Source organism: Triplophysa rosa, linkage group LG5, assembly GCF_024868665.1.
Source record: "Triplophysa rosa linkage group LG5, Trosa_1v2, whole genome shotgun sequence".
Taxonomy (NCBI): domain Eukaryota; kingdom Metazoa; phylum Chordata; class Actinopteri; order Cypriniformes; family Nemacheilidae; genus Triplophysa; species Triplophysa rosa.
The window spans coordinates 14,760,325-14,872,504 of record NC_079894.1 but is presented as its reverse complement, the minus strand read 5'-3'; the positions used below and the strand labels follow the sequence as shown (position 1 = coordinate 14,872,504).

Here is a 112,180-nt window from a genome sequence, read left to right as displayed (position 1 = left end):
TATTGATCCATGATTTAGAAGTGTCATGTTGGCTTGTGATACATTTTCTCTGTGTGATTCTGATCTAACCAATAGTGACAGGTCCTGGGGTGTTATCTGACCAGGGACTGGTGTACAAAATTAGTCCTGAGATAGAGCAAGAAAGAGACTATTAAGTTTCAAACCACTGCAAATTGCCAAACAGCTGCCGGCATCTCCTGTCAGATCTAATTCATCCCCTCTGGAACTTAAGACAGGTCTCCACACACTGTTAGTAAAACATCTTTAGTAACCTGATTTCTCTTCATTTGGCTTATTATTGGTATTTTCTGGATTTACCGTGTGCCCTCTTATGTAACCCATTTGGGTTCAACCCACTATAAGGTTCAGCACAATGTAGATGACATGTCCCCAACAGACTTTGTTCTCAATATTGTCGCTGATATCAAATAATAAAAAAGCCACCAGACACCAACACAGGTATAGCCTATACGAAAATCATAAGACTTTGCAGAGGTACATCTGAAGTTCATTCAAATCAATCACAGAACTATATGACTTCATATACAATTCATGTATAAAAGTAAATAACCCCAAACCTCATTTACCAAAACCATACACTCAAAACCCAAGAAAAAATAATTAAAGTAAAAGTATACATGCATGCTATTTCTTTATTTGTAAGTAACACTCTTCACACATCCCCATCAGCAACTCTCCTGTACCCCAAATTTACATGCAGATAAAACTTCTCTTTCATCTTTCTGATTATATTTTCTAACCAACCGTTGTATCTCACCTGAACAAGTAATTCATATGGTTGGTGGATACATTTTTATCTTTGCACATCTGTGTAAACATCAGGCTGGAGATTATTCAAAGCAAGCATGTTTCTGTAGCCTTGGGTGTGAATTAGTTCAACCAAATCCTGCTTGATAGACTAGTTACTGCCATGGTTTAAGTAAATCAGAGAATTCTTTGCACGAGGTTGCTGTTTTGTATCAGATTGTGGTTATCCCATAACACATCTGAAGTGTTGAGAGTGGAGTTCAGTTTCGGCATGCTGTTTTGTATATTCATAATTGAACATGAATTTGGTATTAAGGAAAGATCTTCTAAAGACTAATGACTTCAAAACCTGAATCTAAATCAACACACCTGACTTTTTTGAGTCCTATAGAAAATTACACTCAACAAAACTTTGCCTCCAACTTAACATTTACATTATAGGGTCTCATTATTGCTGGTGATGTGATAACTCACTTTGACTCTGTTGAAGTCAAAGCTGAGTGACAGCAGAGGAGTATAAAAAATAACGGAAATCACCTCATTCGCCACTGAAATCTCCCAGCAAGACCTCTGGGTAATTTATGGAGAGCCCTGCTCTCTCAGTGTGGGCTCGGCTCTTTTCAAGGTGGGAGGGGTGGTTGGGAATATGGTGCACTGCATCTCAATTTCGAACATCAGAAGGATAAAACACCCACTGTGTTGATGACAGATGTTAACATCTAGCGTCGTTTGAGAGATAAATGTCAATGACTTGTTTTATTCATTTGAACAAATAAAAACCCAAACAGAAAACATGGAGCCTCCAGGGAAATGCTTTACAATGTGTCATATGTCAGCCTAGGTTGGAATTAGCTTGACAATCCATTTTTCCTGGCATACAAGGCAATTACTGACAAAAAAATGTCAGGTAACCATAAAATGCATCGACATCAACTGGTTCTACTGAAGACAAAATTATTAGTTCATATAAACGCCTCAGACTCACATGTATATTGCTTGTTGTTTGTTATTCAGAGTGCCTAATGTTTTTATTTTGTCAACTTTTGAATGGCAGAGGCTTTATTTGACATTTCATTCCATCAAATCACAGAATCCTACAAAGTTTTGAATCCCTCCCATTGTGCAAAACTCCAGCAGAGATGTGATATGACATTTCTGCAACAATAGCTTTTGCATTGTATTGCCAGATCAACGAGGTGCATGTACAATTGTTATACCATGCGCAGTTTCCTCCATGTCTATTATGGAGGATTTCTTTGGAATTTACTGGTGTCCCTCAGACAATATGATTTGCACTGGGCAGATACAGAGACACTAGCCTACATACTGTGACACTTTACAAGCAAAGATTATTATTAGTCTAACAATTATCTTAACCGATTAATATAGCCTAGAGCAGAAAATAAAATGTGAACATGTAAAAAAAGGTCAGATTTTAAAATTAATTCAAAGAACGGAAAACAAAAGTCGATAATTGTTGTTCAATAAATATAACTGATGTTTACATTACACATATTTCAGACTTGATTCTTGTTCGGTTTAAAGTAGTAGAATGGCGCCACCAGCTGGTAATAATGTTGATGTGCGGTATTTGAGTTCTCACACTGCTTACTGCTAAGAATCACATGTCCCGTGTAAATAAAGTTGCAACAGTGACACCAAGCTAAAGTATTTTGGGGATCTATCTTTGATATTAAAAATACTTTTATGTTCTATGTTGACTTGCCACTTGTCTATAAATAGCACTGGTTAAAGAAACAAATGCTTTCAATATTATGATACTAGATGTTTACAAAATGTTCAAAATGACTTAGAAATGAGAGAGCATTTAACATTTTGTAAATGAGATAAAATGTATGAAATTAACGTTTTCACTCACCAGCCATTTGGCTACTAAATCTGTGTACTCAATCACAGCCAATAATGCTTTTCGGTGAATGTACAGAATGAAGTCAAGTTCACACAGATGATGTTTGACAACCCTAAACATGTAATATAAATAATACAAATAATATAAAATAAATATATATAAAAAATAAATAAACAATTCTTTGGTTAATTTTTATACAAAAAGTTAAGTTTAGTAATGCAGATGTGGTCAATTTCACATCTGTTTATGTTAATATTAGGCTAAACAAATCATATCATGTTTTGTATTAGTTGTAGTGGAAGGAAAGACAAAGAAATTTTGATATTTACGGTCATCCACATAGTATTTTCTGCTCAAACTTGATAATGTCTTCATTGAAAAGAGCTTGCCGTGATAATGATTTCAATATACTACATGATAATAACTTAAAGGAACATGAATCTATGCTATATGAAATAGTGTGAAATAACATGGCTGGATTTGGATGAGACACCATTATGGATGGAAAGAACTATGGAAAAAGCTATTTTTACATTTATCTGACAAAATGCAATTATTAAAGAAAATCAATTATGTCAAATCATTCGAGGTCAAAATGTACACAATGCAACAGATTCTTCCTGCTTGTTCCATCTTCTGTTTATTGCAACGTCTTTTGTTTTTAAATTGTGTTTTGTAGTCGTTGTCGATGGTCTTTGTAATCTTGGCATGCGATTAATAGTGCTACGGGTTCACTCTACTTACCTCTCAGTGGCCGTCTGTGAGTGTGACAATTCCTGTATTCTTTTAAATTCCTCACATACTTGCAGGATTTTTTACTTGACATTGTGACTCTAAATTGGACAGCACTGTAATTTATATATTTGGTGAACATAACAATATGTGGTTTATTAATGTACAGCATTGCATTCAAGCTTGTAATTGTATTGCCACATCCTTTCAGTGTTACGTTAACTTGTGTTTATATTTGATCAGTTTGTACTTTCAGTGGGGTTTGAACCCATGACATTGGTATTGCTAGCACCATGTTCTATGGGAAAGCCTAAACTGACTTTAAAACACACACACACATAGGCTCCTCAGTTTATATTTGGCAAACTGCTTCAGGGTTACAGGCCTAGATGAAAGATCCCACCACCCACAGTGAGAGTGATGGTTTTCTTTCTAGAGTTCCTGAAACAGTTTGTATTCAGTTGGATCGGATGATTAAATCCCTGTGTGTTTATTTCTTCTGCGATGCAGTGACCCATCCACCTACAATCTGCTCACTTCCAAACCCATTTAAATAAGATGCTCTCTGTTCATCTTCACACTGCACTAAATGGAGGGCGTGAGTATGACCCATTTTAAAGCAATTGCTTTTCAGGGTGAGGAAGAGAAGAAGGTTGAGAGATACAAACAATTAGCGTAGCTATTGATTATTGTGGAACGGGCGAGTTCATTCGAAAATTATTCTCATATTACGCTGCCTGTAAAAAAGAATCACGAACGGGAAAATTTCTGGTGTGCGTTTGGTTTTTAACCTCTGCAATTAGAGACGTTCACAAAACAATGTCTTGCAAAAAGGAAAATCTTTAAAGTGTGATGAATTACTGCATCATATTTCTCTCAAAACAGAAATGTGATATTAAAAAGACAACATTTTGCTTGAGCCAGCAATCATTTTTAATTGTTTAATCGTATCGTCCAAACAACCTGATTTCATGGATTTCAGCTTTAAACTACATGTTAATGATTCATGGTTGCCTGGTACATTTAATTAAAATGTCAGTTCACAAGAATGATTCACGCGCCACATGTGATAATAGGTAATATCTTATTATTGGTGTACTGCATAATTTGCCTTTCGTGTCCATAATAAAGACACTATATGAGATATATACAGCATAAGAGACCTTGAAACTCGAGGAGGTCCTTCTGTAAATGATGTAAACAACAGGTTACAGATCCATGAGCACGTCTCATGACTGGAAGAGAGTCGATGCTGATGGTATGGTAGTCCATTAAACACATTTAGAAATTAAATCAGTTCATAAAAACATGAGAATAAAACAAGGCATAAGACGATAACTCAATACTGCACGACCAAGAGACAGTCAAAAGAAAAATCGAACAGCATTCAGCGATAGATACACTCTGTTGAGAATGATCATGCTCGCAGCATGTTTAAACAGAAATAAGCAGAATATTGTTCGGATTGCAGCTGTGCAACAAATGCTATTATACCCAAACCCATGCCAACAGAGCTTATAACACTTATAACAGCATGTATAAAGGACTCATGTATGGCCTTTATCAGGTAAACGCTGGGTCAGTGCTTGCAAGGTGGCAATGTTTCAAAAACTCTTAAAACATTTGATTTGTTTCTTAAAAAATCACTTTGTTCACACAGTCAACTTGTAACTGACAGTTATGAGTTCTAAATTGCAATTGGCCAGTTCTAACTTGCTTTATACACCATATTTAATTTAACTTTTTAATTTAAAGCCTGAAACATCACGACCGTTATTGTCAGTCAGATGACATCATTATGGCGTATTTCTATTAAACCATTTATATTCACTCTGCATGACAGCATCACTCTGTGTTTTTTCTCATGCACCGCAGATAGAAAAACAAGATGCTGCGCTTCATGATGACAGCAAAGCAGTTCTGATGTTGCATTTCATTCACACAGAACCTATAAGCTCACCTACGACTTTACCAACTATTCTATTTCTGCATTGCAAGCACCGGCCCTTTAATTCAAATCTAGTCTAAATATTGCATCACAACTAAGCTAATATCAGTTTTCTTTTACATAATTCTTAGATATTCCATTAATTCTTGAGAGCAGATTAATAAGGTATGTTTTGCTAAAGATCATTTTTCTGTTTAACCAATGCATTATATTTTTATCGGAAGGACCAAAAGTCTGATTTCAATGCTGCAGTTTTGGATTGTGGAGCAGTGCGAATGTGAAGAGCAGCCGTGTTTACTTTGAATCTGAGTTTCACTCAAACTTTTGAACAGTCAGTGGCACTTACTGCAAACTTACTGCAATTTTCAGTCAGCCATAAATCAAAAGAGCAATGATGAGCAAAAAACACCACCAAAGATCAAGGAAAGAGACACATTCACACATACGTACACTAATACACACAAAAATAAACTCTGCATGTGATTAAGGCATTCAACAAAATATTGCAGGTAGCCCCAATGTTATATATATACTTTGACACGGTCATTCTGATTTCCGAGACAGATCATGTATTTTACATTAAGGTGAATGTAGCTGAATGAAACTCAAATGGTGATCAAGAAGCCAGTCGTCTCATAATATCCACGTGAGTGAAGCGATCCTCTTTGGACACTAAGGGCATATTTGGTTTGGGTATCAGTTTTTCAACACAAGCAAGTTTTTTCAGAGTGACACCTCACATGATATAATTCTCTAGTCAGTTGAAAAGTACAGTATGGTTTGTAGAGTAACAGTTTAGTCCTGCAGAGGATTTCGACAACCAAAATGGACGCCCAAAGCCGAAGGTCCAAAACCATACAAAAATGACACATTGCCACCTGTAGGAACGTTGTTTGTTCATGTTGTCCGTGTCAGCGCAAACACTCAACACCTAAGTTTGTCGATTACTCAAACCCCACACCTTTGACAGGTTTTTCAAGAAACAGTTTTGTGAGCAGAACGTCCATGTCTCAGACCCATTCCTGCATTGAGCGCTTGCAGTACAGTATGTGACGCTGCGTGTCCTTCCTCTTGAAGCGAAAGACGGTGAACAACAGGACCATCATGCACAGGGCCAGGACGCAGGGGATGGCGATGGCCACCGCTTTCTCCGTCCCGCCGCTGCTCTCCAGCTTCAGCACAATATCCACATCATCGTGGTCGTACTGCTGCGGATCCTCTTCCTGCGGGGGAATCCAGTCCCAGTCTGGGTCGGCCGGTAGCCCATCGCAGCCCATGAAATCCCGAAGGATGGAGCGGGGGTAACCCGGTTCCACTCTCAGCCGCTGATTGTTGAACTTCCAATATTCCTTTCCTTTGTAGAAGTAGGTGAAGCCTTATGAGAGAGGAGAAGATTGTGAAGCTTATATTGTTTTGTGCATAAAACCTCACTATTAATACATTTTTTATTAATATTTATTATATCTTTGATGTATAATGGATATTTAGTGATTTAGTTAAACATAAAAATATTTGTAATTATTTAGTAAGTAGTAAACAATTATGTGAATTAAACAGTGTGTGTTCAGTTGTTACCTCCTGTTTGTATTGTCTTTTATTTTGTAAACTTGTATTTTTTTCCTGTTGTTGTTTTGCTTAAGCATAATTTTGTAGTCATGTTTGTGTTGTCCTGCCATCATTCTGTTTACCTGAGCCCTGTTTGTGTATAGAGGGTATGGACGTGTCGTCACGTTACCACGTGAGCATGCCAGAGCGCGCCCCTGTGAGGGGCAAAACATTCAGCAAAATGACTGCTTACAATATCAGGAAACGCAATTCCGTGCAACATTTCAGTGTCCAGGAACACTTGATTCCTTTGTAAGTCATAGGGAAGTCGTAAAGATCACCGTCGAGTCCAGCTGCTTGTAATTTCAGCAAATAATTGCGTGTTTTAGTCCCGGTTTCTTTGTTTCTCCTATTCTCCTCAGCCATTTGCTGCGTGTTTTACCACTCAGGGGAATATGTCCTGGCACTCAAGGGGGGTGTATCCCGGCGTGTTCACGTGGGAAAGTGACGTCAATGCATACCCTGTATATATACCGCCATTTCCTTTTTTTCTAAGCAATGTGAACTAAACATTTATATATATATATATATATATATATATATTTGCCTTTATTTATAGTACAGTAACAATAAGAGGACAGGAAACGAAGTGGGTGAGGGGGGGTGGGATCGGGAAAGGACCACGAGCCCTGACTCGAACTCGGGTTGCCCGGAGCGCAACAGCGCCATACGTCAGAGCACTAACCACAAGGCTATCGGCTCCGACTAAACATTTATATGTTTAATGCTATAACGCTTATGTTCGAAAATACAAAAAAATGCTATAGTGATACCAACTGTGATGTATCAAATGATAATACTAAGGCACTTATGAAGTATAAACCATTTAAAACCCCTTATAAAACGGAGTTCTAAGCCGTTATAAAATACCCCAATATAATAACGGCTGACCGCACCACATAGCCTAAATATCATTTTATTTACTTTATGAAACCTTGCTAAGCATATGGAATAACCGTTTTATAAAAGCAATAAGCCCCGCGAAGCAGTGGGTTACAGTGCATTTTATAACAGCTACGGGGTTTTAGGCACTCCGCTTCGCGTCATGCCACAACGCCCTTAGCTGTTATAAAATGCACTGTAACCCACTGCTTCGTGGGGCTTATTGCTTTATTAACTGTCACCGTCCTGTATACGGGACACCTGCGTTTGCTTCAATATTTTGCATGTCATTTCTAATCGAATCATGACAAATTGTATATCACTGTAAAGTTAAAAAAACACTCTCTAAAACACACACCTATCCAGTTTATTATAATATAAACTATGTAGAAACAGTAATTGATCTAAAATAATGTCTCAATTATTTTTGATGATTTTATTTTTTGGTCAGCAATAATTTTTTAAAAGGCAACTTTAGGGCTGCATTCCAAAGCATGAATTTATTAAAACCATTTAAGTTTGGAATGTGAATATTTTATGTATAATCGCCATACATTTTGTGACAGTTAACAGGTTAAAATTATTGTATGTGATAATTGCAACATTCATCCATGGCATGTACTGAATTTGCATAGTACTCCAATATCTATTTTTTAGCCACAATACATAAAAAACATGGTGATACCATGGTACTTTGCTACTGGTGTATTCTAAACAAACAAAAAATCCAAGCATGGAAATGTCCCTTTTATTATATGAGAAAAAAAAACAAAAAAATCGTTTTCTTATCGTCAACATGTAAATTGACAACAATGAGCATTCCATATAAATGAAAACACACAAACACATACATCAAGAAAAGGAACAAAACAAAATTCTAGTGATTAAACAGCCCAGTTGTCAGTGTTGGGAAATGGATATACGCCGCACCCAAATGCTGCCTAGAACAGGCTGTCCCTGAAACACCCCTGCGTGAACTTGTGGGAAAAGCCACAGAGAGACCAATTATCAAAGTGAAGGAGTTTCTGAGTTCACCAGCTACTGCAGATGCAGGTAAGGAGGACTCAATACTGACAAACCTTCAAAAGAACACTAGTTCAGAGAAAGCTCTTCTCTTCTGCCAGTACAAATACTAACTCTAAATCTCAGCGCCTCCAGATCGAGCCAATTAAAGGAGTCATGTGACACGGCTAAAACGAATATTATCGTTTGTTTTAGATGTAATGCAATGTGTATACACGATTTAAGGTTCAAAAACGCTGTATTTCCCACATACCGTTCATGTTTGTATCTCCTCTTTGCCCCGCCTCTCTGAAACGAGGTGTGCTATGATTGGCCAGTTAACCAGTGCATAGTGATTGGTCGAATACTGCAAGCGTGTGACGGAAATGGATCACCTCTACCGATGTTGATGATTGGCTCGTTTCACTGGAAGACAAGACTTCCTTCGCTAGAGCGGCCATATTGAGCGTTGCATTCCTCCCCATTCATCGCAATGGCAGTGGCGCATCTTGTTAATATTAATATCTTTGGTTGAAGCCTTTTTTCTGAAAGGCCTAATGGTGTCATTGCTACAAAATGTTGCTCTATAATATCTGCAGCATGGATGTGAACTTATGCTAACGGCATATTTTAAAATTTTTATTATAACTATTATGATTATATCTTTTTTGTTAATTATAGAGAAAATAATAAAGACATATTCAAGTATATGTGTTATTTAAAAACATTTCCCACCTACTTACAAGGTTTCTGCCTGACAGCTACAGTGTTTATTTTTTTGCTTTGACTAATCTGCAACTCTCATAAAAAATAACAACATAATAATATCTGCTCATCCTAAAAATCTCAAAAACTTACCATTAGCTTTATCCACAAATGCTCCCTGTGGAGAATCTGGGATGCCCTTCCACACAGTGATGGGTTTTGGATAGCCGGGGTCCATGGTCCTCATATCCTCACTGTACCTCCAGTACCTGGAAGAGCAGAAGACAGAAAGGCTGGTCTCAGGTATTTCTGGAACAATCCAGTAAAGGCATTTCCCACATGTCCCACTGAACGCTGTTACAAGAAGCTATAAAACTGACCTATCCCCTTTAAAGAAGTAGGTTTTGGCCACATCTTCCCACCAAACTGCCGTCTCAATGCTCTGTGTGGGCATTCCACTGCCAAAAAGAGAAATGTCCTGAGGATATGTGGGCTGAAGAGTGGTGTCTTTAAACACCCAAAACCGGTTCCCTTAGAGAGAGAAACATGTACATTAGTGTCAGAGCATCTTCTAATAAAACAATACTCCTCACAAATACATAACAGGTGAAACATTTTTTTAAACGCTTCCATATGTCTCTACTTAGAAGAAAACATCTTACCTTTGAAGAAGACAAACTTCCCTTCACTGTTTTCGTAGACCGCATCGATCTTAGGAGGCAGACCTCTCCAGAAGTAACTAATTTGCATTGGGTATCCAGGCACCACAGAATTATCTCTTACCCTCCAGAACCACTGATCCTAATGAAAGCACTCCAGCATTAGGCAACACAGTATTAATGTGAATTAATTCTCTGCTTTTTTAATGTTCATAACTCATACTTTGAAGACAAACAGCTCCTGCCGTAGGAGTGCCAGAGTGTTGAAGCCTCCATCGCAGATGTTGGGATTGGAGTTGGGATGGGCAGGTTTTGACTTCTGTGGGGGGCGATGAGGGCGACCCTGGCGGTCATGTTTTCGAGGGTCAGACTGAGGGTGCAGGCGGGGAGGCGTGGCGGTTGTGAGTAATCTTGTTGGTTGTGGGTTTTTATCTGGAGGACCTGCATAAGAAATTATGATTTTTTTTCATTTACATGCTTCACTAAAAATAACTGTTCTGCAAACAGGAATAAAATGCCATTATGAGTTAACAGTTTTGAAAAAAAAACAATACTAGGAGTTGAAACCCACCATATATTTTCTGTATTCCCTGTAGATCATCATGAGGCAGTTTGAAGCTGTCCGTGTCCATGTACTGGTAGAACGGAGCCATAATAGCTGTAGGATCATTCGAATGTTCCAGTCCTAAGGCATGACCAAGTTCATGTACCGCCACTAGAAACAGGTCATTGCCTACAGAACATAACAACAGTCATGAAAATACAAACATGTTGCTCTTCTTTCAGATTTCTTGTTTGTGCATTAAAAAACATTAGGACTCATCCGATACATCATCTATGACTATGTGCCTGTGCGCACACTGAAGTATTAAATTGTCAGAAATTTGCATGACATTTCAGTTCATCACAACGCCAGATGAAAGACAAGAGACATAGTGTTAAAATCAAGATATACAAGTCTGAATGTATGATCCAAGATTATAGATCTCTGCTAGAGATGCACCGATACTAAACTTCTCCAGCAATACAGATAGCCGGTTATTCAGAGTGATATCTGACAATACAGATACTGATTCTGAAAATTAAACGAATATTTCTCAATATATTTCTGAATGTAATTAATACATATAATGACTATTAGCTAATATTAAACATCAAACTGGTGATGTTTCTTAACATTTTCGATATACAGAGTACACATTCATTGCATTCTCTTGTCCTCTTTTGATTGACAGGATATATCAACCCTGATCATCGGCTGTTTTTAAACTATCGGTCGATAGCCGTGAAGAGAATTTAGCATAAGCCAAATGGTCGGAGTCATTGAAAGAAGAGCCATCACCCCCCTCCAACCCCCTGTCTCTATGTTGTCGCTCTTGCCATTTTAAATAATCTGTAATTGTTAAATAGGCAAGTTAATTCAGGCTTTGTTTGTATTCGTACCGCCGAATGAATCATGTCTTGATGCACTTCAAACCTAGCATATTTGATATCTAAATGTTTGTCTTTACAATTCCTCCTTGTTTATATACATTGTGTGACCATAGAACATTCTCTTTTCATTATGCTATAATTTGGAATGGTATTTTGTAAAGTTGCCAGGAGGTCATAAAGATGCAAATTAGCTGTTGAGTGGACAAAGAACCTCTTCCCTGCTCAACTCTGATTGGTCGATTCAAACTCAGGTGGGCCTGCCCTCTCATGAAGTTAAATATCGAGCCTGCTCTGAAAAGACCCTCTTCCTCTCTTCTCTTCTGTTATACCTGCCTCCGTGCTTCGTGGCGTCTCTTCGGAGACTGCCCTTTTGGAACAATGGACTTCTACTGCCACGTGGTTAAGCCATGCGGGCCGATCACGAGGCCCGCAACTTTCTGCAGGACTGCCTTCTGAAACCTTTTGAACAATTCCATCTCTACACGCGCATACGGATATCGGTCCAGCACAGAGCTTGCAAGTATCCGTTTCTATTTATAGAATAGCTGCGTTAAGTCTGTGCCTCTTTGTTAAAGATGATTTTTATTGGTGTTCAGAAATCGCTGCCATGCCCTCTCTCTCTCTCTCTCTCTCTCTTTCTCTCCCCTGCTTCCTAGCGCATTTGTGTTTCCTGTATTTGTTTGTTTTATGCTATCGTCATTGTTTTGTTTACCATGTAAAGTAGAGTTTAATAAACAACCATATATATTCATTTGTGATGGGTTTTCTGTATTCACGCTCACAAGCTTGGTCCCTTCTACTGTGTTTCAATTCGCTACCTTTGCTCTAAATCCTGTTTGGTAAAGTCACGTTACTTATGGCCATGAGATAATGTAAAGTATATAATATCATTGAGGCATTAGCTGGACGAAAGCATACAAGTATTGTTATGCTTTATATTACTAATCAGAGACCGTAAAATATGTATATTTGATCACGATTATTATACGTATTTTCCTTTGAGCTAAATTAATTCCTTGACTGAAATTTATGTTTTAAATAACTCATTTCAAGGATGTGATCTTGAAAGATCTGGTGGAGAACCATATTTGGTGAGCTTTGCTCATCAATATAATAACGCTAGCTAAAACTGCTACAGCCGTTAGTTTGAAAAATTGCTTTTATCTACCAATATCGATTATTGGCCGATATACTGGTGCATCTCTAAACTTTACCTTAAAAACTGTATAACTCCATTGATATTGCACACTCAAGTCTCTCTTTATATTCAGTGTAAACTTTGTGTGTGTGTGTGTGCGTACAATGTGTGAGCATGAGTTGCTTTGGAAACCAAAACCGTTCCTATTATGCGTCATATTATACAACACAATGTAATTATAAATATCATTCATCCAGTGAATGAAATATTATGCAAGATATTCTTGCAAAGGGCAAAAACAAAGTAGATTCTGAAGAACCTAGCTAAAAATTAAAATTCGAACATCAATAATACACCCTCCTTTTGTGTTCCACTGTAAAGAATGTCATATCAGGTCAGAACAACATGACAGCGAGTCAGAGGTGGATAGGATAGTGAAGAATCTTTCCTCTGAAGTACAATTTCAAATATCTGTACTTTATCGGTGTTTTTTTTAAAAGACCATCAGACAGCTGCAGCTCATACAGAACGCTGTTGCCAGGATTCTGACCAAATCCAAAACATCTGAGTATATCACTTCAATCCTCAGGTCCTTACACTGGTTACCAGTTACTTTTAGAATTAACTTCAAAGTATTATTAATTGTCTATAAATCACTCAATGGTCTAGGACCTAATTACATTTCAGATATGCTTATTGAATATAAACCTTAAAAAAAAAAGACTCAGATCATCAGGATCACATCAGTTAGAGATAACAAGGGTTCACTCCAAACAAGGCGAGTCAGCGTTTAGCCATTACGCCACCCATAGCTGGAATCTGCTTCCAGACGACATCATATGTTCACCAACAGCAGCTACTTTTACATCCAGATTAAAAACACACTTGTTTAGCTGTGCATTTACAACCTGAGCACTGTACTGGTTTACATCAACTGCACTTCTATTTCTAATTTCTTTTTCTTTTGCTCTTATTCTTTTTATATATACACTCACATTTTTAACCAATTTTATTGCTGTTTCATTGTCTCTTAAAATCTAAAGTATTTGTGATCTTAAATCATTTGCATTTTAAAGATACGTCTTTTTTCTCTCTGTCAATCATTTTATGTAAAGCACTTTGAATTGCCCTTGTGTATGAAATGTGCTATATAAATAAACTTGCCTTGCCTTTTTACTTGGAAAAAATGCTTACAATATTATAAAGTAATATACCTATTTACTCCACTTCGTTTGGTAAATAAATGTTTGTTGTTTTACCTTTTGATACTTAAGTATACCATAAAATATAGAACTTTCTTTTACTCAAGAATTTTTACAAAGTTTTTCATAGAGACATACTGTGTTAAATGTGGAGTAAAAAATATGTTACTGTATATGTTTTAGATTATAGAGAAGTATTTTTTTCCAAAGTAAAGAGGAAAAATACTTCACTAATAGCCATCTCTGCAGTGAGTAAATGATCAAACTTTCAAAATTTGAACCTAAAGCTTTTACAATTCGGAATATTAGTTCCCTGTTTTTATTTGTACTAATCCAAAAAGCACACACTGACTAGCATCTACATTACATTGTTAGGGACCATTATCTTTTCCCTGACCCCTCACGAGAATTACGGCAACAGCTGTGTGAATGCAGTAAGCATACAGCTCTGGAAGATTAATGTAAAGAAAACCGTGCACCGTGTTGTCCATGTGGACTGCGGTTATTCTAATGAGTCCTGTAACATGGGACGGTATTATGCCAGGCACGCCTTACACCAGAGACAGCGACAAAACAAACAGCCGTTGGTCCTGAGTGCAGGCAGCAGTAAAAATACCAGAGGAGAACGTAGTCGCAGCTATTCATTACCATCGGCCGAGACATTTCGGTGAAGGGAGATGATCATCTAAAAAGCTCTTTGCATCCAGCCGGGCTCAGGTAATTAAAGCTGAGTGCCTCTTAAGTGTGGCTCGCAGTATACAGGCTCATCAGATTACCTCTCATTTAATGGGTGTAACCGTATTGCAAATACTACATATCAAACAAAGCTGACATCTGACATGTACACTAACAAGTATGCATATACTCACACTGTCATATTCAGTTTATTAAGCTACACATGGCACAATTTATAAAAATACTAATTCCAGCATGCAAATGAAGCACTAATTTGCCTAAATGAGTCTTATCGAGCTACAACACAATACGCCTTCCTCCTAAGGTAATTTATTTTTGAATAATGCCTCCAGTGTGGATATAACTCCTAATGTTTGTCGCAAACCTTTTCGAATTTGCATAACCAGCTGAAACGGCAACTTTGTTTCATTTGTTAATTGTTGAAATTGAAAATGTAGCCTAACCTGCTGTTCTCTCACCATCATGGTTTGGGTTGCCCAGCGTCCAGGGTTCGTCCGAATCGAAGTGCGTGTCGCCCCCTATGCCCGGTCCTGGGAAATAAGCGTGTGCCAGGAAGCCTCCCTCTCCGTCAAAGGGAGAGCTGTCACCATGAAAGCCAGAGGCAAATATAATGGTAATGTCCACATCACGTTTGCCGCTTTCCAGAGCGCTGTACGGCACTGCTTCAAAACGTAATGGCGTGACGCCTTGCCATACGTCAAATGCCCGACGAATGGCCTCGTGGGTTTCTCGCGCACCCACTTTGGGAGTGACATTCTTAATGCTGAAAAACAAAACAAACAAACAATTTTAAACGTTAACATGAATTATTTACCACTATAGTTGATATCTCTTGCAAAGCTAAAGTTGTGACTGATGGTTTGGTCTAGGTTTGCAAAACAAATCATTAGAAGGTATAATACACAAGGCTTGTGAATGCAGATATAATGTAAATCATAATTTATAAAACAACTCGATTTGAAGTATTATTCCTGTGGGTGACTAGCTTGTGTTTGTATTGCCTCATGATGCCTCAGGGCTTTGTACATGAGGGCTTTTCATTTCTAAATACAGTACTGTAGCGTTGTAATTTGACACAAACTGAACGCAGATGAATAACCTGTGCTATAATTTCATTCTCATGACTGGATAAGAGAAATGATCAATACCCAGGCTGCTGCAGATGGATAATTCATCACTGCTCTAACGGTTGGAAATGTAACTTGCCTATGTACATACAGTATGTACAGCATATTTACATTTAAGCAAAATAAAACAAGTCACATGCTCCATGTATAGCATTAGATTCTGATTCCAAAATGAATGGTCATATGCAATTTTTTGGAGGATCTATTGACAGACATGCAATATAATATACATAACTATGTGTTCAGAGGTGTATAAAGACCTTACATAATGATGCGTTATGTTTTTATTACCTTAGAATGAGCTATTTTTATCTACATATACCGCGGGTCCCCTTGCATGGAATTCACCATGTTGTTTCTACAGTAGCCCTAAATGGACAAACAACTCTACAGAGTGCGTATTGTAAATACATTATCTCCTTCAGCAAAAAAGCGAGAATGACATCTTAAGCCCGATTCACATTTCACGTCTTTTGCGCAAATAGGGAGCAACGCGGTCGCGATGAAAATAGTTCAACTTTTCAGAATGCCACATGCGTACCGCATGAGAAAGCAGTGCGGCTCGCGTTTTCCCGCGCAGTTTTAGACGCGAGTCGGCCCTAAGTCCTGTGTCAGCCACCGTAGTGCTTCAAAAGGGGGGGAGTGAGCCGTTGGTTGCAATTCGCAACCTCACAGCTAGATGCTGCTAAATTTCATCCACTGGACCTTTAAAATGATTATGATTCATTTTTTAATAAATGTCCATCACTGTGCAAAATCAAGGGCTTCTGGATATAACATTTGACAATATAATAGGACAATATAAAAACAGCCCATGTTCACTTTACTTTGTATGATGATTTTTTAAAACATTTACTTGTGTTAAACTGCAGAAAGATAATCATGCTGGTTTGAAACGACATAAGGGTGAGTAAATAATGACAGAAACGAAACATTTTGATGGAACTATTCAGGTTTAAAAAGCAACTAAAGGCAATTTTTGTAATCTAAGAAGTTAAGAAGTGAACTCTGCAAACTGCCCTGAGACTGGCATCTCTGCTGATATCCACATTGAAGTCTTTATCTTCTACTAACAGACCGAGAGGCCCAGAAAGCCTCAGCTGACTCTTCTCTATAGAGGCCAGTCACTCACTGCCAAGACTGCCTTCATTTACATTCCATTTGCATAGGGGACCCATCAATTAAAAGAAGCAGGATTTGAATAAATCATTTTCGTTATCGCCTGCTGTAACCAGGAAAGTCTAAATTGAGGTGAGAGAACACTCTATTTTCTCCAAGCCTTTTAGAAGGTAATCTCAGCGGAATTCAAATATGTTTCTTGAAGGTTAAAGAGTGAATGCTTGAGGTTATTATATGCTTGGCTGTGCCTCCATTGCAGGGCAGGATATAGGATGGCGGAGAGAGCGCAGTTTGTATGGGGATGTCTGCCTGTTTCAGCATATCAGGATTCAGTAAACTGTTCTTCATCCTTTAAAAACTGAACTTCAGTGCTGATCTTAACTCAATAATGAATCTATCCTCTACAATTACCATATGAACAGGAAGTGACATCATTACCCTTAAGTGTTAACCACATAAGTGATACGAACAACAGTGTTCAGTTTTTAGCTAAAAAACATTTTTATACTGACTAAAGGTACAGTGTACTCTTTTTAAAAACACGAACAGTCTTTGTATGTAGGCCTTTAAATGTTTTGAAAGAACAGCATTGTCTTTAAAGCTTGTTCAGTTTAGATTATTCTATTGAAGAGTTTAATTATGAATATTGTATAATTTATTTAAAAGGAAGTTGCGTGTTTTAAATGTTATTTAATACTATTTAAATGGCATTTCTGTACCACATCACCAAACGTAGATAAACAACTCTGTGTCTGTAAATGTCAGCACAACATTTCTCTTACCTGTATGTGATATATGTGCGTTGCCACTTCTGTCCAGTTAGTGCATAACGCTTCCTCCTTCGCAATCCAGACACATTTTCATACTTGTCTGGTACCCCACATCTGGGTTTCTTCATCCAACTAAAAGGGAAAAGGTGTGAGCTTATTTTTGCCATTTATTGTGGTAAAATAATAATAGTAAAAACTAGGTTAGCCAAAGCTGCTGCTCTTTAGATAGAAGTAGACAGGGTGGACTTCAATCTATTCTTCTATAATGATTCTTCATTCCAGAGTAGTCAATAAAGTCAATCAATGCATTGCAGAGATAGAAGATGAATGAAAAAGTTTAAATTACACCACAGATTGCACACAAGCACATGCCAATATCAAAGACACCAAATCAAAGTACTCAAAAATCACAATATTCTCAGTGTCATTTCAAACTTTTGTTTTGAAAAAAAAACATTTTTAAACTGTTTTGCCGTGAGTGGTTCAGCATCTACTGCACACTACTTTACAGATTGCATTTGAGAGTTATTGCTTCATCATTTACAAAAGGACAGATAATATATTCATATCACTGATCACAGTGTCTAGAAACCATTATTTACCAATTATGAATGTAAAAAACAGGGCCATGTAGGTATTGGTCATCAATAAAACATTTAATCGTAAAATAAACGATTTAAAGGCAGAATAAAAACATTAACTGCTTAGTCAAACATAACGTTTTCATCTTCGGAGGCACTGAAATATCATGCTAAACAACAGTGGCCAGGGTTGAACATTTTAGTACAAAAAATGTTGCAACTCTTAAATGAGATTTACAGTATTTGTGTCTTGTTGAGTATAACATTTTTAGGACTGTGGCTAGTAGTTTAATGTCCTGAGACGGGAAAATGTGATTTATAAAAAATAAAATAACAACAAACAAATAAACAAACATAAACACACAAAAATACAATCTAATAAAATATAATGAAGTAAATTTGTTTCATCCAGTTTAATAAAGAAATATAGTTATGCAATAGTATGAATGTAGTGTGTGCTAAGAAGTACTCACTCAATAGTGTCCTTGTCTAAAGTCCCTGTGATGTTGAGTCCATACTTGCGCTGCATAGCAGCAATAGCAGACTTCATGGTTTGAGCTGATCTCAGAACAGCCATGTTAGGTTGTGTATGATGAAGGTAGCCATACTTCTGTAACCATGCCTGCAAGAAAAAGCGAAAAGCATAAGCACATTTGACAATTGTATAGTTTTACCATCAAATGCTTAGCATAAGTGTGATTTCACCGCCTAACACATAGAGCAAACAATGGGCCAAATATAGACATCTTGAGTCATACCAAATAAAGGCCAAGAACTCACTGACCTTCCATTCTCAAAGGATGATAGCACTGCTAACTTCAAGATGTAGATATAGATAGAACTTGACAGTGCTTGCGTTAATGTATGAGCATAAGCACATTTGAGAACTCCCTGATGTTGCAAAGTGAATGCATCCTACATTCTATTCTACAGGGATGGTGTGTGTATCAAGATCATTTCATTCCAAACAATTATACTGGAAAGAGCTTTTATGATAATGTACTTGAGGTCCAATATGCTTTAGAGCATGCCATAAACAAAAGACAACCTAAATTCGTTTAGTGCCTTGACTACTTCGATCAATAAATCAATATATACACAGCGGGGTCTAAAAGTCTGAGACCATATTTAAAATCTGGGAAAATATTGAGAATGTCTGAAATGTATGTTAACTTTTAAATATACGTATGTAGGTATTTTGTATATCTATGCAGTTCTTATGAGAAAACCACAATGGTTTAAGTGCCAAGCAATGCTCCAACACTTATCATCCCCTGCGCCTTTAACAAACACAAGAGCTGATTACTAATTTATATGGAGAAAACACAGATGTGCTATAGAGCCGCAGGGGTTTGATATGGCAGGGTGTAACCATGGAGATAAAGAGTCATAGATAGAAGCAACTTTGTCATCCTTTGTGTGTCGTAATCACACAAAGTAAAAACACAGAGCTCAGCCAAGATGAGCTCGGCAGATTAAAGATGTCAAATGATTGAGAAAAATCATTCCATATTAATATACTCAATGTCTGTTTGCTTTGCTGGTAAACACACACGTGTTTTTGTATAAATAAGGCAATGTAATAGAAAAACAGGCTTAGCAAGCCTTAGCTAGCATCTAGCAAACTAATTAACACTTTCTTTGATGTAACATTTAAACCCAGTGGAATTTCATTCAAATCAGCCAAATGATCTCTTTCAGATATGCATCTAGTATTAAAATACGCAGGAGAAAAATCACCTCTTATATATTAAAACCTTTTAGATAACTATATTTTATTTACTGCTGAAAAGAACTGTTCACCCAAAAATGCTCACCCTTAAGTTGTCTGTATAATTTCTTTGTTCTGATGAACACAGAGAAAGACATTTGGAAGAACACTTGTAACCAAACAGTTCTTGGCCACCACTGACCATAGTAAGAAAAAATGATTTATACATTTCTTTGTTCTGTTGAATACAAAAGAAGATATTTTGAATAATGTAGGAAAGCAAAGTTTTGACTTTTGACTACCATTGTAATTTTTCCAACTATGGTAGCCAATGGTGGCCAAGAACTGTTTACAACAGGTTACAAGCATTCTTCCAAATATCTTTCTCTGTGTTCATCAGAACAAAGAAATTTATACAGATTTGGAACAACTCGAGGGTGAGTAAATGTTGACATGATTATTTTATGGTGAACTCTCCCTTTAAGCAATTTGTGCAGACTGTAAACAAACTGAATAGCAAAAACAGTAAATGTTTTCAAACAGATTTTCCAAAAATTCCCTAAAAGAGAAATCCACTACACACATCAACCTACAAATGACTTCCACCTAAAAATGGCTTTATTTAAAGGTGTATCTGTGTATAACATAAGACAGAATTAAAACAAGAATGTATTACAATATAAAAATATCATCAAGCGTCAGTCTTTCTGGGTGACTGTGTTATGGGTTATTCCCTCCATTAACAGCAAGATTTGTAGAGTATACTTTCATGATTATTTACCATAGACTGTATAAAACATGGACGTAGTGTCCGTGATGTCACCCGTAGGTTTCTGAGGCGCTGTTTTGAAGCTTAAAGTGGGTGGAGTCGGCCGTCGCCATTTTAGCAGCGCGTCACACCCAGATAATCGAAAATGGGCAAAGAGGCGGGACGTGGTTGAAGCTGAGGCGTAGTGGTTTCAGCCTGGTTGCTGAAACCACTTGTCACTCAAGTGGCCACGCACCTAATTTGCAGAATTTTAAGGCTTAATATAAGTTAAACAGGTGAGTTGCCCATTTTAACATGGGGCTCAATGAGATTCTGCTCTCTTTTGGAGCCAGTCTCTAGCGGCCAGTCGATGAATAGCAGTTTAAGTCACTTTCGTGTTGGCTTCACGAGAGAGATCGGAAGGTTGCCGCTTGTAATTTACATAATGTACACTATGTGCATGCAGCAGACATTTTAAACATGGCAATTTGTTTAAAAGACTATCTGCTTTTCAGATTCCTTGATGTTCAAAGTGCTTAGTCATTAGGTGCTGGTGTGCATCCTGTCACAATCTCACCCCGCCATGACAACATGAAAATTATCATTACACAGAACCTGCTGCCACGTTTCAAGCAGATGGCGGAGACAGAGGAAGAAAGAACATGACGAGATGATGATGAAAAACATCTTTCTGGAGACTCATAAGTGTAACCACTAAAATGTGAAATGTACACATGATGTATTGAAGCAGATTCTGACAGCTCATGACAGTTTCGCTGAGACAGAAATGAGACTGTGTGCTTTGACACATTGTGTCAAATTTAAAATGTGTGTGCTTAAAATACACTGCAAAAAATCAATTTCATAATTATTATTTTGACTAACTGTTTTGTCCTAAAAGGTTTAAACAAAAACAAATATTCTGTCTCATGTACCAATCTCATGTTAACCTGACTGGGCCACAAGGTTTGTAAGAATATGCCACTGGAGAAAATCAGATACTGTACATTGCCAGAAAACAAATTTTTAATCTTAGTAAATTTATCATGTTTAAGGATGTTTGAATATTTTTATTGGAAAGCAAGAAGATATTTTATGAATTCCTGATATGCTACTATATGCTGTAATATGTAAGCATAACTGTCAGGGTGCAATTTAAACTATTCCCACATGTCTTTCTTCTAGTTTTCGCTGCAGAATTTTCTCACTTGTTCTCTTGCTCATTCTCACTTTTCCTATTTCTCTCTCACATCTCTCATTTGCATCTTGCAGCAAAAGCCAATCAATGAAGTCAATTACAGCATTCAGTATGTTAAAAATGCACTTGCGTCCAAAAATATGCTACTGTTTCCAGGCAAACAATTAATTGTTTAAAAAAAACTGCCATATCAGCTCCTCTACATCCATTCTGAGAGCGGTAAAGAGATTATGATGTTGGCCAGGCTGTCAGAACTGACCAATAGCAAGGAGCAAAGCCTCAGAGCACTTCAACTGGTATATACTCCAACATACCAACTGCCATGAGCACACTAACCCAACCAGGGATACAGAAACTAATCCCTCCTACATTTTCCTTGACCTTTCTGTCTTTCTCTCTGCCACTCACTGCTGAGAAAAACACCCCCTTTTATCCACTTTTATGCTTTAATCAGGTGTGAGCATGTGAGTGTGGTTTGCACTATGAGCTTTGCATAAACAGGTTTGAGACCCACATCAATTTTTTTGCACCCTTTTGTTGTTAGATGCTACGGTTTCTGTGTGATTTTTGCATGTTGTTTTATTTGCATGTTTGTTATATTTAATCGGGTGATTTGGGTGGTGATCGGGATGGTTTCTAGGGTGTTGCTAAGTGGTTGCTAGGTTGTTATGGGTGGTTGCTAAGTGGTTGCCTACTGGGTTAAGTCAATAGATACAACTGTAAATGGTTGCCATAAACCTTATAACTTTAAAAGTTAGCTATCACTAATAATAAACCTGATGACATCATGGCAGGTTCAGATGCATTTATAGACAGTTTACATAAACAAACATTATGTGGAGTAGTTACTGTTGAGTAGTTTGAATGTAATTTAATACAATTAAAATACAATAAAATATTGATATAAATTAATATAATATAAATTAAATATAAAATAAATTGTTATATTATAACTAGGGCTGTCAAAAGATTAATCGCGATTAATCGCATCCAGAATAAAAGTTTGTGTGTACATAATATATATCTGTGTAGTGTGCATAATAATTTTGTATTTATTAACACATACACATCCATGCATATATTTAAGAAAAATCTAAAAATTAATAAACATTTATATATCATTTCAATTATTGGTAAATATGAATAAATACATGTAAATATTTCCTAAATATGTATACTTGTGTATGTGTTTTTATTTATAAATACAAAATGAATATGCACAGTACATAGACATATGTTATGTAAACACAAACCTTTATTCTGGGTGCGATTAATCATGATTAATTGTTTGACAGCCCTAATTATAACCAAACACAGACCGGAAGTTAACTTTGGGGCAGGCGTGTGCATCCGATGAAAGCGTCTAGCATCTTTTAGATTCTGATCTATTTCAATGAATGTAGTATCATGTTGCTTTTTAAGTTTAATTATTTAGCTTTTAGTCTAAGAATATCTTTCATTTGAAGTCTTGAAGTCACAATGCATTTAATATTTTAGTTTTCATTTGCTTCTGTTCACATTCATTTAAATAATCAACCTTTTGGTACATCAACTGTTTATCATGTACTGTACATTCAAAAGTATGTGCATGAGCATTTGCAATTTGTCGATGTCGGCAAAGAGCAGAACAGACTGCACGGAAGGGGAACCAATCAATTAATGTATTTACACAATTCCCATTACAGAGGTCAAAGAGGTGAATATGAGCCCTGTCAAACATCCAGGCATGGATGACATCAGGGAGGGAGGAAGAGAGCAGGTAAATACATAAAACTAGAGCTGTCAAACGATTAATCGCATCCAGAATAAAAGTTTGTGTTTACATAATATATGTCTGTGTACTGTGCATATTAATTTTGTATTTATAAATACAAACACATACACATGAATACATATATAGGAAATATTTACATGTATTTATTTATATTTACCAATAATTGAAATTATATATAAATGTTTATTAATTTTGAGATTTTTCTTAAATATATGCATGTATGTGTATGTGTTAATAAATACAAAATTATTACGGACAGTACACATATATATATATATATTATGTAAACACAAACTCTTATTCTGGATGCGATTAATCGCGAATAATCGTTTGACAGCCCTACATAAAACACATCAAAAGATTTCCGGGCCTTCAATTTACAGAGGTCAATATGATAAACCTAAAAATCAACTGCAAATCACCGAAATCATCAACAGAAAAGGTCATTTACAGTATGACTGTTGTTAAAGGAGTCATATGACAGGGCTGAAACGAATATTATCGTTTGTTTTAGATGTAATGCAATGTGTATACACGATTTAAGGTTCAAAAACTGTATTTTCCACATACCGTGCATGTTTGTATCTCCTCTTTGCCCCGCCTCTCTGAAACGCTCAGATTTTTTACAAAGCTCATGGCTCTGAAAAGCGAGGTGTGCTATGATTGGCCAGTTCACCAGTGCGTAGTGATTGGTCGAATACTGCAAGCGTGTGATGGAAATGTAACGCCTCTTACCATATTTGGAACATCAGGTTCCATTCCAAAGCAATTGTGCTGACAGGTACACCCACCTTACTTGCGTATACTAGAGGTCTGCAACCCGACCTTAGCCCGACGGGGCCCGAAAAACTTGCGGGTTTCGGGTTCGGGTTAATGTTTAATGAATAGCCTCGGGTTCGGTTTCAAGTTTGTAACAAAAAAAAAATAGGCTATATACAAAGTTTGCGTGCCGTGGCATGTGCTTGCGTGTTTGCTGCGTTGTGACCACAAAAAACACAAGAGAAAACACATACACAAAACTGTTTTTCGCATAAACTGTTCTGCGCATGTGCTCCAGCCTCCCGCTTTTGTCCTCGTTGTCACAACACAGCAGGTGATGGTAAGATGGGTGCGATAAAGCAAAATATTAGCGAGAGAAAACTTATTACAGTTCCAAATGATGCAGGGAAAGTATCACTCTGGAAGAATTATGATCTTATCATTACTGTCAAGACTGGCCCATAGTATCCTCAGCATCCCTGCAAGTAGCAGCAGCAGCGAGAGGAACTTCAGTGTAACTGGGTTAACGTAACTTTTAATCAGAGGAGGACGGTGCTCAAACCATCAACAGTAGTTTTTGTTTTTGAAGTTTGAGTTCCAGAGTGTTCAAAAAGGATTTTTGACTTTTACACCTGTTCACCCACAGCAAAGTTTCGTTATTGGTAAGTCTATGCTATTTCTTATTTTTTCTTGTGTGTTCACTGCTGAGGAGGCCACCGTGCCTTGATGAAACTGTGTTTGCTTACATGTAGCTATTTGTTTAGTTATCATCGCAAGCAATCATAAAATGCAGCATATTTCAACAAAGCTTGCTGTTAAACGCACTTCAGGTTCGGGCTTAAAATGTAACTGTAATGGTCGGGCCAGGTCAGGTCGGTTAAACAATCTCAGGTACGGGCCAGGTTCGGGCTTTCGTTTAAAGCCCGTGCAGACCTCTAGCGTGTACATCTTAGTCAAATCATACCACGAACTGAGGTAGATTTGTGGGGGTGTGGTTACACGAGGCGTTTCAGGCAGGTCTGGGTGAGCATTCGCTTTTAGATAGAATGCATCTTTTGTTCCCACACTTTCATTTTTGCAATTTTACGTGTCTAATACATGTATGGGCAACTTATAACACACCAAAGACACAGAAAAACACAAAGACACAGAAAAACACATATTTGCACCATATGACCCCTTTAAGACATAGTAGGAAACCTATAGTCTATAACACATCACTGCAAGTACTTCACTGCACAGTAGTTAACTGGGGTATACTTTTGACTCAAAATGCCTTCAAAGGACCAATAATTAACATAATCAATGTCTGTCACATATACAGATTAATTTAGAAAAAAAAATTTGACACTTGATTATTAAAGTAGAATAAAATGCCAAAAATGAAAACAACAAGCCATACATATTGCTGTTACTTAACACTTTCTCTGACAAGTATGCCTCTGACAAGACCTGTTTTCCGGTTAAGCACATATTTATGGAGAAAGAGTCTTATGGCATGTTTCTACTGTGGCAGAAGAAAGCCGCCCAAATGCCCCTCACAACGCCAGAGCTTTGTAGCTGTGGGGCATGTGCGAATGTTTCCTCTGTAGATGCTAGCTGTCAATCCCACAATTCAGCTCGAGGACGGGGTGCTCGGCTTCTATGGCTTCTAAAATGTGCTAATGAAACGTATGCATATTGAAATTTCTACAAAAGGCTCATGCGTGTAGAGCATTCTCAACTGGCATTACTGCCATTTGTTGCTAATATGTTTGTGAAAGTGAGTTCTTAACCTTGATCGCATTAAGAATAAACACAGACATAAACTATTATTTAGAAAACCAGACTCTCTCCAACAAAGTCATTTCATTTCGTGCACACGCGTTACATTTTTTACTCAAAATAAAAAATGGCAAGGTGTTGCATGTTGTTAATATTACTACAATACTGTACAATATATGCTATATTTACATAATATAATTTGTGTTTCTGTAGTCAATGAATGCATAGAGAGGGGATACACAAAAAGAAGTTTGTTTGTAGAATACGCCATTATAAAAAAATGGAAAAACATTGTTTCACAGTATGGACAGTATACTCTCCTCTGATGTCAGAAATAACCATATGGTGTTGTCATATTATATCTTCATTGATCACACCTTTTGACAACACACTGGAGAGATATGGAGAGATATTAAGGCAGTGTGGATTTTTTTATTTGATTAAACAATCTAGAAGTTTTTCTAAACTGTACTAAGTTGAAAAGTTTCTATTTTTTGTTTAAAACAGTGATTAAAAGCTTGCTATCAGTTTTATGAATAAATAGTTGTGTTACAAGTGATATCATTTTAGACTTTTCTAATAAGAGTTTTGAAAATGTACAGCTTAAGTGTAAAGGCTATAAAAAAGCCGAACCATTAAAAAAGATGTATGACAATAGCTCACTGGTCAACAGCACATATAGCAACGACTCTCCATTTATCACATATAGAGCCAGATATACATAAAATGTCATTACTGGCTTAGCACAAAGCTAAGCACTTTTGCACCTGCATGCAGAAGACAGGGGTAATTAAAGCCCCAAGGGCCCAATCTTGGTTTCACTGCTAAATCCTTGAACCTTGAGCTCTCTGGTCTATTCCTAGTTCAGAATCAGAGGTCCAACCTTCAAGCAGCCATTACTCATCGCACATGCACACATCCACACACACATCTCTTTTTTTCCCAAAAGACCACTGACCTGTGCACTCAACTCACAACTGCTGCCAACCACTGCAGCCCTGCCAGCAAGCTGAAACCACAGAGGAGCTACATGGGTGGCTGTGAGTCCAGAATGAAAGAGGTGACTAAGAAAGTCTATTGTGAAGACTACGCAATCAGCATTCTGATGGTTTCAGTTTGGGACCTCACAGCCTGTTCCGTCCAAAAACATCAATATTATCATGACACTGCCATGTCCACTGGCACAACGGACTCAACAATTCTCTCGTCTCCCAGCCAAACAGAACCGAGCGGGTGACAAATTTTCTCAATGTCAACCAGCGCTGCCAGCATCACTAAACATCACATTTGCACCCGTTTTGGCCCAAAGGAGTTTGGGGGAGAGTTGCTAAGCAACTTACATAATCTTTATATGCTTTGCATTATCGCAAGAGTCAGAAGCTGAGCTTTGCTGTGGAAATCAAAGTCTTGTTTCTCTTATCAGCCCGCTGATCGTTGCGTGGCCAGGCAGAAGTGTGCGATTGTTATCTCAAGGCTGATTTTATGGGTTTGGACCACACTGTAAAAAAAATCCCGTAAAAAAACAGATAAAGTACTGGCAGAAAATTACCAGTACATTTTCCTTTATTTTACGGACATTTCCATTAATGCTAAAATGCAAATGAATGCAGTGCAAAATGTAAAATACAGGTAAAACAACTGTAAAAATGAACACGGAAAATTCCTTCATATTAATACAGTATATTGTGCCCTATTTTTACGGCTTTTTTTTAGAGTGCAGAGGAAGGAGCAATCGCTCTGATTGTCCATGTCTTTTACGCTTATGTGTGAGGTCTGTTAATGTGCGTTGTGCGGATCTGCATATAGATCTTGCATTAAAATGTGTATTAGTGTGCATTAATTAAAGTATAAAGTATATTCGAATTTCTATTCTGAATGCCAATTCTGTCCCATCAGTCTTCAGGATAAAAACATATCGGAACAGAATAGAATAGATCTTCTGTAGCTGGAGATTCAAATAAATTGCACCTGCATTCATTCATGTTTACTCGGCACTAATAATGACAAAATGGAATGCAAGACTAAATTAGAACAAAACATTAAATTCCTCTGAAGACTCTGCATACAGAATAGAATAGAATAGAATAGAATAGAATAGAATAGAATAGTTCGCTGTACATACAACAACACATATTCAGACTGCACTTCAATGTGCAATGTGCCATTTGTTTTTATTTATGATCTGCCAAATACAGTCATGTTGCTTTAGATCTCAGTAAAAGACAAAACGCTTATCGTCAATCCCTGCCTATTCATGTCCATGACTAAAGCAAAAGATGCTGATGTGGATACTGGGCCAGTCTTACCTCAACGCTGAAATGATGCTCTTCGGCTGCCGAACACCACATCCACATCGCCGTATGCAGCCATAGCAGCACCGCACACGTACAGTCCAGCCTTCGCTTGTTAAGAAACCTAATGTTCATATTTGTGGATTTTTTTGATATTGACTCTATCGGCTATTTACGTCTCAGTCCTCGTATGTCAGTTAAGCAAGTGGTATTGTGGACCAAAGATGAAACCATCGGAGCGCGGAGAAACATTGGCGTCCGCACATTTTGTCAGATGTTTTGCGGCGATCCACATTCGATCTTGGATATCTGAAACATTAAATCGAGGCATTTCCTTTGCTTTAAAGCGTTACCTTAGCGTACAGGCAGGTTGCTTTTCTATATTGAGCAGCATCCAGAGCGTGAGCACTGCGCATGCGCCCTGACTCTGAAGCGCTGACGCTTGTTGACAAGTAGGCATCATTCATTCTCCCTCCATTCTTCTTTCTACGGCTGTCAATCTGGGATCAATGAAGGTGTTAAAATTGGTCTTTGGTGGGCGGGACAGTAAAACGCTTAATATAACCTTTGGAAAACATGGGTTTATTCTTGGATCATCAGCAGTCAATCAGATTTCAGTATCCTTTTGTTGAATAAAAATACAATAACAGTGTTGGTGTCTTTTGTGGACATTTAATTAAAAACGATGAAAGAATTGTCTTTGCTACAATGCTGTAATTGATCAATGTCCATACATTTGTCGTTGTATCATTAATAGTGTGCTAAACTGATCTAAAACAATTTAAAAAATATGAACAAAAAAAACTAAGAAAATAAAAAATAAATCAGTTAAAGGTATAAGGTTCGACTGGGGTTTGACACTGAACGTTTCATGCCACCACAAGATGGGGGTGGTTCACTATATTAAGGAATTTGCAGATTTTTTACCGATTCTTCAAAAGAGCGTGCGTGTGCGTGCGTGTGTTTTTGACAAATTAGACATTATACCGCTCATGTAAAATAACACAATCTGTTACAAGAATGAAAACATATATATTAAAGACATGTATAAGATAAATACAAATTTAAAACATTTTACATTTTACCCATCCTTCTATAAGGAACAGCAAGATTTGGAAATATCAGCTTGTTGATGTACAGTGTTGGGTGTAACTAGTTACTAATTAATTCGTTACTGTAATTTAATTACTTTTCCCTTGGAAAAAGTAAAGTAAGGGATTACTCTTATTTTTTCTGTAATTTAATTACAGTTACTTTTGATGTAATTAAACTAAATACTTTGTGTAATGTGTGTGTGCAATAGTGGAATTGACATCAAAATTCAAAGTCTAACTTTAAAATCCGTGCTTTAATGTATAATTCTCACATTTGTAATACTTTGGTCAGTTAATAAGAGTACTTTATGTAGTTTAATATTATTTATTTGAATGAATTAAATAAGCCGTTTCATGTCTATCCTTGAATCACTTAACTCATCAAGGTTAATGTAGGATATAGAAAGTAATTAGTAATAAGTAACTAAATACTTTTTGGAGAGAGTAATTTATACAGTAATCTAATTACACTATTGAATATGTAATTAATAACTAGTAATTAATTACTTTTTCAGAGTAACTTACCCAACACTGTTGATGTAACATACAGCAATACCAATTTCAGCAACGGAACACAAACCAATCAATAATTGAGAGTAGGTCTTTGAAAGTTCAGTCATGTGAAAATAAATTAATCTTCTTCACACGTAAGGAGTGAGTATAAATAAGCGATCGTGATGGCCTGTAGTTTTGGTGGGTATTAATAGCAGCGCTCGATTAAAAATAAGCTCAAGGTTTTAATTTTCACACACTGAAAACTTGTGGCATGAGGTGCCGGTGATGCACACTGCAATTTAGCTTGAGCAGATGATTTAAAATATAATTATGAAGATACTCATCTCTGCTGCGCTTAGCCATTTGGAATGTGCTGTGAATTGAATGATAATATTTTAAGATGATGTCCTGACTCAGGCACATGCGGTGCCCTGTGAGAGCCTTTTACAGCTTTCATTTGGTTTAACTGCTTCATTTCGTTAAACTACCTTGTATAATGGTTTTCAAGATACACTTCTAACCTATTGTTTTATAAAGAGTTATTTATATCTGATCAGACCTGTTAAATAGCACCACAGTCCCCTCAGCAAACGTTTATGAATTTGGGTGCCATTATCTGCACATACAGCTGAGTTCCCTTTCTGTCGGTCTCTCGACGTTGTGTCGAACCGACAGAATGGGGTTTGATCTTGAGAATCAGTCTCCGCCCCGTACATACGGGTATAAAATGAAGATGGCGTGCCCTTTTGTTCTTCGGAATCTGCTAAGCTGAAATGCTGAGCGCATTATCTCCTGATTATCTACTGGATTCTACGACGCAGAGCAGCGGATTCGTTCTGGTGTGTGTGATTTCCCCTGGGCGTTTCGGTAGCGAGACGAAGGTGTCTATTAGAGCAAATTTCCTAAAAGAGCTAAATTTCTCACAGCGTGCACTTGTTGCCAGGCATGTCTCGTCGCTGTAATCTTGGATGTGACCACCTTGTCCTTGATTCTGACAGGCACGATACCTGCATCACATGTCTGGGTCACCGGCATGCTGAAGTAGCATTCATGGATACGGCATGTCCGCACTGCGAGACATGTCTATCAAGGTTTTGCAGTCACGGTTGGTTGTGTTCTTTTTGGAACATCGTCTGCTTCCCGTTCCGCGGTGGCTGCCAAGCCGTCTGCAGCGGCGATGGTGATATGGCTCAGGGCGCCTCTCTGGCAGACATCTGCAGAGCTGCGGGTTGGGCTATGCCCAATACATTCGTGAGGTTCTACAAACTTCGTGTAGAGCCGGTGTCTGCCCGTGTCTTGCACACGAGGTAAGACCGACGGCCGGCTAGGCGAACGCCTGTGAAGCGCCTTCAGTGCTTCCCTACTTCCTCCAATGGATGAAGTATAAGCATTCCATCCATCTCTAAGCACTTTCGAGCTTACGAGCCGGGCAGAGCAAGCCCAGTATAGGTGAGTTTCCCTCACAAGGTGAACCCCTATACCTGAGTAGTGCTCCACACGTAGTGACTCCTCCTCCTTGGGTAGTCCCGTCTGACGTTTCCTCACTCTTGGTTCCCCTGTCGGTGAACCTGTGACTGCCCTCGGTGGACTCCACCGCTTCTGTGCACCCCTGGTTGGGGCCCCGCACTACCACTCCCATGAGATCTCCCCACTGGTGAGACCGTGTAGGTATTCCATGTATTATCTCCCTACAGCAGATGTGGTCTCCATAGCGTTCCCCCCTCAGGCAAGGGGGTAGCACTTCCCAGTGTTCCTTACGGTGCCGGGCGGCTATCTCGCCCCTAGAGTAGCAAAGGCCACCGCCTGTACAGCCGTTAGTAAGAGCCTCTCATCATGATTCACGCAATTGATGCCTTACTACACCACTGGAAGGTTACGATTCGTGGTTACGCTCACTTGTGACTCGCCCAGGCCAGTCAGTGTCGCTCCGCTGGGAGTTGTGACGCGGCGCAGCGCCATGGCGTTTCGTATAGGAACCCTATTCTGTCGGTTCGACACAACGTCGAGAGACCGACAGAAAGGGAACGTCTTGGTTACTTATGTAACCTCAGTTCCCTGATGGAGGGAACGAGACGTTGTGTCCTTCATGCCACAACGCTTCGCCGTCTGCCATGAAAGCCTCTCAGGTTCCTCAGCCCAAAGGTGAATGAATGGGCACGCCATCTTCCTTTTAAACCCCTATGTACGGGGCGGAGACTGGCATGCCATGCCATTCGTCAAGTTCATTGGCCTTTTAAAATCGACACAACATCTCGTTCCCTCCATCAGGGAACTGAGGTTACATACATAACCAAGACGTTTTATCTTTAATCATCATTTCTGCATGTATTGAAAATTTAAGTCCAATGTCTGTTGAATTGAAACAGAAACAAACCTCAGAAATGACATAAAGTCACCCAACAGCAATGTGAAAGACTGAGAGAATGCAAAGACACATTAAGGTTGTGACAAAAATCAAGTTTATTCCATCGTATTTTCATTTTTGAAGTGATCCTAAGCTACATGTAAAACATCAGTATTGTGTTGTTTAAACAAATCTAAACTTGTTTTCTTTGCAGTATTTAATGCATGTTATTTTGACCAGTTTGGCCCATTTAAATTTTCTGCATTTTTTAATTTACTATTTTATTTGGAATTTGGGTATTTCAATTTAAAAGTAAAAGTAGTGATCGTCTATATATCCATCATGTATTTAAATAGATTTTACAGTATTTATTGTTTAGCCAGGAGAGGAGTCATGGTGACATGCGTGCTATGACAAGTGTGCCTTGGCAACAGTCTGATGTGCCCTTGCACAACATACCCTTCACAACAGAGAGCAGATGAAGAAAGAATACCTCTGTTGGATAAGAGGTTAAATTAATTTACCATTTTTCTGCTAAACTTGATATGTGCTTGAATTTAAGAGGTATATGGACCCACCTGCATTTTAAGTTATCCACTGAAAGTATTTGAACATTTATACATGGGAATTTATCTGACTTTTCTTCCATTATTCTTCCCTTCAGACTTTAAACTCATCGTGAATTGAGGTTCACAACACATTTTGCTTCCATACTGTGATGTATTTCATAAGTGAAACTGGATCTTAAATATAGGACAGAACTTAATTTGATCTATTGAGTTGATGGTAAAAATGTCTGTTATATAACAGATAAGTTTACAACTATTTGGCTATTGGTTTGCATTATCCAAAAGCCAATATTATGACCACAGTGGAAAAGTTGTTTCGGATGAAGAACGGGTTATTACATTTCATATCAAACATTATGAAATCAACCTTTTATTTTCTTTCTTTGGATAGCCATGCACCAATGAATCACTCACAATAAGACCAGGAAAGAGCATTAAGAAAGTGCAGGGTCTATTTTGATTTTGTGTTGACTTTAAACAAACTATTGGACATTGTGTGCAATAATGTCACCTTTATCCTGATTTTCATTAATAACAGGTGCGGTGCGGACAGCCTTGGGGAAAACAGCTGGTGTGGAATGCTACAGACATACTCCCCTCCTTAATTAAGTCTAATTATTTCTCTTCTCAGTATTTGCGATGCCTCAAGCACTTTTACTGCTCAGTTAACAATATAAGCCATCTCAACACAGCATCACACAAGCACACCGAAAATCACAATTAGAGCTGAACAGTTACACAGCATTTAATTTGAGTGGATTGTGTAGAATGGTTGAGCGTACAGAAGTTTCTGTTGCGCTGTCTTAAGGCTTAATCCTCTTCGTCCCACATGAGACATAAGGCCGCAACTCTCTCCATCTGCGTCTGTCCTGGGCTTTGTACTGTGCTTCCCCCCATGAGAGCCCCATTTCTTCCAGCTCTATTTCGACTGGCCGTCGCCATGTTGTTCTTGGCCTGGCACGTTTGCGTTTGCCAGGTGGTGTCCAACGCAAAGCCACTTTAGGTATCCTTTCACTGGGCATCCTAAGTACATGACCGAACCATCGTAATCGGCGTATCTTGGGCCCAATCCCAATTCTATTTTCTACCCCTTCGCCTACCCCTCGCCCCTGCCGTTACAAATTTGTGATTGAGGGGTTAAATATTTGTCATGGCAGGTGCGTGAGTGAGTCATTTTTTTAAACACTTCTTAAGGCAAAAAGCTGCAGTCAAGTAAAATGCAAAAGCATCAGCACATAGCCATATTGCAAACACAGGATAAAATATTTCCACTGCTACTGCCTAGGATAAAGAATACAGGTGTAGTTTTATTGATAGAAATGAAATATAATATACATAACTATGTATTCACAGGTGTATGTAAAGACCTTTTACAATGAAGCGTTATGTATTTATTACTTTAGAGTGAACCTGAGATGGGCACTCGAGTTAGTGACTCGAGTCGCACTCAAGTCACATTATAGAAGACTTCAGACTCGACCTGAAATGACTTCAGACTTGACTCGACTCGACAAAAAGGACTCGTGAATATTGAAAAAAAAATTGTCTTTTATCCTTGACTTACTGATATCGTAAGGAAAAAATGTGTATAGCAGTAAATAGAATTTAGAAATGAGAATTTCATGACGGACGGTTAATGCAAAGAATGTGAGAAAATAATTAGACACCGGAACGACAACATCAAACTTTATTAGGCATCTAAGAACGCATTATACGATAATGCAACAGCATGTTATTTATACGCAATTCATGAGACCGGGTTGGACGGCACGGGTATTTAGGATATTAAAATTTTAGACTTTTCTAGCACTGTTTATATCAATATTTTCGTAGAATGTGAATGTGGCTTTTTCTTAGTGAGTTGTATGAGAGATAAAGAAATATATTAATGCGTACAGTTTGTCCCGTATTTTTGTATCTTTCTTCATATGTAGACCTGTAAAAGGAATCTTAGTAGTGTCCCTGGTTTTCCAAATGTCATATGTTTTCTCTATATAAAACAACTTTGTAAATAGGATTTTTGAGTATGAGACTTTTTTCAATAAGGCATGAAATGACTTTAGACTTGACTCGGACTCTAGCTGAAAGACTTGTGAACATCTCTGGAGTGAGCCGTTGCTTGCAATTCGTAACATAACCACTACATGCCGCTAAATTTTATACACAGGACCTTTAATAAAGAGTTAAACTTCAAGTTTATTTTGTTACCCCACTGGCAGATATTTTTACTTCATTTTTGTATTTTCTTTCAGAGAAGATTTAATATCTTAGGTCACTTTCCTTGTCATGTGAAATTGTGAATGTATCTTGGTTTAAGAATTTTTTTTATATTTGTTCTGCAAAACAAGACAAAATGACAAACGTAAGAAGTTATTTTTTTGCAGAACCCTTACACCAAGTATACAATAAATATGCCGGGTCTGTACAGTCAAATAACCTTCTAGTTGACCTCATTACAGTGCTGTCTTTTGTCCATCTGTCCGCCCAAGTCTTTTACCCTTTTTTGATTTGGATGGGCTCCTTCACTGGCCAGCTGGTTGCTGTCATGTGATATCAACGCAGACAAAAAGGCTTGCGAGACCCTCCTGCATGGCAAAATCACACATTTGCCCTTCTGCATCAAAAAACAACTTAATTGCATCCTTGTATCACAAGAGACCTGCACAAAGTATCTTCAGCAGAAAAGCACAAATCAGCTTGAAGATTCTTAACCCCATAACATGTGCTGTTTAGTCTGTTAAATGAATGTAAAATGAATGAAAATAACATAAACAGAATGGGGTTGTTAATAACTTGTGTGCACACAGATGGCATACTTGAACTCAGTCTTGACCCCTGCTGTCTGTATTTGTGTGTACGTGTGAATGCGTATGTGTGTGTTGTGCAAATGAATATAAATCACCTTATGTTCGTCGATCTATGTGTTTGAAACGCAGGTAGGAACTGTGCACATGGGTCATGTGGTGTATCACGAGGAGGGGCTCTGCTTCATTCAATCTATCTCCACATGAGGGATTAATATAAGCTTTTGCTATTTTAATCTTTTCAAGTCGAGAAAAATACAAATATGCCTCTGATTAAATTTGCTTTTCCAATATCTGTTTATCACTCACTTAGGAAAGAAACACAACACTCTGATTGTCTGACTATAAATATTTGCCTTTACTAAATATTTGATCGAGAATAACAATATTACAAATTCTCAAAAGAGAATTAGTTAGAGCTTTGTTGTCAATTTGGTGCCTGACAGGTTCAGTCCTCCTCGTTCACAAATCTGGAAAAAACGGACAGGATATTCTGCAAAAATTCCCCTCTTCACAGAAGAAACGAAACGACATGTTAAGTAAATAAAAACAGAATTTTTTGGACTATCCGAGTCTATGTTACAATGATGTTTACATATTTTCTATCGGCTTTGTTTGCTGACAGTAACACTTGAACTTTCCAGTGACAGGTTGGTGGCAATCTTATTAAGATCTTGTTAGTAGATCTCAGTTACCCCCCTCCCCCTCCATGCTTAGCCAATGTTTATAATAAAAGTGTTTTCATGTTGATGACTTGTCATTGTCATCAGTCACAAGTCAAAACCCAACTACACCCCTCATATCCTGTGTAAAAACCATTTACAGAAGCATTCTAACTATAATGCAATATAAGCTCATGAAATGAGCGGAAACATATTGTCTTTTATTTCTGTCCCCAAATCAGTCTGGCTAGGGACATCATTCTTTGAAAATGTGATTAAATAATGTCAGCCACTGCTGCTTTCCAGGTGATGCCCTTTATGTAAACCATTTAACATGACCTGAACAAATATATAGTGTAGACAGAAAACTATACTGCCAAACTTTAGACTGAAACCAGTGTGGAATCCATTACTTCTTGTTCTAAATATCAATATAAATGTCTTTTATTTTTAATTTTTAATTAAGTTTTTTTCCACACAATTTTTTTAAAATGTTTTTTTTTAAAGATACTACAGTTTTACTCCTTCGCTATTGTCCAGTTCTGTTGCCTATTACACTAAAACATATAAAAGCAGTTACAGTAGCATGTGCATTGTTTAGAAATCAAGATACAAGTATTTCACAGCTAGTTGGATTGTATGCAATCTCACCTTTTGAAATCGAACAAAATGTTGGTATACAGTATATTGTGAGATTGACTGATTATCAGTGATCAATTATATTCTCAAGTAATTTGTTGGATTATTGCCTCGAGTCTTTTTTGTTTCACAAATAAGATCTTACATTTGAAAGCTGATGAAATAGTTAAGAAACAAATTTCATAAAAAATGTACAAGGTCAGTTTACACAGGACAAATTGCAGTTAGAGAATGCAACACTGTATTCTTTGTGAGGAGTTGATCTTTGTTGACCTTTGGGGACACAAACATTCTGGATGCTTTCCATCTCCAAACCACTGTCTGGCTACTGTGGCAACCCGAATGAATGCAGCATGTCTATGGTCAGCTCTCAATGGACAATTCACCACAGAAAAGAAAGATTTACAAACTGATAGGATCAGGGACCTCAAGATTTACTACCTAAAAATGTTAACCCTAACATTTATCATTATTTTAGTCCAATATTAATCCATGTGAAAAAAAAATTACATGAAGTTTTAATTTAATTAAACGCAGGCCTACAATACTTTCTAACTTCACTAAGTTTTTACACTGTCAAAATGTTAAGGTATCTTAAAATGTGCATCATGCGGTAACATCTATTGATTGGATTTGCTTAATCAACCTTGCTACATTAATCGAACAAAAGTCATTTTTAGAAATCATGCAGGTACTGTAGAAAGTTGTAGAAGCATGTTTTCACTGTTTCCTGTTTATCTCATTGGACAAAATAGCTTTTTCATCTGTTTTTCATTTAAGTATCAACTGTGCATTGCCTTTCATAAAATTTCTTTGAATTAAACACAAGACACACGAAGCCATAAAGAAAGGGCTACAAATTAATATAGCAAAAATAAAATAGCTTTTATGGAAACCAATTGGGAAACCAAAACCTTTTATCAGCAGATTCTGATTTCTTGGCAAATCTGAGCTCAGCAGTTTGTTACACTGTAAACAAAAAAAACGTTGAAACCCGAGGCACTGGCAAAAAGATTACTAAGGTGTTTTTTTGTGGAAAAAAGACAATGAGATTTTTAAACAAGTCTTGATTTGCTTTTCGTTTGACCACATTGTTGTTTAGAAGTCATCAATCATATCTTGTTATTATGTTGCCTTTTTGTTTAAGATTTCATAAAGCATCTGTTTTTCCAGGTCATCTAGTACATGAGGTTGATTACCTGCAATACACTGTCCCACCTTTCTGAGCACCATAACACGATCCTCCCAGCTGCTGACGTCAGGAGCGCAGCGCACTATCCAGGAATGAGCGCTACAGTTTCACTGCTGAGATTTGCGAGCGCGGAGGAGGAGCTGTCAAAGTTTTCAGCCAAGTCGAACGACGTTTCTTCAGAAGACGAGAAAAGAAGATCTCTGGCCACTCTGAAACCATAAAAAAGAAGATCTATTAACTATGGAGTGAAGATCGAAAGGTTTAAAACATAAGACATGGCACGGTCAACTGAGATTGGATTCTGCTTTATTTTACTGCTTTCGTGGAGCCTGTGTGCAACGCCGGATAAGAAAGGTAAGATTGTTGTGAAACGGCATGCGGTGTACTGGGTTAAATCTTTCGCTTTGTTCATTGAGGACTGATCTCATATAGAAGTGATCGGAATGTCGCACATGATTTATAAAGATGTGCGCTTTAGAGCAGCGTGGGAACAGAGCGGAAGTTTGCTCACAGTCCCACTGAAAACTATTAGGAGATCTGCGTTTCCAAAAAGCATCGCAACACCTCTGTCTTCAATGGAGCTACGATCAACGTAGGCTTACGATGCTTTTGGGAAACGCAGCCCAGTTCCTTATCCGTATATACCTTATATAAGGTAATTCTTTGGAGCAATCTGAGATCAAGTTTATCTGTGTTTAGGGATACAGTGGTGATGATGGTTTTGGATAAACCCTCCTTAAGTTTTATCCTACAACCTTACAGTTACAAACCTGGGTTTCATAACTTTAAATAAGGTTGTGATTTATGAAATGTAATTAGTTGACTGCTTCTGGTTTGCATCTTATTGCACAATGTTACACAGCAGTTACACTAAAATAATTTTAATTGTCAGGTCAGGTAGAAATAGTCCCAAACTGTAGTTTTAAAGTGCACATGACAGTACACTTTCCTAACACCTACAGCTTCATCACAACTTCAAATGAGATATTTTACACAGTTGAAACCTGCTTAACACACTGGTTAAATTTTACACTGGCCTTAGATGTCTAGTTCCACGGCTCACTGTAATAATGACTGCTTAGATATAGAACAGTATTAATTCCACATTGTCAGTGTTTGTGACATTACAGGTATGACATTTGTCAAAATGTGTTTGTATTCCACTCTGAATATAATTCACATCATCTCCAGGGTGTCCTGTGTGTAAACAGATGATTGTGCCAATACTGACAGATGGGCCACAGATCAGTTTATTACAGTCTGCTTCCTCATTTGGATTCGAGTTTACTGTTAGATTGCCAAGAGAGGAATCACCTTATAGTATCTTTTAAATATATGATTGTAAAGCCATCAGTCTTTTTAGGTTCTTGCATGGACACCAAATGGGCTTTGCATGGCTGTGCACAATATTGCCATAGTGTGTTGCACTAATTTACATATTTGCTTATACTGCATATCAAAATTACAATATAGCTTATGCGGTATAAAGAATGTTAAGTTCTGATATTCTCCCATGGTTTATGTGGCGTAATTGTGAAATGTGTTTTGCAGCCCCCCAAAAATATTTTACTAGAGTATCAGTGAGGACTATCCTGACGCCATGCAATGTCTTTAGTCTACCTTTTGTGCCCTACTGAAGGTCAGATGAATGCTGAAACTATCTGTTATATTACTATCTATCATAAGACTGAAACAGCTGTTTAGTCTTCATAGAATGTTGAATAGTAGATAAATAAATTTGATTTGTGGTTTGAATTTGACTGGCCCAGATTCTGATGCTTCAATGATCTATATTTACCAAATAAACAAATAAAATAAGAATTTGATATCACAATAGTCATGGCTAATAAATATCTAGTTATTAAATACATTAATAAAATGTAATCTCAAATAAATATTTTGTTGTGTCTGGCTTGATTTGTTTCACATTGACCTCATCGTTTCATTGTGACCTATAAAATCTCTTTAATTCAGTCACCTGCACTACAGTAAGAGCCATAGTATGTGGATACTAAACAATGAAAGTGAATTCTCTTTTTTAAATAAAACTCAAACGGTTCGTGGGATGGGCTGAAAATCAAAGCAGATAAAGATAACATTATTTGAATTTACAGTTATGTCGTGTTTTAGTCACATTTTGTTAGATGTTGAATTGTCCCTCATAATTTGTGTTTATGGTTTATCTGTGTTAGACAGTAAGATGTAATCTTTTCTGACTGTGAGAGAAACTCACAGGTCTTTTATGGACACTAATAATTTACATCTGGATGGCTCATAGGTGATTCAGAGTTAAAACGTCCAAACGTGCTGTCTTTGTTGGGTCTGGGCTGGGGCTTTGCCTGAAGTAGTAAAGTTGCTGGAATGGGGTTTGTCAGCATGCTTGTTGTGTGTGTCTGCCCAAGAATCGTTGTTTTATTGTGCTTTTTAGAGAGTAAATGGCTGCTTTACTCACTGCGAAGCCAGTCTCTGGTAAAACCGTGGAAGAAGATATGCTTCTCTTTACTTTAAACTCTTTTGAATTTATTCAAACGTTTTTACAGCCCTTAGGAACAAGTTACAGCAGTATTTCCTAATGCGCCTTCGTTCCTTGCACTCTGAGATTAAACTCTTATTGTGGCCAAGTGATTTTTTCATCTAAAATTTGTAAATGTCAGCACTACAGCAGAATATTGAAAGACATTGATGTTAAAGTTAAAGAAACTTTTAAAAGAAGCTATTGCACAGTTGCACTCCAGTGTTTAAAACATGAATTACGTCTTTTGGTTCATCTTGGAAATTCTGTGATACCTCAGTGTGTCAGTTTTTATCTATGAAATGGTATGATTGTAGATATTTTATGACACGTATGCTTGTTGAGTCAGGGCACATCCAATAATAACAAGTCACTAGTGTTTGTGAGCCAAAAGACAGGTCTCCCAAATATTTCAAAACAGCTAAACAAAACCGTCAACATGTGCTGGACCGTTGCTTATCTCAGACACCCCTCTAAGGGATAGACACCCTTTTAGACCTTTTAGGAGTAAGAATGAGTAAAGACATTGGCCTTCGCCCTTCAGGATTTCTTTATAAATGAATCCAAGTTTAAAGGGACAATGAATTAAGACCTCAATTTTAACTTGTGCTTTTGTTATGTAAGAGGGAATCGTATTCAAGCGAACATCCTGTAAATGTCAAAACTGAAAACGCCCTTGTTTCAGAAATTACAACTGTTATTGACCCCAGGCCCAGCGAACGCCAGGTCCTGGAATGCACCTATAGATAGGTTGAACACCGCCTCCACAGAAAAATATCAACGACTACTTCTCTAGCCCCGCCCACTGGTTCGCGAATGACTTTAGCCACACATAGTACACACTCCCGCATTTGTGATGATTGACAAACTGGTAACCATAGCGACATATTTTTCGGCTAAAGATTCATTTTGTCCGTCAGTTTTAACTAAACTGCCGATATGCGCTGTGTTGTGTTTGTGCTCGGAAGGCTCCATCACGCTCTTTTGCTGTGTTGCCATGTTTGTTATTAATATGCGCTTTTATGCTTGTTGTTTGGTCTTAGATCAAAAAGCCTCGGCACTTAGGTCTTAATAAATGGTCTGTTGTAGATTTTAAGAATTTTTGGTCTTATAAAATATATAAACAATTTGCATTTTAAGGTTTGTTTTTGTCTTGTCTTTATTTGATTTTTTTTCTGTGAAGATCTGGCAACCCTGTCACTTTACCGAAGGGCTCTCTAGCCCCGTGTCATATGTGCAAAAGTGAGGACTTCTTTCACTGTTATTATTATTTAGAGCGACCAAGCAACAAACATGCAACATTGTGCAGCGCCTGGTTGTGGAAGAACACAGTCGCTTCCTTCAGATTCTGATATTAGGAATGCGTGGTTGAAGTTTATTTTTAAGTACGTTCCTGCTCACGTGGGTGAAACATTGAGCATTTGTTCGCTTCATTTCACCATGGATTCCTTTGTGAACAAGGCGCTGGATTTGCGGAGAGACTAGATTAAAAAGCAGTGCTGTGCAGTCAATATTGGATCTGACAGGAATGACGCACAATCTTATGTGAGTAAAACATATTTGTACTATGCGTCACTATTGCTTTGTTAGAGGTCGCTTGATATGTCCTGATAATGTGTAACGTAACGTTACGTGTCTAACCAAATTCACAGAAGGCTCCAACTAAGTTTACTACGCAAACTGCTATCCAATCATAGCAGTGGGCGTTTACTTCCAAGTCTTCAATGCGGCACGCCCATTAAAACCGAGCGTTTGACGAGACAGCCTCAAAACCCGGGTAGAAAATAGCCTATTACTTATTGATTTTGATGTTTCGAATGTAAAAACCACGCGAACGTCATCAGTAGACCTCAGACAACAGTATAACATAATAAAAACGGCCAGTTCAGCACACCTTTAATACCTTTGCTTGTGAAATTCTTGTGGAATTTTAATTTCACTTCATGCGTTTATACAGTGGATTCAAATGGTTTAAATGGTTTATTAGGCTATGTCTCGCGGTCCAGATGAAAGGAAGCAAAGTTCTGGATCCGGCCCGCGGTCTGCCAATTGAGGATGACTGGGATGTACAGTAAATTGCGACTGATGGATTCATTTTGCGACTACGGGTGTTGTGGCCTCATTCAACCATCATACCTATCAAATTCTCTCAGGACAAAAAGCCCTGATGCCCTTGCCAACATTAATACTTTATAAAACTAACATATCATTGGCAAAATGATGGCTTTACATGGCGTAACCTGATTAGCAAAACACAGACGAGATGTTTGGCAAAATTGCGTATCACTCCATGTTCCTCAGGCGTGCCATTTCAACATGTTCTTACAATAAATAACCTCACTGATCTGTCATTAAGCAGACAAAAGTGCACGATAATCAGATTTCATCTTTATTGCAGTCGCATATCCTCCTTTGAAAAGCGATAATTCTCAATTTCTACAGTAATGGCGGAAGATCATCATCGTTCTCTGTGGGGATTATGGTTTGTTTTGCCAGTGGTCTTGAGAAATACATCAAACCTGTTTTTCTCTCAAATGTGAGGTGAAGTCGAGATTTGACGATTCTCTTTTTTCTCGTTATACCTTCTTCGCCCACCACAGGAAACTGAATCGGGACGTTAAAATGGAGGACTGTTGTGTGAAGCTGTCAGGCATAATGTCATCGCATTTTGTGCCAGATAAAAATAAATGTAAATAACAGTTGTATGCATGCAGATCCACTGGAACATCTTGTTCAGTTAATTGGCATTGGAACAGTGGTTGGCTTTGGTTTGTTGGTGTCGTGCAGCTTTAACACTGAAGACAGTTTACTCTCTGGGGGCTAAATAATAACTTTTCACCAAATAAAAATCATTGCTAAGGAATGCTTTGATCCCGCAAAACAGGTCCATGTCTGCCAGCGCTATGGGTATAACTTTAACTTTGTATTTATGCAGTAATTATTGACCTTGCCTCAAAAAAGTGTCAAAAGTCTCTTCTCAGCAACAAGCGTATATGAGTTTCATTTGCAAAAGCTTTGCTTGCTGCCTTTTTTGAAAATTTCATAAACACCCCTCCCACTGAATAAACACAGGTCACTAGCACCACGTGGCCGGGACCATGAACTCTTGCCAGCATCTCAGTGTTGTTTACATTTCTTCCATCATTGTGTGATTGTTTACGCAGCAAAGTGACATAATGATATGCAAAGCGCCACAATGCATAATGGTTTCTTCCCCGCTCCGATTTGCTGTCTCATACCCATCTCTCACTGAGTTCCCACACGTTTGCACACGCTTTGCATGGCCCCGTGAGCGGTTTTCCAGGTGGCCAGCTGTGATTTCTCTCAGCGAGGCCTAATGCCCAGCATCAATTTCCTGCCTTTAATACCTGCATACTTCCTCCTCCATTTCATTTGTGCTGAACGCTCTTTCGAGATAAGTTACCAGAGCTCACTTCTGGCTGTAGAGACACTGTTCCCGGGAGACAGATTGGTAAAAATCTTTCGTTACTATGGGGGCTTCAGAATGCTGGTTGTTTCTGGCGCTTGATGTCTCTCCCGATGATTGGCTTTCCTAGAACCACATCTGCTGAAAATGTTGGCGCTTTGAGAGCTGTGGAGAAGTCAAATGAGTTTGCCGGAAAAATGACAGACCTCCTGCTTTGATAAACTGTTGCGCAGTTACCTAGAACTGGCAAAAAATCACTGCTTCATTTGTTGGAGTGACTCTCTCTTCCTTTGGCGGAGAACAATGAGGGTTTTCTTCCAGCTGACTGCAGGTTTTAGCAGAACTCTTTGAGCTTTGAATGTTTCTCCATATGACTGTTGTGGCAGTGTGACAGACGTTTCTTGTTCTCTGATTTTTTGTCATTTTTATTTGTTTCGTAGCCCTGACAGTTTGATTGTATGCTGATTGCAATGACTGATAATGGGTTTGAAATGGCCAAAATCTATTTAAATTTAAACTATGTGATTGACTGTGGCAGACTGCCTAGCATCTTTCTTTCTTTCTTTCTTTCTTTCTTTCTTTCTTTCTTTCTTTCTTTCTTTCTTTCTTTCTTTCTTTCTTTCTTTCTTTCTTTCTTTCTTTCTTTCTTTCTTTCTTTCTTTCTTTCTTTCTTTCTTTCTTTCTTTCTTTCTTTCTTTCTTTCTTTTTGTTCCAACTCTAAGAGTATAGGACTGTGCAATTAATCATAATAGTCTATTTTGATTACAAACACAAAAGAAAAAAGAAGAAAAAAGTAGAGGTGAAACGATTATTATGCGCCTACAGGATCTACAGTGGTTTTTTACATTTATTTGTTTTGCATTTAAAAACAATTTGAATTTAAAGACAACTTTTTTATGTTGGTTCATAAGTCAGTGAATAATCATGTTAAATTATCGTGATCTCAATGTTGCCCAAAATAATTGTGATTTTTGTCATAATCAAGCAGCCCTATAAGAGTAAATCACTGCTGTCCTTCTGAAACCTTGTATCTCCATATTTAGTGATTTTTATTTTTTTCCATAAATCATTATTAGTCAGCCTTTATGTTTGTCACTGGGATTTGCAAATATCTAACCAAGTGTATCATTAAGATGATTAAATACTATGTTGTCAGTATTATTTCTATTTCATGAAAAACAGCAAATTTGTACATCCGGTTTTGGAAGGACATCTTTACGTTATTATGCATGCTAATTCTGCCCCGAGCCGTGTGACGTCGGCCCCTCCATGGGAAGACTGTGTTTGGAAACTCATGAATGTCTCCTGAAATGGTGCTTGTACCTGCACGTCATGGAGTTTGTAGCATTTCCATCAATGCTGATCAAGCGAGCACCTATGGTGGAAAGAGACCTTGGAATTCAGGCTGGAAAATAACTTTCCTTTTGGTTCCTCACATCTCATTAGGGTGTGGCTTATTGTGAGAAGCAGGACTTTCTGCAGATCCCACAGGATTTTTCATCACCAATAGAAAAAAAACATATTTCCTTTATTATTTGTAATATGATTCTTTATGTTCAGTCATGTGCTTCCATATTTCCATTCATTACAGGAAATCACTTAGATTGGAATTCATTATTGGAACTGTACTTTAGGTTAAATTGCATGGAAAGCCAGGAACATTTTAACAAACACATAAACCAGCCTATCCTGTATATAGTGTCTCTATATTACAGTACTATATAACAGTTACTCAAATATTTGACTTAGTAATTGAGCAAACAATGCCAGTTGTCCTGTTGCATTGCAAAGTCGCTAGACACAGACCCCTCATACAGTATCTGGTGATGTTTAGGTGTTTCTACTGTAGGACCTGAAATCATTTTCCCATTAGCGAGAAATGTTCAGGTTTTCAATTGGAAAGAAAAGCTTCCCTTTATTTTTTCTTCTGGTGTTATATTTAGCAAATCTTGGAAAGCTGAGAGAAACACAGAGAAATAGATGACACTTCTAGGCCAAACAGTTTCAAACAGACACACCATCCTGGTCTCATCAATCTGCGTATAAATAACACGAGTTTACACTTTCCAAATGCGTGGCCTTTCCAACATACGCCAAAGTCCAATCTTGCGTGCGTATGATATGCCAATGGCCCTGTCCCAAATGGCGCACTCCGGTCTTGTGGACCTCCTCCGAGTCCACACTTGGTGACGTCAGGAAGTGCAGACCTATAGGGCACTAGGCACGAGTCCACAAGGATACACGGGAGTGCATTTTGGGACAGACTTGAGGTCATCACGCTGGAAAGAGCAAGCGGTGCTTTCTAATCACTCTCGCAATACTTTGTTGTCATACGCTGATCAGTCTGCGTAGCGCCGCGTGAAGTCGACCACTTGTTGTCCCATTGTTGTTATTTGGGACAGGAGCTGCAGGTTTTTATAGTTCTGTATTTCATATGTTGATATGCCACCCAAGCATTATGCAATAGAAACTTATGTTTGTAATGCATTCATTTGGCATGACGTAAATGCAACTGCTTATGTATATTCATTTATTTGTATACACTATATTTAATGTGCATAATGTGTTCTTAATATGCATATATGTTGTTATTTAATATTTCTCTGTAATACAGAAGCTGTGTTGTTAAGCTTTACAGAACCCAGAGAAATAAAGATATAAATCTACAACAAATCATGGCTTATTACCTTAAGTAAGAAAATGCACTGCATTAAACCTTTTTATTTTTGAATAGCTGGCTTAATAGAAAATAAATGAGCAATAATGTGAATAAGAAACTAATTAATTAATTAATTTTGAATTTGATCAAAACATACATTTAAAAATGTATCCGTCATGTTTACGTATATGTCTGACATCCACGGCACTACTCCCATCCGTTCTGTGATTGGGCGTTCGCAAGGATTCCTGGGTAGGTAACTTCAGTGGAGAATGCATCAATCGAGGGCACAAGGGAGGAGGCTCGCGAGCAGACTTCTGAGCGCTAAAAAGAAAAATGGGACACCCTAAGGATTAGTTGACTTGGCGAGCACGCGCAATTTAGTCCACATGAAGTGCGCCATTTGGGGCAGGGCCTAAATTGTATATTGTGGTGTAATTTTGCCACCCATGACGTATAGGGTGTGATTGTTGTTTTAATCGGGCATAGTATTTTGTGCACGTTTATTATTTAGTTCGCGCAATTTAGACGCGTTTGAGCACGTAACCCGACCCAACCCCTAAACCTACTAGTTTGTGTATTATACAATATAAAACACAACACATAACAGGCAGATACGGCTAGATGTTATTTATTCCAAAAATGCAATTATTCCGAGCGTTCCGAGGCCAAAGAACAGACCCAAGCGACCCCTTCGCCGTCCGCTGTAAACTCCGACCGGGCTGCGCACGCACAGATTAAAAATGGCCGCCGAAACAGACGCGTTGCGCCAGCTTTGTTTGTGAAACGGCATTGGCTCTCGTGTGGCTCGTGAGTGGTCGCGTCATTAGTTAGCTTACGTTACGCTTAAAGGAGTGGGTATACTTCACTTTCCGCGTCCGTCTCGAGCAGAAACGCGTCAGCACAGCTTCTTGAGCGTTGAAAATTGGGCTTTGGCGTATGTATTACACGCAAACGGAAAGCGTAAACTCGTGTTATTTATACGCAGAAAGCTTATTCGTTACATGCGTTTTTTTGCTCTATTATTGTATCCAACTTATCTAACTTTATTTGTCTGAATTTATAACTGTGTAAGTGTAAAGCGTGATTCACACAGGCGACAGACAAGTAAGGTTTAAATCCACAGCCATGACCAGCTGGCAATAAATACACATCACATGTGTGCATATACTGTATTGCTGACCACACTCGCCTTGATACTGTACAGTCAAGAGGTTTTTGCCTTTAAAGCAATGGAAACCCTTTTGACTCACCTCTTCGTAAACCCGACCACATATGACCAGCTTTTCAAACCCTAATTTATACCATGCTCATAAAACATTCCATTTAAGGCAGAACATGTAGGGAAATCTCACTCGGCCGCAGTGAAACATTCGGTTCTGAGTAACCTCCTGTGTCTTTTTGGATGATCAAATTTCAAAATAGCACTTGAACCATAACAGGCTCAGATGTCCTTAGGCGATACAGATTTGTATGCCCCACCCTCTGTATACACCTCTATAGTGTGAGCACTGTTGTGGAAACATAGAGGTGTGTCAACCGAGTTGTAAAAGATCACTTGATTTAGTGTATTGTTGATCTCGAGTGAAGGGCGAGGCTTCTACACTGTAAAAAAATTCAAGTTGTTTCAACTAATTATTATTTAGTAACTAGTTCCACAGAAATTTTACGTTCACTCAATTTCTGTCTCCAAAGTGTTACTTGAATTGTTATTTTTTAGTTGGCCCAAACTTGACTCAAACATTGACTCAACTAGTTTTATAGTTGTTTTAATCTGTAATTTTTTTGAACTACGGCAAATTCAGTTCAAGTGTTCAAGTGTTGTTTAAACTAAGATTTATAATTTGATTATCATAACTTCACATCACAAAAGAAGACAAATGAACATATAATCGCCTTTATTTTTGAATAATCTGCATTTAGTCAAGTATACGCAGAGACATTAGATGAAACGGAACAGTCACGTGCCAGAAGTAGTGCCTCAATGAACCATTTGGCAACCTAGAAAGAAAATAACAATTCAGATCGAAATACTTAAAATAATTTAAAAATATTTGTTAATTGTTGCAACGGCGACCAATTATTTTACTCCACATTGTAACATTCACCAGAGTAAAATAACTGTCCGACCCTAAATGTTACTCACCCCTTCCCGAAACGCGCCATTTGGAACTATCCCATTTAAAAACGCATTTATCATAGATGGGTGTTATTACGTTTGTACAGCCAACATGCATTCAACACGCTTACTAGGGCTGTCACGATTATGAAATTTGGCTGACGATTAATTGTCTAATAAATCATTGCGATTATGACGATTAATTGTCTGTTTTAGAGCTTTGACTTTTAATTCTCATACATATTTTTATTCAGCTTTGAAACGACCATATTGTCCTGAATATAAAGACTATGTTCTTTTTCTTGGAAATACATTGGAAAAAATTGGGTCATCATACTTAAGGTTTAGGCTTTTACCTGTCAATAATACAACTGCCAAATACTTGTAAATTAAGCAAATGATTTGAAACCATCGCGATGAGGTCAAACAATCGCGATGAGACGATTATTTAATAATCGTGACAGCCCTAACGTTTACGTTGCAACAATGCATTTACTGTGTTTAACAAATCATGTTTGATAGATTTCAGTAAGTTGATTTAAAATTGAGCGTCAGAATTAGCATACATAGCATGAGAGAAAGACAGTATTCACTTCATGCCATCACTTCGGACACACGAAAATATATAATAAAATATTTTTTTATGAATTAAACAAGGTGAAAAACTACGTACCTTTGACTTGTTTGAGCTCCTTCCCTCGAGATGCTTGCTACTTCTCATGTCTAAACACAACAAAACAATTAAACCGTTAAGATTAATTTAAATTATTTAAAATGGAAAAATAATGAGTATAATTAGCAAGGATTGTGCTAGGCCTAGGATTAATAATCATCCCATGGTCACTAAATCAACATAAGCTTGCCAGTCGTGTTACGGTTTCGTTAAACAAATATACTTACAACTCGTTTTACAGCATTAGAAGCTTAAATTGTGGCTATATAGTGCATTCAAAACTATTTAGCAACTCACGATCAACTCACTTCACTACATTAACTTTCCAATTACATTTTTCACAATTGTTTAATGTTAAACAAAAAAAATGATTCACATTTGATACTCACACTCTTATTGTTGTCCATACTTCAGAAAAGCACGCCGATGCACTCGTCGCTTCCGTTGTAGCTAAAAACAGGGTCTAAAAACATTTCATCCTATTATAGAAGATAGATCCAGTCAGGGGCGGACTGGATCTGGCGTACCGGGCGTTTTCCCGGTGGGCCGCTAAAGTATGGGGCCGGAACGGACGCTTTTGCCGCTAACGTATGGGGCCGTAATGGATGCGTTGGCCGCTTAGACGGACGTATTATAAATGCAAATGCATGCAACGTGAATGCAAAAGACACGTATGCATGCCCCAAACCCCGTCGACAGATTCGGTTGAATTCTTCCAAAAAAGTCCAGCCCCGGATCCAGTCTCACTGGAAATCATACGAATTTTACGAGATGGCTAACTCATATGAATTCGTACAATGTGCATTGTACAAAAACATATGATTATTCGAAAGAGCAATACTGAAGCTCCTCCCTTTACCCCACCCCTAAACCTAACATCACTGGCGAAAACAATTCGTACTAAAACGTATGAATAAGTTTGCAGACTTTGCATGTACTCATACAAATTAGCCAACCCTTAAAATACGTACAAATTCTAGTGAGATTGTGTTGGATAAATCACCAACACACACCCTAAATAATGAAACTGAATACTGTAATGCAGCTGTAATTAACAAATTCGTTTTGCACACCATAATACATTGTCATTTATCTTGACAAACGTCACTTAGTTTTCTATTTGCTCACCGTCTTCAGATAAATGTATCCTATTTAAATCAACTTGCTGGAATTGTGTCTCATATAGGAGCTGTAGTGTTATACATCTGAAATGTAGACACTGCCGGATGTGGTTTTCCCCGCCTTAGGCTCTCTGCAGCTGAAACTTGTGAGAGCAGCTTCGCTTTTTCCTTTCTTTCATTGTGTCGTATTTATTGCCCTCTTTTTTAAATTCACTTAAGTCTTTTACCGTTCAGTACAGCTGAACTAATTCTTCACTGCACACTGTGTCTTGTGTGTTGACACATCCATATCTAAGATCTCTGTGTTATTGCCAAGTTTCCTGAGGGTTTTTGTTTGTCCAAATCTCCTGAATGTGCATAATTAAGAATATTTGAAGTGATACAGAAAACCTCTACAGGTTTTCACATGAACACTCTCCAGACAGAACAGATTCCAAAAAGTCTATGGCTCATTTATTCTACATTAAGATCTGTCTCCATTCATACCCAGCCCACTCTTGGACACCTTTGACATTTGTAATAATAGCCCGATTAGCCTTGGTATGCGCAGACCTTATCTGTTGTTTTCTTTTATTTTGTGCGGACTAGTGTTTTAGGCAGACTGTGTTTAGTCTAAGGTGCATTACGGTTGTGGCAAAGTGAGACAGCACGTCTCGTATGCAAGGCCTTGTGGCGTGTGTTGATTTGCAAAGTGGATCTAATCCCATACGTGCCACTTTCCTTATGTAATTCCTCGGTTAATTTAGTGATATCCTCTCAACAGAGGAGCAGCTCTTTCTAATAACATTTAAGGAAATAAATACTATTGTGCATGGGGAAAACATTAGTGCCTGCAAATGTAATTATTTAAGCATTACATAAAATGAGATGCTGGTGAAGTACCACTTCAGGGCTGAGCAGCTGGAGTCTCGTATGGAGATTTTTCCTTGTGAGAAGTGGCCACAAAGACTGTTTTCAAGTCCAAATAATAAAAATGCAAATCTTAAAAACAAGCACTATGTTGATACTACTGTACTTTCTTCTACAGTAAATAGTAATACGAGATGGGTTTATGAGGTGATAGATAAAAGGGTAATAGAAAAGTAAAGAATGTTTAAAACGTTTGACTTTGCCATTGAGGCCACTGGTAAATCTGACTAGAGTAAGTCTTGTAACACAAAAGCACCTTTATTCGAAGATTTAGTGTCAACTTTGAAACAGGATACTGGCATGGCTGTCTCCATAATGCTTTGTATCTACATGACTTGCTTACAATAGTACTTCCTTATTACTGTATAAATTGCGGTAAAAGCAGGTTATTATTCTTTCTTAGTAACCCCTTTAAAATCAAATAATCCAGTACATGAACAAACCTTTGAGTTAAGCATACGAGTCAGAATCAGTCATCTAATGCTCGATCCGTTGATCCTCTGTAGCAGGAGATTGAATCATTCTGTGGATTTTTTGCCATGACATGTACAGCTTCCTGCTCAAAATGAAGTTATGAAAGATTTGACATTTTCATGTGTGTTTGTTTGGATTAGTTGAAATAGTAATTTGCAATAGTGACTGTTCATTTAGTCATTTTGCTGTAATGTACATTATCCATCTTATTACATGGCTATTTATCAGATCATTAAATAATTGGACATAAAACATTAATTTTTTTATTTTGTGTGAATGGCTACAAAGAATATGCAAATATTTCACTGCACCACCCAGCTATCACAGTTACGTTGTGACGACATTGCTGGGACATGGGGATTACCTCCTGAAGACGTAAATGGAACAGACCATATTCGTCGCAGCAACGTACAAAATAATGTTTCTGGGACGTGGCGAGTATGTCCCAACGACCAAACAGTTAAAATAGTTTTTATAATTTTATTTAAACACATCGTCCCTAAAAATGGAGGATTAAATTAATTTGTGATTTAATCTGTGCATTAAAGATTCAATTTTAGGCATAATTTGAATAATTTTCTAGTTAAATATGTATTATACAAAGTATAACTATTAATAAAACTTAACACAGCACTGTACATCAGCATCAGACATTTTATTTAGATACTGAAGTAAATGACATAAATAACCAAGGCTATAGAGGTTTCAAAGCAGATATTTATTGACAGAGATGAATAAAGCTTAACATTATATTCTTGTTTTACCACAAGTTTAGCGGGATGTCCATTTTTTAGATATAACCATCAAAAGCTTCTTTATTCACACTCATATACATCCGGGTCCGTTCATTTAAATGCACCAAATCGATCGAAAATCACTAAAATACGTGTTTAATCTCACATCTGTAAGGTATAAAGTAATGAAAGAATATTAATAAACCGCAAAAGTAATATATCATGCAGTGATCAAGTTATAAGGAAATGACCGTTAATGTTTAAATCATATGATTTTATTTTATTTTATTAGACATAAAGTAGCAATACATCAGCATCACACAAAAAAGTTACAACTTATTTCCATTGTGGTCCTTGCTTTTTCTCTTGTGACAATAGGCGTATTTGGCATACATGATACACTATTTTAGACCCTAAAAAATTTGCGAACAAAAAAAACACCACAAATACTAGAAAACAAATACATAGGAATATTAAGGCAACCTCTCTATAAGGAGTTTCTTTACCCTTCTACTAAATCCATTATGATCCTTAATACACTTAATATCCAAGGGGAGTTTATTCCATTCATGAACTCCTGAATACTCGAACGTTCTTTTACCATATATGAAGTTTTAAATCTACCTAAATTGAGGTCCATAACGCTCTGTCTAGTACAATAACAATGAGTGCGTGCTGGACAAGTTTTAGTTGTTGTATCTTATTAAACTCCAGTTTTAGCTGTGAAATGTCAGATTAATAGCATTCGTTTTGACAATATAACAGATTTTACCCTGATCATAAATTTTGCATATAATAACATAATAAATAGAAATGACCAGATTGATCAATCAAATGACCAGTATCTGTTATCTGAAGACCATTATACCACATCGCTACAGCGTTCTCCATGGGATTAATTCACAACGTTTCTGGAACTTTAGCAAAAATTCTAAGAAATGAAAAGTTGTCAAGATGTCCTTAGAACGTGGTCACAGAGTAATGTCACGGTGACCAAATGAAGACGAACTGGCGACATCGTCAGAACGTACTGTGTTTGCTGGGAATTGACCAATCAAAATCCAGTAATCCAGAGCAACACTCAGAGAATTTAGTTTTCTAAGGACAGTAACTTTAATGTTTATGGCCTTCAGTTTTTTAAATCCCTTAATAATGCCTTTTTATACAGTTTTGTTGGTCTTGATGTAACTCTTTATTAGAGATTCTATCCAATTGTTTTAGCTCCATTGGGATTTAGTATTGGCTGTGCAGAAAGAAATGAAGGGAGTGTTTTCTGGCTGCCATTTCATGGTACTTCTTTATCACGATTCCTCTTTAGAAAAGTCAGGTGGCTCACAACAGTGAAGACTGGAGTGTTTTCAGAGCAATAGCAGGTTAACAATTGAATGGTGGCAAGACGCCAAGAAAAGATCCTGTTCACATTTCTGAAGGAAAAATGCCACAGCTCTGTATTTTCAACTACAGGCCTGCCTTTGTCATTTATTTCTAATAATAAACTTTGTTGTGGATCAAAAATGGATCTTTCTTCCATAGCATAATTTGCACGCCGGTAAACTTGGGTGCGCCTGCCAATCCGACCTGTTAACAGTATATCATACACAAACAGGCCAGCAAAAAAATAGGCCTTGATATAATTTAGTTGTAAAAAATGGTGTTTTAAGGAATTTTAAAGAAAATGTGGCCACAGTGAATTTGCATTAAAGTTTATTTCAGTGGTTCAAAACAGCCGCCATTGTTCAGATGTTTTCAACTTCGTCCTGCTTCAGAGAGAATGACTTAAGCCTTTTATTTTTATTATATACAATACATAAACAACCTAACTAAAGTAGAGAAAGCTACACCTTACCACCCCAGTCACAGTGATAAATGCCTATTGAAGTACTGCAGGTAGATGTACAGAGCGTGAGGCCCTGGTGTCGTGTGTAATGCATGTTACTCAATTATATCCCCTCTGTCTGTGCTGAGTTTCACTGCATATTCTCATAAGTCATGTTCAATCTGTAAATGTGTTTCATGATGTTTTGCTGTGCTGCGAAAGACATTTGCTCTTTTTTTTAGGAAGCATCAAATCTGAAATATAGCCTTGTTGAATACTCTACTAAGGGCGTTTTCACACATAAGGGTTTGTTTCGGAACCTGGTGCGTTTTCTCTCTTGGTTTGATTCGTTTAGGCATATGCGAATACGGCAATCGCGCTAGGATCCGCCCCAAAACAATCGCTCCGAGACCGCCTGAACAAGGTGGTCTCGACCCGATTGCAAACGAACTCTGGAGCGGTTCGGTAGACGTGTGAAAGCCATCCGACCCAACGGACCAACGAACCAGACTGTATCACAATGTATGATGGGTAATTATGTAAAGTTGCGTGACGCAAAAGGGATTGTTTTGCTAATGGCTCCCTGTAACAATGTTCAAAGTAAGGAAGGAAGGAGGAGGGAACCGGCGAACGTTAAACCAAACTTTTAATAAAATAAACAAACCACAAAACGAAAGTAAAGTGCTGACAGCTCCCTCACAGTCGACTGCCGGCCACACAAACACAATAAAACATAACATAAAATCCAGGCCTGGTTCTCTCTCGTCCTTCTCCTTTTATGCTTCCCGAGCTCCGCCGTGAGATACGCGAGACAACGCGCAGCTGACGCTCATTATCACTCGCGTTACTGACCGGAAAATAAACAGATGCACTCTGACCAATCGAATGAGAGTTTACTCGCACGTGACTTTTATTAACAAAGTTTGGTCCGTTTAGAAATATTGCCTTGTGAATGCGAACTGAACTAAAATAAATTTAAATATTGTAGCGATTTAACCCCCGGTTTCGGAACAAAGCAATCGATACACAGGTGTGAAAACGCCCTTAGACAAAAACTTCACATGAATAACAAATAGCTGTCGGAAACATGACGCTCACAGAGACCGACCAAGATTTCAAGAGTTTGATGTTAGCGTGATGCTAAGCTACTGTTGTACTAACAATAAAAATGTATAACACACAAAGGGTTGTCACAATAGCAATTCACATGTCCCAGGACCAAAGCACTTTACGGGTAGGCCCCCTCTCCTCCAGGCCCAATGAGTAAGCTATACTAGGGAACTTTTTGCCCCAAGATGTATTTTAGATAGCAGATAAGTTAAGATTGCTAAAAACCTTGCTTGTTTACTCACAAGCCAGAGATATTGGATATCTCATACCGCTACAGTTTTTAATTTATTTAATTCATCTATTGAATGCTCATAGTAAAAGAGGTTATAGAATTCAAAACAGTTTAGAGTTGCTTCAGTGCAAAGCATTTGATCATTTTCCACGGATAGTTGTGGAGTCTCATCAGGATACTGAAAACATCTCCCCAGAGCTTTGTTCTGGAAAGGGTCCAGATGCAGATTAACATTCTGAATGGTCCAGTGTAGGTGTTTTATGTATTTCATTTCGAGTCCTTAAATATCATATAACCTGATTTTATTTTATGGGAGTTTTTAACCATTAATCTAATCATATGCCCATAACTCTTGAGAATAGTGGATTGGTCATGTTTAAAGGGTCAAGAGGTTACGTATGTGAGAGTGGTTTTTTTCCTAGTGGCTAGCCGAAGCTATGAGAAGAATTTGAGGCAGCCCATGAGTGTATTCCACGCTCCCTTACAAAGGCAGTGTAGCACTGGGCAGTAATAACATTTTAAAGCTCAGTCAACCAAAATTCAGTGCAGTGGGTCCAAATGTTTTGGGCCACTAGCGTAAATTCTTCTGTTTTGCCGTTTTCTGATATGATCACCATAACTATTTAAATTTAGCTAAATTTTGAAATATCTGAAGTATTTGCTGTGTTTTGCTTTAATGTGCATGCACTTGAGCTGATATGGATTCCACAAGTTTGTGCAAAACCTGATGATTTATGTTATCCCATGGTCTCAGAATGGAAGGGAGGGAGATGTGTAGTCTCTGTCACAAATTTGACAAAGAAATGGAGCAATTTCCAGAAATTGGATTTTGAATTTCCTATTTTCAATGTATAATTAGCAAGGTTATTTTACTTTACTAAAATAAAAACTTTGAAAGCATTTTTGTGTCTTGAAATCAAATAAAATACTGGCCTAAAAATTATTGTGAAAACAATGTTGAAATGTTGCCTCAGAAATACGTAAAATGTAATAAGTTTAAAGCACTAAAATTATAATAATAAACAAACCTAAAACTACAATGTATTAATATTATATAGCAACATAAAAAATAAATGAACAAATAAATAATAAAATGACAAAAGCATATAACAAAGTTGCTAAATATTTAAATAAAATTAACATAAAAACAAAAAAAAATACATTTTAAAATATTAGTAAAATGAAAAAACTAAAATCAAAACTATAATAAGTCTATAGCATACTTTTAGGCCCCTCTGTGTGTACTGATCCACACAAATAGGATTCATTTGTTGTTTTTAAACAGTAAGACAAGTAAGTAACAAGTAAGTTTTCTCCCTCTAAATAAATAAATATACTGTATGTGTGTGTGTGTGTGTGTGTGTGTGTGTGTGTGTGTGTGTATATACTGTATATATATATACTGTATATCCGTCACAGAAAAGACACCTTCAAAACGTACCTTTTGTTCTGAACAAAGGCTTGTAAACACACATGCTGAGCTTTTTGTAGAAGCAGGTGCCAAGTATGTCTTGTGCTGTAAGGTGATTTCTTGTTACAAGAATACTTGCCATGTGTCCACCAGCTGTATATAAAATGCAGAACTTTAATGATAATGATAATGTACTTTGATAGAAAACTGTGAGGTGACTTAACGTCTTTTTTTACACCTGCTTAATAGTTGACGTCAACCACATTTGACTTGACACATTAGAAGTCAGTCGCCCAGATCACATGCTTTCCAGAATTCTTATTACCTCCGTGCACGTTACAGCATCTCTGTCGTGCTGGACCTTGGTGTCTGTTGTTCTCCACAGTAAATATCATAACATCTGCAGCCGGTCGAACATCTGCTCACAACTTCACTCATGCAGCGTGGTTACGACACGAGAGCGATCTTTGTGTGAAAAACATCAAGACAAATAAACATGGCTAATTATTGAATTTATTTTGTCTTGTGTGAGACTTTCAAGGAATCTTACTGTACATTAAAAAACTTGAATCAAAAAGAAATAAATAGTTTTAGGCAGTGAGGCATGTTTCAATGGTTTAACTACTCAACTTGAGAAAGTTTTCTCCTTTTATGCCCAAATGAATGACATTCTGAGTTCAGAATGAGGGGGTGTCTTAAAACAACTTGCTTGGGGCTGTGATTGTAGTGTCAAACAAACAGTCTCATTGTTTTTTGATAGCTGTGTATTGGCCCGTGTCTTCTGTGTTTGAATGACGTGAAAGAGAACTCAGTTTAGTATTTTGCGCTCTGACTCTCTGGGTGCGCGCATATCTCAAACAACGCTTCTTCACGAAAGCTGCCTGCATTGATACATATGTTTGGCTTTTATCAATAGCGACTCACAAATAAAAAGTATTTAATGGTGTCTAACATTTTTATGCTATGCAGTATTGTTGGAGAGCTTTGTACAATAACATAGTGCTTAAAGTTTAAACACCCTGTTGCAAATGTTGTTTCCTGCATTTGCTTCACAGTGCATAAAATACACGCAACATATTTCGTCATTGTTCCTGTTTGTACCTTAGCCATGGAAATCCTTGCATTTTACAGGCGAAATATATTTGTTTTAGTTGCAAGAGTGAGCGCTTCACTCGTCTGCTCTGTCAGTGCTTCCGCTTCATCAATATAGCATTGAATACAACTCCTGCGCGCGCATTACAGCTTTGTGGAGCTGGGCACTGATAGATCAGCGAATGGCTGAAGGAGGGGAGGCGAAATAGAGTGACTGGATGCGTTGCTTGTACAATATAACGTTTCTGCGCATTAAATTTATAATGCACAAGTCGCACAGGTGCGACCATTAAGAAAAACTGGTCACACCAGCAGGAAAAATAGTCGCGACCATTTGGATGCAGTCTAGAGCCCTGAAATAATTGTTCTCATACAGTATACAGTACTATAAAATAATGTAAATAAATAGCATAGACAAAATATGTGGTCTTGGGAGAATCTATAAAAATCCTTTGAGTTCGTCTTGAAATGTCTGATTATTGCTTGCCAAATTCTTGGAAAATCAGATTTAGTTTTGACATCTCTTCTGAAATTTTATGGGAGATACTTGTGAGATCTTTTTGCATCCTCTGCACTTCTTGCTCTTAGTATAAATCTACAAATGTCTAGCAAATGTCATTTAAATATAAAATCAATCTAGTTTGTGATGTTTTTTGTCTCTGTGTTGTTTTTTTTCTCATAAAATACTAAAGAAATGACTCCAGTAGATCAGTTGCACATTTTTGTTTTGGCACGTAATCTGCATTTTAAACGTGACTCCTTAATGTGTCATTCATGGCTTGTTACAAGCTCCTTTGGATTATAGGGCGAAACCAATTGGTTACACGCTAAAAAAGCTTTGCCAAAAATACACTGAGACCCCTTTCACTATTGCGCAATGCAAAATGCGCGTTCTGCCGGAAGTTTTTGGGTCAGAGCGAGTTGTCCAGTTTTTGTCTCAGTCTTTGGAAGGGAGTGACTGTTAATCTGCATGAACAAAAGCACGTGTGCCCTGATGAGAAACCCAGATTGATACAATGAGTAAATTATGAGTAACTGTTGGGAGCAGCGCACAGGAAACTCATCCGTGTGCTCCAGTGCACTCTCGCTCTCTAAATCAACGCCCTGTCACTTACATACTCCTAATTAAAACCATCACAGCAAAGAATGTACTCCTGTACATCATCATCCAGTATAATATCAAATCTAGGGCAGTAGACTAAACATAACTTTACAAATATACATTGATGTTCACAAATACTGTATGCTTGATCTGAGTTGTTCTTTGTTGCAGTGAATCACCAGAATATGGTGGTTTGCTGTCATCTCTGAGATTCATTGTGTGCAGCTCTGTTTCTGGAGAATATTTTGGGAACATTCAGGGTAACATGGGGATTCCCGAACGCAGCTGGCTCTTTCCGGCTGGAATGATGTGTGAAATGTGTGGGTTATCCAGCCTGGGGTGTAGACTCTTTTATTGCGGAATATAGGGCTGGTGGTGAACAGTGAAAAAGGACCACATTTTTGCCCTGTGCTGCCCACTCACTTTCTCCACTGGTAACCTCCTCTATTTTCTCTGCCAGTGATAAAAAGAGGTGTGTGTGTTGCTGAATGTTTACAGCTTACAAAAATGGACTGTTTGACTGTTGATGATGTAAACTGAGCTTTTACTCAGCCAATTTCTACAAGCCATATTTGCCAATATGTTCCCATTGATATTGTAATTATAATATGAACAAATTACAAAAAAAAACCACATAATTCTTAGTCATCCAGTTTGCTTATTCAGCATTGCTTTACCAGAATTTAGAATTAATTGCTTTGGTAAAGGCATGCTATGTTTGTTTAAAACTTATATTCAGAAACCATTTGATAATGCAGTTAACCTGGAACTACTTCTTTCCATGTTATATACTTTTATCACAATGGTCCAACAGGAAATTATTTATATTATATGTGAGTAAACGTTTATACTTCAGCTTTCATTCATTAGCATGTACTGTATGTCACACTCATACTTAAAGTATGTCATACTCAAGACATAAAGCCAACATCTTGCCACAAAGCTGACTCAACCTAAAAAAAAGCTTTATAGACCTTTCTTGTTTCCTTATTTGACATTACACATGTTCTGTTTACAATGATGTGCACAAAACCCTGCTAAGCTTACTTGCCCTGCTGGCCTTTATCAAAATGTCATGTCCTTTGCTAAGTCATATGTTATAGGGTTATGACTGGACTGATGCTATAATTACAGCTTTAAAATACTAATGTTGGGTTTCACATAACATTTAATATTGAAAAACTGACTGGGTTTGGATGCGTCTCTGTTTTGGAGCCTATATGCAGGAACAAAAGAGGTTAATGCATTGTTATAAGTTATGGTCTTAGCTTGGCTGTCGTGAGCACAGCATGTCTTTGTTGGAACGGAAAACAGAGAAACAGTGTTTACTTTTTGAGAATAATATATCACAGAGCGAGGGACAAATCAGATCTTTGGACACTGTCAACCGTTGCCATGAATCAGCTCTTGGCTCCCTCAGTTCCTTCCGAAACGATGAATAAACCCCATGATTGTAGGCAGGCACCAGTGATCACATTAGCAACTCAATGGGTAATGGATCTAAGTGTCATGAATGGGCACGTTTTGTTCACACGGTCTCCAAGCGGGTTAAAAGCATTGTAGCCATTGCTTGATTGCCGATTCAGTTGTGTGAAGCAATGCTGATGTGTCGTCTTCACCGCAATTCGATCGCGTTCACGCAAAGTGCAAAGAGTGCCTTATGAAATGTTAGCATTCTAACGTTCTGTTAATGTTACTAATATGCGCTCAAAACGACCTTTTCTCCAGCATTCCAGCACTGGGCCTCAGGATAAACACAGTCAAAGATTTGCAAAGTGTAACTGGAGATGTAGCCTGAGTTGTTAGGGAGGCCTTTCCAAGAGAGATAAACATTTGCCTCTGTTTAGGTCCTTATTTGTCTCTCCTAGGAGTTTTCTATGAAAGAAAGTGAGATGTGCTTGCGAGACGAAGTACATTCTCTCATCTTTGCTTCGAATTATTGTTCTGTACTTCTTCAGAAAGACACAACCATGTCCAAGAAGGCAGAGTGGTCATTTAATCAGATTTATAACCGTTGCCTCTAAAAAGGTAAAAATGACCAAAATTGTATCATTTTGCAAGTGTATGTACTTAAGTTCACTCAAAAATGAAAGTTCTGTCAGCATTTACTCACCCTCATGTTGTTCTGAACTCATTTGACTTTCTTTCATCCATAGAGTACAACATTTTGAATATTGAACAGCTTGGTCTTTTTCATGCTGTGACAATGCATAGGATTGGAGGTTTCAGGCTTCAAACCCTGAGAGCAAACATACATCTGGAAGACGTCTATTAGATGTCTGCATTTACATCTGCAAGACGTATTTGTTGATTGCTTGCTCATGCGCAATATGTTTCTGAGACATCTGCTGTCAGATGTCATCTGTAAAGCCCATTGCACAGTGAGTGCGAAATTTGCGTTCGAAATTTCCGCACGTTAAATAAATAAATACGACCTCACGTTGTGTCAATCACATTTACACACTGCCTCCGATATTTTCGTCCGTCATAAAAAAATTCTGACCGGGTTCGATTTTCTGCTTTTTCGCATCCGTCAAGCATTTTGAGTGGCCTTTTATAACAATTCAGAGACACCGTACAAACGAGAGCCAAATACGAAAAAACGCATATGAAAATTTCGGACTGTATGTGCAAAGACCTTAAGACATGTACTGTATATGTCAATATAAGACGTCTGTAAGATGTTTATGATTTAGAACGTATGTAAAACTGCCTTTTCTAAGACATTTATCAGATGTTTTTACATAGCAGATGTTTTCCAGATCTCCAGCTCTTACAGACGTACCTGTTCTATCTGGGAATCATTATCATACTTATTGATCATTTTCGCTAGTGGACTGTTAACCCATGTGACCAGATGATTCATTTGAGGAACTTAAGAATCAAATCAGTTACACTGGTTTTGTAAACTGAATCAACCACTTTTAAGCATCCCTATTTCTAATGAGTTCAAGGCAGTTTAAAGGAGAGTTTGAGCAATTTGATTTTTAGTGAATAATTGAATGTCTTGAATGTACTTGAATGTCTGTTTTTACAGTTTTAAGGTATAATATGGCTTCAGAGGACTTGGAATAAAGTGAATAAATACTGCAGGCCCATGTAAGTCTCATGAGCCACTATTATGATTCTTTTATAGTTCTTTTTGTCACCCCAGAAGCCCAGTTCTCATTTACTTTCATTATATTAAAAGAGTTGCCAGGATATATGTGTTTAATGAAAGAATGAAAGTCATGCAGGTCTGGAATGATATGAGGGTGAGTAAACGTTTGAGTAAATTTAGATTTTTTTGTGAACTATTCTCATTTTACACCCAGTAAGACCCACATACTCGTGTGTATCAGAGGAAGAAGCTTTACAGTGGGTGTAATAAAATCAACACAGTGTTACTTTCTGGTAGTAAAGCCAATAATGCAGTTCAAGTACGCCGAGTGAAATAAAACCCAGGACTTTTCTGTGGGTGTTCAGCATCTGGCATGATCCGAACACGTGTCTTTCTTCCCAGTTCTCTTAAACTCACCCTTTCCAGTCCTCCCTCCCTCCCTGGAGGACACAAGCATCTGGGTTTGGAGTAACACAGTGACCGACCCCATTCAAGGAACTTCCTGAAATATCAGAAAGGCCAATTTTTTTCTTTTTCTCTGTTTCATTGCCATCACTTTTTTTAGTAGTAGCGGTGGTGGTGTGCGTGTATGTGTGCTGATGGTTGTTCATCATTCCATCATCTTCCTGCGGGCTCCTCAGGTCCCTAATCTGCAACACCCCCACATCTCCACAGTTTTAATCTTTATCCCACTTATTCATTGTTGCCACTCCCATTTAGAATGCAGAATTGAGCTTCAAAGAGACAGATTACATTAGTTTCATCTCCATCCTGAGAATCCTTATTGTGTTTTGATTCTATCTTTGTTTACATTGCGACATATGTTATGGAGTACACCTCCTCTGACGAATCTTAAACAATTCACTCCTAGCAGGAGAGGGAAGCGTGGGCTTAATGCACAGGAAGACCTCAGGAAGTGCTTTATTTTCCTCATTAAACCTGATAGAGGTCCTGTGAGGTTTAAACGGCTCTGTTTCCAAAGCCTAAAACTTCAGATCCAAGGCGATGATATATCAAAATTATATCTGCCTTTTTTCGTGGGAGACAGAAACATATGTTCTTTATTGCAATTCATCTACAATGGGGATTAAACACACTTCAACGAAAATTGTACCTTTTATGTTTCCACCGGATAGTACCATCAAAGGTTACATGCACAACACCAGTGACAAATGTATTTGGTCCCCTTATCTACCCATAAAGGCGTTATGTTATGTTACAACAAGTGTTTTGAGGTTAATGTCACAAAATACTGAAGGGACAACATAGCAAAAAATTTGACAGTATGCAATGCAGTAATGTGCGTATTACTCTAAGTGTAACCCTCAGGGTCACATGCAATGAAATGAAAGCAATAATCACCAAAATGTATCTTAATATGTTTATAACTGATTTGGATATATGGTTTTATGCAACACCGAAAAGGTCAGTGTTTTCTCCAGGGATTGAATAATGACTAATATAATTACATACGAAAATTGGTTAGCAATGCTATTTCCTCGTAATCGTGGATTCATGTTACGTAACTCATTTAAAAAAGATTTGAACAGCTAATTTCATTCCAGGTAATGATACTGTATTTTGTGGTGGAAAATTATTTAATACATTTATGTTGACTTACAGTAAAATGCGGCCTAGTTGCTTGGGTCAGTTTTCATTCAACTGTTACATTTGGATCTTGGTGTAAACAAAGTGTCTTAAAGTGGCAGTTCACCCAAAAATAAAAAAACTTCTGTGCAGTGACAGTCCCCATTCACTTCTATTGTATAGACACAAAACCTGTGCAAGTTGTTTGGTTACCAATATTCTCCAAAATATCTTCTTTAGTGTTCTGCAGAAGAAAGTCATACAGGTTTGAAACGACAAGAGTGTGAGTAAATGATGATAACATTTTCATTTTTGGGTGTATTATCCCTTTAAAGAGACAGTTCACTGCTGTCCTGGTCAAAAATAAAACCTAAAATCTTAAAGTGCCATCTTAGCACAGCTATTCTTGTTTTAATTTGTGTGTATGTTGCTGTTAATTTTGTAAGTATTTAAATGAATAACACGGATACATAACATACATAGTTTCCTTTGGTAAGACTAAACCTTTCCAAAGAATTTTGTAGTTATAGCCTAAAGAATTACGATCAGCTCACACCCTCTTCTTGAAAAGACATTAAATGGCTTAACCTTCCGCATATTGCAACTATTCATTTGACTAAGGATCTTCTTGGGGTTACCATGCTCACTTGTGCATGCGAACGCTTAACACGCTTATGACCAATTTTCAGTACACCGGCAGCTAGGGGCATGAAGCAACACTTACATGGTTACATCATTTACTGTATGGAGAAAAACTGTACACTCAGTGGAGTTGAGCCAACCTGATCTGGCCACACCTTACCATTGTCGTCATGGCACTGAGCCAGACGGAAATGAGCCAATAAGCCTTTATTGATGAAACACGTCGAGGTGACGTTAAACACTTAGTTAATAATTTCTTCATCACAGGGTACACAAGAAAAACAGTACAACCTGTATTATTGGACGATGTCTGTAATGTGTAGTTTGAGCAACATCCAGTGGCATCACACATTGCTTTGACACGGGAGGGCTTGCCTCCTTCGGCCAAAGTCATCTGCTGATACCCTTCATACTGATCAGGAAATGAGTAACTCTGTATCGGCTGTCCAAGATAACAGCGCTAAGGCACTATTTATGCATTTATCTTGTCCGCCGCGTGGGTGATGGGTTGATGGCTTTACTCTGAGCTATCTCGCTGTGTTATTGCTTTAAGAGCGCTGCAGACGACAGAGAACAAGGAACCTATTTTCTTACCCTCGTTTTTTCCTTCTCGGCTGTTCCTAATAAGCGCTCTTCAGACATCTTGCCCTTCAGCCAGATTGCTCTAATTGTTGGGCAACAGGGAGAATATAGGTCAAAACACCCTCTGTGTAAAACACTGCCACTATATAGGGCTTGAAATTACATTAACAGGTGATGTTTAATTTGCTGGCTCTAGGATATGAGGTACATTCACAAAATATTGTATCTGTTCTTTTAATAAAGACTTGGAATGGAACAAGTCTGAGACTTACAGACAGTTAGGTATGTCTCACCTTGTCTTTCTGTCTTGAGGCAGAAAGGTGTGATCGCATCTCATGGATGATTAAAGTAAATGACTAACTGAGAGCACTAAAATGACAAAACCTGACTACAGGTTCGATAAACATGTTCCGCAAGTAAATAAATAAACCGTAGTTTCAGTTTTGAAATGTGTAACTCGCTTACTCGGTTTAAAGGTAAAACACTTATCTATTTCTGACCATAACCATTTTGTTAGTGTTACCTAATGTGATATGTTCTTTTATATTTTATATTACATTCAATAATGTTGTAGATGAAAAAACTGTCAATTTAGATGTTTTCACGTTTTGTCTGGAAGAATCAGGAAAACATCTTTCATTCATTATTTTGTAGTTTTTCTATTTAATTCCTTCTAACATGATGGGATTTGAGACTTCTGTTGATCAGGAAAAGGGTTGTTTACAGGTTTTCTTTCAAGAACAGACACGTTAAAGAATGTGACCTAACAACCCCGCAACAGCCAGTATCCTCAGTGAAAACCCCTCCTGTTGCATGTCAACACCTCAACACGCGCTACAATGCCATAGTTTGTCCTGTGCACAGGTTTCTTTAGTTCTGTTGTGTACCATTACCATTGCACCACTGATAGAAAAAAAAGAAAAACATAACTCGAGCTGGCTCCTCTAAATCATGTCAACACACGTTTATCTCGAAAGTGGAGTATAGCTTATCCACCCACACTGCAACATTACAAACAACTTTGACCGATTGAATTGTTAGTTATTATAGTTTTGATTTTAGCTTTATTGATATTTTAAATTAGCTTTTATTTTTATATTTTTATTTTTAGTGTTAATTTTAGTTCAAGTTTTAGCAATTTTGGTATATGCTTTTATCATTTTATAATTTATTGGTTTATTTTTAATGTTGCTATTTAAGATTAATTAATTTAATTTTTGTTTTATTTTAGTTTTTGTTTATTATCATTAGAATTTTACTGCTTTAAACTTACTTCAGTTTATTTTTGAGGCAACACTTCAATTTTGCCTTTAGTTAAGTTTTTCCAATAATTTTTAGGTCAATATTTTATTTGATTTCAATGAACAGGAACATTTTCAAAGTTTTAATTTTAGTAAACTAAAACCTTGGTTTGACCTCTCAGTTATCTGAGCCTATTAAAGATCTAGTTTGCCACCCACATGACAAGCCTTTCTGCCACTGACATTGCACCATCATGTAACTTGTGTGACTAACTGTACATAGTGCAGGGATTCATGACTGGCTTCCCGGTGGGGTTCATGGCTGGTGAGGCACTTACTCCTTCAGAGTAAGATTTACAAGTATATGAGCCCAAAATAGTAGCTTATTCACTATTAAATTGCCAGCATGCACATTGAATACTGTTTATGTTTTATATCTCACCAGCATACTTTACACGCACGCACGCACGCACACACACACACACACACACACACACACACACACACACACACACACACACACACACACACACACACACACACANCACCAACAGCTGACCATGACAGACGAAAAAATTTAAATAAATATACAAATCTAAAAAACATGTATTTTTGGTGATCATCAAATGTGTCTAACACGTTTGCACAGCATTGAATGTCCAGTGTGTTTTGAGAGGCTGGGAAAAAACCACACACCCAGACACACACACACACACACACACACACACACACACACACACACACACACACACACACACACACATGTCTGGTTTACTATCTCCGTGGGGACAGTCCATAGGCGTAATGATTTTTATACTGTACAAACTGTATATTCTATCCCCTATCCCTAACCCTACCCTAAACCTAAAGATCATAGAACACTTTTTGCATTATTAGATTTAAAAAAAATATTGTTCTGTACAATTTATTAGCTTTTTTTGCCCGTGACACGAGTCCCCATGTGTTGGTGTGCGTTCAGGTTTAGGTCCCCACCGGGATATACAAACATGAACATACGCACACGCACGCACGCACACACACACATACACGGGTAAGGTAATTATTTGGCTAAGAAAGAACGTTAAATTTATAGCTGCGAGAGAGTGCATTTGCTCTGCACCCTTCATGTGTTCTAAATTTGTTGCACGTTGCAACTTCACAATTAATTTCATAATCATACATTACGATACAAATGAAAGAGTGGTGTACAATTTTTTTTTTTAATATTTAGTTTAAAAGCTTTTCGTTTTGATGTTTTAATCATTTTAATACAGACAGTATGTCCAACAAAAGGATAACAGGAAAAACTAAAGAAATTTCTATTTAAGGTCAAAATTTACTGTTACTACTATTTAATGTTTTTTTTGGTCTGGTCCTGTTTTTTGTCTACAATTGAAAACCGTTTATGGTCTTACCTTTATTTATAAACGAAGTCCATGCGCCTATCCTTCTTCATGAAAATCTCAGTCACTTTGTTGTAATAGTCATCCTGACTGTTTGGCTCATATCTGCCCCCTTCAGTTGCGGCACGGTAACTGTCTGCCTCACCTTGTGCCTTTTCACTGCGGTTTTACTACTCCCATAGTAGGAAAAATTACTTTATCATTTTTTTTTGTTCTGTTGAACACAAAAAAATACATTTTGAAGAATGTAGAACAGCAAACAGTTCTGGGGCACTTTTGACCACCATTGTTTTTTTCCTACTATGGTAGTCAATGGGTGTTGAGATCTGTTTGGTTATAATCATTCTTCCAAATATCCTTCTCTGTGTTCATCAGTACAAAGAAATTTATACAGATTTGGAACAACTTGAAGGTGAGTAAATGATGACAGAATTTTCATTTTTGGGTGAAGTATCCCTTTCATCCTGGTCCTCATGACCCCCCGCTCTGCATATTTTGTATGCTTCTCTTACTGCTTCAGAGGTTTGTTCAATTCACCCGTAAGAGCCCTGCGAAGTGGACATAAAGGGCATTGAAGTGCACAAAGCGTCACTGCTACGCAATCTCATGATTGCGGTTAAAGGGGTCATATGGCGCGAATACGTGTTTTTCTGTGTCTTTGGTGTGTTAGAAGTTGCCCATGCATGTATTAGACACGTAAAATTGCAAAAATGTAAGTGTCGGAACAAAAGATGCATTCTATCTAAAAGCGAATGCTCACCCAGACCTGCCTGAAACGCCTCGTGTAACCACACCCCCACAAATCTACGTCAGTTCGTAGTATGATTTGACTAAGACCGTCCCAAAATGTATAAGCAAATAAGGTGGGCACCCTGTCAGTAAAATTGCTTTGGAACCTGATGTTCCAAGCGTCCGCACACCCCATCCGTGTTTTTTGAGACTGCGCGGATGAAACACGTACAACAGCGCATGCACGAAAAAATATTGAATTGGCCGAGTCCAATCAGTGACGTACTGGGCATGTGTCGAACTCGTCTATCCGCGCTTATCTACGATTGAGCAGGGCTCCAGACTGCGACCAGTTTTCGAGACATCGCGTGCATTTTTGTCAAGTACTCGCGCATGTGCGACCTGCAAATTTAGAATGTGTAAAGACGAGTAGAACACGAGCCCGCTACCAGTGCAGGCTGTGTGTGAAAGTCAACTGCGCGGGTCACTCGCGTCTCTGATGTTTGCCGTCGCGGATGCGCACAATCCAGGTCGTTATTGACAAGTTACATACACACAACGTGAGCGCATTACCGCGAGTTGCTCTTTGCTGTGAAGGATTTTTTGAGCCTGAGGACGAACGATTTGATATATGAGACGTTTGAAACGAAACGAACGGCAGAGGAGTTCAGGAAACGTAATTTATCTGTGGATTACTTGAGACAGCGCTGGATCATTTCAAATCCGTTCACAGCAAAAATAAACGACAAGCGAATGCTCTTGTTAAGTTTTATTTGATGTTATATTTACATGTGTTGTGTGAACATGAGGAAACGTGTCCTTAATACATAATAAAATCATCGTAAGAACATAATAACACAAGACTTTTCATTTAACATTGTAAAGAATTAAATATATACTTTTTGAGAAGCACAATTTCTGTTGGTTCAAATGAATTCAGATTACAGTCTCTCTAATTAGCACCAATCAATAACAAAGCTTCTCTGTAGACTCTGCCTCTTTTTAAATAAGCAGAACCAAATCTGATCATCAAGTAACTTATTTGTCAGTGTCAGTAATACAGTTATTTTGGAGGAAAATGTGAATAATTGCATTGCATTCTGATTTAAGGTGTGCCCCTTAATTTTTTGCTTGCGCTGCTAAAATTTTCAGTCAGGGGCTACAGTGCTCCTAGTAAAACGAGTTAGTCTGGAGCCCTGTTGAGTATGCTCAAGAAGCTGTGCGGATGCGTTTGTGCGCGAGACGGACGCGGAAAGTCAAGTATACCGTTGGCTTAAGACTGTTTATGTTTGCTGAAACTGTGAAATGTGCTGTATAATATAGGTGTATCATTTTAGTAATAGAAAAATTGAAATGGCCATATACATATACATAATGGCCCCCTCATTTACAGACAGGCCCCCTCAAAAATAAAATTCAACAAACTAAAATTTTCAGTTACATTCATTTAATAAAAAGACATCCAAAGCTATTTACAAATGAGAGAGCATTTGAAATTTTTTCTAGGCTGAGCAATATGCTAATTGTTTTATTTTCTTTGATTCATCTGATTGGATACACAAAAACTTAACAGCCCTGTAACCCATTTTGGCTTACCTGTTGATAACCACTGGAGTAATTAATTGTCAATGTTTAATTTTTATTCAGGAGCACATCAATGTTGATTCATCATTTTGTCACTTTGGGTTCATCAGAGTCATCTTTGTCCCGTCTAACATTTTGAAGTGCTAATTTCCTTAAGATCAGTGGGAATTTCCTCCCTCATTTTCAACTAATCAAGTTATTTCTTACTTCAGTCCCAGTTGAACTGATGGGGCTGTATTTCATTACACAATAACTTCATTATGACATACACAATAATGAAATGATTTGCTATTTGACAGTCTGATGCATCTATAAGTGGAAGCTGCCAAGACATTTCCCTCATTGGGGATATCTTATGACGCACTATAGGAGTTGTTGATGGCTTTCATTTTGTCACTAATCACTGACACCTTGCAGTGACTCATAAAAAGCTGTTTGCCTTAGTGTGTGTGTGTCAATTCAAGTCAACTTTATTTATATAGCGCTTTTTACAATTTTCATTGTTACAAAGCAGCTGTACATGAAATATATTGACTATAAGCAAAACATTTAAAATTATACAAGTAAAAACAAAAAAAGGTGAAAACACAGGAGACAGACACACCCACATACAAAACACTCCACACACACAATATGCACACGTACTAACACACATAGACACACACACACGGACGCACAGACACACACTCACAGACATGCACACACACGTACAGTGAAAAGCACACATTTGTGTGTGTGTATCTGTATCTGACTTGTGGACAGTTAATACTGTATATTGTGGTTGTTGATATTGATTAATTATTGATTATATTGATAAATATTATAATTATTGATAAATATGGATTAATTGCATCCTGCTACTAAAATACCAATGTTAGTTTCATCAGTGCTGGATGATTTTGTAATGAGTCTAATGACAAGTGTTTTTAAAGCTCTCAATGGTCAAGCCCCATCTTATCTTGCAGATATTCTTACTCCTCTTTCTTCTTCCAGATATTTAAGATCTTCTGACAGGGCTTTTTTAGTTGTCCCGCACAGGGGCGATTCTAGGTTTTCAATATTAGGGGGGCTCAGCCTCCCTGATATATCTAAATATAAATAAACATACTGTAAATATATATATATATATATATATATATATATATATATAGCCACACTCTAAGCACCACATACTGTATAAATAATTAAAGAAAGAATATGCAGAAAAGCATAAAGACAAGTTATTGTTATTCAAATGAATATCACATTAATGGTCAATCTGCAACATTTATAATTCAAAGTGACAACAACAGCCACAAATCCATATAATAAATGTCACAATCAACTGCTGAATCATTATTTAGTAGGAATAACTTGATATGTTTCCCTGCCATTCATTCTGATTAGCACGAGCGCTGTCACTCCTGTGCACGACTGCGTGTTCATCTGTTACATCCACAATATGTTTTAAATTAATAATACAAATACTGAAGCGTCTGAAAAATGACAAAGAGCTTCTAGGTACACTTTTGTTTCCTCGGAACTCAGAACAATGAATAACACAGCCGCACCAGGCTGAACTACAGTAACGTAACTCTATCTGCCCGTCGACGTCTTTCCGGGGCTGTCAAAACTATCGTCAACTCTTTATAATTTAGGTGCAGAAAAATCAAACAGCACATCATCATGAATGACACATTTCTGTGCGCTACAATATCATCATGATCGTTTTCTAAAGTATGCCGTCATTGGTGTGAAGTGATGCTTTCATTTTGCTGCAGGTAAACAACTAACGTTAGTTAACGAGGGGTGAACGCAGACAAAACTTTTTTACAGTGGATGGGAAAGGGTCTTGTATCGCTCCCACATCATATTAAGCTGGATTTATAACAAAGAATAGCACAAATGCAGATGTCATGTTAATGCACACACCTTGTAACGTTACTCTGCTTATGACGTTCACTCCAATGTGCTGCTGTGAACTGAAGAATGCGCTAAATAACGCAGCCTATCGCCGTTTTCATAATAAGAGTTTTAAAGGGGACTATAAAGCGATCTCGAGTTCTTGTACAGATTACATTATTACTCACAATATTTTAGGGGGGCTAAGCTAGAACTTTAGGGGGGCTTAAGCTCCCCTAAAAAGGGCTCATGTTTAAAAACAAAAGGTGATAGGGCTTTCTCAGTTGCAGCCCCCGTCTTTGGAATCAACTGCCACCCGACATCCGCCTTGCACGTTCTATTTTAACTTTTAATACAAGGTTGAAAACATATCTTTATTCTCAGGCTTTTAATTGATAAATGTGCTATATAAATACATTTTACTTACTTACTTACTCGCTGGTTGCATACGGGGCACAAAACAATAGAAAACATTATTAGCTTTTGTTGTTTTCATTCCTTATTCATTATACTAAGAGTTTTAACAAAAAGGCAGTTTTATATTCGGAATCACAGTGTCATGCCTCATCATGTCATGTATTTCTTGGTCTAGTGGCAGAATCATGACAGAGCCTCATGTTTAGTGTAGAGAGAGACATGTCATGCACTCTCTCTGGTCTCGTCTTTGTCCCCGGCCCCTCGTTTTCTCATTGTTGATTGTTAATTATTTCATGTCCCAGAGCTGGTCCCTCTTGATTTGAGCCCTTATTTAATGCCCCTGTGTTTTCTGTGTTGGGCTGGATCATTTTGCCTTGGTTGTCCCTTGTCACCCTCCAGGTTGGTATTGCTGTGTTATCTAATTTAGTTAGTTGTAGTTTATGTCTAGTGTTGTATTTAGTCTTGTCTAGTTTAGTGTAGTTAGTCTATGTTCCTGTTTACCCTTCATGTTAATACCCTTGTTCTGTTATTTTACCCCCGCGTGGGTTTTGTCTTTATTATTAAAAGTCTTATGTTAACCCCTTACCCGCTGTCTGCGCCTGGGTCCTCTGTCCTTGCTCCCCCGTTTCGTGACACACAGTGTCTCCACTGCAATGTATTCTTTCAGAGTCAAACCAGAGTAAATAGTTTTTCCCAGACATGTGTACTGTGATCAGACAGTTTAAGCAGCTTTCTGCCACACGCACTATTTATCTTGGCCCACCACTGAGTCTTTCCGTTGCCGCTCACAGCACTTAAAACAAACGCCCACCCACACTAAACTCTGACTAATTCATTAGCTCCAAAATCACCTACATTTCTCAGGATGGCTTTATGCTCTACCAATACTATTTTAAGTATTATTATCATGAAATGATTGTAATTTTGTTGTTTTAATAAGTATACTGAAATTGTCTGGTTAAATCCAAATAAAGTATTTTGTTTCACTGAAAATGACATATGCATCATTCATATTTGTATGGGCTATATTGTATTGATGAACAAATAACTGCCATCAAGACCTCTAGAGAAACAGATGTTTTATATAAGTGTTAAAAAAACAATTATTGAAGAGATAACATTTATATGTTTTGAAAATATTCAAAATTATTTTAATTTAGAGTCAATTTTTAATAAAGTAATGTGAAATGGTGAAATATATAAAAAACACTTTTTATAATATTTAGGTTAAAATACTTAAGTTTAACTTAAGTTAAAATTGGCTTCACAAGTCATTTGAACTTGCATTAAACTGACCTAAAAATCTAGTTATATTATTGATTTGTTTTTTGCAGTGTGTACAGTATATTCCTAGCAGCACTTCTACTTCCTCTATTTATGTACATTATATTTTAGCTTCTGATTGTTTTATCTTTAAATATTGTACACTTTCATGAAGGTCTCAGGTTGCACCTGGATTTAATCTCTCTTTTTTCTGTGTTATTTTAGTTTGTCAGGGAGCCAACAACAAACTGGCTCTGCTTGGAACAGTGGATGATCATTATCAGATTCTAGTGAAGATGTACAGCAACTGCACAGTGGTTCTGGAAAACCTGGAGGTTACGTACATGACAGAGAAACATGACTTGTCTTTCCTCAGGGTATGACTGTTGCTCAACATTATAAACACTTGGGTTGAACAGGTTGAATTACAGAAAATCTTGCTGTTTTACTGTATTGAAATGCACAACAACTTTTAACCCCAGTATTGTTTTACTCTTAGATGTTCACACTAAAGCAGATTTTTCAACAATATGTAATGTATTTACAGTGTTATGCAATGTTTAATAGTATTTTGTGTTTTTTTAATTCGTAGAGTATTCAAGAAGTTGGTGGCTATGTTCTAATAGCTGTCAACACAGCTCCCAGCATCCCTCTTGAGAACCTGCGCATTATCCGTGGCCACACCCTTTATGATGACAAATCCGCACTGGCCGTCCTATTAAACTCCAACAGCAGCAGTGGACAAGGCGTGAACCAGTTGTCACTGACAAGCTTAACTGGTATGTGCTTGTATAAAACATGTTACTAACAGACCTGTCCCATGTGTACAAGAATATATCATATATATTCTGTGTATTGAATTGTACATATTTTGCCTATCAGTTTGAATACACACATTTAATAAACAATGTTTTTTCATCTTTTAGAAATACTGAAGGGTGGAGTCAAATTTGCCAGTAACAATCATTTATGTAACGTGGAGACCATCCAGTGGACTGACATTCTCAACATGAAAAGTCATCCTAACATTGAACAGCCAGCACCTAGTTATGATAAACGCTGTATGTCACTATGTTTATATTAATCAGTGCTAATTAAACCAATTACCATTACTAAGAATGTGGTATCTCACTTACCACAGGTAAGAAGTGTGACCTGAGTTGTTACAATGGCTCCTGTTGGGCTCCAGGACCTCAAAACTGTCAAACAAGTAAGTGCTACAAAACTGGCCCTGAAAGATTGAAAGCATTTAAGCTTTTTAAAAACTTATTAAAACAGCAAAATCAACCAAACAGACTGAAGACCTATTTATAGAATTTCATCACTTGGCATTTTTATCCCAGGGTCATTTTTGTGTTAATGTAATGCTGGGTTCACTGACATTAAAACCTCTGCAAGCCTATTAAAATTTCAATGTAAAATATTTAACCCTTGAGACAGCATAGTGTGAAATGCCTCTACATTTCAGTATAAAGAATTTCTTCTTTAAAGACAAGTGTTTTTTTCAAATATTCAAATATTCCCCTTTATTACACCCCTTAACTGCTATTGAATATTGCTAATGAATAATAATATTGAATTGTTTCACTGTTCAAAGGCGTCTGTTGTTGCTGTACTCCTGCCAGCTGTAGCAAACCATGGTGCGTTTAGTATTTCTGAAGTTCTTCCTCTCTCTGTTTAGTGACTAGGGTGATCTGCGCAGAACAATGTTCTGGAAGATGTAAGGGACCCAAACCCATTGACTGTTGTAATGAGCATTGTGCAGCGGGCTGCACCGGACCCAAACCAACCGACTGTCTGGTGAGAACCACACACATATGTCAAGTAACACTATCACAATCAGTGAGTAAATTGTTTTGTACACCACATTTGAAATTCTTCATGTGTTCTTCCTAAATTACAATTTAATTTGCATTGAAGAATTCAATTCGATTGTAATTTAAAAGCCTTCTCAATGCAATGCTCAATTACACACAACCCTGTTCAGTGGCTGTCCACTTTCCAAAATAACAAAGGACTTTTTCTGAATATTTCTCAATTTCATTTTCATTTTGCAAGAAGTAATCAACTCTGTTTGTGTAAACTATTCCTTTAAATAACACCAAACCACTGTACAGGATATAAAGCATGTCTACAATATTACAGGGAAACATTCATAGCCAATGGCATACACAGCTACAGTAAATCTAACCTCAAGGGCAATGAAAATGCTTTCTCTATCGGACTAGTGCACTCATGGGAAATTTTGTTTGTGTGCTTATGTGCTACAGGCTTGTAAAGACTTTCAGGATGATGGAACATGCAAGGACGCATGTCCACGGCTCATGCTGTACGACCCCAACACACATCAGCTCGCTCCCAACCCTGACGGGAAGTACAGCTTTGGAGCAACGTGTGTCAAGAAATGTCCACGTAAGGCTGACCATAATACCTGAAATCAGACCTTATTATTTTAAGATTATTCGATTATTTTCGATTATTCGATTATTATGTTAGATATTAACTGCACAGTCTACATTTCTACCATAACTCATGGTCGAATTCTAAATATAGATGTGTCTTGTAAATTATACCGAAAGTTTTTAGGTCTACCTTCTGGAATATCTTCATTTTGAAGATTAATATTTTAAAGGAATATTTCACCCCAAAATGAAGATTCTGTCATCATTTACTCATCCTCCTGTCATTTCAGACCTGTATGACTTTCTATCTTCTACAGAACACAGAAGAAGATATTTTAAAGAATGTTTAACTGAACAACAGTGGCAACAACCCATTGACTTTGGTTTTGTGTCTATAGTAGTGAATTGGGACCACCGTTGTTCGGTTACCAACATTCTTCAAAATATATATCTTCTGTTGTGTTCTGCAGAAAAAAGTCATACCAGTTTGAAATGACAAGAGGATGAATACATGATGATTTTTATTTTTGGTTGAACTGTCACTTTAAGAGAACAGGGTTAAAATGTAAATCCACCTCAAGAAGAATCATGAGACTGCAACCCATTGCTCAATTCTGGATTCTAAGTAACATCTCAGAAACTATACAGGGACCAAGACAAGAAAATGTGCCTTAAGCATCAGTTGTCTCCGATTGTGTTGGGCTTGTTAGTTGAGGTTAGTGACTCTAGATTGACTGTTCCTGTACGCTTACTTCTCAGACAATTATGTGGTGACTGACCACGGGGCCTGTGTAAGAACATGTAGCCCTGGCACCTCTGAGGTGGATGAGGGTGGAGTTCGGAAATGTAAGAGGTGTGATGGCCTCTGTCCAAAAGGTAAAGTTGAGAATGTTTGTAGGGTATACATTAAAAACGTAATAATTTTGTTACCAAACATTTTATGCAGCATTTTAAATCTTTCTTTGTGAATTGGACAAACACATCTGTGCCTTGCAAAGGTAATTCAATAGGCTTAACCAAATATAAAAATTTGGCAGTGTATATTTGTGATGGTAAAGTTTTCTAAATATTTTTGTTTACTAAATTTGTAAAAACTACTTTTGAAACTTTCATAACACCTGTACTGTAACATGGGCTTTAGAGGTAATTGTTTAACTACGAATGAAGTTGCAGTTAATTTTTAATTTGTGTTCATGTAGAGTGTGATGGGTTGGGAATGGGGCCCCTGAACCATGTCCTGTCAATCAATGCCAGCAACATCGACTCCTTTGAGAACTGCACAAAAATCAACGGAGGTGTTGCAATACTCACCACGACTTTTAAAGGGTGAGAAGCAGTAGCTACAGTAACACGTCTGAGCCCCCTGACTGTATTTTGCTATGTTAATGATAAGAATGAAGCTATTGTACAATACTTTACTGTTTTTTTTCTCCAAGTTCTTTTTCAGAACTGCGTTGACAACGACTACATTTTTTCTTAACAGTTATTTAAATGGCTTTTGGTTTCTTCTTCCAAACTGAACCAAATCTTTCACCATCTGTTTCAAGTGATCCTGACTGTGGTGAAATTTAGGACTCTTGATTTGTCATTTAATAATTTCTTCATTTTATTGCAGTGACCAACATACTAAAACTCCAGAAATGGACCCAGCCAAGCTCAACGTATTTGAAACTGTTAAAGAAATCACTGGTGAGAAAATTGTGGTTTTTAACAAAACTTAATGGTCAACAGTTTGTAGCACGCTGTGCTTTTCAGAGCAGTTTTTAAGAGGCAAAAAAGTTCTGCAGATCACCAATTTGTAATTTAATAAAGTGGATCACGAGAAGAATTGTAGCTTCACTATCCACAAACTTAAACTTATTTGACTTTCTTCCAACTCAAAGGCTACCTGATGGTTCAAACGTGGCCGAAGAACATGTCGTCCCTCAGCCCCTTTGAAAACCTGGAGATCATCCGTGGACGAATGAAACAGCAGTAAGCACACAGTCTATAAAGAATTATTGAACAGTGGTAGGGCTGCAAGAGAATTTATCGCACTACCACCAAATCCTATTGTAATCGAGCTGGCTGCGATATGCAATGTGTGGATATACCCTTACAGAAAAGACACATGAATTTCACATGTTTTCTACATGTTTTTCGCATGTGATCACATGTATACAACATGTGTTTAACATGTGCAAAAAACACGTGTGATCACATGTGAAATGTGTGTTTTTGGAACATTTTGGTGTGAATTCCCACGTGAAACCCATGGGATAACATGTAAAAACCCATGGGATGACATGTGCAACATGTGGTGACGTGAAGAACATGTGATCACATGTGGAGACATGTCGCATATGTTATCCCATGGGTTTCACGTGGGAATTCACACCAAAATGTTCCAAAAACACACATTTCACATGTGTTTTTTGCACATGTGAATTTCGTGTGTCTTTTCTGTAAGGGTATTTTTTAATGCGTCGATATTTTTTAATGCGTAGCTTGTTCATGAAGCACGGCTCTGGGATCAGCAGGAAATGCTGCTCGATCTAAAAGCAGTGCGATTTTGAGTCGCTTATAATGTGCATTTGAAAACCAACACCCGTCAAACATGATCATTATAAATATACTTTATTATCATAAAAATACCTGATGAGGCTTGAGTAACAGTGATAAAAAGATGTCCATAGGCATTTCCTAGATTCTAGAACGTGTTATGGTCTTCTTCTGCAGTGCGTATTTGGAGTTTCCACACGAGAGCGCCCTCTGGCTTTCGGATGCAGCAGCATTTTCCCGTACTTCACTCAAAAGCTGTGTATAAATCACGTGATATTTATCGTCGGTTTATCGTGACAGCCCTACTCACCTGTCAGTCTTCCTCACCTGTCAGTCTTCCTCAGTGATAAAACATGTTTTCTGGTTTTGACCCATTATACATTAAGAGCTCACTTACTTGAGTCTGTCTTGTCTCTTCCTAACCCCACACCCCCTTCTGCTCCCTCAGAGGTACATTTAGCTTTGCTGTCACCAGAACCTCCATTACACACCTGGGCCTGCGGTCTCTGAGGGAGATCAGTGATGGTGATGTGGCCATCTCTCAGAACGAACGTCTCTGCTACACCAGCTCTGACCACTGGAAACGTCTCTTTAAGTCCTCATCTCAGACCGTCAAAATGTCCTCAAATGCTGATGCTGCCTCCTGTGGTAAGTAAAATACCTAGCTAAACTCCTTACAAGTGTTGGAGAGTCATTTCTTTGAAACACTTTTCTCATTAGGTTGATTTAAAACCGTGTCAGGCCGTGCCTTGTCATTGTGTTGACATTATATCGAAATGTGTGTTATAGCAAATCAGAACAGCACATGTGATGAGATGTGCACAGCTGATGGCTGCTGGGGTCCCGGACCCACTATGTGCTTTGACTGTAAACATCACAACCGTAAAAGCTGTTGTGTGGCCTCCTGTAACCTGTTTGCTGGGTGAGTGAGCTGGATTATGTATCCTAAATCGTACATGTCATACTGTGGTCAAACATTTTTGTGTAATGGCCATGTGTCGTCCTTGACTTCCAGATTTCCAGATGCAAATTAAAAATGGGCCATCAAGTTTTCAGTAAACAATACAGTGACAGAAGTGATTAATCCTGAAACCACAATAATTGTGTGATTCTTTCCAACTGAAAAATATTTTTCTTTGCATAAGGGTTCACTCCAGTGTTCCCAAAAGGTGCTTCATTTTAAAATTCGTGACTGGTGATGTCATCATTTTTGGCAGTACCCTGCATTCTGCCTATTTAAATAGTGTAAAATAATATTTAACAGCATTTAAATAGCATAGATGTGTACATCCACCCTGCTACCTGCCAACGTAATAATTTTGTAACAGCTAACACACTTCATCTCCACTTTTGCAATGAGATATGTGCTTTTATTGTAGTGATTATTTGGTTATATGTCACTGATGATATAGACTACATTAACTAACATGCTTCTCTGTCTCTACAGTGAGCCACGAGAATATGAGGTGAATAAGACATGCATTGAGTGTGATCCTGAGTGTCTTCTTATGAATGAAACCCTGACCTGCGCCGGCCCTGTAAGTCTCAAAGCCTGCTTAGCATCATGCTCAGCTAGATAACAGAAAACGCTGCTTATTCTACTTAAAGTGTTCTGACGTCTTCCAAGAACATACCGTATATATCCCAATAGTGTCCTAGGGATCACAGTTCAATTCACATCAGTTTAAAAATGAGAAAATGCTATTATATAATGCTACTTAACCCAGAATAAATGTTATTTAATTGCTTTTTTTGTCCAGGGACCTGACAAATGTCGAGTGTGTGCGAACTATAAAGATGGACCGCACTGCGTACCACGCTGCCCGCAAGGCGTACCGGGAGAGAAAGACTTACTCATTTGGAAATATGCTGACAAGATGCGAGTGTGCCAGCTCTGTCACGAGAACTGCACCCAAGGGTGAGGAAGACATTTTAGCACAATGGAGTTGTCATTTACTGTGTACAATTTACATACTGTATATAATTTAAACACTGTGTAGTATATTGATGGATTTGTGCACTGCTTTGCAGATGTACTGGGCCTGATCTGAAAGACTGCAAAGACTTTAAAAGGTAAAAAGTGATTTATTGCCATAATACTTTATGGGATATGGTGTATATTGGACAAAACAATTAGTATAGCTGTATACATGATCAAAGCTTCTGTAGGTACAGTAAAAAAGAGGATGTACAGTATATTTTGGCAATATTTGGGTATTTTTGTCATGTTTTCCAAGGAATATATAAATAGAAGGAATTACCAATAGAAGAAGCCCTTACAGAAGAGACACATGAATTTCACATGTTTTTCGCATGTGATCACATGTATACAACATGTGTTTAACATGTGCAAAAAAACATGTGAAATGTGTGTTTTTGGAACATTTTGGTCTGAATTCCATGTGAATTCCCATGTGAAACACATAGGATAACATGTAAAAACCCATGGGATGACATGTGCAACATGTGGTGACATGTGAAGAACATGTGATCACATTTGGAGACATGTCACACGTTATCCCATGGGTTTTTACATGTTATCCCATGGGTTTCACGTGGGAATTCACATGGAATTCAGACCAAAATGTTGCAAAAACACACATTTTACATGTGATTACATGTGTTTTTTGCACATGTGAATTTCGTGTGTCTTTTCTGTAAGGGAGAGGTGCACCTCTCATTCTAAAGGGAAAAAGCTTTAACTTTATTAGTATCTCAGTGTATTCCAATAAAATATTGCAGAGGCAAAATTGTCATGTTGAAAAATATGAAGTACACAAGAAACTCAATTCTATATGTATTATTTGAAAACAAGTCTTATTTTCTTAGCTTTAGTTCACTCGGTAGTGTGCATGTATCTGTAGTTCGGGATTGTCCATGATCGCCGCTGGTGTGGTTGGAGGTCTGCTGGCTTTTGTTATCCTGGCTCTTGGAGTGGCTGTAGTAATGCGCAGACGCCACATCAAGAGGAAGAGAACCTTACGCCGACTTCTTCAAGAAAGAGAGGTCAGACTACAAGACACCTACGGTATCTTGGCTAGCAATGCAAAGATCCTGCTTAAAATGCACATACAACTCTAAGTAAGCCATTGGTTGGCTGACATTTCTGTATAGTAAAGACCAAAATGTCCAAAACAAAAAAATCAGCCCAACATACTTTGGCAACCAATGGCATGGGTTTGTGGTTGAACTATATGTTTGTCTGACCCAAGAACTGTTCAAACGACATCATCATTTTTGTTACTCATACACACTTCAGCCTTACGGCAAGTATGATACCGTATGACGTCAACGTGGTAAAGACGGTTTACAGTTGTAGTGTCTAGTATAAACTGTGAGGGAAATCAGTCATTGCTGTGATCCGTGTCAGCCTGCGCTCATTCAAGGACAGGATGTGTGTTTGAGTACGGAGGAGTGATTTCCTGAGACAGTGTATTTGTGTCTTCAGCTCGTGGAGCCTCTGACCCCCAGCGGAGAAGCCCCCAATCAGGCCCTGCTGCGCATCCTCAAAGAGACCGAGTTTAAGAAGATCAAAGTGCTTGGCTCAGGAGCTTTTGGTACTGTGTATAAGGTGAATATCCTCTCGCTTGGGATGCGTATGTAAATACATACAGAAACACTGGCTTTTCCTGTTTCACCTTTTGATCTATTCTCAATTTTCGCAGAACCGCATACTTAATTGTCACCGTGTTGATCGCCAAGAAGTATCATTACAATAAACATTACCCTTTAATCTCAATGTCCCTTTATGTTAAGATGATCCAGCTAGTCAGGGTGACCCACTATTCATCCGCTCATGGCGTGAGATGTCAAGACAAATATGTGTCTCTTCCTGCAGGGTCTGTGGGTTCCAGAGGGGGAGAACGTGAAGATCCCTGTAGCTATTAAGGTCTTGCGAGAGGCCACGTCTCCTAAAGCAAACAAAGAGATCCTGGATGTGAGTACTAGAATCTGTTGAGCTCTGACTCGCGATGTTATTCAGGGTTTAGGCCATGGTCAATACAGCAGAGACTTAAAACCTGGCTTTTTTCTTTAGCAGTTTTAACAACTGTAAGACCTAGAACCAGATGTGTCTATCCTTGACAAATTTTCTTGGCAGTTTTTTTCAGTATTGTAACTATTTATAAGCCTGGATTGTACATTAGCGGCTTGAACTGGTTAACAATTGCTTGACGGTGAGGTTTGTAATTTCATCAAACAGAATCGCAGACATATTAAACTCTACAGCGTTAGCTATTGCTTGACCAAACGGATGATCCGACCCCAAACTCGCACTATTGGTTGAGCCAATGTTGCTATATCAGGTCGCCCAGACAAACACAGAAATGTTTTGATAGCATCCCAGAGCTACTTTGTTTGGTGGAGTCAAGCTAGGAATGTCTCACTTATAGTTGTCTCTGCTTATTAGGCTTGGAAAGAAGAAATATTTTAACCTAAATATAGATGCAGACAGTAAAGTTGAAGTTTTTGAAATGATTAGTGCATATCAGGCATTCGTCTCTAGTGACCAGCACGGTTTCTGTAGTCTGTACTACATACTGTGTACTGTAACTTTGAGTTAAAATGTAATCAGAGTCCCACTGGATGTAATGTGGATTTGATATAAAACAGAAAGCTTAAGCGTGGTCTAGAAATTCCAGATTCTTTTATCTGCCTAAAGGCAAAAGGGTCATCTGTTCTGAACACAAAGAATGTTATTTCCTCTGATATTCTCTTTGATTGTGAGGATGTGGTTGAACAGTCCGTTTCTCAAGGTCACTTTGAAGATAACTAATCTGCAGTATGTAAACATGCAACTTCTTAAACATAAGTATGCAGAAATCAAATCTAACAAAGATCTGCACAGTCTTGTGAATATTAAAGAGTCAATTACATTAAAGTTTAGTTAGAAATAGATGCCAGTCCCTCCCTCATTTTTTAAAAGGAGAAGGTTGTTGTTGCTGGCTTTTGAATCACCCAGGGGTTTGATTATTATGTTCCGCTTTCAGTACTTTTCTTTTGAATTCCAGGCTTCTGTCTCAGCAGATATTTTCGAATGTGTTTGAAGCACCCAGTTTGTTAGTTTTACCCTAGTAAGGACTGTAAGAGTTTGGCAATGATGTTGACCTCTTCTGTAGGAAGCCTATGTGATGGCCAGTGTCGATCACCCTCACGTGTGTCGGTTGCTCGGCATCTGTCTGACCTCCACTGTTCAGCTCATCACCCAGTTGATGCCGTACGGCTGCTTGCTCAACTACGTAAGAGAAAACAAGGACAACATCGGCTCGCAACACCTGCTCAACTGGTGTGTGCAGATTGCTAAGGTAACATACTTTTCTTTTAGTTTTTGAATTGAATCGCATCCTTCTGTTTATCACATGGTTCAGTGATGATGAACAATGATGGTTTCATTCAATTAAAATTATGTCATATTTACTCACTTTTATGTGGTTTCAGATCCGTATGCTGTAATTGTAAATTTGGAAAAATGTCATAAATTCCAATTGAGAAATGATGCATGGTCAGATTTATAATACAGGCAGGATTAGACATTTTGTAAGTGGATTGATATACCTGCTGTAACTAGGTTTCTCACTGGTAATATGAAACAAAAAAAAAACATTAAATCACAGAGGAAATGCTTACCACAAAATAAACATTCACAGCTATTTTTAATATACAGTCATACTGTAAATTCTGATGTGCAGATCTATAGCTGTGAAGATTCTTTCATAGAAAGGTCTTTCTTGGGTTTTATTGCTGATGGAATAACATTTGTATTTAAAAAGTACGACTACAATTTGTAGCAACATGGTGTGAATTAACATTCTGAGATTTTAATTTGCTTATTCGTGCACCACAACAAACTTTCTTCAAAGAGTTTTGCTGATTTCTCATTTAGTCACTTTTTACCATGACAACGACAGTCCTTATTTCTTCCTAATGGCCCATGCCTTGTTTTGCCTTATCACTGCACTTCTTAAATGAGACTCAACTGATAGCTATGTTACATATGCTGCATTCAGTTTCCCAAAATTTGACTTTTGGACATATTAACTTACTATGATTGAGTATTCATACTTTTGTTGCTTTATGTCATGCTTACTGAACTCTTTTAAATGTCTCTCTTGGTGTATTAGGGAATGAGCTATTTAGAAGAGCGCCATCTTGTGCATAGGGACCTGGCAGCCCGTAATGTTCTGGTGAAGACCCCTCAGCACGTGAAGATCACTGATTTTGGCCTGGCCAAGCTGTTAAGTGCTGATGAGAAGGAATATCACGCAGATGGTGGGAAGGTCTGTTGTTGTTTTCTTTGGTTTGTAAAGGTTGATCTTAATGAAGTACTTCTTGGTTTTACTATATAAGTATAGATTATAGATGTTTTACGAGTTTATGTCTATTTACCTTCAGGTGCCAATAAAATGGATGGCGCTTGAATCTATCCTACACAGGACATATACCCACCAGAGCGACGTCTGGAGCTTCGGTAAAGGATGCATTTTGGATCAGTGCATGTAATCATTGTAGTCATTGAAGTCAACATAAAATGACTTCAATTACTTCTTTTTAACGTTTCACTTCGGTAAAATGGCATATTTTTGATATTTAACTGTAAGAGGTGTGAAACGTTAGCATTAATGTACATACCAGAACAAAGGCAGGCGGTCGGACATGGGTTCTTTGGTATTAAATGCACCAGTGAATTGTGCACATTAAGACCAGAAAAGTGCATGAAGAAAGTAAATGGGGTCAACTCTGGTTTCATGTTTGCTCAGTTGAAGAAGCATTGTCTGACACTCTGCTGTATAGGTGTGACAGTCTGGGAGCTGATGACTTTTGGAACGAAGCCCTACGATGGAATTCCTGCTAGTGAGATTGCAGAAGTGCTTGAGAAAGGAGAACGACTTCCACAGCCCCCTATCTGCACCATTGATGTCTACATGATCATGGTCAAATGTAGGAGTGAAACTCTCTTATACACATATACACACATGCTGTTCAATGAAAGTGGCTTGTGTAGCCCTTTCATCAATAATCACCTTCACGCATGAAACCAGTTAAATGACTGTAAAATTGTTGCATTACTCGTGTGGTAAATGTACCACGCCTGTTATTCACAAAGCACTGGCTTTGTGTGTTTTGTGCATTTTGCTACTGCACCATCAAGTACGTCATGCTACTATTTTGAGGGGCGCCAGTGGTTCACTTGGTGTCTTAGACAAGAAGAAGCACGACCAAAGAAAATGCTTAATGAAACTACTGTACTTAGTAGTTCTTATAAATGAATAGTGTGTTTGTGTAGGTTTATATAAGATGATTCTAGTGGTACAGTTTTAGTTGAGTGTAAAAGGGGACCAGGGTTTAAATCCTATTTGACCTTCTTATTTGACTTTAAAAAAGGCTAAGTAGTGAGTGACATGAGGATGGTGACATGATTTGGTGATAGAAACCACCTAATGTCTTTTTCATCATCTGCTTTATACTAATCTTTTTATGATTGAATCCAGGTTGGATGATCGATGCCGAGAGCAGACCTCGCTTCAGGGAGCTCATCGCTGAGTTCTCCAAAATGGCACGTGACCCGTCCCGCTATCTTGTCATTCAGGTGAGAGGAGGAGAGGCGTCTTAAGCTGATGCACAGACTGTATTTTCGACCTTATGTCTGATCGGTGTCCATCTGCTTAGGGTGATGATCGGATGCACTTACCCAGCCCTTCGGACTCAAAGTTCTACCGCAGTTTTATGAGCAGCGAACTGGAAGAAACCCTTGATGCAGACAAGTATTTAGTGCCCCATCACAGCAGTTTCTTCAGCAGCCCGAGCACCTCTCGCACACAGCTGCTACACTCTGTGGTAATTCACTACACAATTCCAATACACAAAAACTATATTCTTCTTTTATTCTTATGTTTGTACTTTGGTCGAATAGAAATGATGGTGTGCGTAGACCTAATGCAACAGTACATTGGGCCTTGACAGACGTCCTACCAAATATTTTCCAATTTCTTATTTGAAATTTTTAAACACTCCTGGCATACAGTATAGTGAAATATCTTTAAAGGTCAAAAAAATATCGCTGCTGTCCTTCTGAAACCTTATATCTCCATGTTTCGTGATTTTTGTTTTTTACCAACGTTTATGTTTGTCACTGGGGTTTGCAAATATCTAATATCTAACCAATGAAGTGCTTGTCAACTTTGTACTTTTTGAATGATTAAATACTGTGTTGTCAGTGTTTTTTCCATTTCCTGAAAAACAGCAAATTTGTCGGAAAGACCGCAATGACAAAAAATGTAAAATGTCCACAAATACAAACTACAACACTCATCCGATACTCAAACATCTGTCATAGTAGATACACATTAACTGTGGTAACAGTCATGCGGTAACTAATCAGCTTAATCTGATGACAGCGTTCTGTGCTTTTACTCAAGAAGACAGGAAGTTCACATCGCAGAGGCGTTCGTACCTGGCCTGATATTCTACTTCTGTCCCTGTCTCCTTCGCCCACTTCCTGTTCGCTCTGTCCTTCCCTAACTTCATCCTCTCCTCCACTTCCTCCCAGCTGCCTCCTGATTAATGACCGCTCCACGGTGAAACTTGAGTGCGTCCGTCCAAAAGGACTCTTCGGGCCTCAGTCTGCCGAGCTTTTCCTGGCCTCACGCCTGCCGCTAAGTGCGTGCAAAGCTCCTACAGCCTTTCAAGTCTGATTGCTTTTGCGGGCAGCACTTGTTAAAATGTGTTTTTGGCAGAACGAAGGCCTTGAGCTCCACCGGAGTCTTATGTAACATTATCACTGAGCCGTAGCCATTTAAGGCTGCAGCTTCTCTAGATGGTAGCCTATTTAGATTGTTTCTTTTTGCCTTTCCTTGTGTTTTTAGAATGTGTTGCTTCGACGCTATGCTGACTGGGTTCTGTTATGGTACAGGGACCTCAGGGAAGATGGTTTCTTTGTTCTCAAAACTTATACAGACCTACTTTATGTTTTGTATACTGTATTAAAGCTTTCTTTCTTTTTCTCGGTCATTATCATCACAATTGAATGTACTTGTCAATTGAATCAACCATTGACGATAACAAACGCAGGAATCTCATATATAACATTTATAAGTTCACGGTTGTTTGTGTTTGGTAGATACATTTATCAGTTTATGTTGATACGTTTTATCAGTAAATGCATTCCCTGGGATTTGAACCCATGACCTTTGGAATGGCCATGCTTTACCAACTGAGAGGAATAATCTTATGCAAGTTCAATTAAGCTACTGATATCCATTTTTTGGTCAAATAAAACACAGGTTGATGACGTTTTTGTTTTGTTTCAGAGTCTCAACAGCAGCGTTGGAAACTGTCAGAGCAAAAATGGGGTAAGTTACAGAGACACCAAAGATGTCTGATAACTTGCACAATAACTATAGAGGATGTTGTATTTTTGGCAAAACCTGGAAATGGGAACACAGACATGGACACAGTCTGGGACATTAAACGTCATCACGCATACATATCTTAAAAGTGTATGGGTGGAAATTTATTCCCAGAGTAGTTTCTTACTAGGGAACATGTTTTTAATGAAATTTAAAAAAAAAATTTGGAGGCTTTGTGGTGTTGACGTTGATGTTGAGTGATGTGAGTCTGTTTATATTCTCACGTTACCTGTTGCTTTCTGGAGATTGTATTTAGTCTTAAAAATCCATAAATGATGTGTTCATTTGTAAAGATTTTCTTAAAGACAAAATTAATTTTTCTGTAATAATCCAAAAATGTGAAAAATCCATAGGCATGTTGTCAAGGGAACCAGTGTGATGCTAACCAGGTTGGCCTACAAAAATATGTCATCCTTGCGGCACTCTTTTAACACAGATAAACAAAGCAAAGAACATGTGTAACAGATCGGGAAGTTATAATATGCTGTATGTGCTTTGCGATCTGAATGCACTATATTATAGAATTTAAGACAACAGTTGTTTTACCTGTTATGCATTTGTCCCAACTTTTGTTTTGCAGTCTTCTATAGTGAGTTACCTATTGTTACATATATGCATTTTGCTGGTGCTTTTATCCAAAGCACATTTTAACAGTTGGTGTCTGTACACCAACTCTACCCATTATATTGAACCCGTGATCTTGGGATTGCTAGTGCCGTACTCTAGCAAATGAGCTACAAGAATTGTAACAAACTTTTGTTAAATTGCAGAAATTTAGACAGATTTAACTCTGATAAAAGTTCTGTAAAAGTGAGTGACACACTTTTAATTCTTTTACTTGTCTTAGAATGGCTTCCCGGCGAGAGAGAACAGTCAGGTCCTGCGCTACATCCCAGACCCGACAGAACAGTTTGAGGAGGGAGACTTCCAGGCTGCTCCAGGTTGGTATGGTGTGAGAACAAACCTATTTTAAGACCCAAGACTGAAGACATTTTCCAAATGTCTTAGAAATGGAAAAATATGATCAGCCTGAAAAAAAGCTAGATGGAAAGCAGAAAGACAGAATTAAAATTGTTAATTTGTGGTGAAACGAAAGCCTCTGTTGGAAATAATTCTGTGGATTAGTGGTCTTAAAGTGATAGTTCACCCAAAAATTTCTGTCATGATTTACTCACCCTCTTGTCATTTCAAACCTGTATGACTTTCTTTCTTCTGCAGAACAGAAAAGAAGATATTTTGAAGAATGTTGTTAATTGGACCCCAGTCACATGCATTGGTTTTGTGTCCATACAATAGAAGTGAATGGGGTCCAGTGCTGGTTACCAACTTTCTTCAAAATATCTTTTTTGAGTGTTCTGCTAAAGAAAGAAAGTCATACAGGTTTGAAATGACAAGAGGGTGAGTGAATGATGACAGACTTTTTGGGTAAACTATCACTTTAAAGGAACAGTACACCTTAAAATTCTGTCAGCATTTCCCCTCCATATTGTTATTCATGCTTCTGCATATTCAACAATTTACCTGTCAAACAGGTTTAACACATCTTGAAGGTTGTTAAATGACAGAAGTTTCATTTCTATGCTAATACTCCGATGGTCTGTTTCAATCTCTGTGTAGATATGCATTTACATATTAATTGAATGTTAATTGAAAAATGCACTGAATAGATTGTTTATGTAACTGTATTTTTTCCCCAGAATACATGAACCAAAATGGCTCACTGATGTCAAACATGAACAACCCTATATACCAGCACCCAGGACCCCCCCGCACACTTCAGCACTCTTCATCTGTGCTAGATGAAACCGAGGAAGAATATCTCAACTGCTTCAAGAGCCCCGTTTCTCCTGCCGCCGCCCCACCCGAGTATCTCAACACCTCCCACACCCAGCTCCTCTCCAGCCACTCCTTCTTCAACATGCATGGCTTCAATCCACAGAACAGCATGGACAACCCGGACTACCAGCAGGACTTCTGTCCCCTGGAACTCAAAACACACAAAAACGGTCGCTTGCCGGCCGCAGAAAACGCGGAATACATGGGGTTGGAAGTGCACTAGCACATTGCGGAGAAGATGGACTGTTAAAATGAGCCACTTTAGATAAAAGATGGAAGGGCATCTATTTATAGCAGAAGCACTGGCAATTAGATTGCCGAGTTGATGAACTGTTGTTTGTCCTCCGTCGAGAGCAGGACAAGCTTTTGATTTCCTTGGTAACCTTTCAGATAGCCTTGAGTCTTTCTGAGCTAGACGTAGATGCTGATGTGGATTGAATAAGTGTGGCCCAGGATACGACGACAGTTCCCACGTTGATGCCAGTAGAAATTCTGAAATTGCATCCCATGGAACAAGTAGCTTGCGGACACCTCTGTTTAAAGACTCTTTTTAAGAAAAATATGATTTCAGTCGTAATTAATGTTTCTCTTTCACTTCAAAATATGCATTACAACAATGTACTGAGCTCAAATGTGTTTGTTATAAAAAACATTATTTTTATGTGTAAGCTGAACCCGGAGACTGTTTAAAGCCTCTCTGCTGTGAATGAAAGACAATTATGTTGTAAAATGTAAAAGATTTCACTTGTCGTCTTTTTGCTGGAAATGTTGGTTGTGTGGACAGGGTCATTGCTTAAATTTACAATACTGGGAGAAAATAATAAAGGTGGGCTCCGGTCAGCAGTGTAAAGACAAATTTAGCTGACCCCTTTTATCGCGGGGACAGGATGTCCCGCATCTGCCTGTGAATGGTAAGAATTAGCCTTGTCCCAAGACCAACATAGGACTGGTACATGTACAGAACTGTAATATATGGCTGACATTTGCGTCATTGTATCTAACAGAGTATTTTATCTTTTGTGATTAAAAACACTTACAGGGTCACTCATATATTCCATTTCTGTTTATTGTGTTTGTAAATTTGTTTCTGTGTTTTTTTACCTACCTGTACCTCCTTTAGACTTTTGTAATAGCCTACTAAAATGAGCTTTAGACAGAACCATGTTGTAGGCTACAATTCAAAGTAATGTGGTTGGATATCACAAAATCATGTCTTTGTTGCTTAGATCATTCCTTTAAAAGCATTCGCTTTTGTCCCGTCAGTACGGTGGCTAAGTCCCTTTTCCTTTTGTCCTGTTGACATTTATTATTACTCTATGAAGTAATATCAATAAAAATGGCTTTTTACAAAATGTAATCTATACTTGTTAAATGCGTCTGTGTCATCAGTATTATGTTTTACCTGTAATCTAATCATGGATAATTAAATCATACTGTTTTATCATCACTTCAAGTTCTGCGTGAATGTGATAGATTGGCAAATAAATCACCTTATATTATATGAATGAATGAATGAACGACTGTGTTTTGCTTGTAGCCTAGCACAGAAATATATTGATTCATCTTTTAATCAGGCGTGGTGTGCACGAGGAAAAATTCACTTAAATACGTCAAACACGCACATCCACAACACACACAGTAAATTTTTTGTGAAGTTATTTTAAATGCGTGGGTTGTATTAAAAACATATGAAATATTTTGAATATTAATTTAATCAAGGTCACGCATCCAGAGTTGATAATTATTCATACAAACAACAAATAAGATGGAAAACGTCAAGTTACGTCATTAATATTCATGAGCCTGGCCGTATTAAAGGCGAAGTTTCGACCGCTAGATGTCATCATTACGTCAAGTAATGTGTTTGTACTACCATTATTGCTGCTGTATTACACACTCTGGGCCGGTAGGTGGTAGCAATCACGTCTAGTCAGAAGAAAGGCAGGACAGTGAATGTAAACAGGAAATAAGAAGACAGATCAGAGTCAACAGAACAGAGTGACTCTAGAGAAGAGCTCTGGAGTCAGAGGAGCAATGTTTCTACCGGGGGGAAAGCACGTTTTCTATGTTTTATCGGCCGTCATTTTATTATCACACTGGGTAAGCATGGCGATCGCTGCTTTATTATTTGTGTTACTAGGGCTGTAACTAGTGTATGTGTGTGTTTTCCTGTAGCCTAGCACAACAAACGTAAGCGCTCTGACACCTATTCATCAGTTCACATCACTTCTCAGACTGATTCTGGTCAGATCTCAAAAGAAAAGTTGTGTATTTAGACTTGTTTTTCATTTGTCGGATATCTTTGATCTGTGTAGAAGTGAAACTGACTCTTTCTCTCTGAAAAACCTCAGGCGAAGCTCTTTATATAACTTACAGAGGAAGCATAAATTGCCTATCATGAGAATCCTCTGTCATCCTTTGAAGGATTACAAAGATCACAAGATCAGAGGCATGCAAGATCAGCGTTTACACGTTAGAAAACACTGTTACACGGTGTTTATGAGCTGTGGGAACATTTCCCTAAATTATGTTAAGACGAACTTGATTCGCGTGCGCTTTGCATTGCGACATGGCATATAATATAGGGATTGGGGAGCTGTCTGCCTGGATAGTGTTTTTGAGCCTTTATACGCTGTCTAGCAAGGCACCCTCACTATGTTTTGATTTACATCCACTCTTTCCGTGTTGACCAAAAATAGGCGCAGAAAGGGGATTATCCAAGTAATCTTCCTTTCATTTAGCTTTTCCGCTGTTGTATTACAGCACCCGCCAATGAAATTACGTTTTAATCTCGCGGTACCTGTTAAATTATGGGGACTCAATAGTTTAGCCCCAACTCTGATAAAACACCTGAAGAGGCTAATCAGTGACTTCAGGAGCAGACGCGTTTCAATTTAATGTTGGGCTGCGCAGATTGTTTGGCATATCGCATTAAAGTACCGCGAGAGCGATTCAAATGCGTAACGAGCAATCTGCGCTTGAATCGCTATCGCGGTACTTAAATGTCATACGATGATAGATTTGCGCAGCACCGCATTAAATTGAACGCATCTATTCCTAAAGACGCTGATTAGCTCGTCCAGGGGTTTTATATCCGAGTTGGGACTAAACTCGGCGGGAAAATGAATCTCGCGGGCCAGAGTTGAGAACCACTGATCTAATACAATCTCATGTTGTTTCAAAGGTCACGTTCTCTAGCATGTTGTGCTATTGTTTGGCCCATTTCTTTATATCGCATACCTGAAACATTTACCATCGTAAATGAACTTTCAGGTGTTTTGTCACATGAGGTGGTTTCTAGAGTGTCACTTCTCTTCTGTTTGGTCAGACACTTTTGACTCATTCTAATGATAGTGAGTCACAATGAGATTCCTTCTTTACAGCAAACTAACACATATCACAAGTGTTTGGTAACCAGGCAATACCAGCGCTGCTTCCTGGTGTATACAGTACCAGCAGAAGAACTTTATAGTGCTTACTTAAAGACTTCACACTGTGCTCATCTCTATGTGATGGCGTCCTTTGATTTTCTGTATGGTAAAATAGGTTTTGACTTAACTAAAATGTTTGCGACGGTTACTGTGGTATTTTGTTAGTATTGAAACATTTAGGTTGGTTCACCAGCCAACTAACACAATACATGCAGACAATAGCTGCTCCATAGACATGGTTATGGCTGATGACTGATGCTAATAGCCAGAAAGTGGTCCGTTTCATCCGATATAAATCTGTCTGGTTGAGTTTTTAGAAATGTAAAAAAATGAAATCTCTTCCATCATTTACTCGCCCTCATATCATTCCAAGCCTTGATGACTTTCTAATTTCTGTAGAATAACCCAAAAGAAGATATTTTGAAGTAGGGCTGTGCAAAAATATCGATACCTCTACTATCAATAATTTATTTAAAATCATGTCATATACATACGGCCAAAAGTAAGTGGAAGCGACGCATGGCGAAAAATATAAGAACGCTTGGAGCTCTCAGAGCTGATGTGTGGGTGTGCTTTGGTTTTCAAAATAAGTCATGGAGTAATGAGTTATATAAAATAATGCTGTTTGTAAGCTTGACACAAGTCACTTGGCTACTGCAGTGCATTGGACAAAAAGTTTATTAAGAAAAGTAACAATGACATTTATTGTGCTTTCACGGATGTGACACCAGCACATTTACAGCACGGATGAACCAGAGGTTTTATACTGCCCATGTTCAGTGTTTTAACTGTAATGCACCACAACAGCCAAGTGACTTGCGTGAGCCACCTTATTCCCCTGTGCTACCCACTTGAGGGGCGCAATCCACAGTTTGAGAACCCAAACCTCTGATCTAAAGGTCCATGCATCGCACATCATGGCCACTCTGGAGAGGTAAGGGATGTTTTTACACTTATCCTTACAGAAAACCCCCGGTGGTGCACAGCATGTTGTATTTCTAGCTCTACTTTTTACATTTTCTATTTAAAGTATTGCAACATATCTCAAATGTGTATCGTATCGAAATACATAGCAATATATTGTATCGTGACCCATCTATCGTGATATGTATCGTATCGGGAGGCACTTGCCAATACACAGCCCTATTTTGAAGTAAGCTGGTAAACAGACAACATTTGTTGACTTCCATTGAATGGATTCAAAGCCACTGAGACATTTCTCAAAATATCTTCTTTTGTCATATACATATAAAGGTTTTGATCAACAGGAAAGTTAATAAATGATGACATAAAATCTTATTGTGTTGGATGAACTATTCCTTTAAGAATGCTTCGCACATTCTCTTCTCTGCTTAGTTTGGTTAGAGTAAAGTGATGTGTTAGAATTCAGAAACCGTAAACTCATTCATTTCAGTATTTGTAAACAATGGAACATAATCCTATAATGATGTTACCTTTATAACTACAGTTTATGACAAACATTACAGTATTTCTTATCTCAGTTATTGTTTTTTCAATTGTTATCTCCGTCTTGATTGCACAGTGAATTTATTGGTACAAAAGGATATTCCAACCAGTTTTATATTGTGTTTAAAAATCTTGAATCGTTGCTTTGGACAGACAGAGTTTCTTTTATGAATGGCAAGGACTGAAATTCTCATACGAATTTCATGGGCCCAACCTCACATTAATACATTATTAGTCATAACCTTGTATCCACCCACTCAACACACTGAATGGGAAAAAGATATGGATTAAAATGATGACTCGACTGTCCCAGAGTTTCCTGTGTGTAAGCTTCAGTCACATGTACATGCCAAGCCTGTCAAGTCAGTCTTTTTTTTTTCAGCTGAACAAAAGCATGATAGTCCCTTTACTTAACTTGTGTTATCAAATGTTGTTAAAGGTGTTGATGCAAAATACGTCAGTTAAATTTGATTGGATCACCTGAGCGCTCACCCCACCGGCTTGGGTGGAGACACGGTTCTCCCAAACTCGGCACATGTGCTTGCAGAGTCTAGTCACATTACTGCAAAAATGATGAAATAGCTGAGGAATGCACGCGCTTCTCTAGTTTCGCTGGGACGCTCGCGAGATAAGTGACGCACACAGATCTATACTTCTGTTTGCTTTTGTCTAAGCAGATAACAGCATGTCAACGTCTAAAAAAATGTTGGGGTCTTTGTGGTTGCCCTTGTTTTTTTGTGAAGCATCTTTAGAGGGTTTTCTTGAAAGTAACCAAAAATAAAATGAGAGAAAGGGAAGGAAACGTGATTGAGGAACTGAATATATAAACTGAATATATCTTTTTAAACATCTGGGCCCATATTCTTAAAGTTTCTAAGAAAGCTCTTAATTTAGCTTAAAAACTTCTACGTAATAGTCTTGTCTTAAAAAACGATTCAGGACCAAAGCAAGAAAAAGACAAAAACGTTTATCTTAGTGAAGAGGCGGGGCTGACCCCGTTGCTATGTATGACACAGTCTTTTAAAGACTTTGATTGGTTGGTTGGCCAAGAAGGAAAAAAGAGCGCTTTTGAGTATATGGTCATTGGTTCGAAATTGCAATGCACATGTATTTTTTCCTGTTTACTGTACTCCCGTACACGCATGCATATTTCTTTATTTTTTTATTTACCATGCTGTTAATGTCAACGTATTTGCTAGAAAATGAACAGTGACACAATAAGTTTCTGTAAGAGCTGTAATTGTTTGTGTGATCACTATAGAAGGTTAAGACGAAACCAAATCAGCTCTGCTGCATAACAGCATTTCTGCAGTTGCTAAATATGTTAATGTAGTGATTTCTTCTATTTCTGCCTTTATGGCATTTCTGTGCTGTCTTGGAGATGTTAGCGTCTCTAATAGGATCGGTCACAAACAGGAACCCTGCACGATCTAATGTGTTGTCTTATTAACTCGCTGTCGTTCAATTCAATGTCATTTTATTTTATAGCGCTTTTACAATTTGCATTGCACCACAGCAGCTATACAAGAAAATCATAACCAAGTTAAACAAAAGTTGAACACACACAAAAAAACCAATAAAAAAAATCAGATAAACCTTAAAAGTAATATGGAAATTGTCATGCATTGCAACACATTTCTTCTCACTTTTCGTGTTTCATCCATTTTCTCTGCTGCTAAAGAAACTCGTATGTCTCTTAAAAGTCCTCCTCACTACTCCTAAAATTTTGAACCTTAAGAGCTCTTTTAAGGGTTAAGATGCTTTATGAATTAATTTTTTCTTTACTGGGATCTTTTCTGTAATTTAAGGGGAAACGCCCACATTTCTATGAATTTTCTTAGAATTTTGTCACTAGGAGCAACTTTTTGCGCTAAGATTTTTCATGAATACGGGACCCGTTTATCATGGCAAGCAGCTGTCCAGGACAATTGAGGATGTGATATTGCTTAAATGAAAGATACATGTGATCAAAGTTTGTGACTAGCGTGAGCTTATGTGTTTCTGTGCAGGTGTATGGCCAGCACTGTATCTGGTATGGAGAATGTGGAAACTCTACTGCAGTCTTAGGCAAAAAGTACAACTGCAACTACACTGGCCCTCCTAAACCTTTACCCGAGGATGGGCAAGAACTGTTAATGGTAAGAGAATGTATCCATTCATGACCTTTAAAGGGTTATTTAGGAGGTGTATTAGTACTCAGCTTTTAGATTTCACTACTTCGAACAGTTTTACCTTTTCTCTTTGAATTCTTCTTCACATCTTGAATGTCAAATCACATATTGATATATATTCAACACATACTCGAATCTTCTTTTTCAAAGTGAGACTTGAGTCAGTTCAATCAGTACAGTACATATAGAGCTGTTCTGTCATGTGTGTCCTGTACTCAAAAGTGTAGAAATCTGTATGAAAACATTCACTTTCTCGACATGTTTCAAACACTCCGTCTGTCTACCTTTGCCTGGTAAAGCAGGTATTCCCACTCCAAACTCACACTATTGGTCCAGTGTTTAATCGGACTATACAGATTCCAAATCTGACGTTAAACACTTTGAAAAACCCCACCTCCAAGATATGCTTTAACCTAGAATGCTTTTAGTGTTCTCTTACAACAAACACAACTTCAGATTGCCTAAACAAAGAATATCACCACACCTCGCATGTTCAGTTTCATTTGAAGTTAACAGGCTCTAGGGCACAGACATCATTTACTCACATTCAGATTGTTCCAAACCTGTATAAATATGTCAGTAACCAAAACAGATCTCATCTCCCATTTACATCATCCCCCATTTACTGCCATAGTAGGGAAATTAAATACTATGGGAGTCAATGGGGATGCGATCTGTTTGGTTACTGACATTCTTCCAAATATCTTTCTTTGTGTTTAGCAGGACAAAGAAATTTACACAGGTTTGGAACAATCTGAGGGTGAGTAAATGATGACAGAATGACATTTTTTGGGTGAATTATTTTATAATCATGTACGTAACAGTGCGTCATTCTCACAATGTGTACAGGAACTATGCCCAAATTACGTCTATGGAAATAACAGCGTCTGCTGTGACACACAGCAGCTCAAGACATTAAAGGACAATATTCAGATTCCTCTTCAGTACTTGTCCAGGTATGGCAAACATACACAGCACTCCTGTACAGTAGCTCAGAGTGAATCCCAACACATTTGTCTGATTCCCAAAAAATGCGTTGCAATTTATACAATTAATTGTATGTTGCTTTACATTTAAGCATTTTAAGTGTGTAAAATGTGTGTGTAAAACATACAGTATGAAGCTACATATGATATGGAATGAGAACTAGGACCCAAACTGGTCTATCACATCTTACAAAGGTGAATCCCCCTGTTTTATGGCAGTGATATAACATCCGCTCCAATACTGTTTCAGGTGTCCAGCATGCTTCTTTAACTTCATGACCCTGTTCTGTGAGCTCACCTGCAGTCCTCGACAGAGCCAGTTTCTCAATGCTACTGAGTTCGTAACAGAACCAGATGACACGGGGAAAAACACAACCAATGTGGTCAAACTGTCCTATTATATCAGCCAGACCTTTGCAAATGGTGAGGAATAGGAACACTGATAACATATGTAGAAATGCTTCAAATTATAATGACAAATAACAAATTATCTGAAATTATGAAGTCATTTACTCTCATACTGAATACATTCTTTGTATTATACAGTATTTTTCACAAGGAGTATATTATATTGATGACCTTATCTGTTCACTTTGCAATAAGGTTGTTAACATTAGTTAATGCACTGTTACATAACTATGAACAATACTTCAACAGCATTAATTCATCTTAGTTCATGTTCATTTGTTCAAGTTAAGCATTTACACATTTATTTAAGCATTTATTAATACATTCTTAATATCAAAAGTTGTATTGCACGATGAACTAACATAAACAATTGTTACAAACTTTTTTGTTAGTTCATGTTAGCTAACGCATTGCCTGTTTTTAAAAGTTGTTTTCTTTTACAATCTGTTGATGCTTAAATTTACTTTATAGATTTATGATATAAATTACAGTATAGTTCTTTTTACATTTCTGTCTCTTAACAGCCATGTATAACGCCTGCAGTGATGTTCAGGCTCCTTCCAGTAATGTCAAAGCTCTAAGTCTGCTGTGTGGGAGGGACGCCAGTCGGTGCACTCCCGACAACTGGATCCAGTACATGTTCGATATCAACAATGGCCAAGTTCCCTTTGCTATTGAACCTGATTTCGAAGGTATAAATCCACACAAAGTGCTTGCTGAGATTGTGATGGTAACCTTTGGATAAGTTACATAAGTAGCATGACCATCACAAGATCTTACTGGGTTATATTTGGACATGAGAACTAATATAGTCCTCGACATTGAATGAAGTCATCTTATTTGAATACTTTCTAAATGTCAATTATGTTATTAATTACCCATGCCTTTAGGAAAATCTTTAAAATGCATATTTATATTTTAGGCTTTTGTATTCACCTATATGCAGATTCTTAAAATTGATTGTAATATATCTATAAAGTATAAACATATTTAATAGATTTTTTGACGTTTAACATATTTAATAATGTTATGTATGTATATTTGTCTTTTGGCCATCAGATGTACCTGCGATGGACATGACTCCCATGAACAACAGGACATTTAGCTGCACAGAGTCTCTGGAAGATGGCTCAGGGCCCTGCTCGTGTCAGGACTGCAGTAAAGCCTGTGGCCCAACCCCTCTCCCGCCCCCTATCTTTACACCCTGGACCATCCTTGGGTTGGATGCCATGGCCGTTATTATGTGGTGTTCCTATATAGCCTTCCTCCTCATGTTCTTTGGAGTCGTGCTGTGCATGTGGTGTTACAGGTAAGATATGAATTACAGTAAGTGATGGTTAAGGAAATCTGTGAGGTATGCATCACAAAATTCTAAGGGTTACATCACTGCAGTTGTATACATAAATCATTATCTTGAAAATCGAGAATTGGTTCAGAATCAATTCCATTTTAACTTACTATGACAGTCACCTCTTTTAATGCGTCTGGAAATTAAGCAGCAAAATGTCTGTATAAAAATATCCAGGTCCCAGATTCAGTCGAAAAGATCATTTAATTCACACTGCTTAAAATGAATCAAAAGGTCGCTTTGTTGTGCTTTATCTTATTACAGAAAGAAGATGGTCACATCTGAATATGCCCCAATTCTAGACAGTAACCAACCCCTCTCCTTGAATGCACATGGAACAGAGTTTTTAGGTACTTGAATTTACTACCTACAAAACACTTTCTTCTGTTCCAACTTTTTGTAGTTTTGTTCCCACCAAAAAAAACCCCAGTGTGACTCTGTGGTTGCTCTGTTTGTCTGACCAGCCTGTCTTTTTGTTTTCCAGGTGAAGCTACATGCTGTGAGACATTGGGTGAGCGTTTCGAGAACACTCTCCGCATGCTCTTCAGCAGCTGGGGTTCGTTGTGTGTGCGTCACCCGCTGACAGTGATCCTGACTAGTGTCGTGTTCGTGTCGGCCTGCTCGGCCGGTCTGGTCTACATGCAAATTACCACCAACCCAGTGGAGCTGTGGTCGTCCCCCAGCAGCAGGGCCAGGCAGGAGAAGGACTACTTTGACCAGCACTTTGGACCGTTTTTCCGCACCGAACAGCTCATCATCACCACTCCGTGGACTGAGCCAAATGTCTTTCCGTCAACCACTGGACCAGTCATCACCTTCTCCTCCATCTTTAACTTATCGCTGCTCCATCAGGTGAGTCGGCAAGGAAAACTCACTGTGATTGAAATGTGATGCCTGTGTATAGTATGGTATGAGGATCTAGTGCTTTCTTGGCTGTAAAGATGTATCAACACATTTTTGCTATGTTTGTAGGTGCTGGATCTCCAGACAGAAATCACAAATCTAACAGCTGAATATAAAGGAGAAACAGTGACCTTTAAAGACATCTGTGTTTCTCCTCTGTCTCCTTACAATGACAACTGTACCATCTTGAGTGTGTTGAACTACTACCAGAACAGCCATGAGGTCCTGGATCATGTGTTTAAAGATGAATTCTATGTTTATGCTAATTACCTCACTCATTTTCTGTATTGTGTCAGGTGAGCTTGTTTTTTGTTCATTTATTCGTATTTATTATAACTTACTGTGCTTGTTTGCACTTGCCAGTTACATTATTGTATTTGCTAATCATTTTGACAGATTTGCTCACACTCTTTGCTTTTTACACTAGTTCTCCTACAGCTTTGGATGACAGCACAGACACCAAATATCATGACCCCTGCATGGGGACTTTTGGAGGCCCAGTATTCCCCTGGCTAGCTCTCGGTGGATATGAAGGTTAGTTGGATGGAATTCAAAAAAGAACACCAGGATAAAGAAGACTTTTTTGTGACAGTATTTTCATATTTTCCAAGAAGTATTAAACTTGTCATAAAACAGGAATAAGAAATTCTTGCAACAGAGTAACTTTAAAATATAAAAGTGTAGAAACTTAACATCACAAAGTGAAAAGTAACTGCTTTTTATTCATTTATTCATGTTCCCTGGCATTTGGTGTTTATAATGATTTTTTTTTTAAACATAGGCACTGAATACAAAAATGCTACGGCTCTTGTCATCACCTTTCCTGTGACCAACTACCTGAATGACACAGACAAGTTAGGCAAAGCTCTTGCGTGGGAGAAAGAGTAAGTTTGATAAATTCATATTGTTAGTATTGTTTGCATGTGGGTGAATAAATAATAAATAAACAATGGTGCATAAAGCAAAAAAAAAAACTGTTTGATTTTCTGTATTATTCATCTTGTTGTTGAACTCACTACTCTGCAGGTATATCAACTTTGTGAAGAACTACAGCAACCCAGACCTGACCATCTCGTTCAGCGCAGAGCGCAGCATTGAGGATGAGATCAACCGGGAGAGCAGCAGTGATGTCACCACCATCGTGATCAGCTACATCATCATGTTTGTCTACATATCATTGGCTCTGGGCCACATTAACAGCTTTCGGACACTACTGGTAAGACCCTGATGAAGAAACACAAAAATGAGAAAATTTGTATACTGTTACACAAGATTGAGTCTTCAATGTTTTTGTTCCATTTGAGGAACAAATCAGCTAGAAGTTAGAAGTACACAAGATAGATACCCACGTAGATATGGTAATGGAAAGGGACCAAAAATCATAAAACTTAGAATTTGTAGAAAAAAATTCAAGTTATAATTTTTTTATGATTTGCTTTTGGCTTTTTTGTTTATAATCACTAGTTTGACTGAATTGTATGTGTATCTTAGACAAGACCATTCGTATCTACTTGCAATACTTTAAAGTGTTTTCTTTGTTTTCATTTTTTGAACGGCACTCTTGCAGCTTCATATTCAGCAGCAGTGTTTAATTTTTTTCATGTGTGCATTTGTGACACAGGTGGACTCAAAGATCTCTCTGGGTATCGCTGGTATCCTGATCGTCCTGAGTTCGGTGGCTTGTTCTCTGGGTATCTTCAGCTACGTTGGCATCCCCCTCACACTCATCGTCATCGAGGTCATTCCTTTCCTCGTACTGGCTGTTGGAGTGGACAACATCTTCATCATCGTACAGACATACCAGGTGTGTTTTGAAGTCCTAACACAATATTTACATTTTCTGAGAGTACATTTAAATGAGACCCGTTTCTGATGTTTGTAGTCTAGATTTGATAGATGTGAGATTTTCTGGGATTATTTGATGTCAGCAGATGTTTGGCTGTCATTTTTTTGCTGTGTCTTTAGGCTTGATGACGTGTTATTGTTTTCATTGTCAAATAAATAAGTGTTTACTGGTTGCGCGTGCAGAGAGATATCCGGATGACTGAGGAAGAGCTGCATCAGCAGATTGGTCGTATTCTCGGAGATGTGGCACCCAGCATGTTGCTCTCTTCGTTCTCTGAGACCGTGGCTTTCTTTTTAGGTATATTGGCCAAGCATTTTTTTTCTAAAGGGCAAAACCGTTTCCATTACATATGTTTTTTCTCTATAGCATTTTTTTCCTAGTAATAATACCCACTGATCACTATTACTTCCTGTCATGTGGATTCTCTTCACAATTTAATCTTTGAGTCATTATCTCCAGACTTTTTTCTCCAGATGTTTTCTTACTTTTTGGGGACAGTATTGTATGTGACAGACCATTCACAGAATGACATCCGGCTCATGTGATTCTCATTTTCCTGTTCAAATAGATTGAATGTTCAACTGGATTTCTGTGTCTTTGTTGTTGCTGTAGGTGCTCTCTCTACCATGCCTGCAGTGAGGACGTTCTCTCTGTTTGCCGGTCTGGCCGTCTTCATTGATTTCCTCCTGCAGATCAGTTGCTTTGTGTCTCTTCTGGGTCTGGACATTAAGAGACAAGAGGTAAATTGTCACAACAGTGCAACAAGAGAAATGATACGATATTATTAATAAAATGACCCATCGCACAGTGACCTTTTTCACAAGTAACAAATTTAAACTGCAGTGACTAGCCACTATCTTTGCCATAAATAAATGTGTGAGCATGTGCAACTATTTAATATTTCTTAATTCGCTTGTTCATTCATGTATATGTTTTTCCCAGGCTAATCGGGTGGATATATTCTGCTGTGTAAAGTTGCCTGAGGCACAGCAAACAAAATCGGAAGGCTGTCTGTTTGAATTTTTCAAGAAAATATACGCTCCTTTCATCCTGAAGGATTGGGTGCGCCCCCTGGTGGTAAGACTTCATGAACAAACAAATAAAAGTGGCGTTAACCTTCCATTGGATGTTTTCTACACTAAACCCTTTTCTCTTGTGATTACTTCTTTCTGTAGGTTGCCGTGTTTGTGGGAATACTTTCTTTTAGTATAGCTGTCATTAACAAAGTGGAGATTGGCCTCGACCAGACCCTGTCCATGCCTGATGTATGTGTACTTTGTAGCAATGTAAAACACTATGTTTGACAGCAATTCATTGAATTGCATACCATTGCCACACATTTGTGCAGATTGTATATTTTCTGATATTATAAATAGTCTAGTCTACTATATAACGCTGTATATTCTACTTCTTAAGTTTGCTTTTAGTGTATGTTGTTTACATTGAGTAACATTGCATTTTTCTTATAGGACTCATATGTGTTAAATTACTTTGGAAACCTCACTGAGTACCTGCACACGGGGGCGCCGGTCTACTTTGTGGTAGAGGATGGACACGACTATAAAACGACTGAGGGCCAGAACGCTGTGTGTGGCGGAGTGGGCTGCAATAACAACTCTTTAGTTCAGCAAATTTACTCCGCCTCTCTTATGAGCAACTAGTGAGTTCATTTGTGTTGTTTTAACTTTACATAGATTCTTTGCATTTGACTATATTTAAAAATATCGGTCATGTTTAGATTGCTGGTGATAGTTCTATCAGTTTTTCAGTAACGGTATATAAGATTGATATACTGACTTTGGTGTTGTGATTTTAGCACCAAGATCCATAATGTTCCATCATCTTGGTTGGATGATTATTTCGACTGGGTGAAGCCGCAGTCCTCCTGCTGCAGATATTATAACTCGACTGGAGCTTTCTGTAACGCTTCAGGTAAACCATTAGCCAGCGGATCAACAAACCCTGACCCGCACCGCACAGGGCCACTGCGAGACCTTTTGCGCAGGGCACTTTTTGTTGAGTTTTAACATAATCAGGACAGTTTGCACTGTTCTTGGAACATGTTTAGAAAAAAATCAATGGAGAGAGGTTTAAAAAAAAAACCTTCACAGTATGTCAGGTTGGGGTCTGTTGATTGTGTATATCATTTTTCTTATAATGACTGGTCTTTGAGTGATTATAATGTTTCTCTCCATCAGTGGTGGATAAGACCTGCGTTCACTGCAGGCCTATGACCTCCAGCGGGAAACAAAGACCTAATGGTACCGACTTCATGCGGTTCCTCCCCATGTTTCTCTCAGACAACCCAAACATCAAGTGTGGAAAAGGGTGAGTTTCAGCTATCTTGATTGATAAGCTTTGTCCTCATGTGTCCTCTGCTTTAGACTGTTGACTGTCCTCACAAAAAAAGAGATGCACGTATGTTGTCTAGCAAATGAATATTGTAGTGGTTATTAATGGCTTTTATATTTCTTTTTATTTAGTGGTCATGCTGCGTACAGCACTGCTGTTGATCTCACAAACAACAACACCGATGTCGGGGCCACCTACTTCATGACCTATCACAGCATCTTAAAAACATCGGCTGACTTTATTGATGCCATGAAGATGGCACGAGAGCTTACGGACAACATCACGCATGCAGTAGGACCACAGGACAAGAGCTACCGCGTCTTCCCCTACAGGTTAACCTAACTTGATTTTTACAGTGTCACACTAGTTTAAACCAAGCTCTGTACTTGTACTACTGTAAATAAACTTCCCTGCTCTTTACTTGACTGTACTCTGTGTTCTGAGAAAGGTGCTGAGTAGGTGTTTTTACCCAACATACTGTATGTTTGTGTGAATCAAATGCAAAGTTTAGCAAAGTAAAGGTCATTTTTATTAACCTGCTTCCATAAATGGTGTTGAAATTGTGCATATGTATCATAAACATAGGACAAACACCATGCAAATCGTGGGCAGTTGTGGCCTAATGGTTAGAGACTTGGACTGTGACCAGAAGGTTGCCGGTTTGATTCTCAGGGCTGGCGGGTAACGACTGAGGTGCCCTTGAGCAAGGCACCTTACCCCTACTTGCTCCCCGGGCGCTGCAGTGATAGCTGCCCACTGCTCCGGGTGTACGTGTGTTCACCACTTGCTGTGTGTGTGTGTTCACTACTCTCTGGATGGGTTAAATGCAGACGTCACATTTCGGGTATGGGTCACCATACCTGACAAATGGGTCACTTTCATAAGCATTGGAGGTCATGATGATCAGCTATGTAGGGCATCCTGGTCACTGGGTGCAATTTTTTACAGTGTTTTTACAACTGTATTTACTGCAAGCATTGATGTGGGTGTTTCTTCTTCTTGTACAGTGTGTTCTACGTGTTCTACGAGCAGTACCTCACAATCATTGCAGACACTGCCTTTAATCTTGGTGTGTCGTTGGTGGCCATCTTTTTGGTGTCTGCGGTGCTGTTGGGCTTTGATCTCTGGTCGGCAATACTGGTGTCTTTCACCATTGCCATGATCCTGATCAACATGTTTGGAGTCATGTGGCTGTGGAATATCAGTCTCAACGCTGTGTCATTGGTCAACCTTGTAATGGTACGTTCATGAACCATAGAAATAGCATTTCCTGGTATTGTTAAATTAAGTTTTTATATACTATTTATTTATCTAGTTTTTGTTTTTTAAATCAGACCAAAACATTGACTCATTGTACACTAAATAGAATTTGATTATAATGATTTATCATTATTGAAATGAATAACATTCATTTTTGTGTATGTTTATGACATAATTGAGTTTCCTTTATAAAGTTTTGGAGAAATTGATTATTTTCAGAAATAATTGGTTTGAGTACAGCAGCCATGATTTCAATCTGACATGCCGTGTTGTGTTTTGCAGAGCTGTGGTATATCAGTGGAGTTCTGCAGTCATATCGTGAGAGCTTTCTCTGTCAGCACTATGAGCTCGAGGGTGGAGCGGGCAAAGGATGCACTGGCACACATGGGCAGCTCTGTAAGTGACATTTTCTTCACTACCTCACCCACTTCATTGACACACTACAGTCTTCAATCTCTCACTTGTTTTCAGTGTTTTGATCAGTAGATAAAATATTTTGCATTAGGAGGCGTGTCATAACAATTCTGATCTTGCATTGATTTTATTTCCGTACATAAGGACCCCAACAATTATGCAAACATTATAAATGTCATTTGCATTAGGTATCAATTTGAGTTGGCATTTATTTTGGGACTATTGACAACATTTAAGGTGCATAGAACAAACATCGAATTCTTGAATGCGAAGCTTACATCCTCCGTGACAGCATAATGAAACCTAGCCATTGTGTTTAATAAATTGGTTTCTGTCCTCAGGTGTTCAGTGGAATCACTCTCACTAAATTTGGTGGGATTTTGATTCTTGCCCTGTCCAAATCCCAGATCTTCCAGATCTTCTATTTCCGCATGTATCTGTCTATGGTTCTGTTGGGAGCTGCTCATGGTCTCATCTTCCTGCCTGTGTTACTCAGTTATGCAGGTACATCATACTATCAAACATTCACAAAACCTCTTAAAGGCATAGCTCACCCAAATAAAGCTGATTGAATATTTTCCCCAATTAATTTAGCCTGGCATTTTTGTGTAATTTGTGCATTCAAAAGAATTCAAAAGAAACATTAAAATGGTGCTTGAATATATTGACTAAAACCTCTCACTATCTTTCTTTCACAGGTCCGTCTGTAAATAAAGCTAAAGTTATAGCTGCTCACAACAGACTTATTGGCACAGAAAGAGAGCGACTCATCTACTAAAAGCTCTGAGGAACTAAACAACATTGAACTTTGAAAAACGCTACTGCTGCATCCTCCTTTTCTATGTTACGCGCACAGTAACTGACTGACCTAACTCAGGACCAGTTTGGGTGTGCCAGAAAGCCTTTTTCCATATAATTTCTCCTCAATGTGGACTCCACTGTGTGTTTATTTGTCCACACAGTAAATTCTGAAGGACAGACTTGAAAAGCCTTTCAGTGTTGAAGCTGTGCAGTGAAGACCGTTTGTGTGCAGTGAGAGGCTGCAGTCATTTCCAAGTGTGCACAAAACAGTCAAGTGCATACTACCGACATATTACCTGATAGTCGTTGTTGAAATGTGGTCTCAAAAACAATGATGAAAGACGGTAACATTTTTTTGGGATGGTTTGAATGCGTTCGTGAAATGTAAGATTAATCCTTTTTTATTTATTTGTGCGAATCATTTTTCCTTTATTGTTTGTTTCATTTAATTACCGTCAAAGTCAAATAATGAAGGAACCGTCATAGAAAATGAGCCGCAGTGGACATCTCCTAATGATATATGCTAAGATGAGAATGACATGTTACACAAACGGTTAGTTGTATACTGCTGGCTCAAGTGTGGCTTTCAGGCAGTAGAAACACTTTTGTCTTATGTAATTAACTAAATGGGGTAAAATAATAAACTGTATGTTTTTAAATGTTTACTTAAAAAAGTGTTTTTCTGTGTTGATTAGCATTGAAGTGCTAAGAAGGGAGAGCTAACATTAATGAAATAACCTGAGCTTTATTAAACCAAAACTTAACTCGCAATGACATTGTTTTTAGTTTTGGTTTAAAACAAACATTTCTCTGAATTTGCACATCTAAGTTACTTAAACTGTAGATATGCTTTAGATAACTTTAGATATGCTTATACATGTCTGTTTCCTCAAAAATGTGGTGAGGCGAACACTAGGATTTTACCACATGTGAACCGTTTTTACATATATTTGCACACACAAATAAATACCTATGGAGATATGTTGGTTTAAAATATGAAGGTTGAAATTAACATCTATACTTTCGAAATACAAATTATGTTTGTGTTATAATATAACAGCCTCAAGGTGTGTGCTTTCCTTGATGGATAACAGTTCTTGATATGGATAATGTTTGTAATAAAATATACTAATTTGTTATACATTGAGTTGTGTTTTTTTTATAATTGCTTAAGAATTATTTGAGAAGTTTTTAAGAAAAATTGGCTTTCTAATGAGTGCTTGAAGTCTTGCAAATTGCTGTTTTTGTTGTAACCATATGGTGGCGCCATACACTGTGTTAATATGCGCCACAAGCAGAGTACATTATGAATCAGAGTCATAGGAGTCACACAGATTCACTTCTCTGATTCTGTATGGTGTTAACATTTACATTTAAATGTTAGTATTAACATTTTGTTAAGCTCAAGCTCTTTCTTTGCTATGACCTCTGTATGCTTAAACGCATAAACAAAAACATTTTCACGTTCCTTGTGGAAAGATGACTTAACCCTAAAATTATCTTATCATTTTGTAATGCACACGGTCAAAATTTTTTTTTGTGCAACAGAAATATGTTCAATCTAAAAACAATGATAATCCCGATAAAAGATTCTTATGCCGACAGAATACCCTTGAGTAATTCTCTACAAAACTACAGCAGCACCTGACCCGAGCTCACTGCTTCAGGGGTTGTTGTCATAGTAGCTGCCAATTCATCACTTATTAATATGTTTCTATCTCGCCCCATGTGGTGGAGAGACAATGAAATATTGATTTCCTCTGGTTTGGGCCAGCACTGAAGATACGGCTTCCTTATTAAGTAAGCACTTTGACTTGTCCTTTCTGGGACCCCCTCTGGCCAGCATCAGTAGATAGAGAATCAGATGTTTAGCTTACGTTAACCTTAGTGGGCATATTTTTTCACAGTAAGCTAAGTGATGAGAAGTTTTTGTTTATGTGAGATGGGATGTAGGAGTCTCCGGCCTCCCAGTATATGACCTTCAGTTTCATGACATGAATGTTGCATATAAGCTTTCAGCCTTTTTTCCTTGCATCTCTAAAACTGCCTGGAATTCTTCCACGACTGAAATGATAAGAAAAAGATAATATATAATAAATAAATATGGTTTATTGTGCAACATATTTAGGCATTAATTAATAGGTAACATCACTGTGTTGTTGGTTTTGGTTGCACACTAGGGGTTAAAAGAGATCCAAGCCATAAACTTCACCACTCCTGCCTAAGATGATTATATAAATGTTCTTGCACAGGCAATGTTCAGCAATCACACCCATCTTCTCAAGAACATCTACTGTAAGCTAACAATTTTAGAGCCATGCCCAATGTTTTCTGTGTTAAAGGGACAGTTCACCCGAAAATAAAAATTCTGTCTTCATTTACTCACCCCCAAGTTGTTCAAAATCGGAATAAATTTTGTTCTGATGGACACAGATAAAGATATTTTGAAGAATGCTAGTAACCAAACAGTTCTTGGCCACCACTGACTACCATAGTTGGAAAATTATAATTTTTTATCAAACTTATAGAATTTTCATTTGTGGGAGAACTGTTCCTTTAACATGTTCTCATGCATTTGCTGTGTATTGTTATTTGCCATACTGCACTTCAACTCACATTTTTGGTTGAATTGTTACACCCAGGGGCGGACTGGCCATCTGGCGTTTTCCCGGTGGGCCGCTAACGTATGGGGCCGTAATGGAGCCGTTGGCCGCTTAGACGGACGTATTATAAAGGCGAATGCACTCAACGCGAATGCAAAAGACACGTATGCATACACCCATGAAAGAAACCAGCATATGCCGAGTTAGGTATGTTTTGATGCTGGTTTGACCAGCTTAAACCAGCACATGACCAGCTTAAACCAGCATCAAAGCATACCAAACCAGCATATGCTGTTTTTTTCAACAGGGAGAGTACGGGTACTGGTCATTTCTTCTGGTATTCGCCCGATACGGATCCTTTTACCTGTATTTTTTTGGTGAGGTGGCAATTTTCCAAGCACAAAACATTGAGACTAATAAGAATAGTTTCATAATTAAACAACTCCACCTCAAACACACAAAAAAGTGCTTGTCACAAACTTTTAAAGCACACATTTGAGTCAGTTCTGTCAGTTATGTCTGTCACGAGTTAGGCCTATATCGGTCTTTGGTGTCTGTGTATTTTTACGAGTACATGAGCTTAGTATTGGGCCCGATACCGGTATCGGTGTATCCCTAAATGAAATAAATAAATGAAACCAAACAATTTGTCATAAAACTGAAAACAGTGGCAACAACACCAGCTTATGTTCAATCAAGCCAGTCCCTATATTGTTTTCTTTTTATATCCAGTAATTGAAAATCAAATAGCAAACATGCCGTGCGTTTCTTTGTTTCCCTCTTCTAGAAGTCTCTTCAATTGAATTTGAAATCGAATTAGGCACATGTAACCTGCAAGCCAATCGATTTCAGATGACCATTAATAAATAAGTGTCAGGAATTCAGTGTCGTCTTTTGCGTCACTGCTTCACAATTACTGGGGTCATTTGACAGGAGAACAGGCCCAGAGAGGAGTGCAAGGAATTAGATAGCCAATAAGATAAGCCCATCTCAAGTGCCGGAGGACGGGATCAGATTCATCGGCAGTGCTTGGAAGCGAGTGTGTCATTTCATTCAGAGCCACCTCTGGCCAAACCTCACAATGCCACATTCAATTAGGTCCATTCGAAATGGCTTCAACCACTTCCTTGTTTACAAACCGCCTCATAAAGGCACATGGAGCGGAACCAAGTGGGTAAAACTCAGTCACTCAGCAAGAGAGCCACCTCAGCCAAAATTCCAATGGTTTTAAAAGGACGTAACGGGACACGTGCATACCTCTACGATTTACGTATATTTTTCCACAATGAGGACGGCCGGTGTGCATCCAGGAAAATTCAGGAATTTCAGTTCAGGAAAGAGCTTTTATTGCGAACTGAAAGGGGAATTAGTCAGTGAATGGGGAGGTCTAAGCTACGTACACTGTGTCCACGGTCAGGCCCGCATGTTTGTTTTCAGCGCAGCGTGACGCTGCTGTGACCGGGCCTCGTTTACCTTGGAACTGTGTCAGAATTTTCTCTCTGCTCGAAAGCCTTCCTCTCGATTGCATCAGAGCCACGGGAGCAGTTTCAAGGCCTGTGTGAGGTTTTGACTGCTGCTCTCAAGTTATTATTATTACGAATGAGTAGTTGAATGTAATTGATCTATTTTACTTAAATAAGTAACTCCACCTAAGCTTCACAGACAAGGCTTAGCTTAACCCCCGGTCTATGTCTCAGTTGAATTAGGATATTTAGGTCGCTTTTATAAAAATGCATTAGAAAAAACATTACTGGTGTGCATCTTAAGACGAAAAAATTGCACTGAAATATTTTAAGATATGTCAGGGCAAGTTATTTTAAGGTACGACAGCTCAAACATTTATTTCAGTCTGGGACTAGCCTTAAGCCTTGTCTGTGAAACAGGGCACTAATGTTTGAAACATGA

The 112,180-nt window shown here is 38.0% G+C and overlaps 3 protein-coding genes across 4 annotated transcripts; 2 read left to right on the top strand and 1 right to left on the bottom strand.

Annotated features, from left to right (window-relative positions):
• Positions 1–4,295: 4,295 nt before the first annotated feature.
• Positions 4,296–28,995, bottom strand: mmp16b (matrix metallopeptidase 16b (membrane-inserted)). Of its 2 annotated transcripts, none has more exons than XM_057334758.1 (10): positions 28,499–28,995; positions 18,712–18,860; positions 17,670–17,789; positions 15,100–15,404; positions 10,743–10,904; positions 10,395–10,612; positions 10,175–10,313; positions 9,893–10,043; positions 9,666–9,781; positions 4,296–6,693 (listed from the first exon to the last, which is right to left on the bottom strand). In XM_057334758.1, exons 1-10 carry the CDS (start codon positions 28,616–28,618, stop codon positions 6,329–6,331), a joined length of 1,845 nt encoding a protein of 614 aa, XP_057190741.1. In that variant the 5' UTR covers positions 28,619–28,995; the 3' UTR covers positions 4,296–6,328. The 2 variants fall into 2 exon arrangements, with proteins under 2 accessions (XP_057190741.1, XP_057190740.1); XM_057334757.1 differs by having other exon boundaries at positions 15,085–15,404; positions 28,499–28,994.
• A 9,386-nt stretch (positions 28,996–38,381) lies between these two features.
• Positions 38,382–91,335, top strand: egfra (epidermal growth factor receptor a (erythroblastic leukemia viral (v-erb-b) oncogene homolog, avian)). Its single transcript, XM_057333510.1, has 28 exons — positions 38,382–38,636; positions 74,328–74,479; positions 74,695–74,881; positions 75,029–75,163; positions 75,244–75,312; positions 75,784–75,902; positions 76,373–76,514; positions 77,264–77,380; positions 77,704–77,830; positions 78,120–78,193; positions 78,388–78,478; positions 79,494–79,693; positions 79,835–79,967; positions 80,493–80,583; positions 80,806–80,963; positions 81,077–81,118; positions 81,910–82,051; positions 82,494–82,616; positions 82,884–82,982; positions 84,163–84,348; positions 85,165–85,320; positions 85,436–85,511; positions 85,835–85,981; positions 86,533–86,630; positions 86,711–86,878; positions 88,351–88,392; positions 89,297–89,390; positions 90,147–91,335. The coding sequence occupies exons 1-28, from the start codon at positions 38,558–38,560 to the stop codon at positions 90,506–90,508; spliced, it is 3,609 nt and encodes a 1,202-aa protein (XP_057189493.1). The 5' UTR covers positions 38,382–38,557; the 3' UTR covers positions 90,509–91,335.
• A 918-nt stretch (positions 91,336–92,253) lies between these two features.
• Positions 92,254–108,811, top strand: npc1 (Niemann-Pick disease, type C1). The gene is made up of 25 exons (XM_057334576.1): positions 92,254–92,385; positions 97,193–97,321; positions 98,204–98,310; positions 98,591–98,763; positions 99,273–99,440; positions 99,808–100,057; positions 100,361–100,446; positions 100,581–100,948; positions 101,069–101,295; positions 101,427–101,533; positions 101,781–101,883; positions 102,026–102,215; positions 102,621–102,803; positions 103,028–103,142; positions 103,458–103,585; positions 103,788–103,922; positions 104,021–104,110; positions 104,315–104,505; positions 104,662–104,777; positions 105,044–105,173; positions 105,329–105,529; positions 106,205–106,436; positions 106,740–106,853; positions 107,213–107,375; positions 107,570–108,811. Exons 1-25 carry the CDS (start codon positions 92,320–92,322, stop codon positions 107,647–107,649), a joined length of 3,852 nt encoding a protein of 1,283 aa, XP_057190559.1. The 5' UTR covers positions 92,254–92,319; the 3' UTR covers positions 107,650–108,811.
• Positions 108,812–112,180: the final 3,369 nt, after the last annotated feature.

Excerpts from the sequence above, each read along its gene's own strand:
- egfra (XM_057333510.1), top strand. The coding sequence starts at position 38,558 with ATGGCACGGTCAACTGAGATTGGATTCTGCTTTATTTTACTGCTTTCG. Across the intron at positions 80,584-80,805 it reads CCCTGACCTGCGCCGGCCCT|GGACCTGACAAATGTCGAGT; the intron begins GTAAGTCTCAAA and ends TTTTTTGTCCAG. Across the intron at positions 84,349-85,164 it reads GGTGTGTGCAGATTGCTAAG|GGAATGAGCTATTTAGAAGA; the intron begins GTAACATACTTT and ends TTGGTGTATTAG.
- mmp16b (XM_057334757.1), bottom strand. The coding sequence starts at position 28,618 with ATGAACATTAGGTTTCTTAACAAGCGAAGGCTGGACTGTACGTGTGCG. Across the intron at positions 10,613-10,742 it reads GGGAATACAGAAAATATATG|GTCCTCCAGATAAAAACCCA; the intron begins GTGGGTTTCAAC and ends TTTCTTATGCAG. Across the intron at positions 10,314-10,394 it reads AGGAGCTGTTTGTCTTCAAA|GATCAGTGGTTCTGGAGGGT; the intron begins GTATGAGTTATG and ends TGCTTTCATTAG.
- npc1 (XM_057334576.1), top strand. The coding sequence starts at position 92,320 with ATGTTTCTACCGGGGGGAAAGCACGTTTTCTATGTTTTATCGGCCGTC. Across the intron at positions 102,216-102,620 it reads ACAGCTTTCGGACACTACTG|GTGGACTCAAAGATCTCTCT; the intron begins GTAAGACCCTGA and ends TTTGTGACACAG. Across the intron at positions 103,586-103,787 it reads TGGACATTAAGAGACAAGAG|GCTAATCGGGTGGATATATT; the intron begins GTAAATTGTCAC and ends TGTTTTTCCCAG.